Source organism: Eubalaena glacialis, chromosome 19, assembly GCF_028564815.1.
Source record: "Eubalaena glacialis isolate mEubGla1 chromosome 19, mEubGla1.1.hap2.+ XY, whole genome shotgun sequence".
In the NCBI taxonomy this organism is placed as follows: Eukaryota; Metazoa; Chordata; class Mammalia; order Artiodactyla; family Balaenidae; genus Eubalaena; species Eubalaena glacialis.
Window position 1 is genome coordinate 13,525,145 of NC_083734.1, and position 144,179 is coordinate 13,669,323.

The 144,179-nt window shown below is 39.0% G+C and overlaps 2 protein-coding genes and 2 non-coding genes across 7 annotated transcripts in view; 1 reads left to right on the forward strand and 3 right to left on the reverse strand.

Moving 5' to 3' along the window:
• Nucleotides 1–4,428, forward strand: part of CLUH (clustered mitochondria homolog) — a 22,284-nt gene extending 17,856 nt beyond the window's left edge. For both annotated transcript variants that reach the window (XM_061175129.1, XM_061175130.1), the window contains exons 20-26: nucleotides 865–945; nucleotides 1,025–1,150; nucleotides 1,233–1,354; nucleotides 1,633–1,726; nucleotides 1,823–1,957; nucleotides 2,039–2,112; nucleotides 2,901–4,428. In XM_061175129.1, the coding sequence (XP_061031112.1) occupies nucleotides 865–945; nucleotides 1,025–1,150; nucleotides 1,233–1,354; nucleotides 1,633–1,726; nucleotides 1,823–1,957; nucleotides 2,039–2,112; nucleotides 2,901–3,087 (819 nt within the window). In that variant the 3' untranslated portion in view covers nucleotides 3,088–4,428. The remainder of the gene's footprint in view (nucleotides 1–864; nucleotides 946–1,024; nucleotides 1,151–1,232; nucleotides 1,355–1,632; nucleotides 1,727–1,822; nucleotides 1,958–2,038; nucleotides 2,113–2,900) is intronic.
• Nucleotides 4,429–13,595: 9,167 nt separating this feature from the next.
• Nucleotides 13,596–88,073, reverse strand: PAFAH1B1 (platelet activating factor acetylhydrolase 1b regulatory subunit 1). 3 transcript variants are annotated; one of them, XM_061175224.1, is made up of 12 exons: nucleotides 87,695–88,073; nucleotides 77,396–77,520; nucleotides 53,300–53,520; nucleotides 28,997–29,081; nucleotides 28,618–28,692; nucleotides 27,497–27,703; nucleotides 21,421–21,589; nucleotides 19,222–19,324; nucleotides 18,280–18,508; nucleotides 16,793–16,894; nucleotides 14,699–14,855; nucleotides 13,596–13,780 (listed from the first exon to the last, which is right to left on the reverse strand). In XM_061175224.1, the coding sequence occupies exons 3-12, from the start codon at nucleotides 53,329–53,331 to the stop codon at nucleotides 13,707–13,709; spliced, it is 1,233 nt and encodes a 410-aa protein (XP_061031207.1). In that variant the 5' UTR covers nucleotides 53,332–53,520; nucleotides 77,396–77,520; nucleotides 87,695–88,073; the 3' UTR covers nucleotides 13,596–13,706. The 3 variants fall into 3 exon arrangements, with proteins under 3 accessions (XP_061031207.1, XP_061031206.1, XP_061031208.1); XM_061175223.1 differs by lacking the exon at nucleotides 77,396–77,520; XM_061175225.1 differs by lacking the exons at nucleotides 28,618–28,692; nucleotides 28,997–29,081; nucleotides 53,300–53,520; nucleotides 77,396–77,520; nucleotides 87,695–88,073 and adding an exon at nucleotides 28,214–28,407.
• Nucleotides 88,074–101,134: 13,061 nt separating this feature from the next.
• Nucleotides 101,135–101,207, reverse strand: TRNAL-CAA (transfer RNA leucine (anticodon CAA)). Its single transcript has one exon. It is a non-coding gene; the product is annotated as a tRNA-Leu (tRNA).
• Nucleotides 101,208–134,404: 33,197 nt separating this feature from the next.
• TRNAW-CCA (transfer RNA tryptophan (anticodon CCA)) lies at nucleotides 134,405–134,477 on the reverse strand. Its single transcript has one exon. It is a non-coding gene; the product is annotated as a tRNA-Trp (tRNA).
• Between the last annotated feature and the right edge of the window lie 9,702 nt (nucleotides 134,478–144,179).

Sequence of the window (144,179 nt, forward strand, 5' to 3'; positions counted from 1 at the left end):
TAGGCCACACGCACCCTCTGGGCCTTCAGCAGGGGCCCGGGGCCTGGTCTGGCACCATGGGGGCGGAGGGGGGAATGGGGGAGCTGGGGCTGCGTTCTCACCGCTGCGGCAGTAGGAAGCAGGAGTCCAGGCAGGTGGAACTGGAGTCCCTGTCGCCCCAGGGGCCCGGGATGCTGCTTACCTCCGGGCCCCCCCAGGAGGAGCACGTGGAGACCCGGGGAGGTGCTTGTTCTGCCTGTACGGCTGCCCGCCTCCCCTGCCCCACCAGCTCCCCCACTTAAGAGCTGTATCCTGGGGAGAGCTGCCGTGCCCGTGGACAAAGTGGGAGTGATGGCAGGGCCTCCCTTCACGGGGATGAGGGAAGGGTAAATTCTGACTCAGTACTTAGAGCCCTGTAAGCACCAGGGAAGCTGCTTGGGGTCTGTGCTGTTGCCTGTACCATCCTGGGGCCTGGTGGCGTTAACCTGCCTTGTTGGCCCCGGGGCTTGAGAGGCTGTTTCCTAGGCCAGGTGCACTGTAGGTGCCCCACTCCCCACTCCAGCCATAGGACTCCTGTTTTCTTTCGCCTGTGTCTGCCTTTTCTTATTACGAATACTTTATTTTTAGCACAATTTTAGATTTGTATGCATGTGTTGGCATAGATTAAGACAAGTGTTTTAAAATGTGAAGCAGCCTCAGAGCGGGGTGTCGACTTCCATGGTCACAGCAGCTGGATTTTGACCACTCTTCCGCTGCCTTTGTGCAAAGTAAAAATAGAAATTGCAGCCAGAGGTGAAGAGGCCGAGCTGCTGTGGAGGCTTGTGGGCCAGGCAGACTGGGTGTGGGGCGGTACCACCCAGGGGTGACAGCCCCCCACCTCCCCAGGCCCTCAGCAATCAACAGAAGGCTGTGCTGATGAGCGAGCGCGTGATGGGCATCGAGCACCCCAACACCATCCAGGAATATGTGAGTAGCCACCGGGGGCACGGCCTGCAAGGTGGGTGGGACCCCTGGCCGCCCCAGCCTGACGCCACTGCCCCCGCAGATGCACCTGGCCCTGTACTGCTTCGCCAGCAGCCAGCTGTCCACGGCCCTGAGCCTGCTGTACCGCGCCCGCTACCTCACACTGCTCGTGTTCGGGGAGGACCACCCTGAGATGGCCCTGCTGGACGTGAGTACTGGGGAGGGGCAGCGGGACTAGCCTCGAGCCCAGGGGAGCGGGAGCTGACCAGGGCCCTCCGGACTGCCCCCAGAACAACATCGGGCTGGTGCTGCACGGAGTGATGGAGTGTGACCTATCGCTGCGCTTCCTGGAGAATGCGCTGGCCGTCAGCACCAAGTACCACGGGCCCAAGTCCCTCAAGGTGGCCCTCAGGTGAGGCTGTGCTGGGTTAGGGGACAGGGAGGCCCCGGGCCACAGGGTCCCGGGAAGCGCTTGCATTGAGGGTGGGCACGGGATCCAGCACTCTGTCCTCCATCTGACTCCTGAGGAAATGTCTCTCAACTTGCATCTCTTCTCTGAGTTCTGGACTTGCCTTCCCCCTTGGAAAGTTCCCAGAGTGGGTTCTGGGGTAGCCTGCACACCGCCCATCCGTCCCCACCGGCCCATTCACGTCCCTCCCTCGCCTCCCCCTGTGCCGTGCCTCCCTGCAGCCACCACCTGGTCGCCCGGGTCTATGAGAGCAAAGCCGAGTTCCGGTCAGCCCTGCAGCACGAGAAAGAAGGCTACACAATCTACAAGACGCAGGTGGGCCACAGCGGGGCGGGGAGGGGCGGGGAGGGGCGGGGAGGGGCGGAAGGGGTGGGGCGGCGGGCAGCCCTGATATTTTCCCGCCCCCTGCAGCTGGGCGAGGACCACGAGAAGACCAAGGAGAGCTCCGAGTACCTCAAGTGCCTGACCCAGCAGGCCGTGGCCCTGCAGCGCACCATGAACGAGATCTACCGCAACGGCTCCAGCGCCAACATCCCGCCCCTCAAGGTGGGTCCCCGAGCGGGGCTGGGTGGGCCGCTCCCCGGCCTCCCGGCGCCCAGGCAGTGGCTCAGCCTCCCTGCCCCTCAGTTCACAGCCCCCAGCATGGCCAGCGTCTTGGAACAGCTGAACGTCATCAACGGCATCCTCTTCATTCCTCTCAGGTGAGGCGCCCCACCCCCGCTTGGAAGTGGGCCTTTATTTTTCTTCTTGGTTTTTTAAATATGTGATACATTGACATGGCTCAAAATTGAAAAGTATAGCCAGTGGCAAGGAGTTCCTTGTGAATCCTTCCAGAAATACTCTGCATAATTGGGCAAACACAGATTTGTAACCTTTTCTCCCCGTTTTTTCCCCAAGGCGCAAAATTGTAGCGAGCCATGCACATAGGTATTTTTCTCCTGCACTTAATCTGCCTTGGCGATCGTTTCGTGTCAGTATGTAAAGAGCAGCGTTGTTCTTTTTCTGGACTCCTGCTCTGTCAGTGTAGGGATGTGCCTTAGAGCCGGGCCCTGAGGGTCCCTGTGCGGCTCTTACAAACAGTGCTGTCTTCGAAAGACCCTCGCGCCGTCTCCCTCCCACCTGTGTGGGGCATGGGTTTGGTCAGCTCAGTGTCACGGCACTTACAGCGTATCTGCTCTGTGTTGCACCTACACCTATTTTTTTGGGTGTAATCAGCTATAGGAGCGGCCGGGGTGCAGTGGGTTTGAACTGGGCGTGAAGGCTGCTGGGAGCCAGGCCTTAACTGGAGGCTGTCAAGTGTGTGCAGTTCTTACTTTTTCAGCGCTCGGGGGCCTTTCTGTTTGCGGGAGGGAAGCACTTGTTCCACACGTGTGTCTCACTGCAGAGAGCACAGAGCCTGATCTTGTTCTAAGTTTAAGCAGAGCCAGTGAGGTGACGGAGGGCCCAGGCCCACTCTGATACCCACCCTTCGCCCCGTCCTTCTACTCAGCCAAAAAGACTTGGAGAATCTGAAAGCCGAGGTGGCGCGGCGGCACCAGCTCCAGGAGGCCAGCGGGAACAGGGATAAGGCAGAGGAGCCCATGGCTACTGAGCCAGAGCCAGCAGGGGCCTCAGAGGATGCGGCCTCCCAGCCCCCAGCTGCCAAGGACCCTCCTTCCCTGAGCTTGCAGGGGTAGGAAGGGAGACACAGACGGACAGTCAGCCAGCTGCCCCGTTACCCAGCGATCCAGACTCCAGGAGAAGGGGGCGTGCCCTGCACATCAGGAGAGGCAGCAAGTCCCTCTTCCTCCACGCTTCCAACCCCACCCCGCCCCCAGCATCCTCCTGGGACCGTGGCCTGGCCTGCCTGACCCTCTGAAAGATGTTCTTGCACTGGTTCAAAAAGTATACGACTCAGAGGCCTAATCGAAGACACGTGAATGGAGCGCGTGGGCATCAGTTCCCAGCTGGCGGACAGGTGCCCCCTCGGGCCCCCCATCCTCAAGCAGGTGTGCGCGAGTGTGTCTGTGCCCGCGAGCGTCCTGATCCGCCCTTCCTGACTTGTACATAGCCCCGAGCCGGTTCTGAGTGGGTGGGTGACGTGCAGGTGAGATTTCTCAGGTCATTTGTATGTTTGACATTATGGCTGCTGCTTTTGCTGCCACTACCCCCGGCCCCGACCTGGCTGAAAGTCCAGGTTTGAAGCCGAAAAGAGGGGAGCTTTCCTGTGTCCTGGGATGGGGAGCCAGAGCCCTGTGGCAGGGCTGGATGGTTGGGGAGCACTTTATGGCGGGGTGAGGGCCGCAGCAGCTTTACTAACCACGGGTGGGCCGGGCCTGGCCCGGCTATGCGCGGGGTGGGGAAAATGTTGGGCAGCGGTGGCTCCCCAGACACCCCTGTGCCCAGCCCCGGCTTGTCGGCCCTTGGGCCCCAGCAGGAGGTGCTGCCTTCCCACTCCCCGCACCCCAGCTGGGGTTAACCTTGGGGTATAGTCTGAATGTATCCTTCTCCCCGTTGAACAACCTCAGCTGCCTAACGCACAGTGGGGTGGGGGGGGCTGGGGGACCCGGAGTGAATCATGGATCCCGGGGGAGACGTCACAGATACACGAGTGACTGTCCCTTGTTTGTGGAGCTTAGCTCCCTACCTGGTCCTAGGACACACAGGCATCTACAGAGAGGAGCTCTGGGAGTGGAAGGGAGGGGGCTGCAGAAGGTGGTGGGCCCACAGGCCCGTCTGCCCAGGCCGCTTCTCTGGGCCTGCTGTCAGAGCCCTGGCAGGTGGGCGGAGACGGCCACCCTTGCGAGCTGGAGGGAGTGGTCCTGGAGCTGGAGGGAGTGGTCCTGCGGCTGGGGCCTCCGCCTGCTGGCTCTGCGGGGAGCCGCTGCCGGGTATGGTCTGTCCCAACACCTGGTTTCAAAGGGAGTGGGTGTGAGCTAGCAAGCGAGGCATCCCCACAGCTGATCAAGAACTTTTTCTTGTTTTTAAACCATCAGTCTTCATTTCACATTGGAATAAAGTGAGTTTTTGAAACCTGCTGTCCCGGCCTCTCCTGTGTGTTCTGTACCAGTCTTGTTTGGTTGTGAGAACTGTTGCCAGAAGTGGTACTAGTAAAAGAGTTTAAAGCACATGGATGTGTAAAATTAGGTCACACTCAAAGTTATCCTTATAATGTCATTTAAGTGGGAGGAAAGGGGGTAGAGCTGCAGGCACCCACCTAGGGTTTACCAGTCTGCCCGTCAGTAGACCCATGGGAGTGGCATATAGGTGAACGTCACCTGTTGTTGGCCACAGAGGAAAAGGCTGAGAATCGCTCCTATACAGGGCCCTGTGGTTCCGGCTGGGGTGAGGGGTGCTACAAGGTGAGGGCCCAGGCCTGGGCGTGCTGGCCCTGGTAGGCTGTTGAAGACCTAACTGGGCATCCGCCCTTGTCCCTTTGCTTGTCAGGAGGACTGGGCGGTGCCCCCCAGAAAACTAGGAGTGCTAGAGTGGGGGGTGTCTAAAGTTTGCCATCCTAGGTGGGCCCTCGTGGAGATCTAACAAACGGGGGCAAGTGGAGCCCACCTAGGTGGGCTTGAGGGGCCAGGCCTGTGAGATGGGAGGGTTGTGGGCAGGAGGCCTGTCTCAAGAGGAGAAGTGTCTACAGCAGGCGGGCCCTCAGCCTCATGCGTACTTAAATGCCTTTTTGAATACTTGGAGAGTCCTTTGTGTCTGACATTGTGGGAAAAAAAAAAAATTCCAACCCTGATGTCTGTTAGTTTTCTTGAGCCAACTGAAAAAAAGATGTCCCTGACATCAAGGTTTTCTTCTAAGTGATGCCCAAGGATGCTCCCTCCCACCCCGCTTTACAGTCTCCTGGTTGTGTTCTGAACGTGCATGCCTTCCTAGAGCATTTATCCTGTGAACGCCAGTCACGTGTTTCTCAGCACTTCTAGAATTGTGGGCATGATCTTGTAAAGCTGAGAAGGCATCAAGTGTAATTACCATTGTACCTACTAGTCACCTGAGAGGCCCAGTTTTCATGGTTGATCCCTTAAGCGTATTGGTGCTGTCAGGTGCCTTTTGACAACCGGAATGACGAGGGACTGTTGTTTTATAAAGGACACAGAGGTGTGAAATCCACCGTTTCTCCTCTTAGTTGACAGCTTGCAAATTTTTGAGAAGGGTGAACAGTGGTATCCAGGAAGGGTTAGTGTGAGAACTGGCATGCAGGTCGTGGGGCAGCTGTGCGAGATGGAATTCAGGTCTAACTTGTGTGAGCCTCTTTGTGTCCCCCACGCTGGTCTTTCACTTTCTGCTCTACTTTTCTTCCCTGTTTGCATTTCTCTTAACATGCATATTACTTTTACAACTTAAAAAATATATATATATATATATTTTTTTAAATTTTATTTATTTATTTATGGCTGTGTTGGGTCTTCGTTTCTGTGCGAGGGCTCTCTCCAGTTGCGGCGAGCGGGGGCCACTCCTCATCGCGGTGCGCGGGCCTCTCACTATCGCGGCCTCTCTTGTTGCGGAGCACAGGCTCCAGACGCGCAGGCTCAGTAAATTGTGGCTCACGGGCCTAGTTGCTCCGCGGCATGTGGGATCCTCCCAGACCAGGGCTCGAACCCGTGTCCCCTGCATTGGCAGGCAGATTCTCAACCACTGCGCCACCAGGGAAGCCCCTTAAAAAATATTTTAAAAAACTGTTATTACTTTTAAGTTGTATCATCTGTCTCCACTCGCTCCTGCCCTCCAAACGGTCATTGTTTTTTTGTTTTTTATTTTAATTGAAGTATAGTTGATTTACAATGTTGTGTTTCTGGTGTACAGCAAAGTGATTCAGTTGTACATTACCTATACCTATGTATGTGTATGTGTGTATTCTTTTTCATATTCTTTTCCATTATGGTTCAGTACAGGATATTGAATATAGTTCCCCATGCTACACAGTAGGACCTTTTTGTTTATCTATTTTATATATAGTAGTTTGTATCTGCTAATCCCGAACTCTTAATTTATCCCTGTCCTACCCCCTTCCCCTTTGGTAACCATAAGTTTGTTTTCTATGTCTGTGAGTCTGTTTCTGTTTGGTAAATAAATTCATTTCTGTCATATTTTACATTCCACATATAAGCAGTATCATATGATATTTGTCTTTGACTTCACTTAGCATGATAATCTCTAGGTCCATCTGTGTTACTGCAAATGGCATTATTTCATTGTTTTTATGGCTGAGTAGTATTCCATTTTATATATGTACCACATCTTTATCCATTCATCTCTTGATGGACATTTAGATTGCTTCCATGTCTTGGCTACTGTATTGTGCTGCTATGAACACTGGGCTGTGCATGTGCCTTTCTGGATTAGAGTTTTCTCCGGATATATGCCCGGGAGTGGGATTGCTGGATCACTATTTTTAGTTTTTTAAGGAACCTCCATACTGTTTTCCATAGTGGCTGTATCAATTTACATTCCCACCAACAGTGTAGGAGGGTTCTCTTTTCTCCACACCCTGTCCAGCATTTATTATTTGTAGTCTTTTTAATGATGGCCATTCTGACCAGTGTGAGGTGATACTGCATTGTAGTTTTGATTTGCATTTCTCTAATAATTAGCAATGTTGAGCATCTTTTCATGTGCCTATTGGCCATCTGCATGTGAAGAAATGTCTATTTAGGTCTTCTGCCCATTCTTTGATTGGGTTTTTTTTTTTTTTTTTGTAACTGAGTTGAATGAGCTGTTTGTATATTTTGGAAATTAAGCCCTTGTCGGTGGCATCATTTGCATTGTTAAATATGAATATTGAGAGAACTGTTAGACTTAGTTGAGGAATTCCTACGTATCCTAAAGGTGAGAATAAGGTATCCTGATGTGGCCCGAGTATTTCCTCCCCCTGACTCCCAGTATCTACATTAGCAATCAAACAAGGCATGCATGATCAGGACACCTTACAGAGGACAGGAGGGCCTCCTCAAATGGAAAGAAATACCCCCATTAAACAGGGAAATCCACTGATTAAAAAAAAGAACTCAGACACTGAGATGCAGGCCATTCAGGACACAGTTGCCCTGAGCATAGTCATTTCATATAGAATGAGTGAGGAGCCTTCCTATGTTGCAAGTGTGGGCAACGTTAATTCTTATCCATTCCCAGCCTCTACCCCATTCCTCATGGTCACCCCACAGTGGAGTTGGCAGTGTGGTGACAGAGAGGGGCTTGGGGATGGGATGAGGGTCTTTCCTGTACGACTAAAAGTAGGTTAAAGGATTGTTTCAGAGATGTCAGAAGGCCCTCCTTATACTTAAATAGCTAATTAGATGCTTAATACAGGCAGAACCAGATAAGGGAAAGAGCTAGTGCATTTGGGTTCAAGTCCCAGCTCACTCTTTAATTAGCTCAATACCCTTGGCATATGACCTCACCTTAAGTGAGCCTGTTTTCTTGTCTGTAAAAATGTGCTAATATCTGCCAGCAGGGGACGTATGTGAGGAAGACGGTATGTTGAGAATAAGGGTGTTGGCCTGACAGGCATTCAAATGTTGGGTATTTTCCTTCCTTTAGTCCCTGCACCAGCCACTTTTATTTAAGAGGGCTGGTGACCAAGTGAGAACGATGATAAAATGGTGTTCTGTGAAAGTGATGGTTGTTATTTATTATTTATTCTTGTTCAGAAGCAAACAGTGATCTCAAAACACTCCTAGGAGAGTGTTTGCATGATGTGTCTAAACAATTGCAGGAAAATGAAATCTTTTTTTAAATGCAGGTACGGCAAAGTGCTGAATTTATTCATTTATAACATTCACTTTTAGTTGTTTGTGTTTCTGATATGGGGAAAAAAATGCATTGTTTTGGTTCAGCCTTTTCATTTACTGGATTTATGTACAAAAGATCTTGGAAAGGCAGTTACTTTGGTGTAAGAGAAAGATCCTTGCCCTTCTTCCCTGGCTGTAACTATCCTGTATGTTTACATAAGAAATAATAAACTGGAGATGTGAGTGGAAGAAAAATATTCACAAAGGAACAAACTCCATGTATCAAACTGTCGGCGAAAGAGAGAGGTTTGAGTTCAAACCCCAGCTGGAGGGCCCAGGGACCAGTGACTTGTCTAAATTTTTTTCTTCAATGAAGTTAGTTCATTTAGATCAGTGGTTCTCAAACTTGAGCCTGAATCAGAATCATCTGGATGGTTTGTTAAAATGGACTTGCTGGGTCCCACCCTGTGACAGATACAGTAGGTCTGAGCTAGAGCCCAAGGACTTGCATTTCTAATGAGCTCCCAGGTGATGCCGATGCTGGCACGGGGAGCACACCGAGAATCACTTTCCTAGAGGGTTCTGGTACGTCAGCAGTGGAGAATCGTCAGTCTACAGGCAAGACAAGTTCCACCAAAGACTAACAGGGACAGAGCTGCCTCACCAAGGATGCAGCGCCGTTTCTCCAAGTCTTCCATGTCCCAGTCCTTGTCCTACACCAGGGACAGATGCAACCATGAGTCTTAGAAGGAAGCTTGATGTGTGTGACAAACCAACAGGTTTTGAACAGCTAAGTGCACTTCCGGATAGTGATACTAAAGCTGGAACTCCACCCTTAGGGAAAGTGGTCAGGCTCATCATCTGGATCTCAGCCTAGGGGAAAAGAGGAGCCCTGCAAAGAAATGGAAAAGCTGCAAAACGCGGGAAACTGTAACTTCCAGCAAATTACTTTGGTGCTCTTGGCCCAGCTTCCCATTTCTAGAGGGGGGTGGGTAGAGGAGCTACCTTCTAAATGGCAGGATGACAGTTGGGCTGTAAGAAAAGAGCCACCACATCATTCAACTTGTCCTTTGTGGGAGACCGCACGGGTGCCCTAAAAACACTTACGCATGCTAGCTGGGCAGTAGTCCAGGGATGAAAGGCAGGACATGGCCGACATATGTAAAGCACACAGAAAGCCGAGGGGCTTCTGGGAAAAGGGTGAAGATTCTTGGTACATTTTAACCAAAATTTAAAACAGTATTAATAATCTCCAAGAATTCAAGACCACTGGGCAGAATTAAAAGGCTCATTCGTTAACAGAACAAAGGCAGTAGGGTCACTTCTCCCCGGGGCCCTGAGGCTGTAACAGGTCCTTCCTGGCCTCAGCTGTAGTCACTGTCAGAAAGGGCTGCTGGAGGGCAGGGTGGAGCCTTGGAAAAAAGTCTGGAGCTGCCTGACCCAGTGGGCTGTGCAAGCCCCTCAGGCAAGAACCCCTGCAGCTGTGCTCCTAGTTCCCTCCTGCAAATAGGGTGAAGGAAGCAAGACAGCAAAGGCAGTGCTGGCACTGCCCTGAAGAAAGGCCTTCCATCCAGGCCCTGCTAGCAACTTGCATCTTATTCTCCATATGTCTGGTGCTGAACACATCCCTGCTTCCTATTAGGACTCGATTTAAAAGGTTTTAAATCTGTGCACAAAAAGACTAAAAAAAAAAAAAAAACACATCTAGTTTTATAGGCATTTAATAGTTTACCAATTGGTACAATAAGATTTTTTTAATATGCAGAAAACATGAATAAATCTTGTTTTACACAGTCTGAGAGCAACAAATCTTACTGTAAAACACAAGAGCAATATTATATACATTCCTTTACTGATTTTTTAAAATTGTGTCAATATCTTCAGTTAACTCTTACAATCTGGGGAACTGTTTTCTCCAATCACCACCTCTGTAACTGTTCGTTCGTATGAAATCAACGTTCGCCTTCATGTCAGTGTCAGGATCAACTTCTAACTCGAAGATTGTGTGTTTTGTTTCTACCATCTTCAGAGTGAGCTTTAGGGATGCTTGAAGGATAGGCAGGACAAGGAAGCAGCCACTTACATGATATAGTGGAAAGATAAAAAGGCCAGTTCGGTCCAGTCGTGACTTGTAAATCCAGCTTGCCCTCCCCCTACCCCACTGAAAAAACCCAAAACCTTTTTCACCGATTTCGTACATGTTGCTTCTCTACCAGGAGATTCTTCTTTGCATCATCTAGATTAGTTAACACATTGGACTTATATACAGCTGGACAGAGAGGAACCATTTTAAGTGCCTTTTCCTTCAACAATTTTATCTTCAGTTGCTTAAGGATTATCAAGCCACCACTGTCAACAAAACAAAATATCCTTTACTTCTAAATAGTTTTTCTTTAAATAAATTAAAAAAAAAACTATTTAATGAGTGATATTATCTGGAAGTTCACATAGAAACAGAAAGAGGCAAACAGGAGAGCAGGGCACTGACAGTAAGGAGACTGGGCTTGGTGATCTCGAGCCAAAGCTTCCGAAGGCTACAGCGAGCGCCCACAGCCCTGACGACGTGCTAACACTAGTGAGTTTTAGAGCAGTGCTCTGGGCACACCATTGGTCACACCACAATGGACAAAACAGGACAGTCTCAGTCTCCTAAAGTGCAAGAGGCCATGTCAAAAAGCAACTATTCTCCAAGCCATGTCTAAACCAGTTTCCGTGGCTTGCACTTTCAAGAGTGCAGCTAGGACTTCTTGGGCACGTTATATTAGGGTGGCACTGGAATGTCTGTTTTCACACACACAAAAGGTCAATCATCATCTGAGGATGCAATTCTACCAGCTTTTTATTTCTTAAATAAGTGGCCAATTTGATTGAGACAGTGACAAAGCAGCAGTGAACCTCTAAACCAATCAATAAATTCCTCTACTTACAATCCAAACCAGTAACCTCATCATTGTACTTATCCCAGGCAAGGCACAGGGTTAGACAGCAGACAGAGAAAACGCAGGAAACAGGAAGAAAGGGCATCAACAGGGCAGTGTCAAACAACAGTGCAGGAAACCTCTGCAAATCTGCTTCCGGATTGTGGATGGATCACTCTCCCCACCCCCTTCATTATTCAAACAGGGCTCGTTACACTTGGATCCAGTTGAGGACCATCCCTGAGATTCAACGTTCGCTGCTTCATAAATGGAGGATGTCTGGTAACTCAACTAAGCAGCAGGCTGTGGCAATCTCCCAATAACGATGACTTTGTTTACAGAGTGATAGTTTCTCCTTGTTTGTCAGTGGAAGTCACTGCAGGCTGCAGGGAAAACCCAGCGACAGCGGCTTTGTTTCCTCCTAAATCGGTACCATTTTTTTTTTCCTTTATTGTTCGTATCTAGGAGTGATTTCTAGATGTTGTGGCTTACCCTTAAACAATTCGTGTTGCTACATGCTAAAAATGAATTAAAATACAAGACATTTATACATGTACAAACAAATGTTAAAGATGCACCATTTCTATGTATTTATATTTCTTAAAATAGGACAGGAAATAGCAGCAAACAAGAACAAAGATATCTTCCATAGCTTCTGTAGAAAAATCCAGTCCGAACAGCTAAGGGGAAACAAAAAAAGACTTCTCCATGTGAGCAGGGTTGTGAGGCAATATTGTCCTGAAAGTTATTCTACTGTATTTAAGAAATTAGCTTAAGTTGTAATTTTTGTCCTCAAAAATAGCCATTAGTTTTCAAAACACTTTTCCTTCCAGAGACATCTCTCAGGAATTATTAAAAACAAACAAGCAAACAAACAAAAAGACAAAAGCTAGACATAAAGCTGCTTCTAGGAAATATACGGCCTATTCTCTGTGTGTGTATCTACAGGACATTAACTCTAACCCTTTGTCTTTTTCAGGAACCAAATTTCCACTGAATACTAAAAGGGATATATATTTTTTTTAAATCACATATTACACAAATGAATAGATACAATCCAGGATAAATTTCTTTGTTAAACTATCTTTGTTATTTCATTGTTCTGTTAACTTTTCAAATGACCTTCTTTAAAAAAATGTTGGTTAGCTAAGCAATGGGATTATTTATTAATAATCTGCAATGGAATATTGTTTCCAAAGTCATAGATAAAAATTTTCTTAAACCTACTTGTAGTAACTTTGGATCACAATATACAATATATCAGGGATGTGTAAAATGCTCAACAGCCAAACTGGGGGTGGAGGTGGCAGATAACGGAAGTGATTTTCCTTTAGCTGGGAAAAATTCCCCCAGAGTCAGACCTGGTTTTCAGAAGCGTTAGGATCAAAAAGGATTTGTTCTAAAGCATGGTATTCCACAGCAAGATTTATTCTATTTATATGTTTTAGCACTTCTTCAAAAACCCAGGAACCAAGGACATGGAGGTTGTATGTGTGTGATATACATACATATATAGACTTATCCACTTATAGATAGGCCCATATACTCATAAACATTTATACATAAACAAAAGGTGAAAACACAGTACATTTTTATGCACGCTCCATTAAACCCTGTCTTTTTATAAACTTGTAAGTTAAACACAGTTCAAATCGATATCAGATTCATGTTGAAAAACTGCTGTATTTCTCCCACTCCCTTAAAATGGGCAAACATAACCTTTTCAGTATTTCTTTGTCATTATGTTATGCACATTGCACATCCCTAAAAAACATCAAAAAACAAATAGTGATTTGTACCATGACACACTCAATGGGAAGATTAAACTCTACTTGGAAGTCACATCACTATACAGTCTAACAGTATGGAGAATACAACTAGAAGTGTGTCTAGTGTGGAAAATAGAAGCTTAGAGTATTACAGTGTTTTTTCAACCTGTTTACAAAGCATTAAGACCCAAATGAAATAAATGATTTGTTATTAGCTGCTGAGATTTTTCTTATTTCAGATTTACAGTCATTTTCTTACATAAATATACCACTAGCCTTTGCTTGATAGGCTGCCAAAACAAATGTATCCTACTGATTTGGCAAATGTGTCATGACAAAAATTCCAATGTGTAATCCCCATTCATTACATAGATGGTTCAGAAGATTCTGAATTGTAGCCTTATTATCTAACATCCTTAAAGAAGATTTATTAAGCACACTTAAGTGATGTTACATAGATACACATTTCAGAAAAAGCCCTAATAACCACCACTTTCCCCCAAATGAGGCCATCAAGTCAGGCACCAACAGACAGCAGAAAGAAAAACAGGAATTAATAATCCAACATAAAATGACACTGTCAACTATTCAGTTTAGTGCCCTAGTTCAATTTATTCAACTTCTGCCTTCTTAGGCCTGGTGTGACCAATGCCAGCCCAGGTTTTTAAACCCTATGGTACTTCTAGACAACGTATGTAAATTTACAGTATACAATTTGGATTCACCATGCATGAATACTTTGTGTGTAACATTTAATAAGCTCAATCTACATCCAGAATAATTTACATGAAAGGACAATATTTATTTAAACAGAGCTCAATGGGGTAACCATGGTATCATCAGAGTGCATCCAGAGGAAACAAGGGAGGAGGGGCCAAATGAAACTCAATCAACGGCACTCCCACACCTTTACTGTTTGATCTACACTGCCAGTAACCACATATGGTGCCGTCTTATGGAAATCTGAAAGAAAAAGAGAAGGCTTACTTTAAAATCAGACTGAGCCAGATACAATTTTTAATAAGCCATAAAATAAGCACATCCAAGTGCCAGGAATACCCATTCTTTTTCTCTATACAGCCACACATCTACCCCTAGCAGGTATATCAAGCTTATCAACTAGGTAAGGGAAGCTGAGACTTAATGATTAAATCCTATACTACTAACAAACACCCTAAAAAAAATACTTCCCCCACTATCCTCATCCCAACTGAGGCTGAATAAACACTGAATTCTAACAACAAGGACAGCCTCAATGTATCCATTTATTGAACACTTACTATGATCTAGGCTTAGTACTAATGCTTTATATTCACATTTGATCTTTGTAATGACCCTGTAAGGCTAAGCAATAGCCCTTTTCTACTGAGGCTTTACCTTCATTATTAGATCCATCATACCCTAGTGTATTGTATTTTACTTTATTCACTATCTTAAATTCTAGATTCAGGTCCAGATGATACTGAGGATGTTTATTAAGTGTAAATACAGTTCCCTGAGTTTACAACAGTATATATCTGCCAGAGTAAAAAGGTTGAGTAAGATTTCCTTCGAGAAACTTACAAACTAGTAGGGAAGAAAAATTACCCATCACAGTGCTCAGTAAGCATCCTCTTCATAATTCTAGTTTCCAAACCAATGTTGTGCAATGGAGAAAATAATTTTTTTTTATTATAAGGCTGATGATGGAAAGAGAGAGTTAAGGAAAGGAGAATTTAAAACAAATGGCAGGAATCCATAAAGTTTTTAACCTGTCTTCTCTATTCTGCCCTGAAAGCACATGTTCATTTCTTACCTGGAAACATCCACATGGTTTCATAAAACTGTTAGGTCTGGCACCCCAAAACCTAACTGCTCAGAAACCTCGTAACTTGTACATACCCAAGGAGGTAACAAAGTGTTCATGCGCATTGAGGGTCTTCATGCATCGCTTGTTCTTGTAATCCCACACACGCAGGGTCTTGTCATCAGCGCAACTCAAGATAAACTTCCCCCCAGAATGGAACAGAACTCCACGTACCCAGTTATCATGACCCACCTTAAAAACAAAAAGGTATTTGACTTATTTAAATACGTAGTGTATTAATGTTAAATTTCTTCAGTGTGATAATTTTATTATGGTTATACAGAATACCCCTTGTTTTTAGGAGATACATGTTAAAATATTTGGGGTCAAGTGTCATGATGTCTACAAGTAACTTTCAAACTGTTCAGCAAAATCTACACATACACACACAGAGAAAAGAAAATGTTGACAACTGGCGACTCTAGGTGAAGGATATATAGGTATTTACTGCATATCTTTATTCATCCATTCATCTATCTATATCCCCTGTCCAGCAGTTTCATTTCTTGCAATCTATCCTAAGAAATAATTAAGAATGTGTCTAGATGACTTGGTTAACAAAGACGTTCAGCAAAGCACTGTATGTAATAAGTGTATCTAATGACATGAGCAAGTGCCACATACCTTCTAAACTAAGTCTAAAAAAGTCTGCTGCAGAGCAGTACGTACAGTATACCATTTTTACATAGAAAACCCCCCACCATGTTCATCTACATAGAAATTGAAGAAAAAGGTTTAGAACTGCACCGTCCAACAGGATAGCCATTAGTCATGTGTGGCTATTTACATATAAACTAAAATTAAATACAATCAACAATTCAGTTCTTCAGTCTCACTAGCCACATTTCAAGAGCTCAACAGCTGCCCGTGGCTAGTCGCTACCATGCTGGATAGTGCAGACACAGAATATCATCACAGAAAGCTCTACTGGACAGCTCTAGTCTACGAAAATACACTTGGTAGGTATTATTAGGTATGGTAAAGTGATCTGAGGGTGATTTTTATTTTCTTCTTTTAACTTTTCTATTTCTCAAATTTTCTAAAATGTAAATAGCTATATTGCTTTTGTAAAAGAACCTCCCTCCCAAAGAGCTAAAAAAGAAAAAGAAAAGAGACAACCAAGGTGACATATCTTTTGCCTTGGTTTACTTTTTTGCCTTTGCCCTTACTTAAAAAAATACTTTGTTATCTGTAAAAGCCACCAATCACTAGAGTTGTAGAAGCTTCAACAAAAATCAAATCACATTTCTTATGGCCACACCAAAATAAAGCAGAAAAAAGAATCCTCCTTCAGTAGGAGCCAGAAACCTCCAGGGAAATTAATGGTGACCTGTGTTGTTACAGAAGAGAGCACGTGCTTTCTGATTTTTAAATGTAGATCATGTTTTCTAACAGCAACATAGTATACCTGAACTCAGCTCAGAATACTAAGAGGAGAGTTTAATTTTCTAATCAATTCTTGATGATACTTCCATATGTGTCTATCATATGCTACAGAGAGACAATCAATCACTTCAAGGTATGATTAGCACTTAAAGAATCTCTAAACCAACATGGATACCAAATTAGAAAAACTGCTACTGGATTAATGTCCACAGATCCCCTACTATCATTTATATATCCTCATATAAAATCTAGATGAAATAGGCTCCTAAATGAAATAAGCATTTCCAAGTCATAAAGATAACACCATTAATTTCAGAATGATAAAATAAACCAAATGAACTCCAACGTGCAAATATATAGGTCATAATTAAAAGGATTCATATTAAAATTAAATATAATGAAATCGAAAAGCAAACAGCTTCAAAAAAATGAATGAGTCTGTAATATTACTGTTTCCCCTCCGCAGGAGATGTCATATAATTTTTAGAGGTACAGTGGCTAGACTCTCCCTCCTAGCACTGACTGGCTTTGCAGACCCTTTGTATAACATAATATTCTACAGGAATGACCTCCATATCACTGCAACCATGGACTTAACAACAACAAAAAGTCTATTTATAAAGAAGTTATTTTAAAACCTCAAATAATTCAGATTATTTAATAAGATATCACAAGGCATCTGACCCAAAAAGATATGCACACAGTAAAAATGCGAAAGCAGCAGTAAGATTATGCAAACTTACAAGGGTCATAAGGCACATGCCAGTACTGACGTCCCACATCTTGATAGTCTTGTCTCTGGATCCAGACAGTAAGAATGGTCCAGGCTTGCCACTTTTTTTAGTCTATAGAAAACATATAAAAATTAAGTTTCCCAGGCAAGAAGTTAGGTAAGGACTTTAAATGAAAACTACCTAGCAATGATCTATATTTCTAATTTTGTAAAAACGCACTTTCTGACAAATAAAAATTGTATCTATTCAAGGTATACAACTTCATGTTCTGAGACATGTATACACTGTAGAATGGTTACTACAATCAAGCTAATTAATGTAACCATCACCTCACATAACTACGTTTTTGTGTGTGTGATGAGAACACTGAAGATCTACCCTCTTAGCAAATTCCAAGTATACAATACAGTACTGTTAACTATAGTCACCATGCTGTACATCAGATATCCAGACTTATTCATCTTGTTTTTCTCTACTGAAATACAGAAGTCTTTTGACATACCTAGGTTACACAGGAAGGACCTAGATAATATAAAAATAGAAAATTTCCACTTAGATTAAGATTCAGTTTCTACAACACCAATGGATGGTAAATTTACTGCTCAAGACTTCTGTAACCACGAAGAATTTAAAAACTATTTAATTTATCCTTTATATAAAGTCCAGCCACAACGAATTTATGACATATGGTAGATAACCACCACCAGGTGGCAGTAAAAAAAAAAAAAATCTGAAAATGCAATCAACCAGCCAACTAGAAAGAGATTACAATAGAAGCGTCATTTTGAAAAATAATTGGGGGGTGGGGGGATGGGGAATCCTTCATTTATTAAAATGTAATTTAAAAAAAACCCATGATAGGAATGTCTCTATAAAAAAGAAATGTGGTCAATTTTGGCTCATACAACTTATTCACAGAATTAATTATTCTGTAATTTTAAGGTATTACAAAGAATGAAATCATGAAGAGCACAAATTAAGAATCATAAAAAAATAATAAAACTCCAGATTCAGCTAGTGTTTCTAATGATCAAGAGTATCAGAGGCCTCCATATGAAATATTCTTCATTTAAAACAAATATTTAAATGCTGAACTGCATTTCACCATAAATTTATAAATAAAATAATTATGTTCATTAAGGAACACTATTCTTCTAAAAGATAACTTCAACCTCTCCCATAAGTTTTATTTTTTGCATTGGTATACTCTTATAACAATGACATTTCTGACTAATTTAAATGACCACTTTTACTCTTCAGGAGAACCCCCATCCCAGCACACATCAAGGGTCAGCTGACGGCAACAGTAACCACTGGTTAAAAAATATAAACACATCTATCTGCAAGTTGGAAGAGTAAAGAGTTTCAAGATTCAGAATTCTGGGATGCAGATTTTTAAATGCATTAATGGCATGAAATAGAGAATCAGGAAGGTTATTTAAAGTTCTGAGATAATAGCAACAAAATCATGAAATAACATATAAATCATACAGTACCTCAGATCCTGTTGCTTCAGAGATGCAAGAATAGGAGCTTTCTGGAGCCCAGGAAATGCATTCTACCACATGCTCATGTTCTCGAAGCTCAGCCTTGCATTCCTTTGTTGCTACGACCCACACGCGCACAGTCTGGTCGTTGGAACAGCTGGCTATCAGAGTGCCATCTTGATTTGGCCGCACCATACGTACCCATTCTCTGTGTCCTGTGAATGTCTTCACACAGTAGCTATCAAAATAAGTAATAGTTTGCATCATGAATGGCAATCATTGGGACCCTTCCCAGAAGCGATACAAAACTAGCTATGCACTGGAATGAAGAGAATGGCATCATATGCAAGTCAACAGAATACACGTACATTCCTGGTTAATAAAAGATGGGGACAGGCTGGAAAGTCAAACATCAGTTAAAATAAGCTGATGGAAGTATCATTAAGGAGCTAACCAAATCAAAATCCACAAGGTAAAAAATAGAGAGAAATAAAATCTTTTAACTAAGCACACACAGTAAACCTAACAAAAATATTTCTAGCCATGTTGGGGAAAAGGCATGCTCTTACTAATCTGGACAAAACCAGTAGGTTAAGGTTTTATTATAACAATCATGTAATTCTAAGCACAACCAAATTAAGCCTAATAGGGGCATACCTGCACAAATGTTATTTACATTTTAATTCAACCCACAGAGAGATAACCTAAAAGAAGACCACAGAGAAAATAAGCCATTACACAGAAAATGGCTCTCAAGGATATAGTTTCTTTTATAATTTCTGTTCCTTTGTGTAGACATTTAGAGATTGAAACTTAAGTTTTAAAATATAACTGTCATGGTGATCATTCTGTTTTACAGCCAAATTTACTGGAACAATCAGAACATAATTTTGGGTTTTTTGTTGAATATTAGCTCTTTAAGCTGACGCCTTTTCAACTAAATCTACTTACCCAGTTTGCACTTCCCACATTTTTATAGTTTTATCCCTTGAGGCGGATACTATATGATCTCCATTGGGCATGATGGCTACTGAAGAAACATTGTGGTCATGGCCTAAAACACAAAACACAGTAACATATTAAGTGATATATCATCAAGAGCAATTAAACCTCAGTTCACCATGAGATTTCAAATATCACAGCAACTTTAAATACAATGGAGTTTTATATAAATTTGATAAGCAACCTGGATTTACACAAAAAAGTTAAGGGATTAATAATAAAATAATCCACAATGAAACAAGCAGCCAGCTCAATTTATAATTACATTTCAATATGTACAACTGTTTTAAAATCACAGGGAATCAGTACCATCAGCATTTGAATATAGTAATACACTGAATGTTTATGAACACTAAAAAACCACAAAATTTTCCACGGTTGTTATTCTAAGATATAAGATAGAAATAAGATTTACAGAGATGAACAGAATGGATAAGAAAAATGGGGATTTGGTTCCATATTTAAAATAGTTGTTAAAAATGATCTTTTTGTTTTTGATATTCATAGGGGTAAAAAAATAAAATGCATTATTCACAATGCTAGTTAGCTATCCTTTGCAAAAAAAGCCTCAGAGAATCCTCATAAGTATCACATTATTTTAAGGAACATATATTGGTTGGAAAGAACTCTTTAAGTTAGAGCAATAAGATACAGGCTACTTAAAGAAACAAATACAGATTTTACAAAAGGGTTCAATAGAACTCCCTTAATCGGCAAGCTTCCCTAATGCACTTAATTTTGGGGAGTGGGGCGAGGGAGCATACCATTCAAATCACACCAGCTGTGTAGTCACACAGCTTACTCAAGTGCTAACATCACTGGATAATCATTTAAAAAAATTTTTTATTAACATAGTATGTGTTCCTTATATAAAACCCAAACATTCATATTTCATCATGTTTAAAAAAACAACAAAAATCCTTATTTAGTGAGCACCTCCTATGTACCAGGTACTAAACCAGATGATTTGAGTATACAATCTCATTTTATCCTCACAACAACCCTATGACTTCAATTCTTTTTTTTTTTTTTGACTTCAATTCTTAATTCAATACTTAAGTATTATTCATCTTATAGATTAGAGCTTAAAATTTCCTAATGCCGTTAAGTAAACAAGTAGGAATCGGAACCCAGATATCTGATTCCAAAGCCCATGCTCTTTCCATAAAGCCAGACTGCTTCAGAAAACAGTCTCCATGACAAGGCCTGGGAAAACAACTTAACAATGAGACTATAGGATATGTGGAATATTAAAAAGTAAGCAAAGGAATATGGGTTCCAGCTTTTACTACATCTACTCTCTCTGACTTCAGTTTCCCAACTGCAAAAAATGAGAAACAACAAGAAAACAACCCCAATAAATTCATTTTCTCTTCTTCTCAAGAACAGATAGATGCCCTAGCAGTTTTTCTCATTCAAAAATATTTGTGAAAACAAGTATTTTATAACCCCTAAGAGATACTTAAAACCTCATAACAGAAAACAACTCTCAATTACCATGATTATCCATGGACTATCTACATCATATGCTCCTCCACTATAGACAATAAGAATTGAATGTAGGGACCCAGTTGATTGCATGACTGATTTGACCAATAACAGAGTGATGTGAGTAACAACAACAACAAAAGAGAACACAGTCTGTTCCAGAACCATTAAGATTTCTGTGTTTGACTACTGTTAAACTGTAAAATTAAAACCTAGTAAAGAGGGCTTCCCTGGTGGCGCAGTGGTTGAGAGTCTGCCTGCCAATGCAGGGGACACGGGTTCGAGCCCTGGTCTGGGAAGATCCCACATGCCACGGAGCAACTAGGCCCGTGAGCCACAATTACTGAGCCTGCGCGTCTGGAGCCTGCGCTCTGCAACAAGAGAGGCCGCGATAGTGAGAGGCCCACGCATCGCGATGAAGAGTGGCCCCCACTTGCCGCAACTAGAGAAAGCCCTCGCACAGAAACGAAGACCCAACACAGCCATAAATAAAAAAAATAAAAAAAAAAAAAGCTACACAGATACTTGTGTGTCTGTGATGTTGCTTTAAAAAAAAAAGAATTGAATGTAGGAAACTTGCACACTGTTAGAAAACATTATCCTTCTCTCTGGACTACCATGTTAGAAACCAGTATCAAAATGCTATCCTCTACCCCTTACCATGCATGGTTCTGATGCATTCGAAGCCCTGAAAATCCCATAGTTTAATGGTCATATCCGCAGAACATGAAGCCAGAAGCTTGCCACTATGGTCGAATGAAATATCCTGTACAGAGTCTGTATGCCCCTTAAGAGTTCGTTCAAAATCTCCAGTCTCATAATCCCACACCTGTCAAGTGAACAGAAAATTGGTTAGCATCACATCACTCCTTTCTCAGTTCACATCTGCACTCGGCAGGCCAGTCTGGCACCATATTGACTAACTGAACAAGTAACAAAGGGTAACTCTCTTAGAAACAGCACACCTTCAAGTATAAATTGGACTTTTCTCTATAGAGAAAATCGATTATTAAATAGACCTCTAAAACCACATTTACTAAGCATCTTACCATATATCTAACCATGCTAGTGATTAGGTATATAATGCTACAGGACAGAGTCCCATCCCAGTCTGACAGCAGGCAACAGACATGTTAAAAAGTAAATATAAGTACCGAAAAAAAAAAAAAAAAAAGGGTTTCAGAGGCCTATGACATGAATTTATATGTAGACTATTAGGGGAATGATAAAGGAGTATTCAATTCTACTAGACAAGCAAAGCTCAGACATCTAAGAGGCCAAGGAAAGACTACACAAGATGTAACTATCCTTAAATAGCAGATTTACAGAAGCATATGTCATTATGATATAAAAACACTGAGCCACAGTCACATTCTTAAAGATAATTTTTCTAAAAAAATAAAAATAATAAGCTATCAAGAATAATTACTATTAGAAACAGATCTCAAGAACATACTAAACTTCTATCCTGGTGGCCAAATACTAGTCTGAAGTTAAGTCTTTAACCAACACTAATTACATGCTCTAAAATCAAGGGACTGGGGCTTCCCTGGTGGCGCAGTGGTTGAGAATCTGCCTGCCAGTGCAGGGGACACGGGTTCGAGCCCTGGTCTGGGAAGATCCCACATGCCGCGGAGCAAGTAGGCCCGTGAGCCACAACTACTGAGCCTGCGCGTCTGGAGCCTGTGCTCCGCCACAAGAGAGGCCGCGATAGTGAGAGGCCCGCGCACCGCGATGAAGAGTGGCCCCCACTTGCCACAACTAGAGAAAGCCCTCGCACAGAAACAAAGACCCAACACAGCCATAAATAAATAAATAAATTAATTAATTTAAAAAAAAAAAAAAAAAGGAACTCTACCTAAAAAAAAAAAAAAAAAAAAAAAAATCAAGGGACTGATTTCATTCTTTCCATAGTAAGTTCAAATGTATCTGTGGTAGGGTGTATTTCAACCAATTTAGAGAAACTTAGAAAATGTATTTTGAAAATATGGAAACAATCTAAACATCCAATATTAGGGAAATGGCTACACAGATATAAAATTTGCTACTGTAAGGAATTTATGGCATGTATACAATAACGTTATATAAAAAAGAACACAAAATTACACACGATTACAACTACGTTAAAAAATGCACATAAGAAAAATAAACTATCCTCTAAAAACATTTCTTTTATAGTAAACTTACGTAGCCTTCCCAAAATAAACATATTAAAATTTTACCATCTAAATGTTCAAGTATTTCTACATGGAAGTGATTACTGTATGTTTAGTTTTGTTCATATTTTGTTAGATGTATCTTGAAGTATTCTGGAGTTTTTTGATGCTACTGTGGCATTTTTAAATTTCGATTTTCAATTATTCTAGTTTATAGAAATACAATTACTTTTTATATATTGACCTTGTATCCTGTCATTCTGTTACACTGTCATAATTCCAGCAGGTTTTTGTAGATTCTTTGGGATTTTCTATATAGAAGATCATGTTGTCTGCAAATAAAGGCAAGTTCCATTCTTTCCTTTCCAATCTATATGCCTTTTATTTCTTCTTCTTTACTGCACTGGCTAGGCACTCTAATACAAAGGTGAATTTAAGTGGTCGAGACTGGTCATCCTGGCCCTGATTCCTGAACTCAGGGGGGAAGCACTGCTTTCCACCATTAAGTATTATGTCCACTCTAGGTTTTCCAGATACCTTTACCTTTTATCAGGCTGAGGAAGCTCCCTTCCCAGCTTGTTGAGAGTTTTTATCATGAATGGATGTTGGAATTTTGTCAAATGCTTTTCCTGAACCTATTATGTTTTTTTTGTTGATATGGTATATCACACTGATTGATTTTCAAATGTGGAACCAATCTTGCATTCTGGAATAAACCCTATTTGCTTATGACATATTAACTGTCCTTTTTATGAACTGCTGGATTCAATTTGCTTATAATTTGTTAAGGATTTTGCATTTATGTTCATAAATGGTATTATATCAGTCTATAGTTTTCTTTTCTTTGTAATATCTTTACTCATTTTGATATCTAGTTGTTTCATTTCAACACCAAGAGTTCAGATAAATACTTTACATACTGAAAATAAATAAGGTGTGACCTTTAAGTTCACTTCCATTTAAGTTAATTTTCTTTCCATGCATTCATTAAAGAACACTGAAGCATTTTCCTCTAAAATAAATATACCCAGAATATGAACTGTGTCTCTTCATAAATGGTAAGCAAACAAGAGCATTTTAGTGTTTACAAATGTCAGGAATTAATGAGAATTTTTTCTTTACTTGATATTTACCTTTTGTATGATTATAAAATAAATGCGCATGATAAAAAATATAATGTACTGATATAAAGGCAATAAAAAATATCCATTATCCTACCAATGGCATGGTTTTTCCATTTTTTCTATGTTTTTTTAATAAATTTATTTATTTATTTTTGGCTGTGTTGGGTCTTCGTTTCTGTGCGAGGGCTTTCTCTAGTTGCGGCAAGTGGGGGCCACTCCTCATCGCGGTGCGCGGGCCTCTCACTGTCGTGGCCTCTCTTGTTGCGGAGCACAGGCTCCAGACGCGCAGGATCAGTAGTTGTGGCTCACGGGCCTACTTGCTCCGCGGCATGTGGGATCTTCCCAGACCAGGGCTCGAACCCGTGTCCCCTGCATTGGCAGGCAGATTCTCAACCACTGCGCCACCAGGGAAGCCCTTTTCTATGCTTTAAGAAAAGTATGGTGACCGTGTATACTTCATTATCCTGTTTTCCCTTTGCATCTTATCATAAGGATTTCTCCATACCATTAAAAACTTATTAGCAAACATTCTTTTAAAAGTAATTCCTAATATTTTCTAAACAAAAGGAAAAACTTTTTCATTATTATAGAAAACATTATAGTGAAAACCTTTGAATAGTGAAAAATATCTGTCCTCATTCTGCAACAGTTAGGTCAGACAGTGATGGTGAAAAAGAATTTTGAGTCAGAAAGTGTAAGCTTTTTAGCCCTTCATATATTCTGCTAAATTGTTCTCCGATAAGATTGTATCAAATGTAATGAGAATGCTTGCTTCATCAAATTCTTATCACCTCTGGGAATTCTCATTTAAAAAGTAAAATATCTTGGCAGATTTGATATATATTTTAACCTGCATTTCTTCTTCTATTAGTAGTGAGGCCAAAGCTCTACTGTCGTTGGTTAGCCACTTTTTCTTCCTCTGAATTGTCTGTTCTCGTCCTGTAGTCCATTCTTCTGTTGAGATGTTACTGTTTTCCACATTTGTTTGAACTCTATATATTTAAGTTGGCAATCCTTAATCTGCTTTATTAGTTGAATGTATTTTTCAGTTTTGTTTGCTGTTCATTTTTCTTAACATTTAAGAACTAATTCTAAATGACAACCAGAAATAATGTTTCAAAAATTTCAATGATGCAATTAAAAAGTCATGAGCTATTCCAAATATCCATCCTCTATCATTTTTCTTAAATTATTGTAGTTCAAATGTTGATAATGTAAATGAATGACTCTAAAAGGAACGTGTTATATTTACTAGATGCACAAGAGAAATTATATAATAAAATTTTAATTTTGTTGTAACTATAACATTATCTACAGTTTATTGGGGACTTACCATCTATCCACCAAACACTGTACTGTTATATACATTATGTATACATTACTTCATTTTAAGCAAAAGAATCTTATAGATATTTTTAATCCCCCTTCCAACAAATGAGAAATTTGAGCCTTAAACATATCAAGCACTTTGCCCAAGATAGTCACAAAATTACAGAAAATTCTGTCTCTGTGTGCTCCTTTGAGTTTTTTGGAAGGTAGTTCTGTCACAATCATCATTTAGGAATCCCCTAGCTTTACCATAAATGAAGAATGAAAACCACTGGTAGAAACAGGTTTCTTTTCATTCCACAAAATACCCAACGAAATGAGAAAGACTTATGTATAAAAATGAATAGAACAGTATTACTTAAGATAGTAGATGACTGGAAATAAAAATCCAATGGAAGATTTGTTAATGGTGTTGAGACACTGCTGACAATGAGTACTCCTTCAGTATTTTAAGCAGTTTCCATGTATTATTTAATCCTCCCCAAAGTCCTGTGACACAGGTACTAATTATCTTCATTTTACAGATGAGAAAAGAGAAGCACAAAAAGTTAATTTGCTCATATCACATAAATCATTATGTGGGGGGGTCAGAACTTGAACCCAGAGCTTGTGCTCTTGACCATTAACTACTCTATAAAGTCTCCACATATAAGTAAAAAGATCAGTTTAAAATCATTAAAAATGATGATTCATTAGAAACAAAGAAAAGTATTTCTAAAATAAGTTTAATCAAAGAAGGAAGCAAAACTAAATACAAATGCTTTTCGTATGTGTGCACATTAAAGACTAAACGGAAGGGAGAACTTTTACTAGTTGTTGACACATGTGGTATGGTTATAGATAAAACTTTTAAAACTTCCATTTGTAATATTTTAAAGTTGAACCAATAGCTAATTTTAAGATGGCATATTAGCAGTTTTATTTACGCTTTTAGACCACTGCTGCAAAATCAATAGTTAAGACTGAGTTTTCCATCTATTTGATAAGTCTATCTTTACCCCCATGCTTCATGACAGCAGTGCAGTTTTCAGTACACAAGACCATCATGAAATTAATAAACTAAATACATGTCTACATAATTTGAAAGACAGCAATATATTAGTGTATTAGGCAATCATCTCAGCCTACAGAAATATGTAATGCAAATAGAATTTAAGACTCTCTTCCAATTTGCAGCCCGACCCATGGATCACCAGCCCACAGGATGAAAGTAAGCCACTGATTTAGAAACTAAAGAAACCACAGAAGGAAAACATACAATCATGTTTAAAGAACAGGTTAAGTATATACATTTAAGTCATGCCTGCGTTTTATGCTGACTGCTGCTATGTGATAAATACAATCTTAGCAATCTACTCACATTTTCTTATTTATATACCTCTACAAATGAAACTTAAAATCTAGAACTTAATCTGAAATAAGCTTTAGATAGAGAAACCTACTTAAATTTTTAAAACTACATTTTACTTATCTTTCTGTACGTGGTTTATACAACTATCACTGTATTGTGTCTGAATCAAAGGAAATTATAAAAACAACTTCTTTCCTGATTAAAAAATATTAAAATGTATATGCTTATCATGAAAATTTTTTAAAATGAGAGAAATACATAACTTCTAAAATGGAAAGCTGCTACATTTCCACACCCCTAGAGAGAATTACTGTTTAGTTTGGAATCAAAACCATCAAGGAGAGTGCAATTTAAATAAATCCTCTATTGAATTTTTTTGTGGAATATAGTCACCCCCGGAATTACTAGTTTTGTAATCCTGTATTTTCATCTATCACCTCTGCTAATAAGTAAGGCACATACTTATACTTTAATTCTTCAAGAACAAAAGTTATTCGAGCACTGGGTGACCTATATTTGTCCAATGTTACATTAGTGACACCCAATTTTCTCAAATTCATCAGTGAACTTACTTGGCAGCTTGTCTCTCAGGAGCTACAATGAAATTTTATTCTGTCTTTTAAGGTTTAGAATCAATCACACAGTTTCAAAGAGGCCCTCCTGTTACTCTGCGTAGTTCCTCATTTCAAGATCTTTTCATTTCTTTCACTCAATTAACATTAAAGTTGCTTCTAACAAGTACCCTATTGTATGTCTTTCAATTTTGAAAACACTACCTTAATTGTAGCATCCTCTGAAGCAGAGACCATAACACTGAACACAGGATGGAAAATGACTCGAGTGACTGGACTCCTATGACCACTCAATGCATATTTTTCTGGTGGACGGGGAATCCATTCTTTTGGGTCTCTTTTTTGACCAAGAGGTCCACCCGACGTAAATTCTTCTTTTGCTTCATTTAGCTTTGATTCTAATTCCATAACCTTAAGAAGGAACACATAGTTATGTACAGATAGATTCTGATAAAAATTATATATTTTTAAAAACCTGCCTTTATTTTGCATCCATATATGCAGAATAAAATTTCAGTAATTTACAAAGCATTTGTCAGATTTAATTGAAAACGATCTATATTAAATATATCACTAAAATCTTAGTGTGACAAAACTAAAAACTGAGAAAAATTCAATACAATTGTGTCTTAACTCCTTAACTCAAAGAAAAATTTGGAAGGTGCCAGGATACAAATGAGAGGAAGAGTAGGGAACCTATCTTGATCCTTTCTAATTCTGCCACTCTTAGTAAATTCTTTCCAAACCATAGTTTACATTGTACATGCTAATCAGAATATTCATATTAAAAGCTAACATTACTGAGCATCTATGTGCTAGGCACTTTTCTAAGGGCTTTTTATGGATTAACTCATGTTATAACAATATTATTTATTCTAATTTTGCCTACTAAAAGTATAAATTTTAGGACCAGAATATTACCTATTGCCTTCACTTTACAGATAAAAATTAAAAGGTCAGAGATGAAAATGACTTGTCTAAGAGCACACTTTAGTGCTCTTTCCCCAGCATCATATTGGCTCCATGTGTTCTTCCCATCTAAGTGCATAAATGGGTTCTTCAGTACCAATTCCTTGAAGTCAGGGTTGTGTTAGATTCAACTCAGCCAGTAGCCCTGGTTGCATAAATTACCATTTACCAGCAATGATCTGTATAGGTCATAATGCATAGAAACAATAATGCATAGAAATGTATTTTTATTTGCCTTTTCAAGGTTAAATATAATTATTAATTAATGTAAAAGAATAATTTATGTTATGTTGATATTTTCAGTTTATATAATACTTTGAATACAACTAACTTAAAAGAAAAAAAGACTTAGTTACCTTCTTTTGTAATCTAATAACAGATGTCCATTTTTTTTCCAAAAGACCAGCATATTTCTTATCTAATTCTTCATTCTAGAGAAAAAAAAAATGAGAACATAAAAAAAAAAAAAAAAGGCAAAAATACAATAGTTCAAGCCATACAAAGCATTCAATCTCTAGGCCCAAATGTTACGAAAAATATCCTGATTATATAAATAAATAAAAACATCTGATTATACCAAAAAGGGGGGGGGAGGGGGAATACTAGGTTTAGTGCCAAGTAAACCACCATAACAAATGACAAGATTTGTGAATAACTGAGGTGACTGTTAACTACTGATACCTAAGTAAAATCCACTCATATATACTATGAATAACTGTAAAAAGTCAAACATACCATATCTAATTCAGCTTCCTTTTTAAAAACTGAATATGCTTCTTCATAGCCATTTGAACGAAGATAATCTGCTATAGCTCGATTTCTGAAAAAAAAACAAATTCAAATGACTCCTAATAAACTCTCATTTCTATTCTGAAGAAAGAATATTTTATTTAAAATCTCATAAATCTTAAGACACTCTTTTAAAAGTATTACCTTCCAAATCATACAAGTATTTCACAAGAAAAGGAACCCCTCCCCAAAAGCCTCTAAAACAGTTAACCCTGTCATAGTACATCCTTAAGATTATAACACTGTTCTTGAGCTTTTAGTTATGTTTCTAATGTGTTGCTTGCCTCACAAGCTGTAAGATCAAGATGTGGCTTATATAATTAGTTATCACTTTGTGACAGTAATGAAATTTAGTTTTGTAGGGAGAATTGTTCTGATAAAATTACAATTAATAAGTATTTTAATATTAGAGACAACTTTATAAATTTATTTATTTTTGGCTGCATTGGGTCTTCGTTGTTGCGCACGGGCTTTTCTCTAGTTGCGGCGAGTGGGGGCCACTCTTGGCTGTGGTGCACACGCTTCTCATTGCAGTGGCTTCTCGTTGCAGAGCACGGGCTCTAGGCGCACAGGCTTCCGTAGTTGTGGCACATGGGCTCAGTAGTTGTGGCTCGTGGGCTCTAGAGCACAGGCTCAGTAGCTGTGGCACACGGGCTCAGTTGCTCCACGGCATGTGGGATCTTCCCGGACCAGGGCCCGAACCCATGTCTCCTGCACTGGCAGGCGGATTCCCAATCACTGCGCCACCAGGGAAGTCCCTAGAGACAACTTTAAACCATGAGAGTGGGTGAAAAAAAGGCATAAGCTACAAACTTAGTATATTATCATAGAATGAGAAATTAATTTAGAATCAGAAAGAACTCAAAGGTTAGAGAAGCTGAATTAGCAAATGAATTTCATGCTCTCCTTATATTCTTTGAAGGCAAAAATCAGCTACCTGTCTCCTAAGGCAACCTATTCCAATGTCTCTCAATTTTTTTGAGCCTAAGTCCCACTGTGATAGAAACAGTTGTTTCCTTGGTATTGCCTTTAAAACATTTCAAATTAATTTAAATAATTTAAAAGTTTATACATACACAAGGTTAAACAAACTTTAAATATATAAGTACACAATAAAGTGTGGTTTCCACCACTGACCCGCAATATTCCATCCCAGAGGCAACCACTTTACCAGTGTTTTGTGTATTCTTTCAGTGATAATCTACCTATAACTACATATCCTTGCATGGTCTTCTAGAGATAATTAATACGTGTTTTTAAAACAAACTGCAGTACACTACAGATAATGTCTTACACACAATGTCACATAAACTCATTTAATTTCAGCAATCATTCTTTATCAGATGTAAATCTGCCTCTTTAAAAAAAATATTGTATTCCATTACAGAGATACATATGCTTTTACTACTACAAACAATGCTGCTAGGACTATCCTTGTATAAATGTCAATGCTACTGCCCACCTAATGCTTTAGGAAATAAAACACTCTAAGCAGTACTGTAGAATTGGTGGGACTAAGTTTTAATTCAATGGCATGTTAAAAACAAAAAATGGAGAAAGATAATATGGAATTTGAGCAAACACTTCATGTTCCAGGTAATTATTAGCTTACCAAAGATTAACGTGCAATAACTAGGGACTTCCCTAGTGGCGCAGTGGTTAACAATCCACTTGCCAATGCAGGGGAGACGGGTTCAAGCACTGGTCCAGGAAGATCCCACATGCCACGGAGCAACTAAGCCTGTGCGCCACAACTACTGAGCCTGCGCTCTAGAGCCCGTGTGCTACTACAGAGGCCGCGTGCCACAACTACTGAAGCCCGTGTGCCTAGAGGCCATGCTCTGCAACAAGAGAAGCCACTGCAATGAGAAGCCTGCGCACTGCAACAAAGAGTAGCCCCCGCTCACCGCAACTACAGAAAGCCCGCGCACAGCAACGAAGACCCAACGGAGCCAAAACCAAATAAATAAATAGATAAATAAATTTATTTTTTAAAAAAAGTACAATAACTAGTGGAGGGGCCTAATCCCCCAAGTGATGGTATTTGGAAGTGGGGCCTATGTGAGGAGGTCACAAATGGGGTTAATGTCCTTATGGAGAGAACCGGAACCAGGAAATGAGCCCTCACCAGACACCGAATCTGCCAGTTCCTTGGTCTTGGACTTCCTAGCCTCTGAACTATGAGAAATAAATCTTTGTTGTTTATAAGCCACCCAGTTTATGATATTTTGTTAGAGCAGTCTAAGAAGAGACTAAGACAAAAAAAAAAATACATTTTTTAGGACATTTTGATAGCTGTTGTCAAACTGCTCCCCAGAGTTGTAACCAGTTTATACTCCTACCAGCAGTTGCGAATTTCATCCCTTTACCACCTTTACTTTTCAAACATTTGGGTTAGCATTTACTGACTTAAAACAAACAGTTGATGCCCTTTGATTCTGCTTATATAGCTTTTATGAAAGTGTAGATGTTAAATTTTTAAGATTCTGCAAGATTTCCAAATTCTATGTGGCCTAACCCAACATCTGTATTTTTAAAAAGATGCTGTGTGGTAAATGCAATTAGAAAGATATAGGTAATTCCAAATGTGCATAAAACAGGACCTCAAAAGAGTTGTATGTTACATTTATACTTTTTATAAAATGTTAAATCTAATTTAAAAAACAATATTCACTGTCTCTTTTGATCCTAAAACCATCCTGTAGAAAAGTATATTACCCCTATACTATAAAACTGACAGACTGATTTATCCAAGGTCACAAAACTAAGATGAAATGAAATAATTTAGGATAATAATTCCAATCAACATTCATCAGGTAGGTGGGGAAGAAACTGGCTAAGTAGGTGGAATGCAAAACCTTCCTCCTTTAACTAGAGTTGTTCCATTTTCATATACTTCCATATATTGTATTTCTTCGTAAGTGTTTTAAAAGTGGATCTATACTGCAATTAAAAAAGCCTGACACTCAAAATTTTTTTATTGAAGTAGAGCTGGTTTACAATGCTGTGCCAATCTCTGCCGTACAGCAAAGTGACTCAGTTATACACATATACACATATATATACATTCTTTTTTTAAATATTCTTTTCCATTATGGTTTATCCCAGGAGATTGGATATAGTTCCCTGTGCTATATAGTAGAACCTTGTTGTTTATCTATTCTATTTTTTAAAAATTTCTTTCTTTATTTATTTTCTGGCTGTGTTGGGTTTTCGTTGCTGCAGTGAGTGGGGGCTACTCTTCGTTGCGGTGCAAGGGCTTCTCACTGCGGTGGCTTCTCTTGTTGAGGAGGATGGGCTCTAGGCATGCGGGCTTCAGTAGTTGTGGCACACAGGCTCAGTAGTTGTGGCTCACAGGCTCTAGAGCGCAGGCTTAGTAGCTGTGGCGCACGGGCTTAGTTGCTCCGCAGCATGTGGCATCTTCCCAGACCAGGGCTCGAACCCATGTCCCCTGCACTGGCAGGCAGATTCTTAACCACTGAGCCACCAGGGAAGTCCTGTTTATCCGTTCTAAACATAATAGTTTGCATCTACCAACCCCAGACTCCCAATCCATCCCTCTCCCTCTCCCTCCCCACCGTGGCAACTACAAGCTTGATCTCTATGTCTGTGAGTCTGTTTCTGTTTTGTAGATAGGTTCATTTGTGCCATATTTTAGATTCCACATATAAGTGATATCATATGGTATTTGTCTCTTTCTGACTTATTTCACTTAGTTTGATAATCTCTAGTTGCATCCATGTTGCTGCAAATGGCATTATTTCGTTCTTTTTTACGGATGAGTAGTATTCCACTGTATATATGTACATCTTCTTTATCCATTCATCTGTTGATGGATATTTAGGTTGTTTCCATGTTTTGGCTTTTGTGAATAGTGCTGCTATGAACATAGGGGTGCATGTATCTTTTTGAATTATAGTTTTGTCCAGGTATATGCCCAAGAGTAGGATTGCTGGATCATATGGTAATTCTATTTTTAGTTTTTTAAGGAACCTCCATACTGTTTTCCATAGTGGCTGCACCATCTTACATTCCCACCAACAGTGTAGGAAGGTCCCCTTTTCGCCACACCCTCTCCAGCATTTGTTATTTGCAGAGCTTTTAATGATGGGCATTCTGACCAGCCTACACACAAATTCTTGAAACCAAGAATGACTCATACTTTTAACCACTAAGCTTTTGTTTTGGTAACTGACTAGATCTGGGAGATGGGAGAAAACAGTTGATTTACAAGTTTCTGGTAGATCGTAATAACATGTACTTAGACAGGAAACAGGAGAAGAGGAGGAAGGAAAAAAGGGGGGGGCAAGAATATAATCAGTTCAGTTTTAAACCTCTTGACTTGAAGTAGCTATAAAATATTTAAGTAAAGATATATGATATAGGAGGTAATTGAATATACAGGTCAGAAGCTTTAAAGATCGATCTGACGTAAGGAAAGGATTTAGGAAAATTAGTAAACAGGTAGTAGTGATTCAAACCATGTAAGTGGTGAAAGACACTTTGGATAAAGGTATATAATGGGAAGAAAAAAGGAGACTAGAAAGTAAATGATGGAACCTTGACAGATACCAATAATTAAGAAGCCATTAAGGAGTGAAGAAGCCTAGTATGAGAATTAAGAGATGTCAGCAAGCCAATGGAGAAGGGAGTTTCAAAGAAATGGAAATGGCTAACAATGACAAAGATCTGAGAGAGGTCAAGTAAAGTCTAAAAAGTGTCCAAACAATCTGGCTACCAAGAGGTCTCTGCTGACTTTAGCAAGTGCAGTTCCAGAACTTAAAGTAGCCTCAGTATTCCACTCCACAGTAAGGCTTCAAATGAGCACTGTAAAATACTGGAGTTGGGGAGGAGCAGTGAGATTCGAGAGTATCAGGGATGCATTCTCTTTCTATCTAACGAAGGTTAAATGTTAACAGTATTACTTGTTAAGAGCTTAGAAAAAGAGCTATTACATAGCATTAAAATATCATAATACTGACCTACCAAAGAGCAAGGGATATATACAAAAATATGGCAAATAAATTAAAACTGAAGTTTAAGCGAGTATGATACCATTAGGGGTAGTACAACATACTGATGATGTACAAAGTCTACAACCCAGTCCCAGAAGAGTCTAGTCAATTTTATTTCCGCATCAAATACAATTTAGTCAGACCTCTTAGTCACACTTCTAACCACAATGTCAGGTGAGTGGTGTTGACAGAGTCAAAAAACTTAAGTCAGGTTCCCATGGCCAGATAACTTTGGCACTACTGCCCCTGTTACCTCATCACTCAATATCTAAGCTAACTATCTGATCCAGAGAATGTGGAACCTCTAAGTCAGGCAAGGTGTACCACCATCACTTAAAGTAAGAATAAATAAGACTGAAGAATCTCTTGGTTCTAACAGCCTAAAAGGTGCTTCTAGAGTTTGCTACTAATTTCAATTGTTGACCTAGAGTTGATTTTCATCAGTTTTATTAGGATGGAAGATTTATCCCCTTGGAAACAAGTGGACATCAAAGCACAAGTTTATAATAATCTCTCAAAGAAACTTCATACATGTGAGTTAAATAAATCTACTAAGCCTTAGGAGATGAAGAAAAACAACTATCACTAGAATCAAAGAAAAATTCATGCAGAAGTGCAACAGGTCATTCTGAGTAGAACCAAAACCAGTAACCCCATGCAGAGTCAGAGAAAATGGTTAAAATCAAAAGAACGAACTGAGATGAAGGACTTTTATGTATGAACAAACAGAATTGGTTAGACAGAGTTTAGGCTTACATATAGAATAGTACCACATTGGACATATTCTACTGCTGTCCTCTGAAACTATTACAATAACAAATGAGATTTTGTTTGTTTTTCTAAACTATTTCAAGTTTATTAAAATGCAAGGATTATATTCTAAGCATTTTAGCTGACTTCTTACTCTCTTCATTGTTCTTATATCCCTAGGATAATTTTTGTAGCTGTGGTATCAGTCATAACATAATATGCCACACTACCAATCCATACACACCCTCACACTCTTACAAAGGGAGATAAGAGTTTCAAAAGTTTTTCTAAATGCTATGAACTGCTAGTTAAACAAAAACAACTCTAAAAAGATTGGATAGCACCAACAATAAAAGCAGAATACTTCAGGGTCCCCTGCATCTCTTACGAATATAAATTGAAGCAGAGGGAATTACAGAGCATGCGTTACAGGAGACTGAGATGGAAGCTGTTTTTCACAGGTAAACTGAGGCTCACAGAGCTTAACTGATTTTTTTGGCTAATAAATGGTGAAGCTGAGAATCAAAAATTCAGCCTTTTGAAACCAAAATGACAATAACAGTATTTCTTCAAATTGTGTACTCTAGCATTCTAAGGTTGAATAAAAATGTTCTAGGAATTCTATAAATAGTTAAATTTTATTGTTTATATGAGGAGAAACAAGGTTAAGTCAGTAGCTGACAAACAGATGTTTTCTTACCAGGCCCATTAGAAAAGATACACTGATCTCACATATTCAAGAATGAGGAAAGCAATGGAGTTAATGTGCACTGTTCTGAAAGTCTGCAGTGGCCCAATGACTGTGGGATGTCTGCAGGGTTAGGAGGGCACACCACTAAGACAATGAGAAGACCCAGCAGGATCAAGCATACAAGTTCACACCCCCAGAAGTACATCATCATCATCAGCCCTGTTCCAGAAGACAACCCTCACAACACCCCAGGCTATGCCATTTTAGACAAACACCAAGATGAACTACATAGTCCTGGGGAAGATGTGAATAAAGTTCATTTCAAGTGCAGAGACACTACTGCAGGTCATTCCATAAGCTGCTGCCATAGGACATTAACCAAGTCTTAGACAGGTAGGTAACATGACTTCTTAAATATGCTACAGCCACCCACTGAATCTCTGGGGAAAGGAGAGCACTGATATGATGAGTTCCTGGCCATAGGTCTTATACCTCTCCAACCTTATGGGCCCTGACAAAGGGTTACAATGATCATCCTTCATCATCACACTTGAAGATACTTACTCCAAAAGGGTAGTCCAGGATTCAACTACTACCAGTCTTGGGACAAGTATAAGCACAGCAAGAGGTTAAAATGAGACCTTATTCTGGCAGTGATGAAGTAAAGGAAAATAAAATTTGGGTGAGCCAGGGTGAGTGGACCTTTATCTTCATCATTAAGCAAAAGAATATGCGCCTGGTATACTAGCCTGTCAGTTACCATTTCTCTTCAGCAGAGATCTGGGTCTGAGGTAACATCCACCCCTCACTCTCCATACCACAGCAGCAATAAAATGGTATATAAGTATACCATGTTGGATTTCTTTTAAAAAGGCAAAACCAAAAACGTGAACACACAAAAAAGCATTATTACTTTTCATTCTCATATTTAGACGAAATTTTTTGAGTAATGGAACGACAAAGCAGAAGGCACCACTGAACAGTTCAGTTTTGATCCTCCCCCTTGTTTATGTCTTCTTCTTTACTCTTTTAATCTGTTAAGAAAAGTAACCTTACAATAACGTAAATGAAGGTGTGATTATGACATCACTTCACACTAACTGGGCCAGCCTCCCAATTATGTTGTTTCAAATTAGTGATACACGTGTGTATTACTGACTGACATTAAAAAGAAGTTGCAGGCTTCCCTGGTGGCGCAGTGGTTGAGAATCCGCCTACCAATGCAGGGGACACGGGTTCGATCCCTGGTCCGGGAGGATCCCACATGCCGCGAAGCAACTAAGCCCGTGTGCCACAACTACTGAGCCTGTGCTCTAGAGCCCGTGAGCCACAACTACTGAGCCCGCGTGGCTCAACTACTGAAGGCTGCGTGCCTAGAGCCCACGCTCCGCAACAAGAGAAGCCCCCGCTCACCGCAACTAGAGAAAGCCCACGCGCAGCAACGAACACCCAACACAGCCAAAAATAAATAAAATAAATAAATTTATTAAAAAAAAAAAAAAAAAAGAAGTTGCATGGCCTAGTATAAAAGTAAGAGGTCAGCAACGTCTCCACGGGGGGGATATTTTGCCTCAGTTCCTCGATATAACTCGCAACTTTAAAAACATTTTCTCCCTTTTCCTCTAACTTTAAAATCTATAGTAATTGTAGATATTTATTTTATTTAACTGTGAGATCCATTTAGATCCATTCCTGTAAAAAATTATTTTGCATACTTAAGAAACCCATATGGAAAAGTCGGGCTGTACGATAAGAATAGCCAATATAACTGTCATGTGTTGAAAAGTTTGAAACGTTTACATTTTTCAATGTAAAGCAAAATTTCACTATAAAACAAGGGAGGAAAGGAAAAAAGGGAATGCGGGAAGAGATGAGTGTCTGTTATATTCCCAGCTTCATACTAGGGAATATAAAAGAGGATTAGGTTGTGGTTCCTTGCCTTCCAGGGACTTATAAATCTATTGGAGGAGCAAAACCAAAGTTACCAAAGGGTGTGAAAACTAATTCAAAAAAGAGACAAATGAGACTGAATAGAAGAATCTTTTTGTAAAGGCAAGATATGAGTTGGGCCTTAAAGGAAAAAGAAACAGTAAGCATTATAGGCAGGGGACTGAGGAGGAGAAAGGGAATGAGAATGGTACATGATGAAGATCTCAATGTATATCTGACCAAATTCTTCAACATTCTTGATTTTAAAACAGTCCTTAAAAATGGAAAGGTCTTCATTAACATTAAAAAAGATATCTCTTATTCTTTCGACAAAATTCAACACCCATTTATGTTAAAAACCCTCCAGAAAGTAGGCATAGAGAGAACTTACCTCAACATAATAAAGGCCATATATGACAAACCCACAGCCAACATCGTTCTCAATGGTGAAAAACTGAAACCATTTCCACTAAGATCAGGAAGAAGACAAGGTTGCCCACTCTTACCACTATTACTCAACATAGTTTTGGAAGTTTTAGCCACAGCAATTAGAGAAGAAAAAGAAATAAAAGGAATCCAAATCAGAAAAGAAGAAGTAAAGCTGTCACTGTTTACAGATGACATGATACTATACACAGAGAATCCTAAAGATGCTAGCAGAAAACTACTAGAGCTAATCAATGAATTTGGTAAAGTAGCAGGATACAAAATTAATGCACTGAAATCTCTTGCATTCCTATACACTAAAGATGAAAAATCTGAAAGAGAAATTAAGGAAACACTCCCATTTACCACTGCAACAAAAAGAATAAAATACCTAGGAATAAACATACCTAAGGAGACAAAAGACCTGTATGCAGAAAACTATAAGACACTGATGAAAGAAATTAAAGATGATACAAACAGATGGAGAGATATACCATGTTCTTGGATTGGAAGAATCAACATTGTAAAAATGACTATACTACCCAAAGCAATCTACAGATTCAATGCAATCCCTATCAAACTACCAATGGCATTTTTCACAGAACTAGAACAAAAAATTTCACAATTTGTATGAAAACACAAAAGACCCCGAATAGCCAAAGCAATCTTGAGAAAGAAAAACAGAGCTGGAGGAATCAGGCTCCCGGACTTCAGACACTACTACAAAGCTACAGTAATCAAAACAGTATGGTACTGGCACAAAAACGGAAATATAGATCAATGGAACAGGACAGAAAGCCCAGAGATAAACCCACGCACATATGGTCACCTTTTCTTTGATAAAGGAGGCAAGAATATACAATGGAGAAAATACAGCCTCTTCTACAAATGGTGCTGGGAAAACTGGACAGCTACATGTGAAAAAATGAAATTAGAACACTGCCTAACACCATACACAAAAATAAACTCAAAATGGATTAAAGACCTCAATGTAAGGCCAGACACTATAAAACTCTTAGAGGAAAACATAGGCAGAACACTCTACGACATAAATCACAGCAAGATCCTTTTTGACCCACCTCCTAGAGAAATGGAAATAAAAACAAAAATAAACAAATGGGACCTAATGAAACTTAAAAGCTTTTGCACAGCAAAGGAAACCATAAACAAGATGAAAAGACAACCCTCAGAATGGGAGAAAATATTTGCAAATGAAGCAACTGACAAAGGATTAATTAATCTCCAAAATTTACAAGCAGCTCATGCAGCTCCATATCAAAAAAACAAACAACCCAATCCAAAAATGGGCAGAAGACCTAAATAGACATTTCTCCAAAGAAGATATACAGACTGCCAACAAACACATGAAAGAATGCTCAACATCACTAATCGTTAGAGAAATGCTAATCAAAACTACAAAAACCTCACACCAGTCAGAATGGCCATCATGAAAAAATCTACAAACGATAAATGCTGGAGAGGGTGTGGAGAAAAGGGAACCCTCTTGCACTGTTGGTGGGAATGTAAATTGACACAGCCACTGTGGAGAACAGTATGGAGGTTCCTTAAAAAACTAAAAATAGAAGTACCATATGACCCAGCAGTCCCACTACTGGGCATATACCCTGAGAAAACCATAATTCAAAAAGAGTCATGTACCACAATGTTCATTGCAGCTCTATTTACAATAGCCAGGACATGGAAGCAACCTAAGCAACCATCGACAGATGAATGGATAAAGAAGACGTGGCACATATATACAATGGAATATTACTCAGCCATAAAAAGAAACAAAATTGAGTTATTTGTAGTGAGGTGGATGGACCTAGAGTCTGTCATACAGAGTGAAGTAAGTCAGAAAGAGAAAAACAAATACCGTATGCTAACACATATATATGGAATCTAAAAAAAAAAAGGTTATGAAGAACCTAGGGGCAGGACAGGAATAAAGACGCAGACGTAGAGAATGGACTTGAGGACACGGGGAGGGGGAAGGGTAAGCTGGGACGAAGTGAGAGAGTGGCATGGACTTGTATATACTACCAAATGTAAAATAGCTAGCTACTGGGAAGTAGCTGCATAGCACAGGGAGATCAGCTCGGTGCTTTGTGACCACCTAGAGGGGTGGGATAGGGAGGGTGGGAGGGAGACGCAAGAGGGAGGAGATATGGGGATATATGTATATGTATAGCTGATTCACTTTGTTATAAAGCAGAAACTAACACACCACTGTAAAGCAACTATACTCCAATAAAGATGTTAAAAAAAAAAAAAGCTCAAACTCAAAAAAAAAAAAAAAAAAAAAGACATCTCTTATTAATATTTTAGGGATTTCCCTGATGGTCAAGCAGTTAAGACTCCACGCTCCCAATGCAGGGGGGCCGGGTTTGATCCCTGGTCAGGGAACTAGATCCCGCTCGCCTGCCGCAACTAAGAGTCCACATGCCTCAACTAAAGACCTGGCCCAGCCAAATAAATAAATATTTTAAAAAATATATTTTAAAAAGAAACCCCTCAAACCTTCAACCAACAAATGTTATAGTTAATGATAAAGCACTAGAAATATTTGCATTAAAGTTGAGAAGAAAAGAATGCCTATAATCACTTTTACTTAAAATTGCTCAAAAGTGGTCTATCTAAATAATAGATATAAATATTTGAAATGAGATTAAGATATGAGAGAAATGGCTGAAAGACAGGACAGAAACAGATTATGAAGGACATGCAAGGCAAGAAAAGGCAGTTTAATTTAAGTGATATTTTTAAGACTTACTTATCAGAAGCATATAGGAAGATTAGATGGGATACCAACTAAATAAAGGAAGAGCATCATAAGTAAGCCAAGCCCTAAAGCATAAAAGTAAAAAGTAAAGATCCCTTAAAATCAAGTCATAGTCACAACAAGCATCCTCAGAATTACCTGGTTAAATACAAGTTCCATTTGCTGACGGAGCATAATTTTAATTCTGCACTGAACAGCAAGATAGTCAATGATCTACAATACAGCTAATAATGTATTTATATTTTTAGAACTGGTATGGGTCAAGTGGTTGTCATTCCAGTGCTGCCTGATGAATCATTCACTTGTCCCTGGTCTCCTTTTCGCATGCTCAAATACCTAATTGCATCCCACCTTTCAGTTGACTTTCAACCTCACATAGACAATAGGAGCCACTCAGCATATAACTTTCTCAACTTCCTTAATAGTATTTGTGGCACTGCCTTCCTCTCTTTTACAGTATGACTTCTCTTCTAATACGATCCTCTAGAATACAATAAAAAATTTCAGAGAAATGAAATGTCTTATGACACAATAAAAGCTTTGTATGAGTTCTATAGAAAAATCAACAATTTTGACATTGATGACCACATCTTTATTATCTTTAGAGATGCCTACATTTCACTCTTCTCTACAAATGTTGAAATATAGTTTTTGAAACATTCAGCAATTTTATAATTTTGGTTTAATTTCATAAATGAAGTATGTGTTTTTGTTTACTAGGTTATTGTTTTGACAAGTCTAACATTAACAACAGGAGAAAATACCAGTACTCCTACATTGTAGTAAGTCATTACTTGTTATCTGGAATGATCAGAATATGATGCATTCTACTGAATGAAATATTTCAATTAAAAACTTTCAAAGAATAAAAAGATTAAATATAACACAAACTGAGAATACTTTAATCTTCCTTTGAAGACTCAGAAGGCCTCATACTCTTTCACCCCAAGGAAATATGGTTACAGGTTTCATTATTATCAACCTTTTAAAGTTTAAAAAGCAGCAAAACCTCAAAACATAAGCCAGATGAAAGCAATATATTAAGAAGCTTATGTTTAAATATATACTTATTTTCATAGTCAAAGAAAATACACAGCTTTTTAAAATAAAAATTTGAAACTGAGAGAATATGAATTACAGTCTCATTTCAGTCCCAGCACCCAATTCATGTATTTTACTTTTCTTGCCCAGTATTAAGAAGATTCTCATTCACAGGGGTAGTAGTGTACTCCCATGTACAATTTTAAGTGTGTAGGGAAGTACAGATCTTTACTTTTTTTTAAAGGCCAGGACAGAACCACTCTTTAATAGATACTAAATATATACAATGTTCAAATGTATGCAGAAGAGAAACTTGAACACCTCAACTAACTGAAGAGGTTAGTTTTTTAAAGCAAAACACAGCTTAAAAATATATTATAGTAACAAAAAGACATGAAGGAACCTTAAATGCACATTGCTAAGTGAAAGAAGTCATACTGAAAAGCCTCATACCACGTGATTTCAACTTTTGGAAATGGCAAAACTACAGAGAGAGTAAAAAGATCAGTGGTTGCCAGGGGTTTTGGAGAGAGGAAGGAGGGATGATGGACAAATAGGCAAGCACAGGGGATTTTTAGGGCAGTGAAGCTGTCTACAGGTAAAGCAGGATTTAAGAGAAGGGTAAAGAGAATTAGCTTTACATGAGCCAGCCACAATTAGCTAACAAACAATAAATTATCCAAAAAAGCCTTGCGATCACTTGAGGAAGATTAGCTCACCTGGGAAGGACGTGGAAAGCTGAGGTAAAATGCCCCAAGGGCAAAGGACTGTATTAATATGGTAGAAAGGTGTACTAAGACAGCACACTCAATTTCAAGCTATGCCAGCTTTGTCTCACTTTTTCCCATGAACAGAACTGCCCTCAAAAATGCCACAAAGGACCCGTGCAAACTTTTTTAAGAGGAGAAGAGGAAAAGTAGCAAAGGAAGTAAAATAGAGAGAAAAGCATGCTTTAGAGGAAGATAAACCCCTGGAAGCAGCAGAAAATTATAGATGAACACTCTATACCTTAAAAAAAAATCTAAGGTAACATAAAACTAAAAATAAATCAAAACAAAAGGAATCCAAAAAGACTTAATATGATATAACCAAATACTGATATAATAAGAGCAAATGTTCTTAAAGAATATCCAAAACCTACCTTGGGTGAACATGAAGATAAGTAAACAAATACTACGGATACCTAGGCAGAAAAGCAAGGAGAAACAGGCTGACCTAAAGCTTCTCCACTGCAACCTATAATGCCAGAGAATATTAATTATCTATAGTTTCTTTGTTTAAAAGAAAATCCATTAAATTTTTATTTTATTTACACAAAAAATAAATATTTGCCTTCTAAAATACTGAAACAATACTATCAGAAATCTTCGTTCTACCTTTATCCAATTTCATTCTTCTCTTCAGAGGTAACCACTGTTAACAGTTTAGTGTATATCCTTTCAGGCCTTTATCTGTGCATCTACACAGATATAGGCACAAAAGAAATGCATAGTTGTGTGTGTGGGTGTTTAACAGAAACATATCATACCATCTTATTTATTTAACAACCATATTATTTGACTGAACAATAGATTTTACACCTCTTTACGTGTAGATACACATAAATATACCACATTTTTAAGCTGATATACAGTATCCCATAGAATGGATGTACCATATTTAACATACCCCTAATGATAGACCGTTTTGGGTTGTTACCAGTTTCTTACCACTGAAAACAATGCAATAAACATACATAATTTTACATAGCTATCCATACAGAAATATTTGCATATGTGCTAAAAAGAGCTCTTTATAAAGAAAACTGTTAGATCAAAGAACATATTTTAAAAGATACTGTCAAACTGACCTTTAAAGAAATTATAACAATGTATACATCTATCCGGTACCTGAGAGAACCAATTTCCCTACACCCTTGCTAGCCAAGGTTATCATCATTTTCATTTTGGACAATTGTTTAAAGAACAAACTGTATCTTGTTTTGTTTACAGATGTTAAATACTATGTCACATGTTTACTGGCCAATTTTAAAATTTGTTTTGTTTGTGAATGGCCTTAGTAATATTTTTTCTTTTTTCTACTGGTTGTTTGTGATAATTTTTTATCAATTTTTAGGACTTCTTTATATACTCTAGATGCCATTCCGTTGTTATATGTGTTGCAAATATTTTCCACAGCAGGTCGCTTGTGTTTTAATTTTGTTTTAGGTCTTTCTTCTTACAAAAATTTTATAATTCGATATAGTCAGATTTACCACTTCTTTTGTTTTCCACATTTGGTATCTTTAGGAAGTCTTCTCCTACCAAAAGGCTGTATTTTCTTCTACCATTTCTATACCATATTTATTTATTTATTTATTTATGGCTGCGTTGGGTCTTCATTGCTGCGCGCAGACTTTCTCTAGTTGGGGCAAGCTGGGACTACTCTTCGTTGCGGTGCACGCACTTCTCATTGTGGTGGCTTCTCTTGTTGCGGAGCACGGGCTCTAGGCGCGCGGGCTTCAGTAGTTGTGGCACGCAGGCTCAGTAGTTGTGGCTCGCAGGCTCTAGAGCGCAGGCTTAGTAGTTGTGGCACATGGCCTTAGTTGCTCCGTGGCATGTGGGATCTTCCCAGACCAGGGTTTGAACCCATGTCCCCTGTATTGGCAGGCGGATTCTCAACCACCGTGCCACCAGGCAAGTCCTCTACACTGTAATTTTTATGTGTTTAACAACATTTGGGCTTTTACTTCATCTGAACTCAAGTTTATCTTAACAATGTGCTGTACTAATACTATTTGCTGAACAGTACATCTTTTCTCTATTGATGTGAAAAGCCACTTTTACAATACGCTGAATTTCTATGGATAAATGGGCCTGTCTCTGAACTTTATCTGTACCCTTAACCTATTTGCCTAGTCCACAAATATTTTACTTACTACCTTTGTAGTAATGTTTGGATATCTGGTACAATTAGTTGCTTTCTCATTAATCCTTTATAATTTTTTCATAACCATTTTTCTCTTCCAGATGGCTTTTCAAATCAAGCTGGTCAAATTCATGAAAAATTCTGTTTGGATTTTGATTGGGATTCTATTTAATTTTATTAATAATATGAAAGTTCTGACACCTTCCCATTATTCACATTTTTCACTAGAAACAGGGCAAAGTAATCTTTTCTACTATATTACCTGATAACAAAAGCAATTTATTTTTGAATGCCATCTTGTTTATGGCCACCATACTAAACCCAATCACTCTACAGTTGATTCTGTTGGATTTCCTACATAGATGCTATCACCCACAAATATATTGGGTCTCTTCCTTTCCTATAGTTTTATCTAATTCTTTTTGTTGCCTCACTGCATTGGCTAGAATCTCAAATATGTTTAAATGGTAGCAGGAACATAGGAATTCTGAACTTCTTCTAGACTTTAATGGAAATGCACTTGATATTTCTAATGTTTGCTGTAAATTTCTGGCAACGAGCCTTAATCAAGTTAAGAAAATATCCTATTCCTTATTTTCTCAGAACTTCTAACAATCAGGATTGAGTATTAAAAATACTATTCTGTATTTCCTGGATTGATCACGTTTTTCTCTCCTGTGTATTAATATAGTAATTACACTAACAGGTTTCTAAATATTGAAAAACCTTTGCATTCCTGGGATAAATCATACTTGGCCATGACTAACTTTTCTCATATGCTACTGGATTCAGTTGTTATATTATTTAGTATCTTTATATCTGAGTTCACGTAAAAAATTAGTGTGTAATGTTTGCTGTTATTTTCCTTTTGCCTAGTGTCACTATCAGGGTTATTCTACCCTTATAAAATGAGCTCCTAAGTTTTCCACCTTCTTCTATGTTCTGGAAGAGACAACATAATCTGGGAAGTTACTGGTCCTTAAAGACTTGACAGAAAGTCTAGGCTTGAAAATCGTCCAGACTTGAAATCTGTAACTATTTTTACCATTTCCTCTACAGTCAATTATCTATTCAAGTTTTCTACCTCTTCCTGAACAAATTTTATCATATATATTTTCCTAGAAAATCACTCGGGTCATTTAGATTTTCAAATCTAATAGGATAGAACATTCTCATAATTTTGAAAATCACCTGAGTTCATTTTATGCTGCCTTTTTCATTACTATATTGTTCATCTGTGTCTTTTTTCTTTCAGTTTTGTCTATTTTAAAAAAAATCTTTTCATATTTACATACTCTGTAACATCCTTTTTTTAGACTTTATTTTTTAGAACAGTTTTAGATTTACAGAAACAAATTGAGTAGGTAGTGCAGCATTCCCATATTCTCCCAGCCCCACTGCAATTTCCCCTACTATCTATTTTTTTATTAATTAATTTAATTAATTTTTGGCTGCGTTGGGTCTTTGTTGCTGTGCACAGGCATTCTTTAGTTGTGGTGAGTGGGGGCTACTCTTCGTTGCGGCGCGCGGGCTTCTCATTGCGGTGGCTTCTCTTGTTGCGGAGCATGGGCTCTAGGCATGTGGGCTTCAGTAGTTGTGGCTTGCAGGCTCTAGAGTGCAGGCTCAGTAGTTGTGGTGCACGGGCTTAGTTGCTCCGCGGCATGTGGGATCTTCCCAGACCACGGCTCGAACCCGTGTCCCCTGCATTGGCAGGTGGATTCTTAACCACTGTGCCACCAGGGAAGCCCCAGTTTTGTCTATTTTTAAAGCTAGTTTTTAATTTTACCAATCAAGTTACCAACTTATATTTTCTATTTCATTAATATCTGCTTTTATTATTAATTCCTTCCCTCTGCTTCTTTTAAGCTTATTTTCCTTTTTTCTTGAATTGAATGTTCATTTCTCATCTTTGTTTTTTTTTCTTAAAAGAGTAAAGACCATCTAATTTTCTGTATGCTATGTGGGCTATATCCCAGAGGTGAGTACCCTCACTATTACTGATTTCTTCACTTCCTAAGTTTTATTTTGCTCTCTTTATTCCACAGTTATTTAGAAGTATATTTTTAAATGTTCACATGAATAGATTTCTCTTTTCTCTCCCTTTGCTATTAATTTGTATTTTTATTGCATTACGGTCAGCAAATGAGGCCTACGTGATTTCTGCTTTTTTGGAATTTGAGATTTTCTTTGCAGTCTAATGCATGGCCATTTTTTCCCTTAATATTTATAACTCTGATTGGGAAAAATGTGTAATCTAAAAATTCTTCACTTTCCACTTGTCATTCATTTTTGGAGCAAGAAAAAATTATTCTCTAGCATGCAAAGACCCACAGAGGTCTATTTATGAGTCCATCTTCAAAAAGGTACATAATGACAAAATCTACCCAACAGAGGAATCAAAATAAGAATACAAGAATGGTCCAAACTCATCAAATTGTACACATTAAATATGTACAGTTATTTGTATATCAACTATACTTCATTACAGCTGTTAAAAAATACAAGAATGGGAAAGTTGTGGCACAAAGGAACTAGGGGTGAACATCAAATCAAACAGTACAAATATTATCAACCAGGACAACATAAAAGTAACAGACTTCCTTCATCTTTCATGGGGGGAAATCAATGTGTAAAATTTGATTAAAAAAAAAATAGAGGTATGAGTTTATTTTGCTATAAGTAGCTATTAGATGAACTAACAACAGATAGTACCATTTCCAAACTCAAAGAAAGGGTGACAAAAAATATTAAAAACAGGTTGTAAAGTATAATTCTATCTTATAAATCTTAAGGAAAAAAAGATGTTCATGTAATTTTTGTAAAAACATGAAAATATGTGAAAAAATTATAATATACAGAGGTGACGGTGGTCACTTTTGGAAAGTGGGACTGAGAAAGTAGGGGGCTATGTTTACTTTTGACATATATTAATTTTGGTAATGGAATTTTGTTTAATGAATAGTGAACTTAAAGTCAGAAAACTGCCTCTATTAGTGTCATAAAATTGGATAATTTTAATTTCTCCCATCCTCGATTTATCTATAAAATAAAGATGTTTGTCATATCCACAAAAATGTTTTCATGTTATTATTCATGTTTATATGCCCTAGAGTAGTAAGAACACAGAAGGCAGGCAATACACATTTGCTGAGCTGAATCACAAATTACCTGTTTCAAGTTTGTTAAAATTAATTTCATTTCTTTTCCAAAAATACCTCAAAGAATTTTATAGCCTAACTGCTATCCAACCTTCAGAAATGCTAAAATGTTACAAAGGCTAACAGAGGTGCCAAAAAATATCTTACTTGTAAGAGGTACATAAACATTTGTTTCTTGCTATCATAGTAAATATATGTTCACATCATTTTCAAAAACAGGAGAAAAAGCAAATCCCTTCATTTTATCTCCTTACTAAAAATTGGAGGACACTAAATCTACTTCCCAAATTTACATTTAGATCTGTAAGACAATTTTTTTTTTGCTTGATGAGCACTTTTAAGTCAATTCTTATCTCAAATTCTATAAAAACTTGGCCACCTGAAATTAGGTTCTCCCCTTCTCAACTGAGTTTTAGCCATATTAAAAGCTCTATTCTTGGGCCTGCCCTGGTGGCGCAGTGGTTAAGAATTCACCTGCCAATGCAGGGGACATGGGTTCGAGCCCTGGTCCGGGAAGATCCCACATGCCGCGGAGCAACTAAGCCCATGCGCCACAACTACTGAGCCTGCGCTCTAGAGCCTGTGAGCCACAACTACTGAAGCCCGCGTGCCTACCACAACAAGAGAAGCCACCACAATGAGAAGCCCGCGCACTGCAACAAAGAGTAGCCCCCGCTCACGGCAACTAGAGAAAGCCCGCGTACAGCAACGAAGACCCAACGCAGCCAAAAATAAACAAATTTATATATATATATACACACACACACACACACACACACATATATATATAAAAGCTCTATTCTTGGCCATAATGTTTAAATATTCATCCTGATTATGAGGGTAATAAGCATGACTTGCAGTCAGCTCACACAAGGTATCTAGAAGAAAAGGATCTGAAGTGACTTAGAAACAAGAATGATTTAAAAACCAGACATGCCTTCAATAATATAAAAGTACATTTGCAGGCTTATAAAAGTACATTTGCAGGATTCCCTGGTGGCGCAGTGGTTAAGAATCCGCCTGCCAACGCAGGGGACACGGGTCCAAGCCCTGGTCTAGGAAGATCTCACATTCCGCGGAGCAACTAAGCCCGTGCGCCACAACTACTGAGCCTGTACTCTAGAGCCCGCGAGCCACAACTACTGAAGCCCGCATGCCACAACTACTAAGCCTGCGCACCTAGAGCCCATGCTCTGCAACAAGAGAAGCCATCGCAATAAGTCCGTGTACCGCAACGAAGAGTAGCCCCGGCTCGCCGCAACTAGAGAAGATGGGAAGGGGATGTGATGCAAAACACAGAAACTGAAACACTAGAACACATGAACCCAACTGTATTTCAAATGAATGATATAACTACATGAAGAGTGAGAGAAAAAACAGAACAAAACAAATCCACGTAACTTACACAGTATTTGATTATATACTCTCAGTCTTGGGCAGGATTGATGGGGGGAGAACTGCATACAAACTCTGGACCCTTTCCAGGAGATTTGTTTTTTGTAGTGGTATGAGCATAATAATTCTAAAACTATTTTGGAAGTATGAAAGCCCTCCTAGAGGACAGTGGCAACATCTGGAGATATTTTTGGTTGTGGCACCTAGTGGGTAGAAGCTAGGGATGTTGCTAAACAACCAAGAGTGTACAGGATAGCCCCCACAGCAAAGAATTATTCGGCGCAAAACGTCAACTGTGCAAAGACTGAGAAACCTTAGTACACATGTGAGCTAGGGGGTCTGTATATGTGTTAATACATACATGTATGTCCTAGTTCTGTCTACTTAAAGGGCCCAGAAGCAAAGACATCCCAGTAGTAATGAGTACACTTAGTGCCCATATCTTGGTCTCAAATACCATTCCCCACTAAGAGGAACCAGGGCTTTCTAGAGCAACGGCTGATTCTAAGGTTAAGGCAAGATAGGTAAACAATAAGCTTGGAATATCCTGTTATCCTAGAAAGTAAGGAGGTGCTCACAAAAAATGACAGGGGCATAGATAAGAGTCAACTGAAGAGGCTCCTATGGGACAATCTGGGACAATTCAAGCACCAAAACAGTACAATAGTCATGAATGATAACCGAAAATATAAGAACCCATCAGTTAATACCAATAATGAAAAGACAAGTATATAAAAAGGAGAAGGAGGTCCACTGATTACAGTAAAAAGCTGAGTGCTAATAAATACAAAATGAGTAGTGGGGTTAGAAAATCATCACTTTTCCACCACTGTAGCATAGAATCATTCAAGCAAGAATCATCAATGGATGTTAAATCTAGGGGAGAAATTATCGACAGGAAAAAAAAAGTTTGCATGCTCTTAAAGTATCTCCCCACTTATCTGCTGAAAAGGAAATAACAGAAACTATATAGTGGAGACATCAGACATTTAGACTGAGCAATCAAAATTAACATCATCATTGAAGGACAAATGGACATTGTGTCCCTAGATATGATATCCTGAAAAGAATACAAAATTATTTATGTAGTATTCTGTCCAAGAATGCATAAACTGGATCTAATCATGTGGCAACAGACAAACATAAAATGAGAAACACTCTATTAAAAAAAAAAAAAAAAAGACTCACAAATAACAAACACTGGCAAGAAAAGGGAACCCTCATACACTGTTGTTGGGAATGTACACTGGTGCAGCCACTGTGGAAAAAGGTATGGAGGTTCTCAAAAAACTAAAAATAGAGCTACCTTATGACCCAGCAATTCTACTCCTGTGTACATATCGAAAGAAACAAAAACACTAATTTGAAAAGATACATGCACCCCAATGTTCATAGCAGCGTTACTTACAATTGCCAAAGTATGGAAGCAACCTAAGTGTCCGCCAACAGATGAATGGGTAAAGAAGATGTGATATATATACAATGGAATACTACTCAGCCAAAAAAAAGAAAGAAAATCTTGCCATTTGCAGCAACATGGATGGACTTGAAGGACATTATGCTAAGTGACCTAAGTCAGATAGAGAAAGACAAATACTGTATGATATCACTGATATGTGGAATCTAAAAAAAATACAACAAACTAGTGGATAAAACAAAAAAGAAGCAGACTCACAGATATAGAGAACAAGCCAGTGGTTAGTTGCCAGTGGTTAGTTACCAGTGGGGTGACGGAAGTGGGGAAGGGGCAACATAGGGGTAGGGAGGAAAAAAGGGTTACTATGGGATTATATGAAATCATGTGTGAAGCTTCTGAAAATTGTAAAGCACTACAGAATTTAAAGAATCTTTCATTCAATAAAAAAAATTTTTTTAAAGACTATTCAAAAATATTAAGGTCGGGCTTCCCTGGTGGCGCAGTGGTTGAGAATCTGCCTGCTAATGTAGGGGACACGGATTCGAGCCCTGGTCTGGGAAGATCCCACATGCCGCGGAGCAACTGGGCCCGTGAGCCACAACTACTGAGCCTGCGCATCTGGAGCCTGTGCTCCGCAACGAGAGGCCGCGATAGTGAGAGGCCCGCGCACTGCGATGAAGAGTGGCCCCCGCTTGCCGCAACTAGAGAAAGCCCTCACACAGAAACGAAGACCCAACACAGCCAAAAATAAATAAATTAATTAATTAGTTAAAATCCAAGAGCGGCATTGGCTTAGTGGAGAAAGCCAGGATTTGAACAGTCACGAAATAGAGGTTGTTAGTTGGGACGTTAGTGACCCCTGTGATGCTGTAGCAAAATATTAAAAAAAAAAAAAAAAAAAAAAAATTAATGTCATAAAAGACAAAGAAATGTTGAGGAAATGTTCCAGGTTAAATGAGACTAAAGTGACATGACAACTAAATATACCTAAACCTAGACTGGATGGTGTACCAGAGAGGGGAAAAAAATGCTATAAAGGATATTATTGGCCCAATTAACAAAACTGATGTAGATTAAATAAAAAGTATTGTGACAATGTAAAATTTTACTGAAATTGCTAACTGTACTGTGGTTTTATAAAAGAATATAGTTATTCTTAGGAACCGCACAATGAAGTACCTGGGGGAAAGGTCGTTCATGCATGCAACTTACTCTCAAATGGTTTTTAAAAAAATACTGTGAAGTAAGTCAGAAAGAGAAAAACAAATATCGTTTATTAACTCATATATGTGGAAGCTAGAAAAAGGGTACAGATGAACCTATATCCAGGGAAGGAATAGAGACGCAGACGTAGAGAACGGACATGTGGACACGGGTGAGGGGAAGGGGACGGTGGGACGAACTGGGAGATTAGGATTGACATATATACACTACCATGTATAAAATAGATAGCTAGTGGGAACCTGCTGTATATAGCACAGGGAGCTCAGCTCGGTGCTCTGTGATGACCTAGATGGGTGGAATGGGCAGGGGGTGGGAGGGAGGTCCAAGAGGGAGGGGATATAGGTATACATATAGCTTATTCACTTCATTGTACAGCAGAAACTAACACAACATTTTAAAGCAATTATACTCCAATTAAAAAAAAAATACTGTACACACACAGCTAGAGTGCAAATGATAGAGCAAATGGTAAAAAACAACAATAGGTGAATTTGGATAAAATGTATGAGTATTCTTTGTACTAATCTTACAACTTCTCTATAAATTTGAAATTATTTCCAAATGAAGTTTTTTAAAACCCACAGAAAAATCTTTTAAATACCTAGAACATGAAGTTAAACTTTCCCCCTATATTCCTCACCTACAAAAATAGAATGCTATAAAATATGGGATGCTATAAGATACTATAAAATAGCAGTAGTCAAATCATTTCATGCTTCTTTCATTAATGCACTTGCATTAACTATACTAGCCACCTCATAAAGTTCAAATACAATAGCCATTGGATGATAAAAGATAAAAAACACAGTGAGACAGGGCTTCCCTGGTGGCGCAATGGTTGAGAATCTGCCTGCCAATGCAGGGGACACGGGTTCGAGCCCTGATCTGGGAAGATCCCACATGCTGCGGAGCAACTGGGCCCATGAGCCACAACTACTGAGCCTGCGCGTCTGGAGCCTGTGCTCCGCAACAAGAGAGGCCACGACAGTGAGAGGCCCGCGCACCACAATGAAGAGTGGCCCCCGCTCGCCGCAACTAGAGGAAGCCCTCGCACAGAAACGAAGACCCAACACAGCTAAAAATAAATAAATAAATTTATATTAAAAAAAAATAAAACACAGTAAGACAAAAAGGAAAGGCATTAGCAGTAAAAACAACAAAAAAGCTTTCACTTTTCTAATACATGGATTCCAGACAAAAAAATTTTGAAGAGCTTTGAAGCACCTACCTTCCTATTGAACGTAAGAGTTAAGACAAGCTTAGGATAGAACTTATCCCAACTAACTTACTTGTCTGCTCTGCTTTAAACATACACACGTTTATGTCAAACGGGTAAATAATACTATGTCAAAATAAGATCCAGTTTTAAAATCAGACCAAATAGCCCAAACCAATATTTGAACTCTCATAACAATAGTTTTAATTTAGAATATGTCTCCCAAAGCTGTATTTTAATTTACTACTTTGTCCTTTATGAGAGGATTTTTTAAAAATCACGAAACAGAGAAACTTACAGTTCATCTCGTTGTCTCTGGGACAGCACCATTTTGGCTGTAATGTCAAGCTTATCTGATATAGTGGTATGTCCCTCCTTTGGGAAATCAAAAAACTTTGCTATCCCTGGATTTATAATTAAATATGCCACTAAGTGGCTTCCACGCAGGGGAAAATGATTCTTCCACAAGTGAATCCAACGAGTAACCAGGAGATATTCAACAAGTAAGGTTCATTCCACCTAAGAAGAAAAAGAGAAAGATTATTTCTTTCACTTAGAATTTAAATTATTTCTAAATTATTATTTGCAGTATACACTTTCAAAGGTGAGGTTTACTATGATGGTAATATGAATATCAGATGATGTTTTTTAACCTACTGTGAAAATCAATGCTAAAATAGTCATTTTACATATTTAAAATTATCTTTAATAGATTACTGAGACAAAAGAACACTATTTTAAAATTTACCCAATCACAACCATGTCACCTGCTAGATATATTGATATCAATTTTATTAAATTTTGAATATTAACATACAACTTCTAGAGAAGACAATAATTTTCCCTTAATGATAAAAAAACAAATTTTCTAATTTACAAAAAGAAGCATTACCTGAAAAAAGTAACAAAGATAAGTACTTCAGAAACTGTCCACAAGCCAAAGGTTCCAACCATAACTGAAGTAACCTTCAAGATTGAATATTAGTTACTAGTGATCTTAGAATTGCTGATATTACTTATAATGTAAACAAGCCGTTTAGCAATCTCATGCCCTCTTAACCAATGCATTTAATCAAGAAATAATTTAGGGACTTCCCTAGCGGCACAGTGGTTAAGAATCCGCCTGCCGATGCAGGGGACATGGGTTCGAGACCTGGTCCGGGAAGATCCCACATGCCGCAGAGCAACTAAGCCCGTGCGCCACAACTACTGAGCCTGCGCTCTAGAGCCTGGGAGCCACAACTACTGAGCCCGCGTGCCACAACTACTGAAGCCCGCGTGCCTAGAGCCCATGCTCCGCAACGAGAAGCCACTGCAATGAGAAGCCTGCGCACCGCAACAAAGAGTAGCCCCCGCTCGCTGCAATTAGAGAAAGCCCGCGTGCAGCAACGAAGACCCGACGCAGCCAAAAATAAAATTTTTTTAAAAAAGAGATAATTTAGCATTGTTTCAATTTATTTTGTGTGCTTAAGAAATATGTGTTTAAAAAAAAATTAAAAACTGAATGAAGTACATACGTCTTTGTGCTCACACAGTAATCCAATTCTGTAACCCCGTTACCTAATATTTCAGAGCCCTTTCTTTATACTTGCAACACTATAAAGCCAATTTCTATACAATATCTAAAAAGTACTGTGATCAGCTCAATGCGAGTAAATGTAGGTAAAAGAAAAATCAAGAATTGTTTCTTAAAGAATTATTCTTCAGGGACTTCCCTGGTGGTCCAGTGGTTAAGATTCCGAGCTCCCAATGCAGGGGGCCCGGGTTCGATCCCTTGTTGGGGAACTAGATCCCACATGCCGCAGCGAAGATCCCACGTGCCGCAACTAAGACCCAGCACAGCCAAATAAATAAATATTTTTTTAAAAAAAATTATTCTTCAAATCTCCTGTATAAACTTACAAAAGTTTAATATTAGTATGTCTTATCACACTGTATAAAAATAGCTAGATAGAACGTCCACTGTAATTAGGAAATACAGTTGACCCTTGAACAACACGGGTTTGAACTGCATGGGTCCACTTATAAGTGGATTTTTTTCAATAAATATGTACTATGGGACTACACAATCCGAAACTGTGGATATGAAGAGTCATCCAACTGTAAAATTATACGCAGATTTTTGACTGTGCGGAGGAGGTTTGACGCTCCTAGCCCCACACTGTTCAAGGGTAAACTATGTATCTGAGTAAGTCTTACTTAAAATGCAGACTACTGGTACCTACAAAATTCAATTGGAAGGGACATTTCAAAGAAATAGGAAATCAGCTTCCAAATGAAATTAACGTCTAATGAAGGGCATGTAAAACCACCTACTAAGAGACACATCACGGACAGAGGAAACAAAGACTATTTCTTTCTGTTTTAAATACATCACATCTTGGACTTCCCTGGCAGCCCATGGTTAAGACTTTGCCTTCCAATGCAGGGGGTGCGGGTTCGATCCCTGGTCAGGGAGCTAAGATCCCACCTGCCTCGCAGCCAAAAAACCAAAATTTAAAAAACAGAAGCCATCATAACAAATTCAATAAAGACTTAAAAAAAAAACCCTTTAAAAAAATAAATATATATCTTTTTAAAAATTGAAATACAAAAAAAAAAAAAAATTGAAATACATTTGACAGATACCATTGTGTAAATTTAAGGTATATGTTAATTTGATACATTTATATATTATAATATTATCATTGCCTTTGTAGTGTTAATTAGTACCTCTATCATATTACATAATTTTTTAAAAAGTGGCTGGAATAATTAAGTTCTAGTCTTTTGTTGAGCAAGTTTGATGATTATAATACATTACTGTTGTCTACACTCACTATAATGTGCCTTAGATTTCTAGGACTTCTTTACTACTCATTGCAAGTTTGTACCGTTTTTTCAATTTTAATTTTTTATTGCGGTAACACTGGTTTATAACATTATTTTAGTTTCATGTATATAGCATTGTATTTCTACTTCTATGTACCCCACAGCGTGCTTACCACCAAAAGTTTAGGTTCCATCTGTCACCATACAGTTGATTCCCTTTACCCACCCCTTCCCCTCTGGTAACCACTACGCTGTCAAAGACCATTTCTTGAGTACCCTTTTCATGCCATGCCAGGCACTATTCCAGGCACTGGGGATAGAGAGTGGTGAATAAGCCAGTCAAGGAGGAAAAATGAGAGAGCAGACCCTGCTTTTAAATAGGAGCCCTGAGTCAAAAAGTGAGTACTCATATGTTCCCAATGGCAGCTGCTGATTTCAATGGAGATCCTTCTCCACTGAGCAATACTAGTAAATATAATCAGGGATTTATTTTATAATCTTGAATGATTCTTCTGACCTGTAGCACAGTTACCTCAAAATAATAGCTGAAAGCCACCACTACCACTATGTCTAAATCCAGAGAAATATGACTAATGTCAGTAATAAATAGTGGATTGAGAACCAAGCACAATGGACAACTCAGAAAACCAACCATCTTTGGTATTTAACCTCTCTTAATTATTTAAGCCTCACTTTTCTAAATCTCACTAGTCATGCCAAGCCAAACTATCTTGGAACTCATACACTCTAACGAAGGTTACAGTAGGGTAAGGATTATCTGATGTTGGCGACTATGTGAACTGTCTACAGATTTTCATTATCTGGGACAATGGTAATCCACTGACAGAGAATTAATCATATAAATCAGAGTAAAAAAGAAACATAGCAAAAATCCCTGTTTTAATCAGGAAAAAACTCTACTGTATTAGGTACATTACAGGGTCCAATTTAATTATGGAGAGACTGCCTCTAGACAAAAAAGCAAATTAATGTACAAGAATTACAATAGTACTGGAATACTAGCATGATCTAATAACGATAAAACCAAGGCATGCATAAATCACTGAATGTATAATAGTGTACTGCACAAATTTATTCATTCAACAAACATACACAAAACAGTTACTATGAGCCAGGCATCAGGTTTAATGAGGGAAAAGAAAAGAATTGGTCTTTACACCGAAGAAGTTACAGTCTACTGGAAGAGTCAGCCAAGAAACAGGCAATTAAAACTGCGCAAAAAGTGTGACAAGTACTTCCACATAGCGGGTGATGATTCAAGATAAAGGTGAAGGGGACCTCCCTGGTGGCACAGTGGTTGAGGGTCCGCCTGCCAATGCAGGGGATACAGGTTCGAGCCCTGGCCCGGGAAGATCCCACATGCCGCGGAGCAACTAAGCCCGTGCGCCACAACTACTGAGCCTGCGCTCTAGAGCCCGCGAGCCACAGCTACTGAGCCCGCGTGCCACAACTATTGAAGCCCGCGCGCCTAGAGCCCGCGCTCCACAACAAGAGAAGCTACCGCAACAAGAAGCCCGCGCACCACAACGAAGAGTAGCCCCCGCTCGCAGCAGCTACAGAAAGCCCACGCACAGCAACGAAGACCCAACACAGACTAAATAAATGAATGAATGAATGAATGAATAAATAAATTTTTAAAAAGATAAAGCTGAACAGGTAAGCACAGGCTAGGTCACAAAACAAGCTCTGGTCTTTACAATTTATCCTAGGGACAATGGTAAACCATTAGATAAGCTTTTTAGAAAAATCACTCTCATTTTTATACTGAAGAATGGACCATAAGGACGGGAAAGGAAGAAACCAGATAGAAGGTTTGCAGTAATGAAGGTGATAGATGATGGAGAGCTACACTAGAATAGCAGCAGTAAATAAAGAGAACTAGACAGGTGAGAGTAAAAGGTCAGTCAAGGAGTCAACTCAAAAAACTTCTAGATTTCTAGATTAGAAATAAGTTGAACTAAGTAGAACTATGTGTGAGGGATGAAGAAGTAAGTGTGACTCATTCCATCTTTAGATACACTGAATCCAAGGTGCCTGTGAGATTTCTAGTCAGAAGCTGTACAACCAAGTCAGTTCTGAAAAGAAACAACCTATGGGGGGAAAAAAAAAGGTCTGGTACTTACCAGCTAAGAGATGGTATAACTGAAGCCATGACAAAGGATGAGATGACCTATGGAGAATGTGTAGAGTACAATGAGCAGAAGCCCTAGGCTAGAGCCAGGCAGAGCAACACCAACACTTAAGAGTCTACAACAGAGGCTGAGAGGAAGCAATTAAAGAGGTAAAAGTAAAAAGAAGAGAGAATATGTCACAAGTCAAGGAAGTATTTCAAGGAGAGGCAACCAACAATACCCAAAGTTACCCAACTGTCAAGTAAAATAAGGTCTGAAATGGGTCTGTTCCATTCAGTATAGAGCTCCCACTGATAACGTTGATGAGAATGGTTTCAATAAAATGGTAAGGGCATGGTTCAACACCGCAAACCCCACATCCAAATGGGCTGATGAGTGCAAGAAGATGAAGTAAAGATGGTACCATGAATAAAAAATCTTAGAAACAGATGGAAATGTTAAAAAGCAGTTTTTCTGGGTTGTTGTTTTTCTCAACCAAGCGAGATGCTTAAATGCTAATGGTGGAGGAAAAAAAGACTCAAGAGAAATAAAGGAATGAATAATTTTAATATGACCATTTTCACCCCCTAATTAACCAAAGGCAAACAATGAAACAACCAGACATGATGTATCCCCTGACAGAATAACAACACGCCACCTATAAAGTATTCTTGCCACAAAATCAAATCTGAATCTGTTCAAGTCTCTGGCTCCAACTATCAATTTGCAAGAAGTATAGAGGGCAGAAGAATATGTTAAAGACACCATGGGGATATAACCAGCAAAATCCAGATTGTGAAAAGCCCTATAAAATAAATGACCCAGTTTCTTCAAATAAATTCCAAGGAAATTAAAAAAAGAGTTGGAAAGGGAAACCTATAGATTAAAAGAGATAAGTGATATAACCATTGGACTTCATTGACCTTACTTAGATCTGAATTTTTAGAAAGTGTAAAATAAATAATTTTTGTAAAACAAACCAATTAACAAACATTTGGGGAAATGTGAACATTGACTGGATGTCTGATGATATTAAAGAATAACTGAGTTTTTCAAGGGATAATGGTATTGTGATTATTTTTTAAAGTCGTTTAGAAATATACAATGAAAATTTTATCAGTGGAATAACATGTCTGGGATTTGCTTCAAAAAAATTTGGAAGTGTGGATGGAGGGACATATTTGAAACAATATTAGCTTTGAGTTGATAACTGTTGAAGATGGATAATGGGTGCATGAATGGTTATTATTCTCCACTTTTGTTTATGAGTCTGATGTTTTCCATAATAAAAAGTCTTTTTTAAAAATCAGAATAGGGAAATACTCAATGGAAGGAGGAGGAAGAAAAAGGAATGAGAGATCCAGATATAAAGATGGCTTACCTCTTCTACTGTATTAGAAAGGAGAAAAAGATGCAAAAATTTTTATATTCCGGGAAAACAGGAAGTAAGGTCATTTGCTGGCTGGGGGAGAAAGGAAGAAGGCAATAAGAGGCTTGAAATAGCTGCTATGAAGAATGAGGGCAAAGAAACAAAACAGGAAGGACATTTTTAAGATCGGAGACCATGAATTTTTGCTGGTGCCAATCTACAAAGATGTGATTTTTCTGTAGCAAGTATGTACAGTCGTCTGGCTACAGAAACAGAAAAGTCATACATTTAGAGATCTAGGATTGGGTTGAGGGTTTACAGGATATGTGAGATGAATGCATAATGAAGGGAGTTGAAACAACGGATCAAAGAGCCTAAACTACGTTGTGCAGAAAGTGATAACAGGAAAGGCAAATAAAGAGTAGAGGGATTAAGAAAGCAGAGGTCTCTATCTCCTGGGAGAAGAACACTTGAAAGGTTGTAGTAAGAGAGTCGGATGATTAAATTTAAAACGTCTCAATTTGCTAATTATAATTAATTATGTTATTATTTACTACTACAGGTTAATAATGTTTTTATTACAACTAGCTAAGTATTGATGACAAATGGTAGAGAGAGACAATAGGTATGAAGAGCCCTAAATGCTGATTAAGAAAGAAGATGTGGGTTCGAGCCAGTTCATCAACTCCATAAATCTGAGTAATTCATGTAACTTTTCTGGAAAGAAGATAATATCTAAGGTTCCTTTTAACTCAGATTATTTTATCCTCTATTAATTTCCTAGCTTTAAACTTTCTTGCCTTTATTTAACATACACATTGGTTACCAGAAAGCCCAAGTATCATACTTAAGAATTTAATATAGACAATGTACAGTATTTCTCAGATTTACCTTTCCAGTTACCTTTTAGCTTAATATTTTAACATATAATTGCAAAATATCCCATAACAACAAAAATAAATGGTTCTCAAATGGAGCAAAAGACAGAGTTTAGAGTACTTTGCAATGAACTATCTATATTTATAACCAACAGTACAAATAAACCAGGCAGTATTTTCATACCACCTAGTGGAGGAGTTCTAAATCTTTTTGAGGGTCACTGGACTCCTTTGAGAATGTGATGAAAGCCAAGACCTCTTCCCTCAAAAAAGGACATATGAAGATAAACAAAATGTTACATACATGCATTTTAAGGAGGTTCACAAATCCTTCCAAAGTCAACATAATGAATGAAAAGACTTATCATTTTTGAAATGTATTTTGGCAGTACTTCAATAACCCCCTCTAAGCTACTTGTATATATCACAAACATATTTCAAAGAAGAGTTTGGTTTGTTCATTTGCATGTCAATATCCAGACGTTCTTAAGAGATCAGATCTGTGTTGCCTGAGCACTAGAAACAGGGGCTTCTTCAGTATGCTTTCTGGAATGCAGAATTCTTAAGTATTCTGTATTCTAATACTATATCCACTTTTCTGCTACACCAATGCAGCTCTCCTAGACAACAATGTTTATGACTTGGATAAGTACCTCACCACAGAAAGAGAAAGGAGAAAAGTAAAAAAGAAAAGAGAAGTAAGAGAATATTAAAAAATAATCTTACAAATCAGGATGGTGAGTGAATTATTAAAGTTCCTCTCATTTTGTTTCAATGTATTAAAAACACTGGCTAAGGTTTCACACTTAGCCAAGTTTGCAAGTTCTTTTATCTCCCATGGACTTCCCAAGGACACCAAGGCTCACTGCTAACGGATTCACACTTGAGACAGACATTTCAACAACAATAATACCATCCTATAATCTCTGAGCAAATGATTTGAAATTTTTCTCCTGTCAACTTCTTTTGTATTAGGCTGTGTATCAATAGTTAGTTACATTAAAAATTACCTGGAAAACTACAATAGAAAGTGGTAACACACTGAAAGAGACTACACGGACAGGACAGAGCTACAAGATCTGCAGAAGTCTAGTTTTACCAAGGTGGGAAATAAAGTCCACCACACAGCTCTCAATTTCACCCCATTGCAATGAGAGCTTTTGGTCCGAAAGTTGGGACTTAAAGCTTCAAGGCTAATGGGAATTTTCTGCTCAAACAACATTGTTTTAAATGCTAAAGGCTTCAATATTAAAATATTCATTGGTAAGGTCTTACCCAGGGATTTTCCAGTTGAATATTTATTAAAAAAAAGAAAATCACAATACTTAGACCATTCTTAAAATGGGACAATCAGCCTCACGTAAAATTGGTGTAAATCAAAAGAATACCCTAGAATTTGAGGCATTGTGATGTAAGGCTTCAAATTTTGAGATCAGTTTCCAGCTTCAAGGAAACTAAAGCAGAAGGTTGTTACATTTTTTTATGAAAGGCTTTTAGTAGAGTTTTTTACAGTTTTATTTTAGCAGAGTTTTATTTCTATGCAATGCAGAATTCTTCTCCAGAGTTCTTCTGTATTCTTTTCTCTCTTCCTGGTACACAGTATTACATACAGTTTTGAAGTAATGATGCTTACACAACAGCATTTTGGGGGAATGTTACATTGATCTCAAATTATAAACACTACAAAATGTCAAAATTATGAGGACTGACACAACTTTGCCTTAAAGAGTACTAGACTGGAACTTGTCATATTATGTTTAAGGAAGACTTAGAGTATTCACTGATGTTTATGATTTTAATATTTCTGAAGGCCATTACAGTGACTTGGATATGTGCTGAAAGCCAAACTTTTAAATTTTTTGGCTTTTTAAACAAAGAACTTTATTATTTTTTTTTTGGCTTTGTTGGGTCTTCATTGCTGCGCGAGGGCTTTCATTAGTTGCGGCGAGCGGGGGTTACTCTTCGTTGTGGTGCGCGGGCTTCTCATTGCAGTGGCTTCTCTTGTTGTGGAGCATAGGCTCTAGGGGCGCAGGCTTCAGCAGTTGTGGCTTGCGGGGTTAGTTGCTCCGCGGCATGTGGGATCTTCCCGGACCAGGGGTCAAACCCGTGTCCCCTGCATTGGCAGGCGGATTCTTAACCATTGCGCCACCAGGGAAGCCCAAACGAAGAACTATTTTAAATAAATCCTATTTCAACACACAGACACACAACACTATAAAATATTATTTCACTAATAATCTATATTGTTCTTTGCTAACCAGGAGTTTATGAAGTAGGGGAAAACAATACAGAAGATAAAGGATGTGTCTGAGGGAAAACATAAACAGCCAATTATATGGTAACGGTAGAGGTGTACTGACATAAAAAATGGAAACTGTCAGATTTACTTATTATTAGATGTACATTAAGTGATTACCAATGGTTCCTGCTCTCATGAAATTGTCACTCAACAATGCCTTATTTAAAGAGGATCAGCATGGCTTCCCTTGTGGTGCAGTGGTTAAGAATCTGCCTGCCAATGCAGGGGACACGGGTTCGAACCCTGGTCCAGAAAGATCTCACATGCAGTGGAGCAGCTAAGCCCACGTGCCACTAATGAAGCCCGCACATCTAGAGCCCATGCTCTGCAACAAGAAAAGCCACCGCAATGAGAAGCCCGCGCACCGCAACCAAGAGCAGCCCCCGCTCGCTGCAACTAGAGAAAGCCCTTGCGCAGCAACGAAGATTCAACGCAGCCGTAAATAAATGAATGAATGAATGAATGAATGAATGATGACAGCTAAGAGAGAAAGAGGTATATTTTTTAAAAAATAAAATAAAGAGGGTCAGCAAATTATCTACCTTCCTTGAATAGCACATATTGCATTATAGCTCATAACCCTAATCCAAATAATATATTCCAGATACAGCAATGAGGCAAGGCAGGAGAATTATTGAGTACCTTTTCATACTAGTTTTCTAGAGTTAAATAGAATCTCCTGTTTCTTCATAAACTGTGCGCTTCATGAGAAATGAAAACTGAAGCAGTCATCTCCCCAAACATGGTCCTGGCCCCTGGATGAGAAATGTTTTTTCACTTGTGCTGTCTTCTCTTCCTCTCACCATCCCCAAATTGTCTGCACCATCCAAATCATTCTGATTTCCGTACAACTAACCCAACAGAACATACACATACGTGTTTTGATTTGCACAGTCCTCACTGTACGGACTCATCCATGTAAATAGTGGTGGGTATTTTGGCTGTGCCAGCAAATTCTTCATCACTTCATCAGATGATGCTCCTTATCATGGCATCAGACATGAGGTTACAGGTTTCTCTAAGTTCTCAATATTTGACTTTGACTATTACTCTAGGTAAAAACAATGTTTAAAACTACATCATTAGTGCCACACTGCAATGCATTCAAATAATGAAAAACAAAAAAGGTACACTTACCTATGAAATCAATGCATTGCATACTCTGAAAAATACCCCAAATTTAAATTTTTAAATTTACAGTTTAATTCTGTAAGATTACATCAGACAACAAAGTATCCCCGAGAGTAACTTCATTTCCTTAAATCAATTTTTGTCATTTCCTCACTCTCGCACCTACAGAGATAAGCTTCTAGAGTTCTGAAATTGTTTTCTAATAAAAAATAAGATGGCAAAAGTAACTAAAACATTAATTGTCCTTGCAGTATCTTGTGGTCTGTGTGAACAATTAACATGAAGAAGTTAGATTTCCCCCATCCTCACAATTTGAAAATGTTAGATCACTGAAAGTTTTTAATCAAATACCTAGGGGTTTTTTTTGTTTGTTTTTTATTTATTTATTTGGCCACACTGGGTCTTAGTTGCAGCATGTGGGATCTAGTTTGCTGACCAGGGATCGAACCCAGGCCACCTGCACTGGGAGCACGGGAGTCTTAACCATTGGACCACCAGGGAAGTCCCTCAAATACCTAGGCTTTAATGTCTACTTGTTCTTATTCTCCTTCAGCTTGGAGGTCCATGATTCACTAGGACCTGCTATTGGCAGGCAGTAACAAAAACTAAAGCAAAAAAAGACCAGGTTGGTTCATAATTGAGGGACAGACTAAGCTCAGGCATAGTTCACTTTTTGAAAAAGTAAAATTCTTCCAACAGCTGCACCATTTCCTCACTTTCCTATTAGTTACAACTGACTACCATATCTCATTTTCCAAGATTTAAGTCACTCATCCAAAATACTTTGCATTTTTCAATTAGCCTTGGACCAATGATTAAGATATCACCTTTTCTACTGAGAATTACTCCTACCAATCTCAAGTCTAGTAACTCTTTTTTTTTTACTATTATTTAGTTAGTTAGTTAGTTAGTTAGTTTTGGCTGTGCTGGGTCTTCGTTTCTGTGCGAGGGCTTTCTCCAGTTGCGGCGAGCGGGGTCCACTCTTCATCGCGGTGCACGGGCCTCTCACTATCGCGGCCTCTCCCATTGCGGAGCACAGGCTCCAGACGCGCAGGCTCAGTAGTTGTGGCTCACGGGCCTAGCTGCTCCGCGGCATGTGGGATCTTCCCAGACCAGGGCTCGAACCCGTGTCCCCTGCATTGGCAGGCAGATTCTCAACCACTGTGCCACCAGGGAAGCCCCCAAGTCTAGTAACTCTTAATATTAAAGGCAAGTGTTGCAAATAGATGCTCTACAGCTTTAGATTATAAATCTGAAGAAAGGAGATAAAGTATTTTTAAGATGAGATTAACATTTCAATCAGTAGACTCTGAGTAAAGCAGATGACCCTCCATAATGTGGGTGGGCCTCATCCAATCTGTTGAAGGTCTTAAGAGAAAGACTTACACATCCCCCGAGATGCCTTTGGACGTGGAGCTGCAACATCAACTCTTCCCTGGCTCACCAGCCAGCCAGCCTACCCTGCAAATTTTGGACTTACCAACCTTCACAACCACATGAGCCAATTTCTTAAAATCTCTCCCTCCCCTTTCTCTCCCTCTCCCGGCGATTGACTGCGGTCACTTTTTCCTTTTAAATTTATACGTAAATCCTACTGGTTCTGTTTTGCTGGAGAACCCTAATAATAGGCCCCAAACCCTCAGTTCTGTTATAATAATATAGGAGCCTTTATTATAGCCTTAGCCTATCACTAAACTCTATTGGAATGAATACTCTTCACCCCTCATACTGCTTAAATCCTACTCCCTGGATACTCTCCAGGTAAATCAATGCCTTCAAGGGTTATCAAATGTAAAATACTGAGTCCCACTTAAAACTGACAAGAGAGATGTCCTGAACAAAGGGCTACTACTGAGGTACAAAACAGATAACTGAGAACTCTCCCATCCTCTGTTTCTTCATCACTCTCTCCACTAAGTTTTTGATATTCACTGCCATTGCAACTTACAAGCACCATCTCATTACTGTTGACCTTTCAGCTCTTCTCTTTCCTCTCCTTGTTTCTTTTTTCTTGGCTGGTCTACCTCATCATTCTTGGCTTTCCCTTTATGGACATTAATCAGGATGCCTCCTCATTCTCACAGCACACCCATCAAACTCATGCTATATATAATCTTCACTCCAGCAGTGTTCACCTGTTGATGGGTGCTCAAAGATCGCTTTTTTTTTTCATATTTATTTTTTGGCTGCAGTGGGTCTTCGTTGCTGCATGTGGGCTTTCTCTAGTTGCGGCAAGCGGGGGCTACTCTTCATTGTGGTGCGTGGGCTTCTCATTGAGGTGGCTTCTCCTGTTGCGGAGCACGGGCTCCAGGCACACAGGATTCAGTAGTTGTGGCTCGCGGGCTCTAAAGCACAGGCTCAGTAGTTGTGGCGCACAGACTCAGCTGCTCCACGGCATGTGGGATCCACCCAGACCAGGGATCGAACCCGTGTCCCCTGCACTGGCAAGTGGACTCTCAACCACTGCACCACCAGGGAAGTTCCAAAGATCGTTTCTCTGTTGATTAAAATCCCTCTCTTCTTTGACTTAAGGCATGAAGCCATTTGGAACACCTGATGGTTCCTAAGAAATGGAATTCTGACTGACCTGCTTAGATTTTATTGTATATCGCTTTCTAGTGCTTTTTATCTCAAATCAGTTTTCTGTGTGATGCAACTGTGTATGCCTATAAACAGTGAAATAGAATGTGAAAAAAGACAAACATTTGGTGTTTTAGTATGCTTTTAGAGGTTGCAGGTCACTTTTTTCTTTTAAATTCACTCTGGTGTCAAAATACACTTAAATGAAAACAAGAGGAAAAGATCTACTATTTAAACAGTTGTTTTACAGACATATAGCCTGATAGAACCACTGACAAAACAAAATGATTCTGGAATGTAAACTATTCCTCCTCAAAATATTGAGTCTCATATAAATTGTGTTCTACCTCATTAAATCCATTATTTCCAGATTCACTAGGATTCTATGATGCCAAATAAATATCTCATAAAAATAAAGAATACTAAATTATACTACTTGCTCTCTAATGTGAATTCCAACTTGTATTCTACTATTCTGTTGAGTGACATCAAAAGAGAAAATGAATTTACCAAACTGATGCTGATGACCTCTGTGAGTATACATAAATTTAGGCAATGATTCTTTAGGTTGAAAAACACCTCTGGGACACAAAACAATAAATGCCACATATGTATTTTTTTCAAATAGGATTTACTAAAATAGCTGAAGGAAGCAACTATGGATTTTAACCAGGAGTGTACGTTAGAACCCCCTGAGAAACATCCTGAAAATAATCATGGCTAGACCTTATCCTCAGAGATTGAGAAGCCATCTAAATTTTAAAATTTTCTCCAGATGATTTTGATGCACATCCTCAGCAGAGAACCATATACTCAACATTACAGACTACAGCCAGTCCTAAAGGGCCAAAAGCAAAATTATAAAGGGGAAATCAAGAAATCAGTGTCAGAACTCATCTGTGTTCCAAGGGCAAAAATCAAATCAGGAGGCCAAGGTACTCAGATTTCAATGGTAACTGCAACAACTGTCACCCAAATTCAAAGAAATATTTACAAAGCCCTTCAGATATATCTGGAGGAGAAATTTTATATTAACAGGAAAAAGAGGTCAATACAACACTTTGAAATAACTAAGCATTTTTCATTATAGTTAAGCTGTTATTAAAGATTTTCTAAAAATTCTTCAAGAAAATACTGCTGGCTTGTTCATTATATAACTCTGTGTAGTCCTCATATTCCTGGTATGTTCTAATAAAGACACATTCTTTTGTAACTATATTATTTTGTCATTTTTTTGTCTGGATTCTATCTCCTTTCCTTTGTATCTAGACCAGGGGTCAGCAAACTTTCTATAAAGGGCCAGATAGTAAATATTTTAAGTTTTGCAGACCTTATGGTTTCTGTAGCAAGAAATTAACAACAATAAATAATGTATGTGGAATATGTGGGTCTCTGTTTCAATAAAACTTCATGGACAATGAAATTTCAATTTCATGTAACTTTTAAATAAATTATTATCGATTTATAAAATTAAAATTTGAAATTATTTTAGAAAATAAATTGTATAAAAAGTTTTACAGAATATTATTTTGCTTCTTTCCAACCACTAAAAACTGTAAAAATCATTCTTAGCACGAAGGCGCAGTGGTTAAGAATCCACTTGCCAATGCAGGGGACACGGGTTCAAGCTCTGCCTGGTCCGGAGATCCCACATGCCGCAGAGCAACTAAGCCCGTGTGCCACAACTACTGAGCCTGAGCTCTAGAGCCCACATGCTACTAGTGAGGCCGCGTGCCACAACTACTGAAGCCCGTGTGCCTAGAGCCCATGCTCCGCAACAAGAGAAGCCACTGCAATGAGAAGCCCGCGCACCGCAACAAAGAGTAGCTCCCGCTTGCCGCAACTAGAGAAAGCCCACGCGCAGAAACGAAGACCCAATGCAGCCAAAAATAAATAAATAAATAGATGTAATCTCGCATCATTAAAAAAAAAAAGTAGGAGGCAGGATTTGGCTTGCCAGCCATAGTACGGCAAGCCCCCTTATCTAGACAAATGAAGTTATCTGATACAGGCTATTTTTAATAACAGTAATATCTCTTTCATAGGGTTGTCAGGCAGATTAAATGAGTTGATACATTTAGGACAGTGCCTGGTACACAGTAAGTGCTGTATGATTTTACACACACATCCCCCCCCACACACACACAAAGGAGATACAGAAAGACACTAAGATAAATATTTCCATATCTTCTCTATTTTGTTTAATATACCTCCATTTGTTAGCCTATCACACTGAAATGTTTCGCCTAAAATCGGATTGTTATAAAAAAGAAAAATCAGGGGACTTCCCTGGTGGTCCAGTGGTTAAGAATCCACCTTCCAATGAAGGGGACCAATCCCTGGTCAGGAAACTAAGATCCCATGTGCCACGGGGCAACTAAGCCCGTGCGCCGCAACTACTGAGCCCGCATGCCTCAACTAGAGAGCCTGCGCACCACAACTAGAGAGAAGCCTGCGTGCCACAACGAAGATCCTGCGTGCCACAACTAAGACCAAAAAATACGCAGCCAAAAAATAAAGAAATAAAATAAACATTTTTTAAAATAATAAAATTTTAAAATTAAAAAAGAAAAATCATCGTTGAGGTAGAAAACGCATCCAATGATGTTTCATCAGCTTTTTCTAGAAACTAATTTGCTAGTTCTCTTTCTCAAAAATCCAAAGTAAATACATCCACCTGCAATTTATCCAGAGCAGTAGGCTCATATATCTGAACCTCAGGCAAAAAAAAAACCCTTACCTACCTACTGAAGTAAACATTTACAAAGATCTATACTAAGACCTCAAAGGAGGACACAGGGATCCTAATTTTCAGTACACTAACACAACTGCAGTTAGGAAGGACTTTGTCTATAAATGCATCATTACATTATAACCAAGACACGGCTTACAAATTCAGGTTTAGAGTACTTTTTCCTTTAGCTAAGTAGTCAACTTAAGTAACCAAGGAAAGTCAGCGACTCTCACCCTGGCTTAACCCAGCCTAATACTAAAGTGTGAGTCAAAGAATGTAAGGAAAAGCTATGTGCTATGTAGAACTCAGGTGAGGCCATTTATCTCCAGAAAGGGATAATGAGGCAGCATTCCACATACCCAAGTCTTCATTATGGAAATATTTTATTTTGGGTGCATGCCTCTCACCCATATGTTTTGCAATTTTCCATTTCCGTTCAAGATTCAGCCTGGAGGGGACTTCCCTGGTGGTCCAGCGCATGAGACTCCACGCTCCCAATGCAGGGGGCCCGGGTTCAATCGCTGGTAGGGGAACTAGATCCCGCATACCGCAACTAAGAAATCCACATGCCTCAACTAAGACCCGGTGCAGCCAAAATAAATAAATAAATACTTAAAAAAAGATTCAGCCTGAAGGCAGCGCATCACCACCTCTGTGAAGCCCTCCTTGGCTAGCCTACTCCCTACTCTTCTTTAATCTCACTGTGTCATGTACATATAATCCTAATAGCTACCATTTACTGAATGACTTTATATGCTGGGCTCTTTTCCTGCAATGTTTAATTCTTCCAACACCCAGCAAAAAAACTAATATACTTATTTAACAGTTGAGGAAACAAGTTCACTAAGGTTAGAGCATGTATTCAAGGTCAAACAGCTAAACAACTGGCAGGGTCAGGATGCAAACCCGATTTGTCTCTGACTTCCACACCAATGGTTTCAAACAGTAGGAATGAGGACAGAGAGGAGGCCAAATAGGCAGGATTCTGTTTTTTATCTGTTTATATATTGGGTTTCTGCATAAAAGCTCTTTGGAAAAGTTTCCACTGTTAAAATAAATGTGAAAAATCACTGATTCTACCCTGTGCTGCCTCCCACAATCTTTGTAACTATATACATGCTGTCTCTAGTACCAGACTGATCTCCTTGGGGCAAACACTGAACTGAATTTCTTTGCCTCTCTAGTGCCGGGTACAGTATCTAGCACCCAACAGATGTTTGTATGGAGTCAAGCTATGAAAGCAAAACTTTCCAAATCAAATAACTATATTTCCATGGTTACAAGCAATTATAAAATAACTACACAGCAATTTATAGTTACTAAAATTCTTTCATATATTATCTTTTAAAAAAGAGAAACCAAATGAGCTTTAAAAAATGTTTTCCAAAAATGGCACATTTATTCAATATTCAAAGCTTTATTTTAATAAAATATCAATTATCTAACAACTGTCAAACAGTATTGGCAAAAGACATTAAGCATGTTTCATTTTCTTGTTTTAATTGCCATACTGAAATACTATTAGGGTTAAACCATATAAAATTGCCAATAATGGCAATTACACAGGTTCAACCTAATGCTTATCAATGGTGTTTAAACACCATTAGCAAGCTCTCAGCAGCTAGCAAAAATAGAACTTGAGGGATTTTTTACATAGTTTTTTTTTTTTATTAGCACCTTTAATTATTATTTATTTATTTATTTGGCTGTGTTGGGTCATCGTTTCTGCGCGAGGGCTTCCTCTAGCTGCGGCAAGCGGGGGCCACTCTTCATCGCGGTGTGCGGGCCTCTCACTGTCACGGCCTCTCTTGTTGCGGAGCACAGGCTCCAGACGCGCAGGCTCAGTAATTGTGGCTCACGGGCCTAGTTGCTCCGCGGCATGTGGGATCTTCCCAGACCAGGGCTCGAACCCGTGTCCCCTGCATTAGCAGGCAGATTCTCAACCACTGCGCCACCAGGGAAGCCCTATTTACATAGTTTTGACAAAAAAATTAAGCAGAGTAACTCGCTCCTCTGTGATTTTATAGTTCTTTGTACATACATATATTTAACACTTCTCAGGGCACACAGTAATTATCTGCCTTGATGTCTCCTCAACAACACTCCTCCAAAGCTGCAACCTTGACATATCTCATTATATCTCTACCAAATACCATGGTAATTAACACACAGTAGGTACGTAGTAAGTGTTTCTAAATGTCTGCTACAGGAATCACAGTAAAACTGAGATAAAGATTTACCATGTTCTCAGAACTAAAGATGCACTATATCACTTTATTCTCAGCTTTCTTTTTTAAAATTCCCAAAAATCAAATTCTGAAATATGGGCAATAAAATACATTCAAAGTCCAGCTGCTTGGAGCTGGTTTCGATGTAATTTTTTTCTTCTAAAAGATTTAACACTAATTAATGTATGTCAGAGAAAGTATACCAATTTAAAAATCCTGTAGAAAAATCAACTGACTGTCTCAAACTTAATACTGAAACTTTAAAACTTAAAGACCTTTTAACCTTCTACCATGCATATTACTCTTTTGGTTTTTGCTTACAAAGGCTACATTTTCAAGTGACAATTAGACAAACATAGCTACAGCCTGTATATCTTTTTTTTTTTAATCAAAACTAAGTCACACACACACAAATCCACTGCCTTAAAAATCAGAGGAAAAAAGCTTACTAATACTTCTAAGCATACAAACAATAACAGAAAACATACTGTTCTGTGTACCTTTTTTTTTTTTTAAGTACAAGTTATGGTGAATATTAATGCAGATAGTCCAAAGGAATTATGACAATGCAGAAATCACTGCAATTCTTAAGCAAGGGAGCAATGTTCTAAAATTGATGTTTTGTGGTGATTTTTTTGGAGATGTATAGGAGATATTAGAGCAAGGGAAGGCTACAATTAGAAGATAAAAGAGGCCTGGACTAGGATGGACGCAGTGAGAATGATTTGGGAAAAAAAGAGCTTTAGAGTCAAACGGCAATTATGCAAGAGTGCAATTTTTTTTTGACCTGGTCTACTACTTGCTCTTGGTCTTAAAGATGGCATTCTCAAGGATATGACCTTGGTCCTAACGGTGGATCCCCTGTTTACAACCAAAGACACTGCCCAGGTGTTGTGACAATCCAACTGGAAAACTTCCATTGTCTCTCAAATGAACTGATTTCTAGTTTACTACTATCCACACCAATGCTTGCCTCCACTGAAACAAATAATGAGAAATAACTACATTCTCAGTGTCAGTTATTCAATTTATTTACTGAGGATCTACCAAGTGCCAAGTATTCAAATCAAACAACACATATCTGTGTCCCATGTAACTTAAGTGTCTCATCTATGGATAACTACATGTGACTTAAAAGCACTGTTGAGAGACAGTCCCTGTCCATAAGAAACTTACAATATAGTTGAAGATGTGAGCTATATATACATATCCTTTAATTCATTCATTGACTATTCTGCTAGGCTCTGTGATATGAGGTTTTACTATAAATAAAGGTGAATAAAATGCAATCCACCCCCCTAAGAGAATGTACAATCTAGTTAGAGTAAAATGGGAGAGTGGAGAAAGGAAAGGAGGTGATAAAGTATATAACATGAGCCCAGGACTGACTGAGTCAGCTTTATAAACTGAAAGGCTAAAGATGGAAATGACTGGCAGTTTTTTGAGGCAGGTTTTAGAGAAAGGGAAAATAATATGTTGAATATAACATGAATACAAAATAACCAAATGCAAAATTATTTTAAGCAGCTGAAAAATACAGTATTGCTAAAAAGTTGAGGCTACATATGGCAAACTGAGAAATACAAAGGGCAGTCATCAGTAAGAAAACAGAGTGGTTTAAACACTGAATTCAAGAGATTCAGTAGTGAAGGTAACAACATAAAACACTGAGTTCCAGTAGGGTTGAACAAAAAAAATCTTACTTGGGGAATCGAGCACATGTAAAGAGAGAAGGGGCAGAGTCACATATTAATATGTTTCTTGAGGGAAGAGACCATATCTGTTATAAACATAAATAAAAACAATACCTCCTTACATTTAATCTATGCTGAAAACCACCAGGAGTCCATTTTCACAGGAATGGTCTGCTGAAGCAATTAATTTCCAGCAGCATAAAACAGAGTTGTGTACTGACCCCCTTTTTCTTTAAATCTATTTCTTAATGACTTTAACAGTTTTGTATACTCTGGAAGAACACTACTTTGTCCACCTTCAAACAAGACAGGAATGTAGCAGATTCTAAGAAGAATCTTAACCTACAAGCACTCCCACAAGTTTTATTTGGGTAAAACTAAGTTTTCACAAAAATATTTAAATCCTACGTATGAATGGTCTGTGTTTGATATATGGAACACCTGCACTTTAGGTACTTGTCAAGGAGCTTATTCTTAATAAATATCAACAACTGGATTGAGGGAAACTATATCCATTGGTCAGACACCAAAGGACAATCTACCCACTCATTCAGACTGACTCTCATGTGATGTGGTTGGTCTTCCCATATTGAGTGCTGTTAAATACTAGACATCCATCTACCTTAGAGATGTTGATGAGGGAAATGATAATTACATAATCCTCTTTATGAGGACTCTCTATGAGAAATTATAGTCTGATAGTATCAAGTTAGTTACCTTTCTGAACTGTTTATTTTTATCTTAAGGACTTTATGAAAAATGCCACCTCATAGAAAAGCTCAGAGTCAAATCTGTGCTCTCTGCCTGCAACAAGACCATTGTGATAGACCTTTTTGGCCTAGATTCTCATTCCATTTTATCCTTACCCTTTGTTTTCGTTTCTTCTTTCTCTTTGTTTTTAATTTGTGGTATTTTCTAGTTTATACATCTTTATAAATTGCCTTAAATAGGTTACAAATCAAATACTTACAGAGACTAGGCAGGTAAAAGTGTGAATCAGCTAGAAATAAGGCAACAGTGGTAGAACTGGGTTTTTTTTTTTTTTTTTTTTTTTAGAACTGGGTTTTTAAAGTAAGTCGAATTAAAAACAAAAACACTGAGCAGACAAATCACATTTTTGATCCAAATCCTCGACCGTCCATTTGTAGCCTCTGAATAAGGTACTTAATAAATACAGTGCTGAAAGGTAAGATGGTTGAGAAGATTAAACCAGTTTCAACCCCTCTGCTTAAAATCTTTCTGGAACAAGGGTGTATATAACAGCTAAAAGAACAGGTAAATATCTTGCATTCACACAAAACTTCACGATTTACAAACCACCTTCATATCCTTTTGATTTTCAACTTCACTATGTGGCAGCCCTCACAGCTATGTGCACAAAATGCAGAGATCACAAACTCAAAACAATGCAGGTAATATAAACCAGTGAAGCAGGCAAGGCTGTGATCTTTCCATACAAGACTCATTTTGTTTGCATATTAATCATATTACAATATTCTTCACTTCCAGAGAAATATGCTGTTCTACTTTTCTTGAATATTGCAGTTGTCTAGCTACACTTTCCCCCCATTTTTTATAAAAACATCAATAGATAAGTATTTCTTCACTATAAACAACAGTGCAAGGGCAATAATAAACAGTAACAGGAAGTGGTAGGAACATGTTTTCCTGGAGAGCTTATGCCCATCTAAAGGAGGGCAGCTGTGGGACTTCCCTGGTGGAGCAGTAGTTAAGACTCCACGCTCCCAATGCAGGCGGCCCAGGTTCGATCCCTGGTCAGGGAACTAGATGCCACATGCATGCCGCAACTGAGTGTTCACATGCCACAGCTCAGGAGCCCTCCTGCTGCAACTAAGACCCAGCACAACCAAATAAATAAATAAATAATTTTTTAAAAATAAATTAAAAAAATAAAGGAGGGCAGCTGTGACTCAGCTTAGGCCAGCTGTTGCCATGGGAAAATGTGGGCCCCACTGTTGCCAAAGCTTCTAATTTTTCAGGATAATCCAAAAATAGAGACTTTACGCAAAATACCTAACTCTAAAATATTGACTCAAAAAAATTTTAACGATACAAGGCCAAGCATTTACACTTAGTTTGTCCTACAGGCCGCCAGTGTGCAACTCCTGGCTCAATACTGAATTGAACACAGGTTTTTGAACAGTTGAACAGACTGAGGAAAGTGGAACAAAATTTAGGAATTTATGGTCTAAAATCAATGTCAACAATATTATTCATTCTATTTATTCAATTCAAAGCATAAAAATTACTAAAGAACAAATATTTAATTAACCTTAAGATAAACTCTGCAATGAAAAAACAAAAAACATATTTTATCATCTTATCTGCAGATACCTTTCCCATGTTCACTGCAGCACTGTCTGTAACAGTGAAAATTTGAAAACAATCTAAAGGCCTATTTCTGTACTGTAGGTATAAAGAAACTATAGTATGATCATATATAAGAAATTCTTTAACATAATAAACTAGATCTACATATACCAATACATCTAGAAAACATTTTTTAGGTGAAAAAAACAAGTTGTAGAATAGTATACAGTATAACATTCATGTAAACTCTAAGCATTATTGTACATTGTTTATGGATACATATATGTATAGTAAAAGTATAAAAATGGAACAAAAGAATATATACAAACTTTAGGAGAACTTTACCACTGGGAACAGGGAGGGAGGGGAGTAGGATTAGAAAGAGGATATCAACTCTAACTGTAATGCCATATTTCTTTAAAAAACAAACAAACAAAAACCCCACAAAAACTCTAAAACAAATATGATAAAATGTTAACATCTGTTAATTCAGGTAGTAGTTATGTGGATATTTTGTTATATTACTGCAGGTACTTCTCCTGCATGGTTGACATATTCCATAACAAAAATAAACAAACTATAAATATGTAAAATAAAATTTAGAAGAAAAAACAAAAAGTACTTTCCTATGTATAGGTCCCATGATAGGCCCTCTCAAAACAAGCTGAATATGTAAATGATATGAAAGCAATGAAGGAATAAATCCTACACTTTTGAGGTCCTACTGTGTAGAATTTTGGAGTCAAATAGTGGAAGTTCAAATATCAACTTGCCCACCTACAAACTGACCTTGGGCAAATCTTCAAACTTCCTAAGCCTGTTTGCCCACATATAACTGGAGCTAACATCACCACCTACTCAAACAACTGTGGTGAAGCTTAACGAGATAATCAGTGTTAAGGGCTTGTCTACCATTTTACTTCCCTCAATAGAGTTCTAGAATAGTGAAGATGTACAAAGAGAATAACTTCACTTTGAAGATGATACGGCACAGTACCTTTTGCACTTCTACATACATTATCAATGTAAAAGAGACACTGCTTTCCTAGTGTCCAAGGACAGAGAACAAATCAGATTTGCCATCACAAGGCAGAAGGTAAAGGCAGACTGCCCTATTACTATTACATCAATTTGTTTTAATCATCTTAACATCACCATAATAACAACCACCATTTACTGAGTACTATGTGCAAGGTACTGTTCTAGGCTCTTTAAATACATTAAAGACATATCAGATAAAGTTTTATATAAGCTATAACAAGAGACAAAAATAGTAGATACCTTAAGATTATGAATTCAAAGAAAATTTCTTTCAGTTAAAAAAAAAAATTAGGGAAGGCTGCCTGGAAAAGGAGAACCTGGTATGCAGATTTGAAGGATATATAGGTCAGAAGATACACAGAGAAAAAGAGAAGGGAGGGAGTGGTAAAGAGTGAAATGCCATAAGGAACAGAAAGTATCTTCATAAGGCTGAATCACCGGATACATGGCAGGCAAGAAGATAAAGAATAAGCAAGTGAGCTAGGACACCAAAGAAAAGACCTTGAGTGTCCATTTAGGATTAAACAAACATCTATTAAATACCATGTTTCTAGTAAGGTACCCTTTGCATTTATTCATATACAAAGCTGACTAAATATAGTAAAAACCTGGCAATGGGTTTTTGGCAAGAAAGTGACTTGAGAACCGTGGTTCAGGAAAATTAATCTGGCACTTTACGTAATATCCCACATAATTCCTCCTCTTATTCTCTACTATGGATGGCTAATGACGCCCAGTTTCTCAATTCCACCCAGACACCCAAGCCACAAATCTGAGATGTCTTCTAATACTTCCCTCTCCTCATCACACACTACTCATTCACAATTCTACCTCCTAAACCTTTCTCCAATCAACAACCTTCATTGTCACTGTCTTATTTCAAGCACTTATCATTCTTTCCTGAAAAAGCCTCCTAAGTGACCTTCAAACTCCAATCTGTATTCCTCACTGCCACCTACATAAACTACCTAAATACACATCTGATCATAATGCTCACCTTTGCTTAAAATTGTGTCTTCCAAATTGCCTATAAACCACACAGAATTTGTAAACTCTATCAATCTGGCTCACATGTACCTTTCCAGCCTCATATTCACATGTACCCTACAATGCCCTCTGCAAACTACTTTCCAGCATACACATAATAGTTTTTCATGCTTTTGTACCTGTATATGTTGCTCTTCCCTCTACCTCAAACGACCTTCTCCCATGTCCACTCCAATTATTCATTCAAGATTCAGTTTAAATATCATCCCGCTCAACTGTCTTCAGTGGGGAGATTTGATGAGCCCTGCAATAGCGTAATTGACAGATATCATACACTATGTACACCACTACAACCCAGGACTCAGATTTAAAATACTATATAAGGACACTGAATTTCCTATCCATTTAATTATTTCATTAAGAATCTAGAGAAAATTCAAATTCAAGAAAGTTCTAATTTCAACCAAGTTTTCCCCTTTTTATAAAACTGAATGGCAAGAAAAAATATTCTTAAAATTTGACAAATCTAGATTTGGGGAGTTAAGATTTATCAAAGGAATGAACAGGTGATGAATATTCTGCCTATCAAAGTTATTTATCATATATGAATAAACAATGAAAAAATTAGATATAATAGAATTAACAAATTTTAACTTCTTTAATGATTCAGCAGTCACTTCAAATTTTTACAGCATTACTATGGTGCTATACTTTTATAATCACAAATCTTAATATAAAGTTATAATATAAAAACAACATAAAAAAATCAATATTTAAGCTTTCTAGCTCTTTGGACGTGGGCTAAATGAGAGTTTTCCACGTAACAGTGGATCTTTAAAGAGAAATTTCTCTCCACCTACTGAGAAAAACAGCAAAGGCCTATACATTTAGAGAAATTAAAAACTATCTCAGGCCATTAGTTCTCATTTTTATGGACGCAACATAATATACACCAAAGCCTCAAATATAACTAGCATAGAGGACATCTAAGAACCAAAGTACTTTAAATGAATACTGTTTTAAAAATTTTAGAAATAATATCTTATGTTGGAATCAACCTTGACTCTTTTCTTTCTTCTTCTATATTCAATCAATTACCTGGATCTGCCAAGTTTACTGCCTCAATATTTGTTGAATTATTCTCTGTATACCCTTAACAGTACTACCACAGTTCACACCATCGTCTCTCACCTGGACTGGACCAATTTCAACAGGTCTTCTTAAACCTAGCCTTGGCCTATTAACATCTATCTTCTACTCAGCCCCAGAATTATCTATTTAAAATACAATCCGACCATATCTCTTCCCTACTTAAAAACAACCCTTCATTGGCTCCCTATTTTTTATTTAACAAATATTTAAATAGCACTTACTATATGCTAGTCACTGCTTTAAATGTTTTAGAAGTGTTCATTTACTCCTCACAACTACCTATGAGAATTTAAATAACGAGCTTTTATATATTGTGTGTGTGTGCGTGTAATGTAACACAGCTATGTAAGCAGCAGAGTTGAACACAGGCATCTGGGCTCCACCGTTGGGGCCCTTATTCACTGCACTATGCTGTCTCCCTATTTCCTGAAGTCCACATGCTTTAACACAGTTTATAAGGTCTTTGATTAGGATCTGGTCCCTTCCCACATTTCAAGTCTTCTTTCTAACCAAGCCCCACTTTGCTCAAACTCCAGTAACACTGAGCACCTTGTAATGCATGCCTTCCCTCTCCTCATTTTGTGACCTTTATGATTTTACTACTGCTGTCCCCTGTCTGGAGTACTTTCTAGCACCTCAGCACAGTTCTTATAACAGAATGCACTGAACACACTCTGATGAAAGAATGAATTTTTAATGCGTCATAAGAAATAATAAACAAAAATGTTCTACTATTAATTACACTGGTAGACATATAAAACATGAAAACACCAAATATCTTAGAACTCAAGTCTCCAATACACCTAACGGTTATCCTGTTAAAACACACACAAACAACAACCAAAAAAACTTCCCCCAACCTTGGTTCTCCTCAACTCTTTCTTGCTCCTTCCGAACACCCATATCTGCTCAACAGCCCAAAACAAAAAACACCTCAATTCTTCACCTTCCTCATTCCTTGTTTCTCTTACTTCCCATATCAAACTGGTTACTAATTTATACATACTCAATCCCTTTCGAATCCATTCAACCTGAACTGCCTCTTAAATAGTCTCCACAGGTCTATCTACCTCCATCCACTCCACAGCTGCATCTTCCACAATGCTGACAGTTGCCTTTTTAAAAGGGAAATCTAATGATGTCACTTATCATAACTTAAAATCATCCTCTGGCACCTCAAGGGTAAAAACTGGTTTCAGTAAGCTTCTCAACTAGGAAGCTTACTGACAATGCAGATATCCCTGGTGCCCCCCACCATGGAATTTTTATTGCTTTTTATTGCATGAGTCTAAGATGGAGTCTGCAAACGAAGATGGTCCATGTGCCAACCCACTTTACAGGCCAGATCAGGGTAATGTTCTCACTCCTCTGTACTCACCAATCACTCCAGCCATACTGAACTACAGCTACATGTAACGTCCCTCACTAACCAAGGTGTACTCATGAGACTAGGTACAAATTACTCCCCAAACAACATGACAAGATTTCTTCAAAAATGTTTAACCAACATCTTTGTGAAGACCTCCTTGAAAACTTTGGGCCCTCAGGACTTCCCTGGTGGTCCAATGGGTAAGACCCCTCACTCCCAATGCAGAGGGCCGGGGCTCGATCCCTGGTTAGGGAACTAGATCTCGCACGCATGCCGCAACTAAGAAGTCCGCACAACGCAACTAAAGATCCTGCGTGCTGCAACTAAGACCTGGTGCAACCAAAATAAGTAAATAAATATTTTAAAAAAAGAGAAAACTTTGGGCCCTCATCTCACCAAGTACATATTTTGATTATAGCACTATTATGCTACCTTTGCATGTTCATAAATTTTAAGATCTTTGAGGGCAAGGGCTAACAATCACGTTTGTAACCCCAATGCTTAGAATATAATATATCTAAATAAATGTTTGCTGGACAGAAAAATTGATGAAAATTTAAAAGAGAAACAAAAATATGTAATGGTACTGAATAAGTTTTTTTAAAAGTAGAAGCCCAATGATATTTTCTGTACAAGTGATACAATGTAAGGGCAAGATATAAAAACAACTGAAAGAACTGTAATAACTGCAATTCTCAAGAATAACCGTGCACTCAAGTTATAAATTCTCCTTAGTGTAAAATAAATATCTTTCAGGACATAGCTCTACCAGTTCTGTTTTTAAAATAAGAGTCCAATCGGTCAAAAATACTTTCTTTTCTGCTGCAGTATTTACAAGCTTTTTGAGGGAAAGGGAAGAACAAGGAGGAGTCAAATACTAGCACAGCACCAATGAATAAGATACCCTATTTGCTTTGCTTCTCAGATTACAGCAGTCTCCCTCCAAACAAGCCCCCAAATGTGGAGCTCTTCTCTAAAATCCCAACACTGAACTTTACTCTCAGAGTAATTTCTAGACGGATATATAATTCACTTAAACATAGCTCCTTCAAAGGCCTTCTCGGATCTTTATTCTCCAAACCACTGTTAAAATATTTTATTTTTTTAAAAAGCTAGAAAAAATTGGGGGTTATTTAAATTAATAATATTTAAAATTCTAAACAAAATTTTCCTGATAGTTAAAATAAAGATGTAAATTGTTTTAATAAATGGGGAAGAGGAGGTGAATCCACCTTACAGAAGAATTCCAAATAACATATGTAAACAGACACTCCCCCCCACACACCCCCACCGCCGACATGGAACTGGAGTCACTTCCAAAGGATAAAGTAAGAGAAAGGAAAAATAATAACTTTATGAGAAAACTGGCAAACACTACGTTAACCAAGTGATGAAATATCATGTAGCCTCTGACATGATGTGATGAGAAGTGCACTTCACCTCTGTGGTATTTTTTCCAAAAACCCATAACCCATCTAATCATGAAAAAACACCAGACAAACCCAGTGTGGAGGACATTTTACAGAATACCTGACCAGGACTCCTCAAGACTGTAAAAGTCATGAAAAACAAGGAAAGACTGAGAAACTATCACAGACCAGAGGAGAGTGAGGATAAAAGACGACCAAATGTAACGTGGTACCCTGGATTAAATCTGTAACAGAAAGAGGTCATTAATGGAAAAACAGTGAAATCCAAATAAAGTCTGGAGCTTAGCTAATAGTAAATACCAAGATTCACAAATGTAGCACAGAAACGTAAGATGTTAACAGTGGAGGAAATTGGGTGCAGGGTATACACAAGAACTCTGCACTATCTTTACAACTTGACTACAAATCTAAAATTTTTCCAAAATAAAAAGGTTTTTTTAGAAAGAAAAACAGGAAAAACGTGGGATTATTTAAATTAATATTTAAAAGTACAAAGTTTTTGTTAAAATAAAGATATAAATGTACTTTGCAGTTTAAATACCATGCTTATGAGCAATATAATTTTATATTAAAAAAAGGAATTAGTCCATTTGGCATTGATTTACATAGCACTTCTTGCCTACTAAGAAACTCTGAAGCCATCTCTGGTTTCAGATACACATAATGGATTAAGGGGAAAGAATCCCTAATACTAATTCTTAAGAAATACATTTAAAACTATAAGAGCTATATTAATGTATTAATAACTGCTTATTTATGATTAAATTGTATGTTAATTCTCTTCCTCAAAAAAAGTCTCTAACGATAAAAAAATATCTACTGAAGGGTTTACAGGCCTTTTATCCAATAATAGCAACCGCCCTATGAGTTACATACTGTCAACGTTATCCATATATAGATTAGGAAACTGAGGCTTATTGCTCAAGGCTCATAGCTGATAAATTGTGGAGTTAGGATTAGAATCTAAAATATTTATTTTTGGTTTTAGTCAACAGCTTTATTTAATTTTCTCTGATAATGCTAAATGTACAGCTTTTTCCCACCCTTAAAAAATAAGTTAACCAAAAAAAAAAAATTATAATAATAATCAATACAATTGACTTTTTTTTTTTTTTTTAGGCCACATCACATGGCTTGTTGGATCTTAGTTCCCCCACCAGGGATCGAACCCAGGTCCTCGGTAGTGAAAGCGCAGAGTCCTAACCACTGGACCACCAAGGAATTCCCAATACAATTGACTCTTTTATCTTCACTTTCCCTTCTTCTGCAGTCAGTATATTTTTGATAAAATAAAAACAACTATGGAAGGGAAGATGAAAATATAAAATATATGCCTTATGCATACAAAATACTAAAATCATAAAACATATCCTTTTATCTTTGCCGCAGATTAAAAGTGAATTAATCCACAACATGCAAATCCTTAATAACATAAGCTTTCAATTAAATTCCTTAAAAATTTCCCAGATTCTTAATTTCACTGTTATCAAAAGACAGTCTCTCAGAAAATTTCTTAACAGCCTCAGTTAACTGTCAGTAATTCTTGTCAGCACATAAGCGCTCAAGGACCAGCAAATCAAAATGCAAAGAACAGAAACGCAAATGAAATTTATCCAGTTGGGTTAATTCATTTCTTATAGGTGAGAGTTTTGTGGCCCTGAAACAACTATGTCGTAAGTATGACTCTGTTCCTGGGACAACATAAAATCTCTGTAAAGGAAGTATGAACACTTTTTCCTCCTTCACCTTAATTCCAGAGAGATCACTGGAAGTTAGCCACTACAAAGAACTATAAGATATCTCATTTCCTTTCACATAACCCCATATTCAATCAAATGCAAAAAGTATTTATTTACTTATTAATACCACTTGTATGTATTTAAAAGATTTAATATTGATTTACTGATATTATTACTACTACTTGTATGTATGCAGCAAGTATTTATTTACTTATTAATATTACTATAAAGCAGTATTAGGCATTTTCTGGAAGTCCCTATTCAAATGCCTTATGCAAGCAAAATAGTTACAATACAAGACCATGTTAATAAATGCCAATTTAAATGATGCAGGCAATAAATGCCACCAGTTTTCACCATTTTAGAAAAGAAATTAACAAACATAAAAGTAGTTATGAAAAGAGTCCATTTTGTCAAAAGAAAAAGGAATGTTTGTTTGATCATGCAAGGCAATACCCAAGTGATTCACTGACTACAATATTTACCTCATTCTAGCTACTAACCCAACATATGACCTTGGGAAAAGAAATTCTCTGAATTTTAGTTCTCTCATCCATAAAAAATACTACTCTATCTCAAAAAGTAGCTGACAGAACAAATGAAATGCCATGTTCAATATATTAACAAAGTTCTAGGAAAATGTTTACAACAATGTTAGATGACGATAACTTTAGAGGATACTTTTCCAGAAGTATCCTTGACAAATCCACAGATCAATCCTAACTAGGTAAGTTTCAACTAAAAGCCACCAACTTTTAAAGAGAAAACAATAAATCAAAATAATAAGCCCTTATGATACCTGCATCCAATGACTATAAAGCATTTCACCAATATCAATTAAAATTCGTAACTGCCGTGGCAAGGTTAAATATTATGCACACAGCAGAAGTTAAACTAAGGTTCCACTTAAATGACTAGCCAACATGCCATATCAACCAGCAACAAAGCTAAAACAATTCAAAAAGCCTTCACTGCAGTTACCTGTTAGGCTTATGTAATATGGCATCTTTCTTCATGAAATACAGATTTCTCAAAACATTTGGCCTTCAGCAACTAAGATTCACTCTACAGCTAAGCATCTTGAGGAGAATAGGTTTGCTATTTCTTTTCAGAAGTCCCTATATCATCAGTTTTTTTGTTTGTTTTTGTTTAGTTTTATTTTAAATAGAGCAACTTTTAAAGTAAAAAAAAGTTGTATAGTAAAAGTGGCAAAGAATTCCCACTTTAACTATTTCTCTCTCTCTAAAGTGCATAAAAACAGATTACCCATCATAATGAAATATTTTCACAACAGAAACTTACGACCAAGTAAAAAAATCTCTTTTAGGACCACAGCGGACATGACAGGCGTGGTTTAAAACCAACTGAGCCTCAAGTCCCTTTGGCAAAAGAGTGCATGACTCACTGCTTTAGAACTCAATGGGAAGAATTGGAAAATTCACTCTGATTGCCCTAAAATTTTGCTTTGGATTTGTTTTTTAAGATATCTCCATCCTAATGCTGACAACTGCCACAGTTTCTATGGCTTACCTATTGAGATTAAGATGACAAATTCTGAATAATATGAACCACAGGTAAACAAAAAGTAAGGTACTATTTTTTCTTGGACACTGAAAATATGAGGCATAAGGTAAAGTCATATATACAGTATTATTTATTGCATAAGAGGGAGCAACATTTACACTGAAAAAATATAGACAATGAAACACGGATATTCTAGCTGGAAAACCAAAAATTATCAGATACTGATTTTTCCCTTCCAGAAACATCTCTAAATCTTTTATATACCAGAGTAATTGTATCTGGAAAAAAAGATACCAAGTAAGTCTACTAAAAAATTAATCCATCCCAATCTCATTAGAAGTTTTATAAGTATAGAATTACGAAGAATTTTAAAAACTGCTCTCCAAATTAAGCAAAAGATTCTGCCACATGTACCAGAAACACACATAGATACACATTTAGAAGTAAAAGCTCTCTTACTTAAGTCAAATTATTTTAAACTCCTAATCAACTAATAATCTACTGAAAAATCTCAGCTCTTAGTATGCTTTTATAGCTACAAATACTAGGGGTGGGGATATGTTAGACACATAACACAGTGAATTATCATACTAACCTCATTCCTCACCACATGAACCCTTCTACTTTCTAATCACATTAAAAATAACAAAAATGTAAAAATATATCATACACTGACAAAGTCATAAGGCCCATCAAAATCACATTTACAACATGAATTTGACATTCTTCTGAGAACATCTATTCACATGAATGCTTGATACAAGACATTAAAATGACTTACCCTCTCTTACAGTAGTACCCTACTGAAAGGTCTCTTCCAAAGGACAACACAAGAGAAAGGGTCATATAAAGAGCATTTAACACAAATTATCTTATCCTTTCTTACTCACTTTGATGTTCATTATTTAAAAATCACAGATTTACTGTTTAAATGCAAACTAAAGTTAAAGAAAACATCTGCAATGTTCTCATTAGATTTTTGCAATATTCCTACTACTATTTTTTGCCAAATATTTCTGGCATTCGTTAATCTACACTTACTTAACTAAAACAATAAAAAACATTAAGAAGTGTGTATATATATGTGTGTGTGTATGTATATGTACAGATACATAGAGACAATAAGTATTCGCTTTAGAGCAGGGACATTGCTTTTTACCCCAATCATTCAATACCCACCTTGCAAAAAAGGTGGAAACTAAAAACACGAGATTTTAAGATTTACTACAGAGAAACGCCTTTGTTGTAGTACCAATTAGCATCAAATAACCTTACAAAACATAAGCAAGAGAAAAATGCTATGAAAGGGCAATCTAGCATTTCACAGCTTCTGCTCTCTTACTCCACCCAGTCTCCTCGGCTCAATGGCTGTTCACAGCAACCACAAATATTAGCCCATTTTTAAAAAAGGTGTGGGAGAGGCACCGAAATAGGGCTAACTCCATCAAAATCAAGATATACAGAAATATTTTGTGAAAAATTAAGTTCCATTCTGGTTTATAAAAATAACAGCTTTGTTTCATTTAGGAGACCCTCCCCTTGTGAACAATCCAAACAATGATCATTTATAATAGAACATGAAAGAATAAATCACCCTAAACACAGATTACTCTTCTGCTTTAATAAAAACTGCAATTTGCAACTGCCAATTATTTTGCAAAACTGTGTCCTGAAAGATACCCATGAGAGATTAAAAGCTAGCTAATGCCTTAGACCCAAATCATAATTTTTTAAGTAACAGCTTTTAATATATTCAACACTATATCACTACCGACATACCCAACCGGGAAATCTTCCCGATTAAAAGACTGGACCCTGCAGCAATCAAGCTCTGCTGCAGCAAAAAAGAAAAAAAAAATTTTTTTTCAAGCAAATACTACTGTAGCAAAAGGGGAGGGATGACATTACTGGTATGAAAGGCCCAAGCACTGTCTCCTCCGCCCTAGCCTCAAAATGAAATTCACACAAAACGATCCCACCTCCCAACAAAAATAGAATTACCAAAAATGGCACAAATTTTTTGTTTAGCCTTTAAAACGTTATAAATCTCAAGGATTGTGTGTTAAAGTAAACGTCGGAATATCAGTAATATCTTTATTCTCTCCCGACTGCCTCTTAAGTAAAGGGGGAGGGGGGGACCTTGGCATGACATCGCCCATTGAGAACGAAACCACAAATCTGGTTCTTCGCTTCCAAAGCACAATTTCTTAACCAAAGGATTGATATAAATTGGACCCAAACCCCAACCCCAAAAGAAAATCTCCTGCCCTGGTCCCAAGGAGTTTCTTGCTAAGTCACCGAAGAAAAGCAGAATCACAAATAAAGCCAAGGCACCTTTCTGTCTTATCTCAGATATTGAAAACCTCCTCCTCCTCTCCACTCTTCTGTCTAGAGAGGTAGAGTTAAAATTTGCCCACCACCTCAAAGGCATTTTCTCACCTGGGAGCTACGGAAGGCACTGCGTTTCCTAAATGAGTGGGGAGATTAGATTAGAAGGAGAATGGCTGAGGGCCTCGAAGCTCAGTGCTGTAACGTCAAAAGGCAACTCCCGTTGAAGGAGCCGGTGGCAGAAAAGAAAATCCTGCCTGATTTGGTGGGTGGGTGCTGCGGATGGTTCGGTGGGTCGGGCCGCTCCTCCTCAGTGGGTGCAGAGACTGGACCACTGCACAGGGGGACCAGGGAAGGGCTGGACCATCGTTCTCAGGTCAACCCCATCCTAAGGACAGGTGGGGGACGGAACGCCTGAAGGCCTGTGGGTGCCGAGGCGGCTTGGGGCTGAGCCCGGTCCCTGAGCGCCAGCCGCGGGTGGGGTGGGGACTGCGGAGCTCGCCTTCCGCGGCGGGGGAGAGGAGGGCCGAACCCTTTCCCCAAGATCAGAGAGAGACCTGCTCTCCACGCCCTTCCTACCCAAGAATACTTTTCTTGCTAAGTCACCAAGGGAGGAGGGCGATCCCTTCCCGGGGAGGGCCGCGGGTGGAACCGCGGCGGCCCTGGCACCCCCCGAACCCGAGCCAGGGAGGAGGGGAGCGAGGGCAGCGCCCTCCCCGGCCTGTCCCCCCTCCTCCCGTGTCTCTCACTCAACGGCCGTCGCGGCCGCCATTTTGAGAGCGAGAAGAGAAGAAGAAGGAGGCGGCGGCAGGGGGAGGGGAGTATGGGAGGGAGGGGACCGGCGCAGCCACATCGTCAGGCCGCCGGGCCCGGCCCGCACCCGCCGGAGCGCGGTGGAGAAGACAGAGGGGAGGGCGCAGACCCTTGCCGCCTTACCGGAGCGCTGCACCGCCGCCTCCGCAGGGCCTCTTCCGTCCTTCACTCCCATCCACCGGCGGGGGAGGGGGAGAGGGAGAGGGAAGGGAGGAAGGAGGGAGGGAGGGAAGGAGGGAGGGGGAGGATGGCGCGCTGGGCCCTGTCCCGGGGAGGGGGAGGGGAGGGGAGCGGGCGGGCTCCTCAGCCGTTCCGGGGCTCGAGCCCAAGCCTGGCGCTCGCGGTTTCTCTCGCTCGCGCCCGAGCGCTCCCCTCCTTCTCCTTCTCGCTCCCTGGACCCCTGGGTCGCTGCTCGTTCGCTCGCTCACTCGCTATCTCGGCCGCCGGACTCCGCCGCCGCCCCGCCGCTCCAGCTCCGTCTGTCACAGGAGCTGCCCCAACGCCCTGACGTCACCGCGCCGCCGCCGCCGCCGCCGCCGCCGCCGCCCCACACCCGCGGGGAAGAGGAAGGGGAGGGGAGGGGAGGGGAGGGGGCCCGGAGCGGAGGAGGGGCTGCGGCGCATGCGCCGGCCTGGGCCGGGCCCTGGGCCGGGCCCTGATCCGCGCTGCCTTCCGCTTAGGCGGCGGGTTGCTGGTGCGGCTGGGCGGTACCGAGGGATAGGTGGACGAGTTTGCGCGCGAGGCGCTTCTTCTCGACCTCCGCACGCCTCTGTAACCTGGAAGAAGGCTCTCGGCTCCCTTTTCCTAGACCCTCGTCTGACTGCTGCGGCCCCTCACGAATTCCGGCTCTCTTCACGTCCCCGCCCTGCTATTGGCCACGAACGGCGCTCTCCCCTCTTCCCCCGGCCAACAGAAGAGACCAGCTGGCCCCGGTGGATTCCGGGCCCCGATAGGCTTCAGAAAGCGGAGCCCGGGCCAGGATGTCGCCCCTTCTACCTCCGGCCTTTGGGTTTATTTCCCAGGGGCCGGGGGCGGGGGGGAGGAGAGGGGAGTAGGTTGGGTTGGCTTGGGGAGAAGAGCTGTTGAGGTTGAAAGGCTGATGGAATGCCTAATTATCTTCATTTTTATTATAGATTTCTAATTGGGAGGATTCGCTTTTAGATGTGATTCAGCTATTCTTTTCCTTAGTCACACACACGCACGCACACACACATCTGCGACTATGGAAGTCTCGAAACTGATGCCCAAAGAAAGACCTGGAACTTTATCCCTACAAGGCTTGAGCGCGCGCGCGCCCGCGCGCGCGCGTGTGTGTGTGTTTGCTAATTTATGGGTTGAAATACTGAGGACAGGTCTTGGGGATTTGTAGTCAATGTTTGGACACAGACATTTGATTAAAAGCGGCCAGATTTGTGGTTCTGAATTATCCAATGTGGAATATCCTTTTAGTAAGAGTTGTTTAGTGTGATTATCTCATCACTAATTTGTATTGTCCAAGGAAACTCTTTTCCTAAAACATAGGTTTAGGCTTGTGTTTATTGATTTTATTGCTTTCCTTTATGTAGGCAAATACACTGCCTTTGAGAAGCAGCTGGGTTAATGAGAGAACTTGGGTATGTATAAGTGTGACCTTGAGTAAATTACTCTCTCTGGCCCTGGTTTCTCTATAAAATAGCCCTAATAAGTAACTAACTTGTAAGGCTTTTGTGAGAATTAGAGAGGAGATGCTGCATGTGTACAGTATATGGTAATTCATGGTTACCATATACTGGTAACTCATGTAGCAATTACTGTTACTTGATACAAAAACAAGTTTCCTTTTATCAAGAAAGATTGTTAAGTCTCTAACCCTGCAGGTGTTCAAGAAGAATATGAGTGAATTGCCTGGAGGGTTTGGGTTCTCTCCTTTATGAAGGCAGGGAAGGAAATCAGAAGGTCTCTGGAATGTTTTTTCCAGGTTTACAGTTCTGGGATTCTCTAGCTGGGTTAGGACAGCAAGAGAGGCACAGAAGTTTGGTCTGTGCCACGTCCATAACAGTCAATAAACATGAAATAAATTAACATCCCCTGTTCTAAGAGTTGGTTCATTTTTACCTTTTAAAATATTTATTATTGCCTTATATCACACTATTAAGATTTAATCAGCTGAGTATATCAGTTCTTATTTCTTAAATCAATGTTCTAAAAGCCAACAAAATTGCCCAGAAATCAGAATCACATTGATAAACACTGATTTAATACAAACAGCACTAACCCCCCTAAACCTTGAGCTCATAGACTCAGGTATTCAGAATACTTTAAAATGTGTATTAGGTAATTATGAATTAAACTGAGACCAGGTTTTATTTCTATAGCAATCCTTCAAAAAACAACAGACTCCCTTGGGAGGAATGCATAAAAGCTTTCTCCCTGGATTATAATTTTTCTGAAAAGAAATAAAACTGTGTTGTGTGCTTAACTTGATATGGCGCGATGTGTTCTGGTTCTGTGCACTTTCTTTTCAATTGCTAAAATGATAGATCCATCTTAATAAACACTTTTTAGTCTATTGAGAATGGAGAATTAGGACATCTATGCTATTAATCATAATTCATAAGGACTTATACAGAACCTACTATATCCATCCAGGAAACATTTAATAATGAATATTTTGGGTGATGTTTCTTGAAAAAAAGTAAGTATAAACATCGATTTTACTTAACACAATCTAACAATCTCCCCATTCAATTGAATTGCAAATCTTTATTTTTCCAGCAGACATTTTCAAAATGGAAACATTTGTTTCAGTTGCTGCAGTAAAATTAGTGTTAGTTTAAACAATTCTGCAAATCAGCTGACTGGAAGAAACACTCTAAAAATATTGCTACTGGGGAAAGGACAAAATATCTTCTAAAAGTAGCTCCAGAGCAAAAATCTGTTAACAATGAGCACAAATGTTAACACGTTATTTTGAGAATGAAACTGTCCTCTGTTTATAGGCAAACATACATCATTGTATGTGTGTACCTGATAGAAAGTAATTAGCAAATGGTGAGAAGGTAGCTTTCAGGCACACAAGTTATGTGTATCAATGTCCCATTTGAAAGAAAACCATGAACCAACTGGCAAGACTCACTCTAGGAGATTTTGGCTAAATAATTTGTGTACCTGCATTTCCCCAAAGCATGGACATGTCAGTGAGGGCAAGTCCAACTAAACCAGTCATTCTTCATCTCAGCATCATGACACCCTCATGTGTCATGAACATTGGGAGGCCATAGAAACAAATTACAGACTATTAAAGGAGGTGAAACTCACAGCCTGGACATAGAAGAAATATTTAGAAGCAGCACCTTGTAATCTGAAACCTTAAAAAAAAATACATATATACATATATATATATATATATACACACATAGAAAATAATTTTTAAAGTGCTAACATAAAGAAACAATACAAAAGGATGTATCAGATTCATTCTAGATGTCACCACAGTAGACCAGGCAAAGGGTAAAACAAGCTTTCTTCCCCTTTATGCCTGTTTGTACGCCCAGTAAAGTAAAAGATTAATTCTCACCTAGGGGACTCAAGGCTTTATGAAGGAGGTGATTTAAAGCAGACTTTTAAAAATGGCTAGTTTTCATTCATTCATTCAACAAATATTTAATTGAGTATCTTCTATGTACCAGACCCTGTGCTGAGTGCTCAGTATACACAATGAATAAAACAAACAGAATCCCTGAGCTCATAGAGTTTATACTCTGGTGAAAGACAGAAAAAAGGTGACAAAGCTATGAAGGCAATAAATGGTTTTGAGATGGAGAAAAATAGGAAGGACCACATGAGTGACTGTGGTAAGAGAAGACATTTCTGAGGAAAGAGTGACATTTAAGCTGAGACTTGAGTAGCCAAGAGATTCTAGATTAAGGAACAAGTTCAAAGACCCTGAGGCAGGAAAATGATTGCTGTGTCCCAGGAAATTATAGAAAGTCCAGGCAGGTGTAATGAAATGATGGTGAGGAAGGAGGCCTCTTGACTGCACTGGTCCAGGGGACGCCCTTCACATTTTATTCCCTGAATAGCCCAGAGAAGAAAGCAGGAGAGAAGATCAGAGAGACAGGTAGGAATCAGATAGTACAGGACCTTGAGACCATAGTAGGGAGTTTGGATTTCATCTTAGTAGCTGTGGATAAAGGTAAGCACCAAAAAAAGAGCACATTTTGACTATGTCTTTTGATCTTAAGGACTTTAAACAGATAATTATGCTATTATCTTACCTTTTTAATGTGTAAAATTTCAAATATATAAAAGACAGAGTGATATAATGAACGCTTATATACCCATCACCAGGTTTGACAATTATAAACTTATGGCTCATCTTGTTTCGTTTATATTCTCACTCATTTCCCCCTTCTTATTTTGAAGCATGTTCTAAATATCACACTATTTCATTCATTAACAGTTTAGTATGTATCTCTAAAAGAAAAAAAAAGCCTTTTCTAAAAAACATAATCACAATACCATTACTACACCTAAAAGAATAACAATAATTCCTTAGGATATTTTGACCCTGGCCTTTGATTTTTGCCTCACCAAAGACATGGAGTGATCAGAAGTTCTGGAGAAATTGGATAAGCAATGCAGTTAAGCAATCTTGGACAATAGAACTATCCTGGGTTATTTGAGATCTCCCCACTATTTTCTCATGAATAAGTTTAAACATTAATATAAACACTTGGTCTTTTATCCAATTAAAATGAACATTACTGGTAGAAATGATTTGCATAGCATATAAGCAGCAATGGCTAAAACTGCACACAGTGAAATTTGACTGAGGAAAATTGCATGTGGTGAAAATCATGGCCATGAAAGGGTTCTCACAGCAATAGAAAAAATAAAAGAGAGACTGAAAGAAAAACCCTGATAAGTAAATCAAACTTCCTTTGTAAAATTATTAGAGGAAAGAACGTTTCCCCAGTGAAAATAATTTCATTAAAATAAAAATGAAAATAGAAAAATTAGAAGTGGTTTTACTCTGCAAAATAGAGAATTGATCAAATAATTAATTTGACTAGAGTCTGTTGTAATAAACACATTTGCTCTAAAAATTCACTGAAGTTGGTATAATTATGATTAAAACACTAGGATTCACAAATGCTGAGGTAACATGTCCTTATACACATACATATATCAATATATATATATTTTTTAATTTTGTGGTGGCCACATTTTAAAAAGTTAAAAGAGATGAAATTAATTTCTGTCTTTTCTTTGTACTCTTTGAAATCCAGTGTGTATTTTACACTTACAGCGTATCTCAATCCACACTAACCTTATTTCTAGTAGCCCATGTGGCTAGTGGCTATCCTACTGGTCAGTACAGGTCTGGAAGAAAGGTGATCCAAGTGGAAAGAGTGGTTTAAGCAAAGGCGTAACATTGTAAGTGTGGAAGGCAAGTTCTGGAAACAAGAAGTGATTCCAGGGTAGATGAAAAGGAGTGTATATGTATGTGAGAGAGGGATGTGGGGAGAGTGAAGGGTTGGAGAGGGAAGAAGGGAGAAGTGTATGGGCTCTAAGACTGGAAAGATAATCTGGACTGGAAGGTTTTGAGTATCTTGATCACTAGTCTGTCCTGTTTGCTAAAGGGCTGCTTATATTTGTCTTTGTGCAAGACCATACACCAGTAACCTTCATCTTCCAAAGAGAACTTTTCTGACTCTCTTCAATAGTGTCCTCTTTCCCCCTCCCAGTTGCTGTTTCTACTGTCCCTTCTTCCCCTATTGACTGTTCAGAGAAAGGAAGGACTGAATTCCAGGCCCCCAAATGATGGTCCAGAAAAAACCACTAATGCTAGGTTACATCAAGACATAACCTAAATCATGGCTTTTGTACTTTCTTTTTTTCCAAAGCCTTTTTTTTTTAGACAATATACTGTACAGAATGCCCATATGCATATAAACAAACAAACACAGAACTTCCCAGTTTGAAATAGGAGTTTTGGGGCACAAACTGACACCCCCTCTGCCATACTATACCAGTATCTCACTGTGCATCTTTGACAGCATTCAGAACTCACAACAGATTCATTTCTTCATTTTAAAAAAATTTAGTACACTAACTCTTTCCTTCTTTAAAGGTGAATAGATTATGGCTGCATATCTAAAATTTTCTATTTCTTCCTGGACTACAGTGCACAGTACTTAGATAAACAAAATAATATTCTTTTCCCTACAATCACTTTTGATACATGTATATATAAAAGTATGTAAAATTTTGTTCCAAACTTCTTCCTTATAAAATTGGGGTTCGTTTTAAACACTTATGCATCTTCTAGGACTGCAAACAGTTTAGTGGGAGCACTCTGACAGGTGAGATAGGAAATTAATATAGGACAGAAGGCCCGTTTGGCCCACAAACTACCACCTGCTTATTTTAGAGAATGCCTTTTCCGTCTCACTAGATATATGTTTATTTCCTTATTTCATTTATTTATGACTCATGCCATAGCAAAAATTTTGGAAAATTCAGAAACCATGAAAAGAAAATGAAAAGTCTCAAGTAATCCCATAATTCAGATATAACCACAGTGAAAAAAATCACATGTACCTTTCATTTTTTTTGCAGATATTAAGTCAGTATTTTTCACAAAATCAAGATCTTAGTTTAAATGAAGTTTTGAATATTAATAGTTTTTAGTTGAAGGTTAAAAATCAACAATTTCCCATGTCATTAAGTAGTCTTCAGAAACACAATTTTTAATGGTTGCTAAATAGCCTATTGTTTTAGTGTTTCTCCCAAGGCCACGCTCGGCATTTTGGATGGAACAATCCTTTTTTTTAAAATTTTTATTAAACTTTTTATCTTGAGATAACTGTAGATTGACATATAGCTGTAAGAAATAATAGAGAGATCCCTTACACCATTACCCCCTACCCCAACGGTAACATCTTGCAAAACCATAGTACAATATCACAGCTAGGATATTGACATTGATACATTTCCATCAATGGGAGGATCCTCCACATTGCTCTTTTTTAGCCACAGCTACTTCCCTTAACTGTCAATTTAAGAATGTTATATAAATGGAATCAAGTAGTATATAATCCAGTCCTTTAGAGATTGAGGTTTTTTCTCACTTAGAATAATTCTCTGGAGATTGATCTAAATTGTTGTATGTATTCAATAATTCATTCCTCTTTATTTCTGAGTACTACTCCATGGTATGGAGGTAACATAGTTGAACTATTCACCTGTTAAAGGGCATCTGGTTGTTTCCAGTTTGGTGTGATTACTAATTAAGCTGCTATGAACATTTGTGTCGATGTATTCCTGTGAACATGTTTTCATTTCTCTTAATTTTCATTGTTTTCATTTTGCTGGGATAACTGCCCAGGAGTGCAATTGCTGTATCACATGGTAGTTGCATGTTTAGTTTCATTAAAAAATGCCAGACTGTTTTCCAGAGTGGCTCTACTATTTTATATTCCTACTAGCAATGTATGAGCAATCCATTTTTCCAAATCCTTGCCAGCATTTGGTGTTGTCACTAGTTTTTATTTTAGCCATTTTTATAAGTTTTTGTGATATCTCATTGTGGTTATAATTTGCAATTACCTAATGGGTAATGATGTTGAACATCTTTTCATGTGCTTATTTGCCATCTGTATATCCTTTTTAGTAAAATGGTTCTTTGTGTCTTTTGCCTACTTTCTAATTGGTTTGTTTGTTTTTTATTGTTGAGTGTTAAGATTTCTTCCTATATTCTAGATACAAGTCCTTTGTTGGACATGTGGTTTGCAAATATTTTCTCACAGTCCATAGCTTATATTTTCATGCTCTTAACAGGATCTTTCACAGAAAAAAAAGTTTTTAATTCTGATGAAGTTCAATTTATCAATGTTCCCTTTTATAAACTGAGCATTTGGTGTCAAATCCAAGACCTCTGCTTACCCCTAGATCTCAAAGATTTTCCCCTGGTTTTTTCTTTTCTGAAATTACTAGTTTTACATTTAAATCTGCGACCCATTTCAGGTTAATTTTTGTGTGAGACTTAGGTTGAGAATCTTTTTTTTTGACTATGGATGTCCAATTTCTCCAGTACCATTTATTGAAAAGGCTATCTTTCCCCCGCTGAATTGTTTTTTACACCTTTGTCAGTATTCAGTTGGGCATATTTGTGTGAGTCTATTTCTGGGTTCTTTATTCTATCCCACTGATCTATGTGTCTATCTCTTCACCAATCCACCAACAGTATACAGTCTTGATTACTGCAGTTATATGATAAAACATAGCATTGAGAAGAGTTATTCCTCCTACTTGATTCTACTTTTTCAAGATTGTTTTAGCTCTTCTAGTTCCTCTGCCTTTCCATATAACTTGTAGAAAAATCTTGTGTATACCTACACAAAAACTTGATGGAATTTAATAGTATCAATAGTTGCATCAAGCCTGTATATCAGTTGAAGAGAATAGACATCTTTACTACATTGAATCTTCCAAATAATGAATACCATACGTCTCTCCTCTTTAGGTCTTTCTTCCATCAACAGTTTGTAGTTTTCAGTACATAAGTTCTGTACACATTTTGTTAGATTTACATCTAAGTATTTCATGTTTTTTGAGTGATTATACATGCACTGTACTTTTTATTTTGGTTACCACATGTTCATTGTTAGTATATGGAAATACAATTGATTTTTGTATGTTTATCGTTTATCCTGAAATTTTGCTAAAGCCACTGATTAGTTCCAGGAGGTTTTTTTCAGAGAATCCTTGGTATTTTCTGTGCAATCATGTCATCTGAAATCAGGACATTTTTATTTCTTCGTTTACAATCTATGTGCCTTTTATTTCTTTTTCTTGCCTGTTGCCCTTCCAACCCTATGTTGAATAAGAGTGATAAGAGCAGACATTCTTAATTTGTTCCCAGTATTTGGAGGAAAGCATTCAGACTTGCTTGCTTGCTTGCTTGCCTGCTTGCTTGCTTTCTGTCTGTCTTGGCTGCACCATGTGGCTTGCAGGATCTTAGTTCCCTGACCAGAGATTGAACCTGGGACCTGGCAATGAAAGCACTGTGTCCTTACCATGGACCACCAGGCAATTCCCCATTTAGACTTTCAATGTTAGCTGTAGAGTTTTCACAGATACTTTTTCAGGTTGAAGAAGTTCTCCTCTATTCCTATTTTTGTGAGTTTTTATCATGACAGAGTATAGTATTTCTTCATTGATTTTCTGTAGCAATTGTTATGATCATGTGATTTTTCTTCTTTAACCTGTTAATATGGTAGATTACATTGATTGATTTTCACATATTGAATCAGCCTTGCGTGCCTGGTATAAATTCCACTGGGTCATGATGTATAATTATTTTTATATATTGCTGAATTCTATTTGCTAATATTTTGTTAAGGACTTTTGTGTATGTATTCATGAGGGATATTGGTCTACAGTTTTCTTTTTTATACTGTCTTTTCTGGTTTTGGTATCAGGATAATACTAGCTTCGTAAAACTAATTGGGAAGTGTTTTCTCCTCTTGTATTTGCTGGAAGAGATTATCTAGAATTGGTGTTAATTTTTCTTTAAATGTTTGATTTCCATCTGGGCCTGGAAATATTTTTTTGGAAGTTTTTAAATTATAAAAAAGAGAGAAGACACAGTTTACCAATATTAGGAATGAAAAGGGGGATATAACTACAGACCATGCAGACATAAAAAAGATAATAAAGGAGAATTATGAAATATACTATGCACATAAATTCGACGGTTTATAGATGAAATGAACCCATTCCTCAAAAACCACAAACTACTCCAGTTCACCCAATATGAAATAATTCTAATAGCTCTATAACTATTAAGGATATTGAGTTCAAATTTTAAAACACCCAATCCAAAACAGTCTTTGATCTATTTTGAGTCGATTTTTGTATATGGTGTAAAGTAAGGGTCCAACTTAATTCTTTTGCAGGTGGATATCCATTTTTCCCAGCCCCATTTGTTGAAGACTGTCCTTTCCCCATTGAATGATCTTGGCACCCACAACGAAAATCAGTTAACCATGTATGCAAGGGTTTATTTCTGGACTCTTTCTTCTATTCCACTGGTCTATATGTCTGTCCTTATACTAGTACCACAGAGTTTTGGTTACAGTGGCTTTGTACTAAGTGTTGAAATTAGGAAGAGCAAGTGCTCCAACTTTGTTCTTTTTTGGCTACTTGGGTTTCTTTAAGATTCCACATGAATTTTAGGGTAGGTTTTTCTATATCTGCAGAAAATGCCATTGAAATTTTGATAAGGATTGTATTGAATCTATAGATTACTTTGGGTAATATTGTCATCTTAACAATGTTAAATCTTCCAATCCATGAATATGGGATGTCTCTCCATTTACTTAGGTCTTGTTTAATTTCTTTCAGCAATGTTTTGTAATTTTCCTTATAATCTTTCATCACCTTGGTTAAATTTATTCCCAAGTATTTTATTCTTTTTGATGCTATTGTAAATGGAATTGTTTTCTTAATTTCCTTTTCTGATTGTTAACTTTTAGTGTATAGAATGCAACTGATTTTAATGCACTGATTTTTTTCTTCTGCAACTTTGCTGAGCTTATTAGCTCTAACAGGTTTGCATGTGTGTGTGTGTGTGTGTGTGTGCGTGCACGTGCGTGCGTGTATAATCTTTAGAGTTTTCTACATTTAAGACCGTATCATCTGCAAATAGAGATATTTTTACTTCTTCCTGTCCAATTTCAATGCTTTCTATTTCTTTTTCTTATCTAATTGTTCTGGCTAAGACTTTGGGTCCTAAGTTGAAATAGAAGTAGTGAAAGCAGGAATCCTTGTCTTTTTCCTTATCTTAAGGGAAAAGCTTTTAGTCTTTCACCACTGAGTATGATGTCAGCTGTGGGTTTTACATTTATGGTCATTACCATGTTGAGGAAGTTTCTTTTCATTCATAATTTGCTGAGTGTTTTCTCATGAAAGGATATTGAATTTTGTCAAGTGCTTTTTTCTGCAACAATTGAGGTGATCATGTAGTGTTTTTTTTCCCTTCATTTAAAAAAATGGTGTATTACATTAACTGATTTTTATATGTTGAACCATCCTTGCCTTCCAGGAATAAATCTCAGCTGGTTATGGTGTATAATCTTTTAAATATGCTGCTGAATTTTATTTGCTAGTATCTTATCAAGGATTTTTACATCAATATTCGTAAGGGATATTAGTAGTTTTATATCTATTGTAATGTCTTTGGCTTTGTTATCAGAGTAATGCTGACTACATACAATGAGTTTGGAAGTGTTTCTTATGTTTGTTCACAATGTTCAGGGTTTCCAGTTGTACTTAGAAAGAACAACAGGGAAAAGTACACCTACTCCATTTTTCCAGAAATGAAAGTTGGGACAATCCTTTTTTATGAAGGATGTGTCATGTCCCTGGTCCCTGGGCACTAATGCCCAGTACTCCTCAGTCATTGTAGCCCAAGACGCTCTGATTGGAATTACAATTATTCTTTTATTGTGCATTAAGGTTATTTCTAATATTTCATTAAAATATAGAATATGATGAAAATTCTTGAACATAAATCCTTGCTGCATTGAACTAGTTATTTCCTTAAGACAGGAAATATCTTATTATAATCCAAAGATTAGGATTACTAGGCCAAAAAGTGCATACTTTTTTTAAGACTCTTAATGCACATGTAAAGTTACTTTTTAGAAAGGCAGTGCCAGTGGCTTCACTCCCCCTTAAAACACTGAGCATTATCAATTTTTTCAAAAAAAAGATTCTCTTTCATTCATTACAGAATAATCAGGAAACAAACATGTAAACAAATAAACAAAAAGACAAGGAACATGAAAATAAATCCTCTCACACAGGGACAACCTCTTTTTCTGCCTTGGTATCTATCTTTCCATAAACTTTTTTGTTTGTTTGTTTGTTTTTATTTTTATTTTTGGCTGGGTTGGGTCTTCGTTGCTGCTCACGGGCTTTCTCTAATTGCGGCGAGCAGGGGCTACTCTTCGTTGCGGTGCATGGGCTTCTCATTGTGGTGGCTTCTCGTTGCAGAGCACAGGCTCTAGGTGCGCAGGCTTCAGTAGCTGCAACACGTGGGCTCAGTAGTTGTGGCGCACGGGCTTAGTTGCTCTGCGGCATGTGGGATCTTCCTGGACCAGGGATCGTACCCGTGACCCCTGCATTGGCAGGCGTATTCTTAACCACTGCGCCACCCATGAGCTTTTCATTGTAGTTATATAGTTACATTTGCATATATATTTTATTTTTAAAAAATTTAATCATACCACATATGCTGTTTTGTAGCCTGCTTTTTCAATTCAGCAATATATCATAACTATCTTTCTATGTCAATAGACAAATTTCTACAACATATATATATATTTTTTGGCTGTGCCGCATAGCCTGTGGGATCTCAATTCCAGGACCAGGGATTGAACCCGGGCCACGGCAGTAAAAGCCCAGAATCCTAACCACTAGGCTACCAGGAAACTCCCAACATTATCTTTTTAAAACAAACATTACTATCTTATAGTCACTGTGAATCAGGAGTTTGAAAGCAGGTTGACTGGGCAGTTCTGGCTTGGAGTCTCTCAAAAGGCTGCAATCAAAATGTCAGCCAGGGCCATACAGCACCGTTTCAAATAACTGTTGTACTAGTACTCTTCTGGTTGCAAGGGACAAATACAAATTGAAATAACTAAGGCAAAAAGAGGAATGTATTGGCTCGCATAACCAACCATAGAAAAGGTAGGAATGAAGGACTAGAACAATAGATGTGAGTTTTTCCAGAATTCACTCTTCAGCCTCTTGTCAGTGCCTCTTTCTGTGTGTCCAATCCATTCTCTCAGATTGGCTTCTTCAAAACATTTGGAGAAATGGCAACCCATAGTGCCTATGCTCACACCCATTGCAAACGTTCCGCTACATGACTGTACTTTTTTTTTTTAAATTTAATTTATTTTATTTTTGGCTGCGTAGGGTCTTTGTTACTACACGCAGGCTTTCTCTAGTCGTGGCGAGCTGCGGCTACTCTTCGTTGTGGTGCGTGGGCTTCTCATTGCAGTGGCTTCTCTTGTTGCGGAGCATGGACTCTAGGCACGCAGGCTTCAGTAGTTGTGGCTCGCGGGCTCTTCAGTGCAGGCTCAGTAGTGGCACACGGGCTTAGTTGCTCCACGGCATGTGGGATCTTCCCGGACCAGGGCTTGAACCCGTGTCCCCTGAATTGGCAGGCAGATTCTTAACCACTGCACCACCAGGGAAGCCCATGATTGTACTTTAATACATGGATATCCAATAATATATTAAGAACTTCTACAAACCAACAATAAAGAGACAACCCAACTCATACACTTTTATACTTGAAAAAATTTAAACATAGCACAGGAATGATTGATTCCTTGAAAGTTAGAAAGAATTTTTTCATGAAGCTATCTGTGCATAGCACTTTTTTGAGTAGTTCTTTGACAAGGACCTCAATTTCTCCTGTGATCATTGGTGTTTTAGGTTTTTTTGATTTTGTTTTGTTTTGTTTTGTTTTTTGGCTGTGCTGCACGGCTTGTGGGATCTTAGTTCCCTGACCAGGGATTGAACCTGTGCCCTTGGCAATGAAAGCATGGAGTCCTAACCACTGGACCATCAGGGAACTCCCAGTGTTTTAGGTTTTCATCTTTTCCTAGAGTCTTTTTTTCTTTTGGTAAATAATAGTTTTCTCTCTTCATCAGATTTTCAAAAATTTGACATAGAATTATATAGAGTAGACTCATATTTAAAATAAATCTTAGGGGCTTCCCTGGTGGCACAGTGGTTGGGAATCTGCCTGCCAATGCGGGGGACACGGGTTCAAGCCCTGGTCCAGAAGGATGCCACATGCCGCAGAACAACTGGGCCCGTGTGCCACAGCTGCTGAGCCTGCGCTCTAGAGCCTGTGAGCCACAGCTACCAAGCCCATGTGCTGCAACTACTGAAGCCCGTGCGCCTAGAGCCCATGCTCCGCAACAAGAGAAGCCACCGCAATGAGAGGCTGGTGCACCGCAACGAAGGATGGCCCCCGCTCACCGCAACTAGAGAAAGCCCACGCACAGCAATGAAAACCCAACACAGCCAAAAATAAAATAAATAAAATAAATAAATTTAAAAATAATAAAATAAATCTTAGCTGGGATTTTGATTGGGATTTCATCAAATGTATACCTAAAATTTGGAAGAATTGATATCTTAATTTTAGCCTTCCAATATACTAAAAATGGTACATATCTCTATACATATTTGTATCTTCTTTAACTTCTCTCAGTAGTTTTCAGTTAGAAGAAATTACACATCTTTCATTAGATTTCGTCCTCCATATGGTGTTTTTGATGCTGTTATAAAGGCTGTTTTTGTTTTGCAATTGCTTAATGTGAGTATACAGAAATAGAATTGATTTGTGTATATTGACCTTGTATTTTACGATCTGCATTTATTAGTTCATTCATTTAGCTAATTTATGTATTAGCTCTAATAGGGCTTTTTTGGGTAGATTCCATAGTGTTTTCTACATGCACAATCGTGTCATCTGCAAATAATAACAGTTTTACTTCTTCTGTCTAATCATTATGCCTTGTTTCCACTATTAGGAGAAAATAGTTCACCATTAAGTACAATGTCAGCTGAAGTTTGTTTTAGATTTATTTATTTATTTATTTATTTATTTTTGGATGCATTGGGTCTTCATTGCTGCACGCAGGCTTTCTCTAGTTGTGGCGAGCGGGGGCTACTCTTCGTTGCAGTGCGCGGGCTTCTCATTGAGGTGGCTTCTCTTGTTGCAGAGCACAGACTTCTAGGTGCATAGGCTTCAGTCGTTGTGGCTCGCGGGCTCTAGAGCACAGGCTCAGTAGTTGTGGCGCACGGGCTTAGTTGCTTCGCGGCATGTGAGATCTTCACGGACCAGGGCTCGAACCCGTGTCGCCTGCATTGGCAGGCGGATTCTTAACCACTGTGGCACCAGGGAAGTCCCAACTGAGGATTGTTTTAGATGCTCTGTAGCAGATTGAAAAAGTTCCCTTCCATTCTGATTTGCTGAGGTTTTTCAAAATTATAAATATATAGTTTCAAATTTTGTCAATGTTTTTTTTTTAATCTATTGAGATGATCATATTTTCTCCTTTATTTTACTAATGAGGTGAATTACATTGATTACTTTTTAAAATGTTAAACCAGTGTTGCATTCCTAGTATGAACTCCACTTGGTACTCTAAATATTTTGTTTTGTTTGAACTTTTTACCATGTGCATATATATTTATTAAAAATTAATCACTTAAAAACTTTTAATGTATACAACTGTAAATGAGCAGGGCTAGCTCTGGGCATTTACCCTAAGGAAAAACAGGACAAATGCACAAGCATGTGTCTATTCAAGGATGTTCATTGTTGCTTTTTTTTTTAATACTATCAAAAAAAATTATAAACAACCCAAATAGCCACCATTAAGGAAGTGGTAAATAGATTAATTTATACTCAGGCAATGGCATAGTAGTCAGCCATTAAAACTCATAACTTATGTCCATATATGAGCATAGAAATATGATTAAGATAGCTTACCAATTTAAAAAGAAGGTAACAAACCATATGTGTAGAGTGACCCCAGTTTTTAAACACATACACACACACACCAAGAAAGAGATCTAGAAGACTGAGGTAGATAAATAGAAATATTGACATGGAGAAATCTACAAGGCATATAATTAAGTGAAAAAAAAAATCAAAGAAAAAAAATCAAGTTGCAGGACAGTACATATAGTATAATCCCATTTATGGCAAAACAAAAACAAAATAATATATTGTATATAAATATACAGTTTTGTGTGTCAGGGTTCTTTGCTGGCAAGCAACACAAACTGACTGGCTAATTTAAGAAAACAACAGGAAGAGTTTATTGAGTAATTAGGGATCCCCCAGAGACTTAAGGAAAATGTGAAGAATCAGGTCTCAGGAAAAACAGAAACAGCCCTAGAGAGCCGGCAAGAAGCAAACCTGTGGTAGGCCCCTCATGTTACCACTCTTAGAATGAACACACTCATATAATGTTTTCGTTTTCCAAACCAATATTCAAATTACAGGGAAAGAGAGTTTTTTTGTTTTGTTTTGTTTTAACTTTTTTGGGGGGGGTTTATTTTTATTTATGGCTGTGTTGGGTCTTCGTTTCTGTGCGAGGGCTTTCTCTAGTTGTGGCAAGTGGGGGCCACTCTTCATCGCGGTGCGCGGTCCTCTCACTGTCGTGGCCTCTCTTGTTGCGGAGCATAGGCTCCAAACGCGCAGGCTCAGTAAATTGTGGCTCACGGGCCTAGTTGCTCCGCGGCACGTGGGATCTTCTCAGACCAGGGCTCGAACCCGTGTCCCCTGCATTGGCAGGCAGATTCTCAACCACTGCGCCACCAGGGAAGCCCTAGGAAAGAGAGTTTTGATCGGCCTAGCTTGGGGTCATGCACATGCCCACCCTTTGGCTGACAACCCAAGAGGCTATATCTAATATGGATGGTAAAATTCGAGGGCTATTTGTACAGGCAAAAACGAGATGATCTCTTTGGTATACAAATACACACTTTTCTCTGGGGAGTGCATAGCCTTTCACATAAACTATGATGAAATGGCACCCCCTGGATTTGTGCAATTCAGCTGCTGTGGAAAGCAGATTTACAATAGTTACTTTTGAGTTTCTATGTTATCTGAATTTTGTTACAAGGAGAATGTATTCTTGTGCTCTCTGTGCTGACTGAGGCCAGAGCTGCCTGTGGCTCCAGTCCATGACAAATGCCAACATTAGATAATGAGCCTCACACAGGAAAAATGGCAGAGCCAAGAGATAAAGAGAAGAAAGAACCTGATGGACTCTACACCCTGGGTCCAGTCATGCTTGAGGGCACTTCCATCCCTTCCCTCTTTAAGATTTAGAAGTGTGAGCCACTAAATCCTCCCCACCCCATTTTTTCTTAAATTACTTTGAATTTGACTTGCAATTGAAAGAATTGCAAGTGGGAGTAAGGAAAGATATCAATGATATTTGTATAACCACAGTAGCAAATAAGCTTGTCAAAAATAACATTAAAAAAAAAACAGGCCAATACCATGTAGTTAAAAATTGTAAATATACAGTGAAAAGTTATCCTATGAAATGGGAGAAAATATCTACAAATCATATATTTGATAAGGGGTTGACATCCAAAATATGTAAAGAACTCCTACAACTCAGCAATACAAAATCAGATAACTTGATTTAAAAATGGACAAAGGACTTGCATAGACATTCTCCAAAGATGATATACGAATGGCCAAGAAGCATACGAAAAAATGGGCAACATCACTAATCAGCAGAGAAATGCAAAGTAAAACCACAATGAGATATCATCTCACACCTATTAGAATGGCTGCTATCAAAAAGAAAAAAATAGGAAATAATCAGTGTTGTGAAGGCTGTGGAAAATTGGAACCTGGAAATTGTGCACTGTTGGTGGGATTGTATGGTGCTATGGTACTATATATTGTATGGTACTATATATTGTATGGTACTATAGAAAACAGTATAGTGGTTCCTCAAAAAATTAAAAATAGAAGTTCCATATGATCCAGAAATCCCACTTCTGGGTATCCGAAAAAATTGAAAACAGGGTCTCGAAGAGATATTTGCACACCCATGTTCACAGCAGCACTATTCACAATAGCCAAGAGGTGGAAGCAACCAAGATGTCCATGGCCGGATGAATGAATAAAGAATATGTGATATATACATACAATGATGTATTATTCAGGCTTAATAAAGGAAGGAAATACTGTCACATGCTACAATATGGATGAAGCATGAGGACATTGTGCTAAGTGAAATAAGCCAATTACAAGAACACAAATACTGTCAAACAGCCTAAAACAGTCAAATTCATAAAAACAAAGTAGAATGGTGGTTACCAGGGTGTAGGGGGAAGGAGAAAAGGAGAATAGTACCTTAATGGGTATATAGAGTTTAAGTTTTGCAAAATAAAAAAGTTTTGAAGGTCCGTTTCACAACAATGTGAATATACTTAACACTTTTGAACTATGTGCTTAAAAATGGTTAACATGGAAATTTTGTTATTTGTTTTTTACCACAATAAAAACATTAGCATATCAAATCTAGAAAGCTCATTAAAATAATAACACTATGACCAAGAATGACTTATTGTAGGGATGTTAGACTTGTTTGACATTTGAAAATGTATTAATATAATTCATCACACTAATTGAACTAAAACGAAAAACTATATGATCATCCCAATGGGTGCCTTTAATAAAATTCAACAAACACAATAAAAATATCCAATTGAATAAGAGTGTCAGAAAACAACAGCCAATATTAATTGAAAAATATTAAAGAAATTACTATTAAAGTAAGGAACAAGACAAGGATGTCATTTGTTACTACTTTAGTTACAATTGTTCTTAAAATTCTAAGCTAATGCAGGGACTTCCCTGGCGGCCCAATGGTTAAGACTCTGTATTTCCACTGCAGGGGGCATGGGTTCGATCCCTGGTCGGGGAACTAAGATGCCATATGCCACGCAGTGCAGCCAAAAAATAAATAAATAAAAATTAAAGTTCCAAAATAAATAAATAAATAAAAATATAAAAAATAAGCTAATTTAATAAGATGAGAAAAGATGTACACAGAGAAAGAGGAGACAAATTAATTTCCCCCTTCTTTAGAAGAACAAATGTTCATTAAAATATTTAAACAACGTGTAAGGTAAAAAAGTAAACATTACTCATTATTCTGTCAATTCTGTTATTTAGAGGCAATCACCTTCAATAGACCCTTTTTTATGTATATTTCTGAGGTATATACTTGGATTTTGAAAAATAAAATTGGGATCATGATCTATTAATATCTTAGGACTTCCCTGGTGGCGCAGTGGTTAAGAATCCACCTGCCAATTCAGGGCACACGGGTTCGAGCCCTGGTCTGGGAAGATCCCACATGCCGCGGAGCAACTAAGCCCGTGCACCACAACTACTGAGCCTGTGCTCCAGAGCCCGCGAGCCACAACTACCGAGCCCGTGTGCCACAACTACTGAAGCCCATGCGCCTGGATACCATGCTCTGCAACAAGAGAAGCCACTGCAATGAGGAGCCGGTGCACCGCAACGAAGAGTAGCCCCCCCCACCCCCCGACCCCCGCTCATGGCCACTAGAGAAAGCCCGCGTGCAGCAACAAAGACCCAATGCAGCCAAAAAATAAATAAATAAATTTATTTTAAAAATAATAATAATATATTAATACCTTGCTAAATATTTTTTAAACATAACAAAATAGCATGGACTGATTTCCAGGTTGGTACTAGAGATTTACCTTATTCTCTTTAATGGCTTCACAGTATTCCATAGCATAAATGTACTATAATTTATTTAACCATACCCTACTGATGAACTGTAAGTTGTTTGAAAATTTTTTGCTATTAAAAAAATGCTTTGATGAATAGCTGTATGCATATATCTTTGTTCACTTGTGCAGGATAGTCTTTTAGAATTGAAATTGCTAGGTCAAAGGATACACAATTTAAAAATTTTCACAGAAACTCTCAAATTATCCTTCAAAAATACTAAACAAGTTACAGGCAGAGCGTTTGAGAACATCCACTTATCCGTATTTCCACCAACAATGAAATATTATAATTCTTGCCACTTTGCCCATCTGGTAAATGAAATCCCCCCTAAAGTCATTATTTGTAGATTATATGGTCATTTTCCTGGAAAAACCAAGAAAATAAACTAAATAAAGTTTAGACTAGAGAGCCGGGTATGTGTGAAGGAAAGCACTTCATACCTGGAGGAAGTATGAATTGTACTCTGGATGTCAATTTCTCAGCATGAGTAAAAAATATTAAAAAATGCATCTCTTCTGATCCAGTAATCAAAATCCAGTATTTTTCTCCCTAGGGGAATAAGGAAATGTGCAAAGATTTAGCTACAATAATTTTTATTGACGCATGGTTTATAGCTATGAAAAACTGAAAACAACCTAAATGTCCAACAAAGAGACAAGTTAAATAAATGATGGTTTGTTCATACAGTCACACACGACACACCCATTAGAAGTGATATTGTAGATTAAAATATGTTGACAAATTAATATTTTCAATGTTATAGTGCTCAATGAAAAACATCACAAAACAACACGTACAATACGATGCCGATAAACATGTATATATATAGTACTGTATTATCTATCAAATTAATTTTGGTCAAATGTAATCTGCTCTAAAGGTAAATTCGTTTTGAAGCCCAGGCCAAAACACCAGTCCAAATGTAAGCTGAGCTTCCTGACATCCCAGTTAAGGTACCAGGAGTGGATGTAAATATAAAACTCAGAGATAATCCTGACATAAAAAGAAATGTCTGTTCTGGGACCTGAAAATGAGGCCTCTTAATGAAATTAACAGCTGTTTGAATGACCTCTCTCTGTCTGTTTACAAAGAACACAACGTCTGCCAGCGTATAGGATTGTTCTAAGTACCCCTGGGGACCCCACATTGCGCCTGTCATTTAGAAGCTTATCCAGTGGTTGGAAGAATCCAAACAAGATGCTTTCAGCTCAACATTGCAATGGCCCCAGCAAAAAGGAAGGCCACTGTTTGCTCTGTGACAATTCCCTGTTTTCCCAAACCATGAATCAGCCCCATTGTCCCACCCGCCTCTGTGCATCATTCATTCTGTTCATCACAGCTAATGGCAAAAGCAGGAACACGGCAAAGAAACCCAGACTCTGGGCAAAGAGGAGAACACGAGACCCCAGTATTTAATTCTCTTTGTAAAGAGAGAGTCAGGATTTCACCCTGCTTCAGAGAAATAGCTGGAAATGTGTCAAAAGGCTAATTTCACGGAGAGTATCTAATTTACAAAATAATACTTGGCAGTTGACCAGCATTTTTCATCCAAAGGTGGAGGTGTTTCCAAATGTGAATGTATAAAGGTGTTCTGGGCATCACACCACATCAGACTTTTCCTTTCTTCCTCCACCGGCTTCCCTTCTACCCCAGTTTCTCTCCTCACCCCTCCTCCCTGTTCCGTCCCAGTTGGAAACAAATGATAGTTTAAGCTGGGTAATACTCTCTCTTGTTCTCATTGTACAAGCTGATGTTCACTCAGCTGGCCTAACCCTTTCATGCAATTTATTTTATAAAGAATAAAAGGGGAGAAATTTTTGTCTCCCGGTTATAGCACCCATTGCCCAAAAAGTCAGCTCTCTTTTTAAATTACCATAAGCCAGTTCAAGACCATGTCTTTCTACTCCATGATAACTCAATTTACCTCCATTGTATTAGTTAGGACTCTTTGGTTGTAAGTAACAGAAACCCTTTTGAGCTAGCTTAAGGAAAAAAAAAAGGGGGGGGGCAATTTTTTTTTTTTTGGGGGGACAATTTTTAAAGGATAGAGAGGTGGTTTCATAGCACCAAAGGACAGGTAGGCAGAGAGGCCACTGAAAGGGTCTGGAACCAGGAACAGTTAAGCAATCTTGAGCCCCTACCTTTCCCTCCCTGCTTTATTCCTTTTCTCTCTGCATATCTGCTTTTCCTTCTCCTCTGATCCACTTGACATGCAGAATGTGGCTGCTGTATAGCTCCCAGTTCACATGTTAAAATTCCAGCCAACTGCAGAATGATTATCTGTTTCAGTCCAATCCTGAATTCCCCAAAGAAAAAAATCTAATCATCAACAAGGGTGGCTTGTCCCCCTCTGGCACAAACAGCCAGGGCCAAGGAGGCAGAGTCAGGTGGTAGCAAAACGGTTCCTAAGGGCCCACTCCAATGATGTGATATGTGGGTGTGCTTCCCAGGGAAAAGGGGGTGGCTAGTGGGCTGAAGAAATGACTGAAAACCTATGCCAAATCAGTTTATTGCTTTGATACTGAATTATTTATTAACAGATTTTTTTTTCTTGTTGAAGCTCAGGAATATCCTTCTAAAAATATTTCTAATTACATTTTTTTATATAAATTTATTTATTTATTCATTTATTTAATTTTTGGCTGCATTGGGTCTTCGCTGCTGCACGCGGGCTTTCTCTAGTTGCAGTGAGCGGGGGCTACTCTTTGTTGCGGGGCGCAGGCTTCTCATTGTGGTGGCTTCTCTTGTTGCAGAGCACAGACTCTAGGCGAGCGGGCTTCAGTAGCTGTGGCACACGGGCTTCAGTAGTTGTGGCTCGCGGGCTCTAGAGCGCAAGCTCAGTAGTTGTGGCGCACGGGCTTAGTTGCTCCGCGGCATGTGGGATCTTCCCGAACCAGGGCTCGAACCGTGTCCCCTGCATTGGCAGGAGGATTCTTAACCACTGCGCCACCAGGGAAGCCCATCTAATTACATTTTTATACAATGAAGTTTTCATGACCATGGCTGGTTCACATAGCAGGGTTGAGACACATGACCACTTCTCATGGGTAGTGCAAATGGCAGTCCTCCTGGATCCCAGTTGCACCAAATCTCTTAGCTTTTCAAGTTTTCAAAGACCAGTAAGCTCCAAATTAAGCAGTGAGTACTGACTTTTGCTTCCAGTGCTCCTGAGGACTGGGCAGATTTATGGGAATAACTTGGATCTTGGAAAAGGCAGCTCAGTGTTTACTGATGAAGGTCGATAATGTATTGAAAATACCACCGAAAGCTTTGTCATTCTGGCCGAATGCTTAGCTTCTCTGGGTCTCTTCTTCTGTAAAATAGGAGTAATAATATTTTTATTCCTACCTCTCAGAGTCGATTGTGGGTCAGAGAGAGTATATAATCAAAAGTACTTTGTGGGGACTTCCCTGGTGGTGCAGTGGTTAAGACCCAATGCAGCCATAAATAAATAAATAAATAATAAATTAATTTGAAAAAAAAACACTATAATGAGATACCACACCACATACCTACCAGAATAGCTAAAATAAAAATACATTGACAGGATGGGACAGGGAGGGTGGGAGGGAGACGCAAGAGGGAGGGGATATGGGGATATATGTATACATATAGCTGATTCAATTTGTTATACAGCAGAAATTAACACAACATTGTAAAGCAATTATACTCCAATAAAGATGTTAAAAAAATAAAAATAAAAATACACTGACAATACCAAATGTTATAGAGTATACAGAACAACTTGAACTCTCATGCATGCTGGTGGAAATGCAAAAATGGTATAGCTTCTTTGAAAAACAGATAAACAATTTAAAGTAGTTAAACATACATTTACCGTTTAACCCAGAAACTGCACTCCTAGGTATTTACCCAGAGAAATAAAAACACAGGTCTGCACAAAGACCTGTATGCAAATGCCTACAGCAGCATAATTCATAAATGCCAAAAACTGAAAACAAACCAAGTGGCCATCAACTGTGAATGGATAAAAATACATGTGGTATAGCCAATCAATGGAATACTATTCAGCAACAAAAAGGAGCAAACTCTTGATACACTGTCATGGATGGATGAATTTTGAATAAATTGTGCTGACTGAAAGAAACCAGGCGCCAATGATTCCATTTGTATGACATTCTGGAAAAGTCAAAACTATAAGGACAGAAATTGGATCATCAGTTGCCATGGGCTAGGGGTAAGGGTTTGGGATAGACTGCAAAGGAGCACAAGGGGACTTCTGGGGTCATGGTACTGCTCTATCTTGATTGTTGTGATAGTTACATGACTACATGTGTTGGAGAAAGCTCATAGAACTGTACACCTAAAAAGTGAAGTTTACTGTATGTAAATTATTCCTTAATAAACCTGACTTTAAAAGAAAGAACACAGTTTGTCAGTTCCTCAAAATGTAGAATTAGCATATGATCCAGCAATTTCACCCCTAAGTATATACCGAAAAGAAATGAAAGTAGGGACTAAAACAAACATAGCAGCATGATTCACAATAGCTAAAAAGTGGAAACAGCCCAAATGTCCGTCAAGAGATGAACAGATAAACAAAATGTGGTATATACAAACAATGGAAATTGTTTGTATTATAAGGGAAAACCATTCAAAAGGAATGACATTCTTATCCATGCTACAACATGGATGAACCTTGAAAACATTATGCTAAGTGAAAAAAGCCACATACCAAAGGACAAATATTGTATGATTCCACTTATATGAGGTACCTAGAATAGGCAAATTCATAGAGACAGAAAGTAGAATAATGGTCACCAGGGGCCAAAGGAGAAAGGAATGGGGAATCACTATTTACTGGGTACAGAGTTTCTCTTTGGAATGATAAAAATGTTCTGGAAATGGAAAGTGGTTGATGATTGCACAATATTGTACTTAATGCCATTTAAAATTATACACCTAAAAATGCTTTAAATGGTAAATTTTATGTTATGTATATTTTACCACAATTTTTTAAAAAGAACACAGGCGGACATGGGTTTGAATCCTGACTCTGCTGTGTACTAGCTGTGCCCCTTGGGTAAGTTACCCAGACCCTCTTGGATATGATACAGTGGCCAGGTTGTGTTGCAGTTAAAACCAAACCAAACAAACCCTGAAATCTTGGTACCACAACAAACAAGATTTATTTCTCATTTATAGTGTATATCTGACATGCAATATGGGTCAGTGGGGGAAGTGGGGAACTCTGCTCCAAAAGACAATCAAAGTACCCGGTTGATGCTGGCTCCACCACCCCATCTGGACACTGTCCTTCTGGGCATCATGCAGGGGGAGAGTAGAGCTGGAGAGTCATGCACAGGCTTTATTCTGCCTGCATATCTGGCCCCACCCAACTGAAAGGGGCTGGGAAATGTGGGGAGCAGGTGGAATGTTGGGGGAGGAACATTGTCTCTGCCATACTTCTCCATGATTCAATTTCTTCATCTATAAAACAAGCATAAGAATTTTTTAATCTCAGGTTGTTGTGTGGATAAAATGGTATGATGTAAGTAAAGCACTTAGTACACATAGTGAATGCTCAATAAAGTGTTATGTTTCCAAAAATTAAAAATAGAACTACCATATGATCCAGCAATCCCATTTCTGGGTATACATCCAAAGGAAATGAAAACAAGTTATTGAAGAGACATCTGCACTCCCATGTTTTTTGCTGCATTATTCACAGCAACCAAGATAAGGAAACAACCTAAGTTTCCATCAAGAGATGGATGGATAAAGAAGATGTGATACATATATGTGTGTGTATATATATATATGTTGTGTGTGTGCATATATATATATATATAAAACAGAATAATATGCAGTCATGAGAAAAAAGGAATTCCTGCTATTTGTGAAACAAGGATGGACCTTGAGAACGTTATGCTAAGTGAGATAAGTCAGACAGTGAAAGGCAAATACTGTATAATATCCCTTATATGTGGAATCTTAAAAAAACAAAAACAAACTTGAAAAAACAGAGAGTGGAATGATAGTTACCAAAGGCTGGGAGGTGGGGGAATGGGAGAGATGTTGTTTAAAGGTACATACCTGTAACTAGTAGATAAATAAGTCCTGGAGAACTAATACACAGTATAGGGACTATAGACAACAAAACTGTACTGTAAACTTAAACTTGCTGAGAGACTAGATCTTAATTGTTCCCGTCACTAGAAGAAATGATAATTATGTGATGCAATAGAGTTGTTAGCTAACAATGGCAATTGTATTGCAATACAAATGTATGAAATCAATATGTTGTACCCCTTAAACTTACACAATATTATATGTTGATTATATCTTCACTTCTTAAAGAAAGTGTTACAGTTCATCCATGATTTTATCCTGAGGATCAAAGCAAGATGTGGAATTACTGGATCTGTTTTTTAAGGTGTCTGATATTGGACTCCACATCTATGAAAGCAACCATTTTGTCTCTGTCTCAGCGGTGTTGTGTTCTAGTCAGAGGTCCTCTGGTTGTAAGAAAAAGAAATAGCTCAAGGTTGTGAGTTCCCTGGCAGTCCAGTGGTTAGGATTCCATGCTCTCACTGCCAAGGGCCTGGGTTCGATCCCTGGTCAGGGAACTAGGATCCCACAGGCCACGCAGAGCAGCCAAAAAACAAACAAACAAACAAAACCTCACACTGAAATAGCTCAAGGTAAATGAAAGTTTAGTGTAAAGATAGCTTGGAGAAAAGCAAAAATGAGCCAGCAGCCTCAAAGAAGGGCAGGAGCCAGTCATTTTGGGACCAGTGATCCTCTCAATCCCTCTGTGATGGTTTATCTGCTGCTATAGGGACATCTGCTCAGCCTTCTTCTAGCTCCCTCGGAACTGTCTTCCCCTGATCTTATTTCTTCCCAACTCTGGCTCACACGTGCCTGCAAACATGCTGCACCATCCTTGATTACACATGGTGCTTCCATCCCATTGGCTACCTTTGATGAACAACTTCCCTCTGTGTTATTTCCCAAGAGAGAACTATGTTAGGTCAAGCTCATCTTTTCTAACTTGGCCACATAAACCACAAATAGCTCACCTGTTGGTGGATTGGCTCCCTTCAGATAAGGTGTTTGTTCCTTGACCAATCAGCTTCAGTCCTTCACATTTCTTGATTAGTAGAAGTGAATATTATCATAGAAATCTATCACACTAATTTGATATATGAAAAATGATTCCACTTTAATTTGCATTTTTTATTAGGAAGATTGAACATTTCCCCCTCTATTTATGTATTTGTAATCTCTTTTTGCGTGTTTAATTTTAATGTTCTTAGTGTATTTTTCTATTGCTGTTCCCATCTTTCCCTTGTTGATTAGTAAGACTATTAACCATTTGTCTACTGTACATATTGCAAATATTTCCCCCAGTTTGCCATTTGTGTTCTAACTTTGTGGTGGGATTTGGCATAAAGAAGTTTTGTTTGTTTTTTTGGTAGTCAGAATTGTTATCTTTCCCTTCATGTTTTCCACCCTTAGGGTAACATTTAGAAAGCCCTTCTGCTCCCCAAATTTATAATAATGCTCATTTATTTTCTTCCTGGAATGTTTATGGTCTCATTTTGTACATTACTTTGCATGTGGTATAGGGTAGAAATAATAATAGCTAACATTTATGAAGCACGTTTTGTGTGATAGGCACCATGTTTTTATTTTTCAACACCCATTATCTCTTTTAATCCTCATCATCACATGAGGTTGTCACTTTTATTACCCCATTTTTAAATATGGGAGAAATGAGGCTTAAGGAGGTTAAGCATCTCGCCTGCAATTACACAGCTAATCAGTGGCAAAACTGGCATTCAAACCCTGTATATCTACTTAATTATTGCTGTGCATATTTTCTCATTTCCTCCAAAAATCATTAGTCATTTGTTGTAAAATCCAGCATTTCCCTCACTGATTGAAATGCCACTCTAAGCATGTAGTAGGTTTTGCTAAGTTCTTCGGTCTATTTCTGCCCTTTCTTTTCTGTTCTATTGATTCTTCTGTCTATTCCTGTGCCAGTAACATACTGTTCTAGTGACTGCTGCATTATTTATACATTCTATTATCTGGTAGGCCAAGTCATCCCTAGATGTTCTTCTTTTTCAAAGTTTTCTTAACTTTTCTTCATTATTTCTCCTTCCAGAAAAACTTTAGAATTATGTTGCAAAATCCTCAAGACTTTCCACTGAGACTTTTGCTGAAAATGTTGGGGGCTGGGGATGCCTTGCATGCTGAGTTGAGTTCATCAGATTCCTCAGTTCAGAGAGAACATGATTCTGTAAGTAAGGCCCTTTGCTTATTTTAACCCCTCCCTTATCCTTGGTATACATTCTCCATCCCCTTCCACAGAAACACCCACCGTTACGTGTTTGAAATGTGCCCTTGGATATGTATGTATTCTTATAAAGCACGTACTGCTGCTCTGTGCATGTGTCTTAAATTTACATAATTGTATTGGTCTAAGGATCTTTTTTGGTTTCCTTTGTTTCTGTACTCAACACATGCTGCTGCATGTACATCTAGCTCATAGATCCTCCTACTGAAGAACCTTACACGGGATGCACCCAAATATTCCACGAGTGATGGCACCACGGATGTTCTCAACTCATTTTCACAACAGAGGTGCAGTGAACATCCTTGTACATGGTTCTTTATGGACCTGAAAACTCTCTGGAGTACATACCCCAGGTTGGGATTGCTGGCTGTTGAGTCTTTGCATCCTTGATGTCCCCAATTCTGTCAGATTTCTTTCCAGAACATCTGTTTGCACTCCCAGAATGACAAAAGGATTTTCATTTCTCTGATTTTCCTAATCACCTGAGATTTTCTAACTCTCATTTTGTCCCTCTGTAGATACCAAATGATATCTCCTTGTTTTAATTTGCATTTCATTGATACCAGTGAGTTTGAACATCTCTTCTTACGCTTGTGAGTCATCTGCATTTCCGCTTCTGTGAATTACCTATTGACAGCATTTGCCCATTTTTCTAGTTCATTTCCTTCTCTCTTTTTTTTTTCCCTGTGGTTTTTCATCTTTCACGTATAGGTATTTAATTCCCCTGGAGTGCAGATTAGTGTAGGTGATAGGAATCATACTTTATTTTTCTCCAAATAGTGAGACAGTTTCCCTGACATCATCTATGGAATAATTCGTCCTTTCCATATTGACTTGTGGTGTCATTTTCACCTTATATCAAATTCCCATAGGTGTGTGGGTCTATTTCTGAGCTCTATTCTGTTCCTCTGGTTCATGTATCTATTCCCACAGCATCACCATTCTGGTTTTATGCCTATGGCTTTATATTATAGCGTAAAATCTGATTGAGCTAGTCCCCTCTGTTGCTCTGTTTCCAAAATAAATTTAGTTATTCTAAAAAGAGTAAGTTTGTGCAGTTTCTCAAAAAATCCTGATGGCATTTTGGCTGGAATTGCATTTAATTTATGGATAGATTTTAGGGAGAATTGACTTTTTAAAGTAATATAAGTGCATAAATTTTAAAATAAAATAAAACTATAAGGTTTATAATAAGGTTCAGCAATCCCTTGCTCTATCCTTCTCTGACCTCAAGCCCCACCCCCCACAAGCCATCACTTGCACCCTCTTAGCTCTTTCTTCTGGATATTAAGATATTTACTCTGTCATTTAAAAATGTTCCTATTTTATATATTATCTACTGACTTTTTACCATAGAAATAGGATTTTGCTCTATTTTACAGCAGACGTAGACACATAAACACATCCTTCCTCATCCTCCCAATATAGTTTTACAATTTAAAAAAATTGATACTCAAGTACTTAACTTGTTATAACCGTGTAACATCGTTCACAGCTGAGTCATATAGTAATATGCCATGTTTAAATATCCTTTCTTTAACAACAACTTTCTGTTTTCCCTGACATTAAAATGACCTTGCTTTGTTCTGCTGGTTGGTTTTCTACGTACCTATCACATGCTCAAAGTCTGCAGCAGCTCTAAAACTGCTCTGAGAGCAGTTTAGAGAGAGTCTAAAACTGCTCTCAGCACAGTCAAACACAGCTGTCTTGGTGATATTGCCTCTGAAGCTTTCCATCCTCCTGCTCCAAAATATATTAGTGACTCCTAGCATCCACTGAAAAACTGGACTTCCTTACATGTACATCCTTGGTCTCTACTTTATGTTGGAGACCCTGTTACATGGACCCATGGTATCCTCATTGTGGTGGAGATCATCCTCCTGGAGCTTCCTGAGAAATTTACTTGCATGGGAGATACATTTTTGGAGACCACGCATGTTCAAATATGTATTTATTAACCTTTCACATTCGAATTATGGTTTGACTAGACTTTTAGGTTGGAAATCAACTTTTCCTCAGAATTTTGAAGACATTTCTCCATTGTCTTCTAGCTGCCAATATTTATGATGATATATTCAGTATCATTCTGATTCCTGACACTTTGTGTGAGACCTGTTTTATTTCTCTTAACAGTTCCATTGTCTCCAGTGCTCTGAAATTTCATGAAGATTGGCTTGGGTGTGGGTCTTTCCTCAATAATCATGCCGGGTAATTGGTCAGTCCTTTCCATTTGAAAACTCATCCTTTAATTCTGGGAAATTATCTTGTGCTTTAATATTTCCTCCCAATTAGTTTTCTCTTGTTCTCTTACTTCCTGAAACTCCTATTATTTAGTTGTTGGACTCTCTAAACAAGTAATCTTGTCTCTCTCCTCTCCACTCTCCCCACCTTCTCTCTCCATTTTAGATTTCTTTAGCCTTACCTTCCAATGTATTTTGTTTACATATTTTTGCTTTAAAGAAAAACTTCTAAACTTTTAAAGAAAAACTTCTTACTTGCTAAATGTTCCTTTAAAAAATCATCCTGTTCTTATTTCATAAATGTGATGTCTCTCCAAGCACTCTGGGAATATTAATCATAGTTGGGCTTTTTGTAAAGTAGCTTCTCTGCATTGTCTCTATTTCACCTGAGCTCCATCAAATGTCTGATCCTTATCTATCCATTTATTTCTAAGAGTGAGGCTGACAAAAGGTCATTAGAAACTCTGTAAGGAAACAGACTCACAGACATAGAGAACAAACTTGTGGTTGCCAAGGGGGTGGGTGGGGAGGGATGGATTGGGAGTTTGGGATTAGCAGATACCAACTATTACATATAGAATGGATAAACAACAAGGTCCTACTGTATAGCACAGGGAACTATATTCAATATCCTGTGATAAACCATAATGGAAAAGGATATGAAAAAGAATATATGTATGTATAACTGAGTCACTTTGCTGTACAGCAGAGATTAACACAACATTGTAAATCAACTATACTTCAATTAAAAAAAAGAAAGAATTTCACTCCTCTTAAAGGCTAATTAATATTCCATTGGATGTAAGCACCACATTTTGTTTATCCAGTCATCTGTTTATTATTATTGAGTCTTTTAAAAAAAATTTATTTATTTATTGGCTGCACCATGAGGCATGCGGGATCTTAGTTCCCCAACCAGGGATCAAATCCGTGCCCCTGCATTGGGAGCGCAGAGTCTTAACCACTGGACCGCCAGAGAAGTCCTTATTATAGGGTTTCGTATGTTGATCTTCTATCTGGCCTTATTGCTAAATTCTGTTTATCTCTAAGAACTTGATTCTGTTGGGTTTATATATAGATGATTATACCATCTATAAATAATAATAATTTTGTCTCTTCCGTTGTGTATTAGTTTCCTATTGCTGCTATAACAAATTACTACAAATTTCGTGGCTTGAAGCAACCAAATTTATTATCTTATTACAAAGCTACACATTTTCCTCTAATTATTTATTTAACTCTGTTCTATATATATGGATATATAAATTCTCTATTGTTGATTTAAAAGATACATCTGGGGCTTCCCTGGTGGCGCAGTGGTTGAGAATCTGCCTGCTAACGCAGGGGACACGGGTTCGAGCCCTGGTCTGGGAACATCCCACATGCCGTGGAGCAACTAGGTCCGTGAGCCACAACTACTGAGCCTGCGCGTCTGGAGCCTGTGCTCCGCAACAAGAGAGGCCGCGGTAGTGAGAGGCCCGCGCACCGCGATGAAGAGTGGCCCCCGCTTGCCACAACTAGAGGAAGCCCTCGCACAGAAACGAAGACCCAACACAGCCAAAAATAAATAAATTAATTAAAAAAAAAAAAGGATACATCTATTTTTATTCTCCTTTGGGTTATCCCTAAATAGCTCAGTGCTGATAAATGTTTAACAACTGGTTCTCTGAGGAGAAAAAAAGGCCCTTATTTGTAGTTTTTTACAATTTCCATGGTGTAAATACTTCCATCACGGCCAATTCGAAGCTTCCAACATGACATCACTGGACATGGAGTAGGGAAGAGAGGGGCAACAGCACACCATTATATAACATTTTTACCATGCATATAAAATAGACGTAGAGACTTCCCCGGTGGCGCAGTGGTTAAGAATCCGCCTGCCAATGCAGGGGACACGGGTTCGAGCCCTGGGCCAGGAAGATCCCACATGCCGCGGAGCAGCTAAGCCCTTGCACCACAACTGTTGAGCCTGCCCTCTAGAGCCTGCGAGCCACAACTACTGAGCCCACGTGCCACAACTACTGAAGCCCGCGTGCCTAGAGCCCATGCTCCGCAACAAGAGAAGCCACCGCAATGAGAAGACCATGCACCGCAACAAAGAGTAGCCCCCGCTCTCCACAACTAGAGAAAGCCCGCACGTGGCAACGAAGACCCAACACAGCCCCAAAAATAAATAAATAAATAAATTTAAAAAAATAGATAAATAAAATAAAATAGATGTAAATAACCTCACAAACATAGATAATAGTAAAATGAGTTTTAGTAGTTTTACTTTTTTTTAAATATAATAATAAGTATATATAAATTAATTGTTAATGATGTCATAATTTAACAACTGGCTCACTGAAAATATAACCATCAGCTCTCACAAGCTGCATGAGCCAGTTCCAGCACACTACTGTCCCTAAATTAGTAAAATCCAAGCTTATATTTACTTTCTCTATCAAATTTTTGACAGTTTTATTGAGGTATAATTGACATATGATAAGATGCACATATTTAAAGTATAAAAATTTATAAGCTTTGACATATGTATATATCTGTGAAAACATTACTATCATCAAACCTAAGTTTTAAGTCACCTTACTTCCCATGTATCTCAAAGCTGCTAGAGGTATTTTGCTGTTGTTGCTGGAATGCTTCATCCAAGGATGTTTTCACGGGGACTCTATGTGATGAACATTCTGATGCTTGGTCCTTCTGCTGACCTTGCCTGGAGTCATTCATCTATTTGTAGTCATCTGGGGTCTTAACTGGGACTGAATGGTCTAAGATGGCCTCACTCACATGTCTGGCAGTTGGCCAGTGGGACATAGGCAGGCTGCTGGCTGGGCGTCTTCAGTTCTCCTACATATGGCCTCTCCATTGAGACAGCTCAGGCTTGTTCACATCTTGGCCTCAGGGTTACAGCCACAGCCAAAAGGGGGTAAGCCCTTTTGCACAAGCACTTTGCAGGTTTCTGCTTACATCGTATTTTCTAATGTCTCATTGACCAAGCCCAGATTCAAGGAGTGAAGGAATAATTCCCATTCCTTGATGGGAGGTACGAAGTCACTTTATAAAGGGACTTGCATATAAGGATGGGAAAAATTATTGCAGCCATCTTTGTAAACAAATTACCACTCTTACCATCTATTCAATATATTTTCATTTAGTAAATATTATGCACCATATGCTAGGACCTATGTATAAAAAGAAAACAGGAATATTTTCTGTCCTCAAGAAGATGTGATTTAGTGAAGAACACAGACAAACCAACATCATAATCCAGTGCAACTGGAGTCACAACAAAGTTTAGAGGATACCATGCAAGTAGGTGGGAGGCTACATGATTCACCCTGGGTGGAAGGCATAGGAAGGCTACCTGGAGAAAGTGACTGGTGAGGAGAGTCTGGAGACCCTGTCTACTTTGCCTTCTCAGTGAGTAGAGAGGGAGGGGATGGAACAGGGGAAATGAAGTTAAAGAACTAGCAGCTTTAAGCTATAGCACAAGGAACTATATTCAATATCCTGGGATAAACCATAATGGAAAAGAATATAAAAAAGAATGTACGTATGTGTATAACTGAGTCACTTTGCTGTACAGCAGAAATTAAGACAACATTGTAAATCAACTATACTTCAATAAAAAATAAACTAAAAACAGAACTAGCAGCTTCAGTCAGCCTTCAACCTTCAATCATCCTACTTTTGCACATAAGTATGAAATCATGAAATGAAGACAGAAGCCTGAAGTCAAGCAGAACCAAAGAAGTACACCGAGACCATTTTTTCCTGGAAAACCCCAGTCTCTCAAAGTTTCATCAGATTACGTTCTCCATAAAAGATCCTTTGTCAAGGATCTTTCCTAGACCGCATTGTAGGCAGAGTGGCCGCTGCTTACAGCTTTGGGTCTGGCGACAGTCTTTGCCACTCATTCTCAGCGATGCCACCTGTCACAAGTTTCTGGAAGAAGGCACCATCAGGGACTTCCCTGGTGGTCTAGTGGTAAAGAATCTGCCTTCCAATGCAGGGGACTCGGGTTTGATCCCTGGTCAGGGAACTAAGATCCCACATGCCTCGGAGCAACTAAGCCTGCATGCCACAACTAGAGAGAAGCCCCTGAGCTGCAACAAAGTCCCGACGCAGCCAAAAAGAAACAACTAATAATAAAGAAAATAAATAAATTTTTTTTAAAAAGGCACCATCAGCAACACAGCCAAGATGCCCTAAAGCACAAAAGAAGAATGAGGCTGAAAATGTAACAGTGGTACAAAGTACATGGCTGGTGCTCAATAAATGATTGCATAATTTTTAAAAAATGTTCAGAGGAGGAATATATACCTAATAGTTATCTGTGTTTACCTCTGGTCTAGTCACTGGAATTTAGGGGGAACAGGAAATTTCATGATTTCCTATATTTGCTTCTATATTTGAATATTTCACGACCAGCAGAGAGTACTGCTAGTACTCTAAGTTTAAAGAAAATTTTTTTTTTGGCCGCACCTCGCGGCTTGAGGGATCTTAGTTCCCCAGCCAGGGATCAAACCTGGGCCCCTGGCAGTGGAAGCGCAGAGTCCTAACCACTGGATCGCCAGGGAATTCCCATCTAATTTTAAAAACTTTGAAAAAAGCCAAAGGTCTGAAACATTTCCAACTGATACTACTATTAATACCAATAGTAATGCTTTAAATGAATCATTGGTATGTGCTAAGCATTTTACAAGTATTAAACATATAAATAACTCTGTGAATTAGGTACAATCATTCTTCTTGTTTTATGAATTAGGAAACAGAGACTCATAATTTCCCCAAGATGACATACCTAAGAAGTATCAGAGAAGAGTCTGACTCTGGGCTGTTTGGCTTGAGAGTCTATTCATAAGTACTGTGCTATACCAAAATACCAGTATCAGCAGGGAAAGGGACAAACATTCCTGGAAATTGGAGAGTAAGGCCCAAAGCAGCAAGTATGATTTCTTCAAAGCTTCCCATTTTACCCTTAAACTTCATCATAAGTTACTTTCTGTCTCATAATACATGAAATTTATTTAAAAATAAAAGCATACAGGGACTTCCCTGGTGGTCCAGTGGGTGAGACTCCACGTTCCCAATGCAGGGAGCCAGGGTTCGATCCCTGGTTGGGGAACTAGATCCCGCATGCATGCTGCAACTATGAGCCCGCATGCCGCAACTAAAGATCCCCGTGTGCTGCAACGAAATCCCATGTGCCGCAACTAAGACCCAGCGGAGCCAAAATAAATAAATAAATAATAAAAGCATACAAATTATTTCCCATCAGGTCAAGTAGATGCTCCAGGCAGATGCCCCTTGTCTGTCCTGGGGCTTCATGTGTCCTGAACACCCTACTGTGTACATTGAGAGAACTGTTTGCCCCAGGTTGATAAACACGGACAAAATCGGTTCTCTGCCATCTCTGGCACTCTCTGGTAGATCAATGACAGCAGAATGTTTTCCTAAAATCCTGGAAGTAATCAAACATCAGTTAACTCTGGACTCTACCCAGTTCAGGGCATAAATTCTTCCTCGTAAGTAAAGACACACCAGATGACCTGTCTGGTGACAGCTGACAGATTGGCAAACCTGCTGGCCTAGGTGTGAGATTCCTCAGGCTGGCCCCAGCTGTCTCAGACTTGGTCAACCCCTCCTCACAGACCACAGCCCACTTTCTAGGAATTCACCCACAATGACTGCTGCAATGATGCAGTGCAATCCAACACTCGGTTGTTAAATGATTAATAAGCGCAAAAGTTCATCCTCAAAAAAAAAATAAAAGGAATTATATAGTGGTAATGGTTGCACAACTGTGAATGTAATTAAAGCTACTGAATTGCGTACCTAAAAATAGTTAAAATGGCAAATTTTATGTTATATATTTTCCCACGACAATAAAATAGTAAAACAAAACAAAATAAAACAAAAAACCCTAAACTTATCCACAAGTAAACCATATTCGGTTCCGGCCTCAAGGATATTCTGGGGTTGCAGGGATGGTAACTATGTTCCGAGTGGATGGAACTACCAGCCATGGGGAGAGCAAATCTAATCCAATAACCTCTCACTGAAACCCCTTCAATGGCTCCTTATTACTCTTGGGATAAAGACCAAAAGCCTTAACAGGCTTATGGGGCACTATGGTGGTCATCTTTCTGACCTCATTTTGTGCCACTCCCCTCCTTGCTTTTTCTGTCCCAGCCACCCTGACCTTTCTTCTCTTCTTTTCAACATACCAAGTTCCTTTCCACTTTAGGGCCTTTGCATGGGATTTTCCCTTTGCTTGAAAATCTTTTCCATCCCACTCTATTCTTGGCTAACTCAATCCAAGCATCTCTTCCTCAAGGAAGCTCCCCAGTATGGGTCAGATTCCATGTTATATATGTTTACAGAAATACATATCTTCCTGTTATAGCTGCAGATCACAGGAAAGCTCCAAATAACAGTGACTTAAACAAAATCAAAGCTCATTTCTCTCTTGTGTTCTTAAGTCCTGGGTCCATGGTGCCAGGGACACAGGCTTATCTTATTGTTCCACTTTCATTCTCAAAGTTACCTCATGGTCCAAAAGAGCAGCTGGAGCTCCAGCCATCTTGTCCACATTCCCTCAAGAGGAAAGAAGAAAGAGGGGGAACAGGCAATTCTCCTCCCTTTAAAGACATTTCCTGGAAGTTGTGCATACCACTTCTGCTTACATCCTACTGGGCAGAATTTAGCCACATGACCACTTCTAGTAGCAAGAATGGTAAATATAATGTTTATTCTAGGTAAGCATATATTCACTTGGAAGTGGAGGATTCTGTTACTCATAAAGGAGGAGAGAATGGGCATTGAGGGACCACTAGACTCTGCCACAACAGCACTTATCTTATTTTGTAACCATACATTCACTTATTTATTTATAATAAATTTATTTATAAATAAGGTGATTATTTAACTGAAGTCTTTCTCCTTCACTAGATTATAAACTCCATGACAGCTGGGCCTTGTCTGCTCTTGTTTATCATTGTATTCTCTGTGCCTAGCATGGTGCTTGGTGCACAGCAGGCATTCCATAAATATTTGTAAACCAAATGTGGAAAGGAGGCTGTCTTAGCTTGGGCTGCTATAACAAAATACCATAGACTGGGTGGCTTATAAACAACAGAAATTTATTTCTCACAGTTCTGGAGGCTGAGAAATCCAAGATCAAGTCACCAGCAATCCAGTGTCTGGTGAGAACATGCTTCCTGGTTCAGAGATAGCCATCTTCTCACTTTAACCACATGGTGAGGTATCTCTCTGGAGTCTCTTCTTATCAGGGCACTAATTTCATTCATGAGGGCTCCACCCTCATGACCCAGTCACCTCCCAAAGGCCCAAAGACCCCACCTCCTAATACCATCACATTGGGGGTTAGGATTCAACATATGAATTTGGGGTGGGGGGATACCATCCCTAAGTCCATAGCAGAGGCCCTGGTGCCATTTGGGTGGGCCTAAAAGCTATAAAATTTCCTGGCAAGAGTAAATAAAAATAGATAACATTTATTGAGTATCTACTATATTCTGGACATTGTCACCTAATCCTCAGAACTGCCCTAGAAGGGAGGTTTCAGTGTTATTCCATTGGTTTGGAGGAAGAAGCCGTGATTTAGAGAGGCTAATGTTTTGCTCAAGGTCACATGGCTGGGAAGAATCAGGGTGAAGACTTGAACCAGGCTCTGGCTCTGATGTCAGTGCCATTAACCATCCCTCAAGTCTGTTTCAGGACGAGGTTGCAAGGTGGTAAACCCTGTCTCCCTTAGTCCTGCCTACCAGTCACAGGCTAGCTCAGTATCTCCCAGTGCAGCCTTGGCATCTCCGGCCAGCTCAGCCTAATTCAACACATAGTCTTCATTATAACTAAACCACTGCCATATGGAGAAAGACTAGGAGAGAAGAGGGGAAAAAGTCAGTGCTCACACCCATTAGAATGGCTATTAGTTAAAAAAAAAAAAAAAAAGAGAAAAATAAGAAATAACATGCATTGGATGGGTCTGGAGAAATTGGGACTCTTTTGTTATTGCTGGTAGGAATGGACAATGATGTACCTGCTATGGAAAATGGTGTGGCAATTCCTCAAAAAATTAAACATAGAATTACCATATCATCTAGCAATTCCATTTCTGGTGTATACTCAAAAAAAGTGAAAGTGGAACTGGAACAGATATTTGCACGTCAATGTTCATAGCAGCACTATTCACAGTAGCTAAAAGGTGGAAGCAACCCAAGGGTCTGTTGACAGATGAATGGATAAACTGAATGTGGTATATATGTACAATGGAATATCATTCAGTATTAAAAAGGAAGGAAATTCTGCAATATGCTACAACATGGATGAACATTGAGGACATTATGCTAAATGAAAGAAGCCAGTCACAAAAAGACAAATATTGTATGAGTCCACTTATATGAGGTTCCTAGAATAGTCAAATTCATAGAGACAGAAAGTAGAATGATGGTTACCAGAGAATGGGAGTTAGTGTTTAATGGACACAGAACTTCAGTTGGGGAAGATGAAGAAGTTCTGGATATAGATGGTGTGATAGTTGCACAACACTATCAATGTACTTAATGTCATTGAACTGCACACTTAAAAATGGTTAAAATGGTAAACTTTATGTTATGTATATTTTAACACACACACACAAAATCAGTGTTTCCCAGTAGAACTCCTGGGCTGGGCTTCTAGAGGGAAGAAAGTGGAGAAGCAGAAGGGGAGCTTTGCCCAAGCACCTGGTCCTGTCTTCCTTAGGTGGTCTGCTTCCAGTGGGGGTGGGGCAGGGGGCGGGGGAGAAGGGCTGGATGGATGTTGTTAATTTGTCCTGGTCCCTGGGTTCTTTAGCAGAAAGCCCAGCGAACACTAAGTCCTATCTGTCTACCTGAAGCTCTCCCACCTCCAGCTGCAGCTCGCTCACCACTGGGCCCCAGTGGGACGTGCAGGGTCAAAGTAATTAATTGACAGAACCACACCCTGGGCTCTTTCCCTCCTCTACTCTCCTGGCACTGTCCTCTGGCCTTACGGTTCCTCCCGAGAGTGACTGTCTTGCTGCTGTGTCAGCCTCAGCCATTTGATTTTTTTGTGGAAAAGGCCTTTGCCATGTGGCTGTCAGAGCTGCAGGGATGTGCGGGGGAGTCCTTTCCCACCCTCTTAGTCATTCAGCTTGCGTGGGTGAGATGTCCCATCTTGGTCACTGTGCCCAACAAAAATGTGTCCCAACCAGGATGAGAGGAGGAAGCAGGGATCCACTTGACATCACTGGGAGGAGAGAGAGCCAAGGCAGTGCCACACCTGTTTTCCGATCATTGAAGGGAATTTTTTTTTAATTCCATTAAAATTTTTATCTTTGAGGGACTTCCCTGGCGGTCCAGTGGTTAAGACTCCGTGCTTCCACTGCAGAGGGTGCAGGTTTGATCCCTGGTTGGGGAAACTAAGAGCCCATATGCCGCAGGGCGTGGCCAAAAAATAATTTAAAAAAATTTTTTTTAAATAAAATAAAATAACATTTTTATCTTTCATAAAATAAGTACAGAGCTAAAAAGCTAAAAAGTCAAATAAAAGAAAAAGGCCTAAAGGTAAAACAGCAGCCCTCTGCTCCCACACTCCCACCCCAAGTCTAGCTCCTCAGATCCAACCACTTTTAACTCATTTTTAGCTGTTTCTTCTACTATTTACCCCCATATATCTAATAACAAGCTTATACTGGTGTTTCTTGAAATTTCATTTGCAGGTATTACCCATGGGCTTCCTGTTATGGACTTGGAGGATTTAACTTTTACTTCTTCTCTTCCTCTCCCTTCTCAATGTCTTTTAACCCAATTTTGGTTAAAGCCATACCTCATGTCTTGATTATTAAATTCCAATCCCCTCTCCCCACCCCTCCCCCACATCTTGCAGCCTCTCCCCCACCAGGACTGGTGGCTCTCTGGGCCTCTGTGAGCCTCCCTTCCTGAGGCTTTCCTTTGCTGACCACCTGGGAATTCCAAAGAGAATTGTTTTATAACTATTTTTAAATTATTTCAAAAGGCCTACTTGTTTGTTGTAGAAACTTTTTACAGGCACAAGAAAGAAAATATAGATAATATATTCTTCTACCTAAACATAACCATTAACATTTTGGTGTATGTCTTTATAATCTTTTTTATATTTATCAGTATACATCAAAGAGGGGAAAATGCTGTCTAGAAAATAAAACCCACGGCTGTTGCATTTCTACCCCTGGGAGAGTAGCATGATTCCTATCTGAGCAGTAATTCTTCCACAGAGGAAAATAGCTCGTTGGACCCCATGAATCTATGAATATAAAAAATGCCACCTTGGGACTTCCCTGGTGGTCCAGTGGCTAAGGGTCTGCGCTCCCAGTGCAGGGGGCCCAGGTTTGACCCCTGGTCAGGGAACTAGATCCCACATGCCACAACTAAGATCCCACACACTGCAACTAAGACCCGGCGCAGCCAAATAGATAAATATTTTTTTTTAAAGTGCCACCTCCCCCAGCCCCACCAGAGCATGGTTAAAAAAAGGAAGGGGACAAAATCTTTTTAAAAAAACAAAGACGCCACTCTCCCCTTCTGAGATGGCCCACACTCTGTCTGTGGGATGTGTTTCTCTCTAAATAAATCCACTTCTTACCTATCACTTTGTCTCTCACTGAATTCTTTCTGCGATGAGACATCACGAACTTGAGCTTCATTAAGTCCTGAAACCAGATACTGAAACCCCCACCAGGTGGGAGAAGTTAACTGTGTGCTGCCGCAAGCACGTAGACCACGGACTGGTTGGAACCAGAAGGTTGATGATGCTGATTCCTACTTACCTCACCACCAACCAATCAGAAGAAGGTCCATGAGCTGATCACGCCCTCCTCTTTGAACCATTACTATAAAACTCCTCACTATCCCCTCCAGGTCAGGACACTCAGCTTTGAGAGCATTAGCCCTCTGTGGCCCCCTTTGCTTGGCAAAGCAATAAAACTATTTTTTTCAACTTCACCCAAAAAAAAAGAAAAACAAAACCAAAGAGAACGAATTGGGAGATTGGGATTGACATATATACACTACTATGTATAAAATAGATAACTAATGAGAGCCTACTGTTTAGCCCAGGGAACCCTATTCAACGATTTGTGATGATCTAAATGGGAAGGAAATCTAAAAGAGTGTATATATGTATATGTATAACTGATTCACTTTGCTGTACAACAGAAACTAACACAACGTTGTAAATCAACTATACTCCAATAAAAGTTAATTGAGGGCTTCCCTGGTGGCGCAGTGGTTGAGAATCTGCCTGCCAATGCAGGGGACATGGGTTCGAGCCCTGGTCTGGGAAGATCCCACATGCCGCGGAGCAACTAGGCCCGTGAGCCACAACTACTGAGTCTGTTTGTCTGGAGCTTGTGCTCCGCAACAAGAGAGGCTGCGACAGCGAGAGGCCCGCGCGCTGCGATGAAGAGTGGCCCCCGCTCGCCGCAACTAGAGAAAGCCCTCGCACAGAAACGAAGACCCAACACAGCCAAAAAAAAAAAAGTATTATTTAAAAAAAAAAAAAGTTAATTGAAAAAAAAGCGAGAGCAATAAAATGCTCTGCCAGGAGGAAATGGTAGGAATTAAGACACTGAAAAATTAAATTGAAAAAATTAAGGTACTGAAAAAACTGACAGCTTGAGAGAGGAAAAGAGTTTAGAGTCACATTGTCCAATACAGTAGGCACCAGTCACACAAGGTTATTTAAATTTAATAAAATTAAAAATTCAGTTCCTCAGTTGCACCGGCCGCATTTCAGGTACTCAATAGACACGTGGCTAGTGGCTAGCATATTGGACAGCACAGAGTAGAACATTTCCATCATTGCAGAAAACTATTGGGGGGACTTCCCTGGTGGCACAGTAGTTAAGAATCCGCCTGCCAATGCAGGGGACACAGGTTAAGTCCCTGGTCTGGGAAGATCCCACATGTCACAGAGCAACTAGGCCCATGTGCCACAACTACTGAGCCTGCGTACTACAACTACTGAAGCCCGCGTGCCTAGAGCCCCTGCTCCTCAACAAGAGAAGCCACTGCAATGAGAAGCCCGTGCACCACAACGAAGAGTAGTCCCCGCTCACTGCAACTAGAGAAAGCCCGCATGCAGCAACGAAGACCCAACGCAGCCAAAAATAAATAAATAAATAAATAAATTCATTAAAAAAAAAAAAAGAGCCCTCATCCTTCCCTCCATCTCTTAAAAAAAAAAAAAAAAGAAGAAGAAAGAAAACTCTGTTGGATTGTCCTGGTCTCTAACAAAGATCAAAAACTTGCAATGCATGGGCCAAATTTAGTTCATAGCAGTGAAGCATGATAGTTAAGAAGGCAGTCTCTAGAGTCAGATGCCTGAGTTCAAATCCTGCTCTGTAATTTATTATCCATATGACTTCGGACAACTTAATCGCCGTGCCTCAGTTTACTCATCTGTAAAGTGGAGATAATAGTAACTACCTAATAGGTTGTTATAAAGACCAAATACTTAATATCTATAATATGCTTAGGAAAGTAACTGACATATAGTACGTACTTAATAAATACTTTGATTTGCCTGTTAGTTACTAACAAATGAAGTTGAGGATTTCTAAGTAAAAATCTAGGTTTCTGGTTTTTTGTTTTTTTTCTTTTGTAATGCCTAGTAACCCTGGCTGGAATTCTTGCAATGCTGCAATTGGCTGGAATGGAGTAGCAGTTGCCCAGTTAAGGTGGAGCACAAATCTCCAGATGCCCACGTGTTCCTTTGGGGCATATTTTACATCAGCTGCACTCAGAGCAGGCATTTTCCTCTCAATTTGCACAAAGAGACGGGGTAGGCTAGTGGGCCGCCCTGGGGGAGGTAGCAAACACATGGGCATCAAGAAATGTCTTTAGGAGGGAGAATGCAAGTGGTTATTTGGGACACTGATATGTCATGTTCAATTTGGAGCTATAGCCCAGACTGTAGAGTGTGGTGATTCTGAGCCTCACATCTTTAGTAAAATCTGCTGCACACAGAGTTTGTGCAGAGTTAACGGTGCAGTGTTTTTTGAGAAATGAAGGAATAAGGTGGTCCAGCAAGGAACAAAAATAGTGGTGAAAACAGAGTGAAGACAGAAATTTTTTTACGTGTCCAGAGGACCGATGAGTCCCTTGAAAAATCTTAGGAGCTTTCTTGAGGGTGGTCACCAGAGAATGTGGAATAGAGGCTAGAGTCATTCTATTTGAATAATCAGGAAAGCATGACTCTCTAAGGCTGGAAATAGTGGCAATCCCTTGAGGCAGACTTTTGGGTTATAGACTCATGCACATTAAGGAAGGAGAGCAGAAAATCAGACTACAGTATTGGCAACTTTGTAATTTCCTTTTATCTCAGTGTATCCTGAACCATGTCATTATTCTTTTACCTCAGTAATTCTCAAGGAGGGGAGAGGTCATATCAGAATCAAACCATACAAAAAAAAAAAAGAATCAAACCATACAGGTGTTTCTTCAAGCCACACAGGTGTATCAGTCAGGGATTGGGTGAGGAAACACAGCCACTTCCAGTGTTTAGATCAGAATGGATTCAGTACAAAAATTAGCGAGTGATAACCAAATCCCTGGGTGGGTGGGAGGAGCAGGCTCAAGGGGGGCCATTCCCTCTGTCACCCTTAAGAAGGTTGAGTTCTAGGACATACTTGTCTTGCTACAATCCAGGTAGCAAGGGACCAGAAAGCTGGGACCACAAGGCTGCTGCCACCACACTAACCTGGACACCGGAATGTGGAATTCTGCCATTGTTGCCTCTACAATTTCCTCTCAACATCCTTGAACCTGGAGGCTGGATGTTGGCATCTCATGGCTTTGTTTGCCAGAAGCAAACAGCCCAAAGCAACAAGAATATGGCATGACCTCCACCTCACTTCCACTTTTCAAATCTCGTAGAAATGCATCTAAGTGGCAGGACCTAATTTGTACCCAGAATCCTAGCTGTGTGCAATCTGGGAAGTAAGTGTAGCTCTATTTTCTCAGCGTCTGTAGCAGAGGAAGGACCACTGGTGTAAATGCTGCGGGCCCATCAACCACATCCAGCATAGAGATTCCAGTATGTCACCTCAAGAAATCATCGTCTCTGTTATGGGCAGAGCTATTTTTGCCCTCCCTGGGGTCCACGTCCCATTCTAATAATAGTCCTTCAGATTTCCTTGGGAGAATCACCTCTTCCACTTGCAACCCCTGTGGCTGGGTGAGGCTGATCCCAGACCCCAATCCCAGGAGAGGTACATGTACTAGCCCTGGGCAACTAGTGTACTCCATTTCCTGCTCTTGTTCAGCGTGTAATCCCTCAGAGAATATTTGAAGGGATGTGATATCATATCCCTGGAGACATCAGAAAGAGAAAGGACAGTCATTTATGTTGGACTGTTGAGACATTTACCAGCCTAGAAGCTGGGAGCAGAATACTGACTCATTGTCACTTTCTGCTGTACGATTTGGCAATTGTCTGGCCTGGGTGATACAGATGAGCAAATCCTTCACAGATACCTTTCAGTTTCAAACTATCTACAAAGCAAACAATCCTGATTTCAAATATTCTGCCCTTTAATTAAATGAAGCATTAGATCACAACCTCAATAATATTTGAAAAATGTTGCCCCCATAACACCTTCAGACTCAGCCTAATTTCCCCCCCAACACACACACACACACACACACACACACACACACACACACACACACACTTACTCTAGCTCTACCTCTCGCTTTCTCTTACTTCGTTCTTCCTAGGTTGGGATCTGCATTCCTCAGCACCAACATCCACACAAGCTGGGTCACTTATCTTTCCAGGAATTAAACACAAGGACACAAAACTAAAAGGAGGAAGGAGAGGCAGAGAAGAGTGATCTGTTTAAGAAGTTCCTGGTCACTATGTGTACCTGGAGACACAAACCTGCTTTCCATGGGGTCCAGTCCTGTTTGGCTGAGGGCCTGGGCAGTCTGTAGTGGAAACAGCTGTGAATGACACCAGAGGTCTGGCTCCAAACCTGCACAGACAAGGGACCCTGGGTAATCTCTGTGGGTCTCTGTTTCTCACTTATAAAATGAATAGGTTGGACTCATTTATTTTCTCGTTTTGATGATTTACAGTCACATATTGAGTCAGTGTTTGATTTGAGGGTAAGACCACACAAGGCATGACAGTTTGCTTTAGAAATACCCCATTTGTAAAGAAGACAAATAGTATTATAGAAAAGCAAGAGCTCTGAGTTAGGAGTCAGGAAACCTGGGCTGCATCATAAACTGAGTATCACTGGGCAAGTCGCCGGGCTCCTCTGTGCTATAAAGGGAGAGGCTTGGAGCAGGTGGTATCTAATGGCCTTTATAGCTCTGAGGTCCTATATGAGCCCACGATTGAAAAGTCATCAAGAAGGTATCAGCTTTAATGTTTCACTGAGAAGTAAATCAGAAGGGAAAGTGAATGCCCTCAGCTGGGGGAAGAGGCTTGATGGCCTCCTGCATACATGGGAGGCTTCCCTGCTGTTTGTCCCTGCCTCACTCCCAATGTCCAGATTTAAGGGCGGATCTGGCACATCTGAGTCCCGAAGCCAGCTAAATGAGCAGGACCTTGAGTTCTGCTGAGTCTTCCCATGGCTAGAGTCCAAGGGTTGAAGACCGGACTTTCTCAGCCACTTATCAGGGCCCATTAGTGGCCCAGCCCAAGTGGCTACTTGGCAGTGAACTTTGGTTGATCTATTAAGTGCCCCAGAAGTGCCACTTTGGCTGGCACCTGCATCTATGCCAGGCCCCACACCACAGGGGACCTGTGACCTCCAAGTCTGGCTGCAGTGAAGGTCAGTAAAGGGCAACCATCCTTGGAGATTTTCCAGGCTGAGCCACTTCAGGGAGGTATCACAGGGGCAAGGACCACTTCTGAAAAGAACATGGAGTAAGGAAGCCTGGTGGGAACAGAACAGGGGCCTGGGGGAGGAAGCAGAGGCTACAAGGGATGGGGAACAAGGGTGGGGAATTCTGGATTTAACGCCAGAGGAAGAGCAGAGCTTGGGCTAAGTGAAATGAAAAGAAGTATGAAGTCCCAGAAATCGATTCCAGTGCAGGTAGATCTTTATGTGAATAACATATTAAAATGTGTAAAATAGCATTCCAAGTAGCCTAATTACATACGCTACCTTTCACTGTTTGTTTCCCCTGATTTTAAAAGTAATGTAATTTAAGGTAAAAAATACAGAAAAGAGTAACCAAGAAAAGAAAATAGTCTCACCACCTAGTGATAACCACCATTAATATGTTGGTGTGTTTCCTTCTGGTCTTTTATGTGTATGTACACAATATAAATTTTAAAGGGATGATACTATATAAGATTTTTTCTAATCTGCTTTTTTCACCGGGCACCATATCATGAATATTTTTTTCTTCTCAGTCAATACTGATTCTTGCCATCATTTTTAATGACTGCATGATGTTTGATCATACAGATGTACTATTTTTTATTTAACAATCCTTTATCATTAGATATTTAAATCATGTCTATTTTTAACTATTATACACATACTTCTTTGAACATCCTGGCACATACATCCTTGCATATCTGTCCAATTATTTCCTTAAGGTAAATTCCCAAAAGTGGAGGTGCTAGGTCAAAGTGTGCTATACATATTGACATGTTGACATATTTCTTTACCACCAGTGTCCGATGCTTGACCAACTTTTTTTGGGAGGGCCAGGATTTATTTATTTATTTATTTATTTGGCTGCACGAGCCGCTGTGGCACTCGGAATCTTCGTTGCCTTGTGCGGGATCTTTAGTTGCGGCACGCAGGCTCTTTTAGTTGTGGCATGTGGGCTCTTTTAGTTGCAGCATGTGGGATCTAGTTCCCTGACCAGGGATCGAACCTGGGCCCCCTGCTTTGGGAGCACGGAGTCTTAACCACTGGACCACCAGGGAAGTCCCTATGCTTGATTACCTTTGAGTTAACAGCTTTGCACTTTTTGTATTAAGACCATGAATTCTTTAACATCAGAATTACACAAGTTTTATCCTTTGACCCCGTAATTTCACTTCTGAGAAAATGTTTAAAGAAAATATCTAAATCACATACACATAAAGTACTTATGTAGATAGATTGATTGATAGGTGAATGACAGATTGTGGGGAACAGGGGCTGTCTGAATAAAGTAGTTGTTTTGGGCAATCATTATTGTCACTGTGGACTGGAAAGGACAACCTTAAGTGTGTCAAAGCCTTCTCCCCATCTTTGCTCACTGAGGGAGGAGGGGCAGGCAATTACTCCTAGTTCCTTGGATGGTGCCACCATTGTGCCAAGGGTGGACCACCTGCTTATACCGCTCTCTCTACCCTCAGCCTCCAGAACCTCCCCTCACCTTCCTTAATGACATCAGGCCTTGGTTCATACACACCTGCCCCACCCTGTCTGTCAAAGGTCACCAGTGATATGTACCCAAGTATTTTTGCAGCATTATCATGAGGCAGGATGATAATTTAAGATGATAACTGGTATGTTCTTTCCCTTCCTCAAAATCCCGTTTAGTCTAAGACCACCATCCCTCCTTTGGGATTGTGAGACTTGAGGGCACCTAGAGAAAAAGAGTCAACAAAATGTTGGCTTTGGGGAATTCCCTGGCGGTCCAGTGGTTAGGACTAAGCACTTTCACTGCCGTGGGCCCAGGTTCAATCCCTGGTCTGGGAACTAAGATCCTTCATGCCCTGTGGTGCAGCAAAAAAAAAAAAAATTAGGCTTTTAGGGACTTCTCTGGTGGCACAGTGATTAAGAATCCGCCTGCCCATGCAGGGGACACAGGTTCGAGCCCTGGTCCCACATGCCGCAGAGCAACTAAGCCTGTGCGCCACAACTACAGAGCCCATGTGTCACAACTACTGAAGCCTGCATGCCTAGAGCCCGTGCTCCACAACAAGAGAAGCCACCGCAATGAGAAGCCCGCACACCACAAGGAAGAGTAGCCCCCGCTGGCCACAACTAGAGAAAGCCTGCACGCAGCAATGAAGACCCAACGCAGCCAAAAATAAATAGATAAATAAATAAATTTATTATTTTAAAAAAAAGACCTTATTAGAGAGGGAGGACAGGTGGAGAGTTTGAAGAGGAAACAAAACAGCAGGAACTGTGTATCTGACCCCATCTGAAGTTAAGTAAACCCCCTTTATTGATTCCTAGGCAAGGCTTAGGCAGGCAACAAATAAGCTTTATAGGCAAATCTCCCACCATTATGTGCAGACACTATGGAGTAGAAATGACAGCTTTGCATGTCTAGGCTTGGGACCAGAAACAGTTTCTCCCAGCTTCTACACCCTACTCTTGGTAGGGGTAGGGGGTGGGGACTCCTGTCTGGGTTCGGAGAGGCCGCATGGAAAGACAGGATGTGGCTACACATCAGCAGGTTGTCAGGATAGAGGGGGAACCCTTCCCAACTCCCACTGACACACCACCACCCCTGCCCCCTTTCTATGAGCCAGACAGGGATGGCTCACCTGTTACACTGGAATAGGAGGCCACCATGGGACAAAGCAGATGAAGGTCAAGGAGAGGTTGTCCCTTCCCCATTTACTCCTTGGTGACATTTGTATAACTCCCTCAGAAACAGAGAGGTGAAGAGCTAGAAAGAGCAGAAAGATTCTGATTATGACTGAGTTTACCTAGAAGTGATTATTGATTATGTTTTTTGTTCTAGAGACCTGGGGCTTAAGAAAGAAATTTAGTTCAATTATAGGAAAATAAAAAGTTATATTTTTCTGCACTTGAGGTCATGCAACTGTGAAATTTGAACCTCCTTTTTTTACAATAGTGAAAAATTGCAAAACCTGGAGTATCCAATAAAAAGGGAACAATTGCAGTGTTATGCAATCATTTAATGTTGACAAATACTGTACAATAATATAAAGATGTTTATGAAAAAAAAGATGTTTATGATAATGTTAAGTGAAAAAGTAGGATATAAAAATGTATGTCCTGGGACTTCCCTGGTGGAGCAGTGGTTAAGAATCCACCTGCCAATGCAGGGACATGGGTTCGAGCCCTGGTCCAGGAAGATCCCACATGTCGCGAAGAAACTAAGCCCGTGTGCCACAACTACTGAGTCTGTGCTCTAGAGCCCTCAAGCCACAACTACTGAAGCCCGCACGCCTAGAACTTGTGCTCTGCAACAAGAGAAGCCACTGCAGTGAGAAGCCCGCGCACTGCAAGGAAGAGTAGCCCTCACTCGCCGCAGCTAGAGAAAGCCCATGCAACAACGAAGACCCAACTCAGCCAAAAATATTTAAAATTTAAAAAATTAAAAATTAAAAAAAAAATACTGTGCAAGCTGAAACCCATGCATAGCAATCTTAATAATCAATGAGAAAAAAATCAATGAGAAAAAGTATGATTGTTCTGTGACTTTTAAATAGTTTGGTCAAAACATTAAAAGCTCTACTGTCAGTTATAAGTGTTTAGGAAAATGAAAAAAAGAAAAGAAAGTTAACATTTACTTAGTACACTGTTATTTAAAACACTAGAAATATTGAAAATTAAAATGTTTTATTTCTTTGTAAAAGTTATCAGTGCTTACCTTCTCATATAATTTATGATACAGAGCAAGCACCTTTTCTATGACTTGGCCAATTGTTATACCCCTTTCTAAGTACGGATCAGCTTCCCACATTTTATCCTTTGAACTTTCAATGTCATGAAATATCCCTGAGACTTCCTTTAATGGGGCCACCCAGCTAAGCTCCTCCCAAATTCCTAACCTACAGAAGCTGTGTGAGACAATAAATGTTTGTTGTCATTTAACCTGTTAAGTTTTGGGGTAATTTGTTGTGCAGCAACAGGTAACAATCAGTAGTTACAATAAGACTAAATACTCCAATTAAAAGAGAGATTCTCAAACTGGATTAAAAAGGAAGCATATGCTTCCTATAATAGGCACATCTTAAATATAAGGATGCAGAAAGGATGGTTGTAAAATAATCCAAAAAGGTACACCATGCACTCAAAAACAACAAAAAAAAACCCCAAAAACCCAATTAAAAATGGGCAAATGACTTGAATAGACATTTTTCCGAATAAAATATACAAATGACCAACAAGCTCATTGAAAATATGCTCAACATCATAATCACTAGTGAAATGCAAATCACAACCACAGGGAGATACCATCTCATTCTCATTAGGATGGTTACTACTTAAAAAAAAAACAAACAAGCAACGACAACAAACAGAAAATAAGTATTGGTGTATTGTGAGAGTTGACTGATTTTCCAATAAAAAGAAGGAGGGCTTCACCATGCATATGCTAACAATAACAACAAAAAACCTGGCGTAGCTATCTTAATATCATACAAGGTAGACTTTAAAGCAAAAAGCATCATTAGTAATAAATAAGGACATTTCATAATAATAAAATATTCAACAATCTGGACAATGTAAAAATTCTAAATTTCTATGCTCTTAATAACACAGTCTCAAAATTGAGCAAGCAAAAATTAATGCAACTGGAAGTGAAAATAGCCAAATCTACGCTCACAGTGGGAGGTCTTAATACCCTCCCGTTGTGGTAAAGATATAAAAGATTTCAACAAAAAATGAAAAAATTATTAAAGCACACAAAAAAATTAGTAAAGATATAAAAGATTTTAACAAAAAAATCAGTAATGATATAAAAGATTTCAACAACCAACTAAGAAACCTGATTTATTTAACATGTATAGAACACTCAACAATTGCAGAATACAAACTAGCATTTATTAGGCAGATGAAACATTTACCAAAATTGAGTATAGTGACAATATTTGTGAGTCTTCATGAATCTTAGAGTATTTAAATCATAGAGTATTTTCACTGACCACGATGGAATTAAAGTCAAAATGAACAACAGAATGGTTAGCTAGAAAATCTCTGTATGCTTGCAACATTTTTGATATACTTCTGTATGATCTACAGGTCAAAGAACTCCCAATGGACATGAGAAAGTATTTGGAATTAAATGATAATACAAATATGACATATCAAAGCTTATGGAATGTACCTGGGCTAAAGGAAAGTTTACAGCCTTAAATGCATATATTAGAAAGGAAGAAAAGACTGAGAATTAATGTTCAAAGGAGCCATGTCAAGAAATATTTTTAAATGACAGATTAAACCCAAAGATAATGAAAGAAGAAATAATTAAGATAAGAACATACTTCAATGAAGTAGAATGCAAACATAAAGTGGAGACTATTAATAAAGACAAATGTTGATATTTTGAAAAGACTAATTGTTAAACCCTTGGCAAAACTGATAAAAAAAAAGAGGAGAAAAGGTTTAGATAACTATTATCAGGAGTGAAAAAAATATATCACTAGAGAGTCTACCAATATTTTAAAAATGATCTTACAAACAGTTTTATTCCAATAATTTCTACACTTTGGTGAAATGGGCAAATTAAGAGAAAAATTAAACAACAACAAGAACACAAGAAGAAATGGAAAAATCTGAATAGTTCTATACTTATGAATAAAATTAAATCAATACTTAAAAACATTCCACAAAATCATTCCAGGCCCAGGTGGCTTTGTCATTGAATCCTGACAAACTATTAAAGGAAGAAATCATGATAATTTTACATTAACTTCATTTCTGAGCCTCAGTTTCCTCACCGGTAAAAAGCAGGTTGGACTAGCCAAGCTCAGAAGTGTCTTCCAGTGTCTGCCCTTGATATCTCTCTTGGTGCCCCTTCTGGGAGACTCCTCGTCCAAAGGTGAAGTTGAGGACATTTGTCTTTGATGGGAAAAGACTTCAGAATTCTGCTGTATAGTAGGGCGCTGACCAGCATTGGGTGAATGGAAGTCACCTGGGCCCTGTTCTCCATGCTCTATAATGTGCTATGGATGTTGCCATCTGAACTGAGATAGGTTCCCCTCCAGTGGTCCCATAATCCCCACCACTGTCCTTTACTCCAAGGGAAGCATAGGAAGCTGAATAGTGTCCTGTAAGAAGAACCACAGGATGAAGGGGGCAGAGGGTCGTGGGTGTAATATTAATTTCAAAACCTCAGTTAGCCAGAATCTTCATATATACCCTTTAAGCATTAAAATTCTATTTTAACCATCTTGATTGGACATTATGCTAAACATATTTTATCCATCCTTTCTTTCCTAAGTATAGATGAACAAGTATACATTCTTTAGCTCTTTCTTCAGAATATAGGGTCATAGTGATGAATATTAGATATTGTAATCTCAGAGAAGCAATCAGGGAAATTAAAATACATATAGTTATTTGATTCTACACCAACTAAATCTTTCCAATCTTCTGTGATTTTTGAATTCTTGTCTGCCTTAAAAAAAAAATCTTCTTCCTACATTTCAGGCTGTTTGCAGTCACCTTGGGTATTCTAAATGTGTTTTCTTAGCAGGAACATTTCCCTTTTTCAAATGTGCTCCTATTTTTCTGTGAGTTAAGAAAAGAGACTATCAGGTATGTTAGGATTGTGTGTAAACTAGGAGTAAATAAACCCCAATGAAACTAAGATGGAAAAGTTTTACTGAGATATTAACCTATGCTCGTACTTTCTCCCCCTTCATTCAAGCAGATAATAGATCTTGTGCTACTAGTCTCAGGGAGAGTTTGTGGCTCCTACTGAAGAAATAGGGATTGATAAGAGATGAATTTCTTCTGATCAGGGTTTCTTATGACCTGGGGCCCTTGAACTTGGATGGGAAAAAATTACATTGTTTTTTTTCTCTCTAACCTGTATCTGAAAAATAGCATTTCCTTCAATTTTGAGTGTAGGCAACAAATTGCTGCTATATGAGTAGTATCTGTGCCTTTGTCATCAGCAGAAATTAGCTATTTTCATATCCTTTTATAGTTGTTGCAATATGTGGAAATATTGTTTACATATATCACTACCTCAAAAGTATGAAGTTATTAGACCATCACTAGATCTCGGTATTTAATGTGCTTTTTTTAGAAAACCCATGCGTTACTCTATCATAAGTCTGTTTTTCAAAATATTTTAATAATCGTGCATCAGCATTTCCCCTCAGGCTGGTGGAAGGAAAGAAGGAAAGAGCAGAGAGGGCTGTGATACTGAGAGCAGGAAGGCTGGGTCCTTGGGGAGGGTACAGCCGCTCACTGCATCTAGCGACAGAGTCCCAGGTCGCCAGATTGGAATGTAAACAGTTGACAGAGCCGCTGCAACCTGCGGGGACCAATGCCTGAAGGCCTGACGGACCCCCCCCAAAAAAAAACCCTCCCCAAACTGTACATAACCTGTGGGAATGGGGGACCCCCCAAAAAACCAAACTCTAGTTCTTATAAAACTGAGTTTGGGAGCTGAAGTATGTGGCAGCTACAAAGGCTTCTCTAGTGACTGAAAGGCATGGCTTCAATTACAAGACTTCTATGCACTGTAAACACAAACAGCCCAGAAAAGGTTAAATACCTGCATTCAGATTGTAAGATGTAGCCCAGGTTTGCTGTGTATATTGTAATGTTAAATGAAAAAAGAACTCCCTTTTGCGTTATAGTCATTTGGTCTCATATATGACAGCTGAATAATTAAAAAAAAAAAGAAAGAAAGAAAGAAAGAAAAAACAACCTCTAATTGGATTGCTGAGGGCCTTTGATGGAATTCCTGAATAGGGGCTCTGTTTCAGATAGGGGCTGAAGTATGGCAGCCTGCACGAGTCCAGAGCTGGGAGAGGCCGTGTATAGTCCTGGCCTCTCTGTTTGCTGCCTCACAGGTCAGGGGATCAAACTGGGACCCCGGACATCTTTGCACTGAGCCCAGTCTCCACTGCCTCCATCAGAGTCTACACTGGCAGCCTCACGGACCAACTCAGCTCTCTCACCTCTTCCCATTTCTCCATTTCAAAAATAAATTATCAACTCATGGACTGAAAGCAGGACCAGGCCAAAAGCTTCTTCCTCTTTCTTTCTACCTTGTCCACAAATTCCCTCCCCCAAATAGAAGACTCCTTGGGGGGTGAGGAGGACCAGCCCTGCCCCTTCAGCTCGTGCAGAAAGCTTGCTTTCCCACCCCTGTTTCCTCTCCTCAGGCCTCTCTTACCCTCAATGCACGCCAACCCCTGCAGGGAGGGGGAGTAGGGTCTGAGGGAAAGGTAGAGCTAGTGTCCAACTTTTTTGTTATTCCCTACACCCTGACCTTTCCCTTCTACAGCCGAGCCTGGTATGGGAAGAAGAGTCTCAGGCCTCAGCTTGCCAGATTGCGCAATGGACCAGCTGAAAGGTGAGGCAGGCTCTTCCCGCCCCCAGGTAATGTCAGCAGTTTGAAAAACAACATCTTTTAAGGTTGAATGCCTTGGCCTTGGATGGAGCTGGGCAGGGCTGAGTGGCTGCAGGTTCCTCCTCCCACACCTCTATGCCTCAGCAAGCATCAGGGAGGCAAGATGGTGGAGAAACAGGAGACCTGAGTTCTAGCCCAACATCTGCTAATAAAGCATCCCTGGTCCATCCAAGTCTCCACCTCATCCTCGTCTTAGTTTTTCCATCTTTAAGACAAGTGGGTGAAACTAGATGAACTTTAACATCCTTTCCATCTTTTAATGTCCTTACACATTATTAATATCCCCAAAGACAATACGCTCTATCTTACAGGCAAGCCAATAGGGTCCGTGACGATAAGGGGCCTACCCCAAGCCACACAGTCAGGTAGGAGAAAGGCGAGGGGGCATTGAAACCCACCTAACCCATTCAACTGCATTGGTCAAGGCAAAACCTCACCTCAGGAGCTCTGCCCTCTTCCAAAGGTTGGGTGGTCTTTGAATTAGGAAATATGGCAGAGGGAGAACATTCAAGGCCCAGGAGAACTCCAGTCCTGCTGAGTTCACGGGCAGTGAGGAAGGGAACAGAAAAAGCTCATCATCAGGGATTCGAAAGGAAGCCTTGAGACCCAGCCAGATGTGAGACCAGCAGACAGAATAGAGTGGGTGCTAGGGATGCTATTGGATAAGAAAAAGTAGGTGGTAGGACGGCTTGCTTGTTCAGAAAGCAATGTCCCAAGTATAGTCTTGCTGTCAGCAGAGAAAAATGCCATATTAGCTAAACATGCAATCAGCTTGGCTGGGTCTAAAAGAGGCCATTATTTAGTGACAGATACAGTCTATGAGAAACAGATTGGGAAGAACCCAGTCTCTGAATGGTGAGATGGAGGTGGATTTTAACAAGATTCCATTGGTCTCTTTAGGCTGATGTCTTGCTTCCTGGTCCATAGTGCCTGTTGGAGGAGAGATGGGATACCCAAGGACTAAATAACCTTGAGAGAACACAGTAGTGGCTAGAGGATTTCATCTTTCTCTATTATTTTTTAAATTTTGAGATGTTTGATATAGCCAAAATAATATATGTTATGTATATATGGTCATATGCATAATAATAAAACAAACACCTATGAACTCATGGCCCAACTTAAGAACTAGAAAACACTACCATTGCTCAAAGCTCTCATCCCCTGCCTTACCCAGAGGGGACCACTATTCTGAATTTGCCCCCACAATCTTTTGCTTTTCTTTATATTTTCCTACATATAAACGTGCAAACAATAAATTGTTTAGTTTTGCTTATTTTTTAATTTAACAAGAATGTATTTTTTCTAGGATTACTTTTTTCACTCATTATGTTTCTAAGATTCATCCATGCTGATGTGTGTATAGTTCACTCATTTGTAATATGCATAGTGTTCCATTGTGTGAATATACCACAATTAATTTATCCATTCTTTTGTCCAAGGGCATTTGGATTCTTTCTATTTTTTGCTGTTTTGAAAATGCTGCTAAGAACATCCTGGATGTTTATGTTTCCTGGAGCCCAAGTATACAACTTTCTCTGGAGTATACACCCTGGAGTGGAATTATTGGGTCAAATTTTTTTTCTGAGTGGTTAGAACAATTTACATTTCACTCACTAGAGTTCCTGTTGCACTACATCTTCACCAAGACTTGGTGTTGTTCTCCCACATTCCAGCACCATCCCTAACCTCAGTTATCTCTGCTGGTAACCCTGGGGCGGCTCCCATCTTTCCCAGCCCAAGCCCATGGTCTTTTAATGCCTTAGTGAATGTGGTGAGATGTTTCTATGTATCCCTATATTCCTAACTGAGTAACATTGAGTACAAGAGAGGAAATAACAGTTTAGGGATAGACTAGGGGCCTTAGGGGGGTCTGTGTGAACATCAGAATCACTGGATCCTTTTGGAGAATGAAGGTCAGCAGGTAGATTTGTTAGTTCTATCCGAACCCAAAGCACACTGGAGCCTGGTCCCCTGGGGTGACAAAAGATGCCTAATTAATTTCCTTCCCTATCTGCCCCTCACAGCCTCTCCTGTTTCTCAAGTGAACACTATTTACCTCCCTCCACTTTCTCCTCCACTCTCTAAGTCAGTATTTGTTCAAGTCAGTATTTCTCCTAGTGGTCCACCAGCCACCTACATCAGAATCAGCTGGGGTGCTTGTTAAAAATGCAGATTCTCAGAATCTAAAAAAGAGTGGATATATGTATATGTATAACTGACTCACATTGTTGTACACCTGAAACTAACACAACATTGTAAATCAACTATGATTTATAACCTTGGGGTATTTTATACCCCAATAAAAATTAAAAAATTAAAATAAAATTTAAAAACA

Bases quoted from the DNA above. Each gene is read 5' to 3' on its own strand.
- PAFAH1B1 (XM_061175223.1), bottom strand. From the start codon at position 53,331: ATGGTGCTGTCCCAGAGACAACGAGATGAACT. The intron at 28,693-28,996 runs GTATGTTTGACT...TTTTTTCTCTAG, and splicing joins AGGAAGCTGAATTAGATATG to AATGAAGAATTAGATAAGAA. The intron at 13,781-14,698 runs GTATGTACAAGT...TTTTTCTTTCAG, and splicing joins ACACTTTGTTACCTCCTTGG to ATTTCCATAAGACGGCACCA.